Below are 118,152 nucleotides of genomic sequence, written 5' to 3'. Positions count from 1 at the left end.
CTGCTTATCAAAAAATGTCATGAAAAGTAAATGTCATTTAAATTATTTCTGTTCATGGAGATAAACATGTTAAAATATTCTAGAGGAAATGACGTCAAGTTAAATCGTGAAGAACAGAATACGCGATGGACGTGGTTTTTACGTTGTTTCCTGTAATTTGTGACGAGAACATGCACATTGTGATTTATTTAACGAGTCTGTTTCCAGCGCACTTTCTCACATTTCCTTAAAATGATCAATCTTTTTAACCTCAGCCACAATAATTATTGCATTCTTTTTTTATTCCATGATTAGATTTTTTTCAAAACTCAAATTAAAAACAAGAATGTGATACAAGTGCCACCGTTTTTTGTGAAAATGTAATTATGCTTCATGCTTGAGATAAGGGCATTTTCGCTCAAACTGCAGTGATGGTGAAATCACGCTTAGCACCGGCCTACTCTCGTTTAACCCCGCTCTGGTCAGAGTCGAGCACCACTCATTTCATCTCGGTGGAATTGCCCCATTAAAACACAGCTTGTGGCAAGTGTCAGCGAGAGGTGCACTGTGAAAGATGAGAGCAATAACAGAAGAGAAGCACATCACATTGCGTCAGTAGTCAACCCTCCAGGGAGTGGACTAAATTGATACGTTGCCCAAAGCTCTGGGGGGTAGGAAATGTTCAGTGTGACGTCATTTAAAAGACGTTCTCACCTGAGTTGTTTAAAAGTAGGCAGGGGCGCTTATGAATGGGACACCTGCCCTGCAGGATATTACATGTGTATATAAAAATCACCACTGGGTGCCTGTAGGCATACAGTGAGATTTGCGCTGAGGCCATGGAGGATTACAGTCACATTAGAGATATCCTCTGGGCTTCACTTGTAACCTGTGTGAACACTACAGGTTACAGCTACTGTGAGTGCTCGAGCTGGCTTATACTGCAGTATTGCAGTAAAGCCTAAGCCATAACTTTATTTTAAAAGATAAAGGATGGTCCAAAAACATGACATTTACAAATCTTGTCAGCGCATGTTCACTATTTTTTTTTAACTGCAGTTTGCCAGAAAGTGAAACGAATGATTATAAATGATTAATTTGTGAGTTATGACTCTGTGCCCTGCTTCTTCCCGCTGACACTAAATCACAGAGGAAGAAAAGCAAAGCTAGGTGCTGATTAATTCAAACATTAATTCTCCTTTACAACAAGCCTTCCAGTCAGCTTTAAATAGGCCCATTGTTCAACTGAAATCACTAGACACAATTGTCTTTCCATAGCAGCGTGCTTGTCAATGAGTCACCAATTAATTGGGTGCATTCTGGAGGGCTGGCCAGTGGCAGCTAGTTTTACATCACTCACTTGTATTGCAGATCTGTTTAAGCACAAATATCTGGACTACATGCAGGTTACTGGACTTTTCCTGGTATACTAACAATAGATCTGATAAGTCATTAATTTTCCTGAGATATATCTCTTTAAACTGCAACAAACATCGGGGGCACGTATTTGTCCAGGAAGGATCCACACTGGTCGGCGCTGGTTGTCAGCCAGCAGTCAAAATGATGAGGCAGAAGTCAGCCTCTTCAGGATGAAGAGGTCACAGCCATGCTTAGAGGTTCAGGAGAGCTAATTAGACTGAATGAATGACAGGGGACCTGAGGGGGTAAATGCAATTATCAATAGATTGGACGACAGAGATTTCTGCTTATAAATGCTAACATGTTATAAACCCTCACCCACCTGAAGTTAAACTCAAATATATGTACTTCTTTGTCCGCAGAGTTGAGAAAGCAGGAAGCTTGCAGCACAAACAGCTCTTGGCTCATTACCACACTGCACACGCTCCAATGATAGTTAGTCCAATATGCTTCCTTTCTGTCAGGGAATTTATGGACAATATGACAGCTGCAGTAACTATTTGAAAATTGCCCGCTTGCTAAATGAAATGATAAGCCAAAAAGCTGCAGTGCATCGGGGTAACAAGGATCACCTGCTCCTAAATATATACAACTCTGCCTCAGCAGGTGCTGCAAGATGAGTCGGACTGTCACTTCAAGCATGTCTGCAGAAACAGTCTGAATAATCATTATAGTGTGTTCAGCTTTTTCCCAGAAAGGGAGCAATAACCAGAAGAGATACCGCTCCCGCATGTTTCATGTCTGATTGTTTGATCCGGGATAAAAGACGCACAGGAAACCCAGACGGCTGTCTCCGCTTGGCTTGCTTCCAAAAAAACGCAGTTGTTTGGAATCTACTGGGAGTCCCTTAATGTCTGAGCAGTGTATAGGAAGGATGTCTGGAGGAATTTAAATCTGAAGAAGAGCAGAGCTGACACTAGTGTCTGCAGGCACAATGGTGATAGAAGCAACAGGGGATGAACAAAACCCTAAAAAATTACAAAATAAAAATTAAAAACACATAACGCACGAATCGGTTTGAGAGCTAAAACACTTGTATAAACACAAGTAGGATTAAAGAGGTTGTGATTTAAATTAGTCTGAGATTTATTGCGGAATGAAATAAACTGAATAAATCTGTATAGATAGAGACAGAGATATTCTGCCGGAGGATTCTTCCTTTTAGAAGGGATTTTTTCTTCCCACTGTAGCCAAGTGCTTGCTCATATGAGGTCATGTGACCATTGGCGTTTTGGCTTTATTACTGTAGGGTTTACTTTACCTGGCAGTTTAAACTGAATTGAATTGAATTGGTTTGAGGAAAAATCTGTATTTCCTAACCAGTTGGTAGTTGTTCGGCTGCTCAGAGTCTCTTTCTTTCCTCCCCTCTGTATTGGTTTGTGTATGTGTGTGTCTTGGTGGGTGGGTGTGTTTTTATTTTTGAGAGGCGGAGCATGTTTGAGGTCTCCACCCTGCTTTTCACGCACCTGTGTGACACAGCAAGCTTGGCACAGGGTGCTGCACTAAAACCATTTTTGCGATTCCTTTCTTGCTAGTAGATTGCTGTGATTGCATGCAAACCACAGGTGCCTCTGGCTATCTGCTATCATGACCAAAACAACTGCAAGGTTTTTGGTGTTGCACACTTTTTGTGACCCATTTTTACCAAGGCTACTATTTTTCCCCCAGTTCTTGGTAGTTATTAACCACTCTCCTAGCCTTTTGTGACCAGAATCTGATGTAGGTTCTATCCTCATTCACCCCAACTTGACAGCAGAAATGCCTCAATAGCTGATTTGCTATTGCTAAGCTTCACCTTTGCTAATCCAGGCCACAGAAGAGAAGCTCTCAACTGCGTTTGTGGTGGTAAAGTATGTTTAATGCAATGATCTAACAAATAATGCGGCTTGTCATGCACTCAGATGTTCAAACAATCTGCCTTGTGTGCTACTTTACCAAGTGTCAGTGTGACCCAAGCAGTCGGGGAAGGGACTTTACTAATCATGGGGGCTGGCTTCATACTCCACCCTCATCCAAATATGGGTGGCTCCTGGCTCTAAAAAAGAAGTTGATGAATGCCTTAGATTACAGATTTAATAACAAATAACTGATGATGAAGTGGTGAAGGGCATTTTTGTTGCCACAGCACATTTATGATCACACACTGGTGGCACATCAAGGGCACTTCTTATCTTGCACAGGGAGACTTCGTCTGGAGCACCTGGGGATCGAACCAAAAACTTTGTCTGTTCTACCTGAAAGCTAAACTTTAAAGAAAATGGCAAACAAACATATAAAAAGGAAGCAACTCTTTTTGTGTTGGGATTGGACACAAATTGAAAGTGAAGTAGGGGATGTATAATTATCCAAAAGATACGCAATTCTGTGTCTACCTAGTGCATTATACACAACAGTCGAATGCTGCTATTGTTGTCAGTTCTGTTTATGCTCTACTGCTGAGGTATTCTTTCTGAGAAAAGCAACTCCAAGTGCCACTGCCACTTAGAGGGAATTGGGAACAAGTTCAAAGCCATTGGGGAAACTTTGGTCTTGACCCCAGAAAATCTGCATGGGACAAACACCCTTGAAAACCAGCGGGGTGCAAGGAGAAGCAGTATATTCAGGAAGGGTGCAGCTAAAATAGATTTTCAAGTATAGACGTGTTGAACTGGGAAACAGTGCTTTGTTACTGAGCTCTGGGTGTCACAGGAAGCTATATTAAAAGCAACATGAAAGAGAGAAAGTTGGTTAAAGTACTGAAGAACACAAAATATTTCCCATTAAATTTTTGGTACTATAAATTTGCAATCATTCATGGCCAGTTTTAATAAGATTAGAAAGGAATATTTCAGATGGATAGCTCAGGTTTATCCGTTTGGAGACAGAGTGCTCAATGGCTGCCAATTGAAGGAAAAGAGGAAGACCACAGAGGAGGTTCATGGATGTAATCAAGGAGGACATGCAGAAGAACAGGATGAGATGGAGGCAGATGATCCACTGTGGCAAACCCTAAAGGAACTAGCCACAAGAAGAAGGTTCATTTCCAGTTTCCTATTGGCTGCTGCTGGGTTGGAGATTAACGGTCAGAGAAGAGAGCTTCAAAATCTGCTTAAAGAGGCACATACAGTGGGGCAAAAAAGTATTTAGTCAGCCACCGATTGTGCAAGTTCCCCCACCTAAAATGATGACAGAGGTCAGTAATTTGCACCAGAGGTACACTTCAACTGTGAGAGACAGAATGTGAAAAAAAAAAAATCCATGAATCCACATGGTAGGATTTGTAAAGAATTTATTCGTAAACCAGGGTGGAAAATAAGTATTTGGTCAATAACAAAAATACAACTCAATACTTTGTAACATAACCTTTGTTGGCAATAACAGAGGTCAAACGTTTACTATAGGTCTTTACCAGGTTTGCACACACAGTAGCTGGTATTTTGGCCCATTCCTCCATGCAGATCTTCTCGAGAGCAGTGATGTTTTGGGGCTGTCGCCGAGCAACACGGACTTTCAACTCCCGCCACAGATTTTCTATGGGGTTGAGGTCTGGAGACTGGCTAGGCCACTCCAGGACTTTCAAATGCTTCTTACGGAGCCACTCCTTTGTTGCCCGGGCGGTGTGTTTTGGATCATTGTCATGTTGGAAGACCCAGCCTCGTTTCATCTTCACAGTTCTCACTGATGGAAGGAGGTTTTGGCTCAAAATCTCACGATACATGGCCCCATTCATTCTGTCCTTAACACGGATCAGTCGTCCTGTCCCCTTGGCAGAAAAACAGCCCCATAGCATGATGTTTCCACCCCCATGCTTCACAGTAGGTATGGTGTTCTTGGGATGCAACTCAGTATTCTTCTTCCTCCAAACACGACGAGTTGAGTTTATACCAAAAAGTTCTACTTTGGTTTCATCTGACCACATGACATTCTCCCAATCCTCTGCTGTATCATCCATGTGCTCTCTGGCAAACTTCAGACGGGCCTGGACGTGCACTGGCTTCAGCAGCGGAACACGTCTGGCACTGCGGGATTTGATTCCCTGCCGTTGTAGTGTGTTACTGATGGTGACCTTTGTTACTTTGGTCCCAGCTCTCTGCAGGTCATTCACCAGTTGATTTTTTCACACCAAGCTGCTTGCCTATTGTAGATTCACTCTTCCCAGTCTGGTGCAGGTCTACAATACTTTTCCTGGTGTCCTTCGAAAGCTCTTTGGTCTTGGCCATGGAGTCTGACTGTTTGAGGCTGTGGACAGGTGTCTTTTATACAGATGATGAGTTCAAACAGGTGCCATTCATACAGGTAACGAGTGGGGGACAGAAAAGCTTCTTACAGAAGACGTTACAGGTCTGTGAGAGCCAGAGATTTTCCTTGTTTGAGGTGACCAAATACTTATTTTCCACCCTGATTTACGAATAAATTCTTTACAAATCCTACCATGTGGATTCATGGATTTTTTTTTTCACATTCTGTCTCTCACAGTTGAAGTGTACCTCTGGTGCAAATTACTGACCTCTGTCATCATTTTAAGTGGGGGAACTTGCACAATCAGTGGCTGACTAAACACTTTTTTGCCCCACTGTACATGCCCTTCACATCATGCATCATCCCACCACCCAGTGAGACAGAATAAGCATGTAAGCAGCAGTCGGTCAACTCCTACGCAAATGCATGTTTGTAACTGAGCCTGTCCAATCACAAATTGTGTGATCACAGCAAAATGGTAGAGCAAGGGGCAGGTGTTTAAAGGGCTCACAGCTCGCGGCATGACAAATAAAGCTTAATGAGCACATGCGAGGCATGAAATCCCAGCACAAACATGGAGAAGAGGGAGGTGCCTTTATGCCAGACAAAAGTGCAGCAAAGATAAGATTCATAAAAATCTTTCCCCCCGCAGTAAATATCTGTGAATACATTTTGAAGCAAATCAATCAAACCTGAAGTGATGCATTTAAAATCAAAGAGGTACACAAGCTGTTCAAGGCTTTTAATTTTAACCCCCTGAACTTGCCCGTGTAATTCATCTCAGAAGTTGCCATTTAGAGAAACACTTATTGATTTGGTTCTTCTAAATACTTTTCTGGTGCTGGCCTTTGTATTGATCTCATTCAATGTTTTGGAAGTTCTGGCAGAATATCACGAGTGAAATCAAGCTTATCATAGCAAGATGATGTCAGAAATGAATGCCTGTGAAACCTCTCCATAACTTTTTATATAAATTGCACTTCCAACAACTTTCAACGTTTACACTTCAGCAAACCTTTGGTGAAATTCACTTTTATTCACCTGAAGTGGAACAAATTTTCTTTAAAGGCTTTCACATTAACAGAAGCCTTGAGCTCAGATTTATTATCCAGACTTTGTCGACATTTTATCGTCTTTCATCATTTGAATTTTAGGTAAATATGCTAGTGCTTTTCATTTTTGTTTGAATTTAGCATAACATGATCACTTCAGCGTTTTTTCCGTTTTTCCAGTAATACCAATACTTGATTCATACTAACATTTACTTTATTATTAGTAGAAGCAGTGTTCTTGTTTTTTACACTTAATTTTTAACTGACAGTTCAGCTGCTTTCAATATTTGTCTGTTTAAAGATTTCAGCTGTCTCTCTATTCTCTATTTTCATACTATAATACATGAGCTTTCTGTGTTCATTGTCTGGACCATCTTAATTTGTCATTTGGTGACTTCCTGTTTTACTCTGAAAGTTAGTTTTCCAATGAGCCTTATTGAGATTTTACTTCCTGCTTTTGTTTCTTGCCTTCCCTTGTAGTGGGTGCAATACTGTAAATGTTGGTAGTGAGCCAATACCAAGTAAATACAGAGACAGTACTGCTGATGCTTTTAACCTATAAAAGTTAAAAGTAGGGGAGAGCTACTACAGATAAGGGGACGGTCTGCTTGCCTTCACCCCGGAGAGAAGGGTTACATCGGTTTGCCCCTCTGGGGACGAGGGTACTTGGACCTGGGATATAGAGTATGTTTGGGGAGCTAGTTTATTGTGATGGTGTTGTATTTATTGTCTCTCTTTTTTGTTTGTTTTCTCTTCTGTTTTGTTTTCTTATCTCCATACAGGTGATCCGGGGTTTTGTTTTGGGGTTTTTTTTCCTCTTCCCCCCTTTCTCACCATCTCTTCTCCCCTCTATTTTTCTTTCTCTCCCTCTCTTTCTTTCATTCTTTCTTTCTCCCTGTCCTATTCCCCAGTCATGTCTGTCCCGTCTGTAACAACAGAAAAGAAAAGAAAAGAAATACATAATTATAATAAAGGTCGATAAATGGGCCAATATGGCAACTCCATGATGATCCACTTGGTAAAGTAAATCCACTAGGCATCTTTCTTAGCCTTCAGACAACAGTTCTGATGGCTAAAGATCCAAACTGGACAGGCAGAAAAAGTAGGAAAAAAAGTAGGGGAGAGCTGTGTGTCATGATGGGGGAGGCAAGAGATTAATTTAGGGTGGCATGTGCAACCCCATACCACCAGTAGATCTGCCTCTGTTTACGACTGCATTAAAAAAAAAAAAAAAAAGTTATGTTTGTTATTTAATCCAAATAGTAAATTTTTTAAAATGTATGTGCATTGCACATTAGTCAAATAACTCAAGCTTTTTTGTTTAATTTTGATTCTAATAACTTATAATTGATGAAAGTACAAATTAAGAGTCTCAAATTATTACCTAAGCTCGACCAAAAAAGGGATTACACAGAAATCTGTAACCTCTGAAAAGTATGTTTATTTATACAGTCGGTGCTTGGTTGAGGTTCCCTCATCATGAGTTACTGCATCAGCCATGGAGGCATCTTGCAGCAGTGCTGGGGGGTTATTGATTTGATAGTGGCCTTCATCTCATCTGTATTTTGGGGTTGGGAGGTTCTGATCTTCCTCTTGAGAATACCTAATTCCCTGCGGGGTCCAGATCAAGCGGGTTGGCTGGCCAATCAAGCCTAGTAACATTATTAGTTGTTCAAACTATTTGGTAGTAGTGTTGGCAAGCGTTCAGCAGATGGGAGCATAAAGTGCTCTAAAATCTCCTGGTAGACGCTGTGATGTACGTGATAAAACACTGATGCACCAGTAACACCAGCAGATGACACGGCATCCCGAATTACTGCAGACTGCAGAAACTTCACCCTGGACTTCAAACACCTTGGACTCTGTGCCTCTCCACACTCCAGGACCTTGAGTTCCTAATAAAATGCAAAATTTACTTTTAATCTGGAGAAGAACTTTGGACTTGCGATGTTCTCTCTGGCTCAGCAGTGCCTCAATATTAGGAATGTAACAGCTGTAGCATCTTTTGTGTTGACGTCTTTGCATGGTGGCTCTTGATGCACTGACTCTAGCCTTAGTCCACTCCCGTGAAGCTTCCCAGACTCTTGAAATGATTTTCCTTGATAATATTCCACATTTATTGCTACACCCTTTCCTCTCCAGCTACAACACATCATCGTCATTTTGTTTCTCATAAACGGCTGCGAATCTTCCCAAAGAGACACCAATGGAGCTTTTTCATATCTTCACACTATGTTAATTTCTCATAAATCAAACATCTTGTTATACCAAGAAAGAACAGAAAAGGTTTTACTTGCAAACATTGTCTAAACAAGCTCATTTTCTTTAGCTGTTAAAAATTTGATGTTCACGTGACATTTAGCAGCCTATTATTAATGCGGTTATTACTGGCAGTATTTAAAGCCCCTGTGTTTTGTTCATCATAGCATCTGATGATCAGTTTGAGACACTGTACAGTAGCTTGCAGTGCGAGTCTGCCTAGCTGTCTATTCCAGAATGCTTCTTTTTTTTCAGACTCATTATAACGATTGGCCTGTGGCAGCGAGCCACAGTGCAGCTGGGCAAGAGAAAATGAGTCTCTTTGAAGTTCCCTCTTTTGAATCGCAACACAGATTGTTGTTGTTGTCTTGTTTCAAACCTGGAGCCTGCATTGAAACCATACAAAGAGATTGCGCTTATTATAGCCCAGCAGCCTGTCCATACTTTGCTCTTTTTTAAAAAATTGAAAAGTAATATGAATTGACAGGGTCACCCTTTAATAAATATAACAGATCCTCATGGTCAAACCCGTGTGATTCATCCCTGTTATTTTTCTTCTTCTGCCCATAGTTGCAATGTCTGTTTGTGTCAGTGTTTCATGTTATCTGATCAGATATATGTCACTGTGCACAACACTGCATTCACTAAATATGTACATATTTTTTTTCTGTCTTTTTTTTAACCCAGTACATCTCAGGGAAAGATAGAAGAGCTGGGTTTCAGAATTAGGAAAGCTGGGATTCATGGAGGCCCCAGAGGCTGCTCTGAGGGCAGTTTTGGCCCATTTCTCATGGCCATATAGGTTAGCGAGGAAAGGGCTGATGTTAAACCGATCCTGATGGATGCTGGCGGTCGGCATCAGGCTGCCAGCCCGGACAGCAACAGGAGCCCATCTGTCTGTCTAATGTCAAATGAAAAGAGATGCTGTGCTGTCACTACTCTCAATCACGTCTCCCTGAGAAAAAACAGTGACACTAATGAAGTGAACCACAGATACACAGACACAACCACAGACCCCCCTAACCTCAGAGCTTTAGAACTGATCATTCCTCAGTTATGGTAAGTCCTCAAATAAGGAGGTATTTATTGTGCCTAACAGTGACTTACTGAGACGCCATTAAGAGACTAGATTACCTCCATCAAGGCTAGAAAATGAACACTTTTACCTTAAGGCTCACTTGACAGTAAGTAGATGTCATTTGTTTACATTTAAAATGAGAGTGAAAATATAATGCTCTATTTAGTGTTTTCACAAGACCTTTTTAAAGGAGGCTGCAGTTAAAAAGACATCTCAGTGGTGTTCTGTTTGAGATCTGGTGATTGTGGACACCATCTGAACTTTCTGTCATGCTCAAGAAACTGGTCTGGTTTTTAATGGTTTTTTAAATATGATTCATTATCCTGCTGAAAGCGACCGTGAGAACATGGGCACACTGTGTTCATAAAGGGATGGGCGGGGATAGCCTCAACTATTGACACAAAGCAGGATGGATCAGAGCTTTTATTTTGTTTGCACAATTTCTGACCATATCATCTGAATGATGCACCAGAAATCATGACTCATAACAGCTGGCAACATTTTTACAATCTTTTGCTGTCAAATTTTAGTAAGCGTGTGTGAACTGTAGCATCGGTTTCCTGTTCTTAGCTGACAGCAGTGGCTCCCGCTGTGGTCTTCTGCTGCAGTAGCTCATCTGCTTCAAGGCTTGATGTGCTGTGTGTTCCAAGATGCTCTTTGGGAAACCTTGGTTGTAAGGTGGTTATTTGAGTGACTGTTGCACTTCTATCAGTTCAAAAAACACTGGCCATTCTCCTCAGACCTCTGCCATCAACAAGGCTTTACCCTCGAGACAACGGCTGCTCAATGGATATTTCATTCTCAGTAAACCCCAGAGGTTGCTTTGTGGGCAAATCCCAGTAGATCAACAGTTTCTCAGATACTCAGACCAGCCATAGCCTATTTTGCACCAATAAACATGCCACATTTAAAGTCACTTAAATCACCTTTTTTCACCATTTCGAACTTCAACAGGATACTTTGACCATATCTACATGCATTAAATTGCTGCCACATAAATTGACTGATGTGATATTTGAACACATGTACCTTAAAAAAGTGTCTGTTTTATATTGATGCAAATGCAAAATAAAATGTAACTCCTTTAAAACGTACTAGGAGGCATTTCAAGAGGGCTACTAAGATGAGACTTGGTTCTAGAGTACTCTGGCAACTGAAGAGGTCTCTATCACACATATACTGTCTGTCTACTGTCCCTCATTTTAAATTCATACATAGTCATATCTACAGTTGTACACAGTTACTGGGTCACCTCACAAAAGGGATCCAACCACTGCAAAAACTTGGGGGAAAAAATCTAAAACGCTAGTCTTGCTGTCAGAATGAAGTGATTTTCATCCATTACACTCTTTATGATATCAAATGACCGACTGTTGTGCATGACATCCATTTTTGGTCCCAATCCAAAGCCAGTGCCCTATGTCTTTGAGATCAGGACAATGTGCAGTCTGAACCTGGCGGGAAGCATCAGTGCAAATCACATTATCACATTTATCAGATTTCTTTCCTGATGGGAGTGATCTCGTCCAGGATGACAATGCCCCCATTCACAGCGTGCGAGGTGCCAGTGAGTAGTTCTATAGTACAAAAACAGTGTGATTCACATCCTACAGCCTTTACAGTGATCACATTTTAACTGAGTTGAATTGTAGATTTTGGGCCAGCATTTTAGAGAGACTTTGCTTTCCACCACCATCGCTGAAACACAAACGGAGGGAATATGATTTGAAAAATGGTGTGTAGCTCTCAACTGGTTTTCAGTGACCTTACTTGTTTGTTTTGCCTTCATTTTTTTCACCTGCCTTTATGTTCATAATGATTAATGTAGTGGCGCTTTATCTTTAAATAAATGCCCGGTCAAATGTGGGATGCTCACACTATCATCAGCACAAGGGTCAGAGCATTTTGAACGGTTGGATAAACAACTTTGCTGCTAATAATGTGTGAAACTGTGAAATAGAGTGGTCCATGTTGTGAGTTTATTACGACACATTTAGATAATTGACTGGTGATTTTTTTTTTTCACACTCGTTAAACTGAGGTGTGATGGAGGGGAAAGGCATCACAGACGCATTTGCCTCTTACTCATTAGGGCACATACGGATCAAATGACAGCTGAAGACGACAGCGCTACTGCCTAAAAAGTCTGCTCGCCAAGTTGAGTGATGAGCTAAGATGAAAGAGGAGGCGTGTAAAACTTCAAATAAAGCCTTTCTACTGCCAAAAGACAACACAGTCTACACTGACAAAGCGCTAGTTCTTGCAAGAGCAGAAAAACTGAGGAAGATGGTAAAATGCTGTTTTCATAGACATATAAGATTGGTTAAGCCCTTGCATGAGACCTAACAAAGTGGCTGTTCAGTAGGTATACAACTGGAAACAATAGAATGCTGTGGATACAGTATTAACTGCAGGATAATATTTATATGTCTACTGGATATGTGGAAAAGAATGAATGTAAGGCAGCACGGTATACAGCCTGCGATTTCCCAACCATTACCATGTGATTCTTCTGAATTTATACTCAAAATATTGATACAAAGTATCCTAACCTTATTTAATTGTATAGTAATAATACACTATTAGAAGTGCAGGCTATATGCTTTTTATTTTATGGATATATAAAAAAAATTTGCCAAACATCAGCTTTAGTCTCATTTTTGTTAGCATTAGCCTTCACATAAATAACTGAATGTTTTAATTTCTCTGGAAAACATCAGTCATCTGATCAGATAATAATTAAATGTGTAATTTTTACATCTCTTTCTCTTTTTACAAAGTTAACACCAAAAGTAACATGTTTTTTTAAACTATTGGGCAGGTTCGGCATATTTCAGCGATCCAATGCTATGCTAATGTCTGTTACAAGTGTAATAGATTGGTATTAAATCTTCTCAGCTAATTCTGTTCAGGAAACCAATTAATTTTCTAACTCTATTGAAGGTTTTCCTTTAAAACTCAGCTGACATATAACCAGATCAATGCTTAGACAGAAGGACAAATTTTAACATTAATGGTAATCTAGTTTCTTTACAAAATATCGTAGGCAGAGAGTTATTGTCTTACATCTGCACACTTAGTGTAATGAGGATCAAATGTGAAATCAATGCTGAATCTGAAGCAGCTGGGATGTAACACCTCCTAGAGGAGCAATGTGGGCGACAAACACGATTTTCCAAACCTTGATCCTGGTGTAAGAAAACCTGCAAGTAGCAAAGTAATATTTTTGGGTAGTTGGAGTGCCTGTTTGCATCACTGCAAGGGCTACAATCAGAAAACACATAAAAAGCTCAATCTAATATGTACCATCATCACAGAAGGTGGCTGGCAAGTGGTAATAAGAAAGGCTTTTGTGGGAGACATAAAAAGCCAAACATTTCCCCAAGAACCTTCACATAGTTTGAAGATTAAAAGAATTATAACATGAAGGTAGAAGATCCTGAGGCTCTTCTATGTAAAGCACGGTGCTGAAGTACAGTGCATTAGCATCCTTTTAATTAGGCATAATTAGGGTCAAAAATGAAGGCGGCTCTTAACCTCGCAGGTTCATCATCACAACAGAAGATGTTCTGATAACACTAGTTTCATTTATGGACAAAAAAAGATTTTGTATCAATATTAAAATGAAAACTACACATGTACAGCTAATAATCATTGAGAATTTTGTCTGTGAAAAATGAAAAGAGGGGACTGTTGCTCAGACTTAGACAGGAGCTGTTGCTGCAATGCTTTTCACAGACTGAAATCTCATCAGTATAGCAGCCAGGGGGGACACAATTTGGAAAGGCTGTTGATGGTCAGTGACCTTGAAAACTTCAGCTGGAGCCAACTTTTTTCTTTTTTTTTTTAAGCTGACTGCTTGGCTGACTGTCCACACATTGTCCAAGTCCGCTGTTGCTGAGCTCCATAGAAAAAGGGACTCTCAGCGATAGGCTTACTGCACACAGAGAGAAATGCTGTGACGGGCCACAACAGAAAGAAACTGACTTCACTGAAATAATATTCAATATTATTAGGGCCAGTTTGCATATATGCTATGCAAATTTATTCCAGCTAGAGGGTAATACAGTCACGACGGTGGGTCTTAACTCTGGCAAAATCAGATAAATTGTAACAGAAACATGGTTGCAAACAATTCTGTTGACTTTCATCAGCAATAAAATAAAGTGTGTTTTTAGTTTTACCTAATGTTTATTAAAATTCTATGTAGTGGAAAATAATAGGACACCAAAATGGCCAAAAACTGTAGCTGCTTTCTCCAAATGCTGCTGTAATAGCCTTGTTTTGTGACCACAAGGTATTCGTTTTATTCAGAAAGAACAAGGAAAATGACAGCTTGAAGACAATTGATCTGTGTAGTTCCACTGACTTCTAAGACATTTAAAAAATGAACAGTGTTAATTGAGCTTAACACTGTTCAGATGTTTAGAGAGGGGTGTTTGGACTGCAGCAAGGATTTTCATGTTTGATGTTACAACCTAAACTCTTCTTCTTTTCACTGTAACCTCACAATTATTGGACTGTAATGACTAAACTATTCCCTGTCAAGCTATTCCCTTCAGGACAGGGAACAGCTTGACTTTGAAAGGTGCAAGCCAGTGCAGAAAAGCTCGATAGACAAACTAGAGCAATTAGAGAGGCCAATGGTTATGAGGTAAAACACTTGAGATCCACTCCTCTATCGATCTGTTGTGACTTAAAATTTATCAGACTGTTTACTTTCGGGTTTTCACTGTGCATTGGGACACTACAGTATAATGTAAGGGAGGTTTATTATAGGATTAGGCTTGGATGAAGACAGCTGCTTACTATTTGTAGTTTGCCTATTACTAGTGTACCCTCTGAGATTTGCACTTCTGAATTGCAACAGAAAACAAGAGGCCACACAAGCAACTGAAAATAGTCTGACTGAGGTGGACACAGAGTATGAAAACTATTACTAGCCCAAGTAAGATAGAGGAATGCATATGGTTAGATGGTGATACGGCCATAGCATTTTAATCCTTAGTTGGAATTGTAATTAGTGCTGACTGTTTTCAGGAGCAATTCAGTATCCTAGAGCCATTTAGAGCCAGCATCAGTTGTCCCATTAGAGTCGTGCAAAGACCATTTGGAATAATATTGTAAATTTGTGTGCTTACAGACAAGGATTAAGTGTGAAGGTATCTTGGTTGTACAGCATTCAAACAGATTCCTGTGATAGGGAGGGGTTAACTGGAAAACTGGTCTCTGGTTGTTTGAAGAAGAGAACCTCAGATTTTTAGCCTGCTCTGAAAGCAAACAAAGAATGAGGATGTTTAAAATAAATAATACAGCAATGTTAACATCGCCAGTTCAGCTTGTGGGGTTCTGCAGCTAGAAGATATTGTGCAGTTCACACATGTATAATGAATGGGGAAAAAGAAGGAGTCAGTAACCATTATTTATAGTCAGCATTAGCCTTGGAGGATGAAATTAAAAGGCAAACACAATGTGTGGGGCCCGCAGCTACATCCATTTGTATGACCAGGCTCCATGTAAATGAATTAAAATAACTCATTTTCTGAAGGTAGCAGCCTGGAATAAAAATGACATCATTGACTCGCTGTAAACTGCCATGTACCGGTCGCTAGAGGTCGTCGTTTACCCCTACCAATGACGTAAGCCTGACGTAGTAGGAAGTGTGCTAACGATCATAACAAAATTGCAGCCAAGCTGCAACTGGCTAATCGTAGTTAATGTAAGCTATGGCACCAACAGGCAAAAATGCAATGACTTTTCATTAACACTGAACGTCTATCTTCTGGAACCGCTGTGGTGTGGCGTTTTCAACATCCAAAACACCGAAAAAGTAAGTTGTATTGATGTCGTTGGCTCACGCTAGTTAGCGGGTTAGCTTTAGTTAGCCTATAATCGAATAAACACTACCTGCATTTCGTTTCTTACGCTCTTATTCTTAAAGTTACACATATTAACTTCCAGTCAAAATTTACGTGGAGATTACAATCTGTGCGTCTGAAGTATAAGGTTGTTTACGTTCTTTTTAAATTGCTGTAACTATTAGACGCCAAACTCTGTTTTAAAAGCTTTTAATTTAAATGTAAATTTGATTGCTGTTGAAATGTACAACTATCTGGCAAAGTAATAACCTCAAGCCTCGAATAAGCTGACATTTCTTGTAAATTCGGCGTGCCTGTAATCAATATAATTCTTTATTTGGTGGGATAAGTTGGCTATATTTCACCTGACCTGTAATCAGTGGGGGATGGAAATGATGAGAACGAATGTTTTCTCTGAAATTAAATCCAAGTGCAAGCTGTACAATCCGAACTTCACAGAAGACCAGGAAGTCTCAGAGGCTTTTTTTGAGTGAGCTTGTAACGTGTGTGTAGTCTGCCAGAAATCTGAATATGAAATGACCCCTTCTTTTTACTGTTTTCATGAATGCCTGTAGAAAACATCTTTTTACTTTCGACATTGGTCAGAGAAGCAGAAGTTGCTTTGGGGCTGGTCTGTGAAGTGCAAACAAATCAGTTTCATTTCCACTCACACTTTTTTTTTTTGTCCTGTACTTGTAACATAAACAAAGGGGTTTCTATGTTTCAGGTTAATTATAAGTGATCCTTGAAGACCTGTCCCAATGTCTTCCGGCTGTCCACCTCAATCACCTGCTGTGGCAAAGTCTGAAGTAGCGGTAGAGGGAGAATGCCCGCTCCTGGCTGCCACCTTTGCCTACTGGGACAATATTCTGGGACCACGGGTGCGCCACATCTGGGTACCAAAGGGTGACCAGTTGATGTTCCTCAGCGATGGAGAAGTAACATTTTTGGCTAATCACACACTCAATGGGGAGATTCTGCGTAGCGCAGAGTGCGGTGCCGTGGACGTGAAGTTCTTTGTGCTGGCAGAAAAGGGCGTCATCATCGTGTCTCTCATCTTTGATGGCGAGCTCAAGGGGGACAAGAACACATGTGCCTTGTCCATTATTCTGCCTCAAACAGAGCTGTCCTTCTACCTCCCCCTGCACACAATCTGTGTGGAGAGGCTGAAGCACGTTATCCGCAAGGGACGCATTTGGATGCAGAAGGTAGCCTTGACTTACAGGCATTTGGCCTTAGTGTGCACTGAAGAATAGGCAAATTATTATTCTTTATACTCATAAAACCTGCCTTTCAGCTTTAATTATTACATTTAAAGGAGTATTAACTTATCTGTCACATTTGTTGTACCCATTTGGGATTTCAGTAACATTGCCAGAATAATAAAATTGTATCCTCCAAACACAGAGGGGTTGCTTAGTTAATTAGGTCTGAGGGATCCTACAGGGGAAGCTAGTGAACAAGTAATAATAGCGTTGGATAGAATGATTTAACACACCAGTAACTGGGAGAGAAAAAAAAACGGCTTTAAAATGCATCACTGGAGTAAACATTCAGTTGGTTGGACCTTTCTTTTGGCTGATGCACTTGCTGTTTTTAGAGCTTTGAGGTTTCCTGGAATACTGAATGCACTGATAAAGTGCTAAAAGCAGTCAAAATCTGGTCAGATTTTTAACCTTGTGTGTCTTTCTATGTAGGTTGGAAACTTCTTGTTCTTTTCTCTCCTTTTTTTCTGTTAATTTTAGGGTTACAATATCATCTCAGTGCTGAGCTTAGAAATTGTCCCAATCATGGAGCTGCTGACCTCTATGAAGACACATAGTGTACAAGAAGATATAGATGTAAGTAACAATTTTTCAGTCTATTAATACCAACTGCACAGTAACTAAGAGACAGTGAAAGATGTCATTCATTTTGCATTAGAAAAACTGGTTGGCATTGTTGGCATCATTAAATTACATTTAAATAACAAAATCAAGACAGAGCCAGTAGTATTTTATCCTATATCATGTTGCCAGTAACTGAAAGGAGCTTGAATTCCAGCAAGTGAAATTTATTGACAAAACATGAGGAAATTGTTTGTCTTTTTGTGGTTTTTCTTGTTCAAATGACTTCTTTTTCCAAGAGGTTTAACTAAACAAGGTTCTCTCCCTGCCTAGATTACCACCCAGTGTGATTCAACACATTTGCTCCCTTTTAATATGCAAATGTAAAAGTACAAAGAAGCTCCCCAGAATCTTTCACTGTCTTTTTTTTTTTTTAACCCTCCACTTTCATTACAATGGCTTGCAGATATGCCCGTCAGCACTTTTGTCTTTGTTGTAGGCCAATTTTTAAAATGACTCATTTGTTTCGCTCCTGCTGAGCAGATAAAAGACACGGTGCTAAATGATGATGACATCGGGGACAGCTGCCACGAGGATTTCCTACACAAGTAAGCAATCCGGTACAGGCAAATGGAGACAGATGATGAACAATGCCCATTTAACACCCATCAACCTTCAAATGATGAGTAATGGCTCTTCACTTAGCTGAAGTTATCTCCTGAGAAAGGACGAAAAGCTTAATCGCTCTTTAGTGTCGAGAGTCTACAAAGTCCATTCTAGCGATGAAGCGCCAAATTGCTCAGAGTTGAACAGGATTAGCTCAGTATCCTGTGACGACGACACGAGCATCTGGAAAGTGGAACTTATTTGCTGGGATCTGATATTTATAGCTCAGGCTTTAAGAAAGAACACACTCACTGTGTATTACTTGAAATAATCTCAGGTTTAGAAGTAATCCTTTTTTATGAGCAATCAAACAAGTCAATTCAAAAAGGCTGGAATGTGAGCCGAAGTCGATGAGTCAAAAGGTTTAAGGCCTCATATTTTTAGCGGGGAGGGATGCCGTTCCTTAGTCTCAGTTGTTATTCCTAAAAACTTTTCGTTTCTAATCAGAAGAATTCTAATGAAGCTAATTGGTGCTAATCTGCATGATGTTGTCTCTGTGTTTCAGGGCCATCAGCTCTCATCTGCAGACGTGTGGCTGTTCAATCGTGGTTGGAAGCAACCCGGAGAAAATAAACAAGGTAAATGTGCTGGATTAGTGGCTCCACACAGACGCAGCATCTACATAATTTTAAATGTTTTGAAGCTTGTTGTTATGTTTGTTTGTTAATGAGCCCCTCTTGCACTTCTTTTAGTTTCGCATCAGTATTTTGATTTTCAGTCGGGTTACTGCTTCAAGTCTGCTCTTTTCAGACTCTTTCAAGTTTTCCTCATCTTCCTGTGTTTCATACTCATCTGAAAATGAGCCTGCGTTTTATTTTTTCCCCTCGTCAGTCTCTGCAAAACACTTCAAAAACTGTTATTGCGGTGTGACGCCTAAAATCTATCAGTCGTCCTTGAGATGCTTTTACAGCTCAATTGGAGTCAAGTAGGGAGGCTCGCAGTTATCTAGAGAGGTCAAGATGATGTGTGAGAAAGCATTGTATCAACTTAGAGATTTCAGGGGGTACAAGGCTGTTTCTGCAACATTAAAAGGAACCGAGTGCGCTTTCGCTTCTATCATTCTTTTGTTATCATTGGTAGAGGTTTGTGACCATGACAGTCTTCTCAAATCTGGCCACTGAGCCAAACTCGACTATAAAGAACAGAAGGTAACCGAGAAACTAATTATCTCTGTAACTGAGATCTGGCTGTGCTTTGTTGAGAAGAGAGAGCTTTACTAAATGAAAACCATTATGAAGGTAGCGCTCAGCTACTACTTGATTCTGAGACCATAAGAAACAAAATCATCTAGTTTAATGAAATGAAGACTAAACTGTGCAGATGCTGAGCGTCACCTCATTATTATTGTCAAATGTGGTAGGAGCGTCTTATTGTGTGGATGGTTTCTCTATAAATATGGACGTTGAGAATAGTTGGGATAGAGGAAAGACACAGGCAGACAAATTCAGAGAAACCTGATCCAGAGTTCCCCTCAGGCTGTAGCAGAGGTTTACATTTCAAAACTGACCTGCAGCATAAAAGCATCTCTTGGGAGTGCTGAAAATGGCTGTGCACTCATCATCCAACCTAGGTGAGCTTGAACAATTCTGGCAAGAAGAAGAGTCTTTTTTTTTTTTTTTAAGTGAATTGATTCAAAAGTGAAACAAAGTGTGAAAAACTTAAAGTATGAAAACTTTCTCCATACAGTGTGTTTGAAAAACCACTTTAAATCTCCAGGTATCTGATTTAAAGAAAGATTAGTGGTGCACAAATATAGCAGCTCCAGTTTTTCCCAGTGAATATCAAAAGCACGCAATGCATTAATTTGTAGGTTTCTTGTCTCGAGGCCCAAACTGAACACCAATTAATTAAAGATAAAGCTTTTGTTGCATAAATTCTTCAGTAAATAATCAGACCCGGTTATCTTCAGGCCTCATTAGTTAGAAAGTCAGACTGTGGGTTGATAAATCTGACCGTCTTTTACAGATTGTGCGGACTCTCTGCCTCTTTCTCACTCCGGCTGAGAGGAAGTGCTCTCGCCTCTGCAGGGCCGACGACTCCTTCAAGTATGACACTGGCCTGTTTGTTCAGGGTCTGCTCAAGGTAGCCACCAGCTCTTTCTCATTATACAGTACACTGTGGTTAGAATTAGGATCTGGCTATTGTTTTGTTTTGTCTGCTGATTTGATGTCGCCCTTGTTTGTTGCTCTGACCTCATTTCTTTTTCATATCAGGGACGTAATTCAATAAGACTTTCCCTTTACACTGCATGAGATTCATCTGCTTTGAAACATACAACCAGTGTGACCATGCAAAGGAAAACATGGAGAAGCTACATATTTGGTCATAATTGTGACAGACACAATTTTAGGTTATGAAAGAACATATTCAAAAAGAAGCCTTTACTTAAATATTTCATTTATAATTGAAATGGTTCAGCTTCTCTGTAAGCTATAAAATTAAAGTTTTAGACTCTAAACATTCTTTTTTTTTTTTACTTTTTCTCTGCTCTTGGATCTATACGTCAGTGACAATTCCAAATATGGTAATCTCAGGTATATCAGGTGTACCACCTACCTGCTGTTTCAATTTGTTGTTTTGTGTCAATCAGAAAAAGCTGGCTTTAAAAGAAGGAAGACGATTAAAGAAGCGCTACGATGGTTTGTTTCTGACAGAGGATGAACTGAGGGACTGCAGAAAGTCTTAGCATAAGATTAATGAGGATTATTTTGAAATGTGAATTGTGCAGAGCTATTCAAGTCCAAAAATAAAAATAAGGACTTGGAAATGAGTATAATAGATCTGCTTTTATGATAGTCCATGGAAAAGATTAAAGTTAAAGGCGCCAGACACATTTTAAAGCCGTTTTGTGCTCATTTTTTAATGTACAGAAAGTTTAAAAAAATACAAAAACCATCATATTCATAAAGTCATGGAGGGTTGCTAATGTATATTGTAGAGCAAATGCAAAATCTGCATCTTATACATTACTGAAACTGACCGAGAGAAAAACGACTAAAGCTTCTGTGTTTCTAAAAGTTAAATTATGTATTAAAGCTGATCTGCATGTTGTATCTATGGATATGATTGTTCTTTACCAATGTTTTGCATTTTACTTTTATGTGCATCAGAATTTCTAATATAAAATTTTTTGCAAGCACCGAGTTTAGCTTTTGTGCTCACAGGTGCAAACAGGAGCAACTCTTTCACCTTTTTTCCGCTCTTAGGACTCGACCGGCAGCTTTGTTCTGCCCTTCCGCCAGGTACTCTACTCGCCCTACCCGACCACACACATCGACGTGGACATCAACACAGTGAAACAGATGCCGCCGTGCCATGAACACACATACAACCAGCGGCGCTACATGCGTTCTGAGCTAAGCGCGCTCTGGAAGACGGATAGCGAGGATGACATTCCTCCAGATACAGTCATTCATACTGACGAAACCTTTACACCTGACCTGTAAGTGATACTCATATATGTTGTGTTTTTACAGACGTACTCAGTTAGGCATCATATAAGCCTGAACCTGCCAGCTCTGTAATATAAAGACAGTTTAATTCCCACTACCATTGCGTCACAGATTTGCATTCTTACATGCTCCTTTTGGTGACAACTATAAATGTTCAGGGCTTGTGTGAAAACAAGCATGTAACATTTAAGTTGAAGCTTCCTTACACTATACTTAAAAACCTCTAAAATGAAAAGCACTAATGCGATAACCTCTGTGCTCTTTTTCTTAGGAATATATTTCAAGACGTCATGCATAAAGACGCTTTGGTCAAGTCATTTATAATTGAGGTAAGAATCTAACAAAAAAAAATCATCTCTCATTATATATAAACTGCTTTAAGATGAAGATATTAAAGATGTCTGTCTTCGTGACATATTGATATAGTAGCCCCATTAGTAATGTCATAATTAAATGCAGAAAAGCAGTCCTCTCTTTGCTGTCATTTAAAATAAAATAGAAATAATGATCAAATAAGAAAAGGCTCCTGTGGTATGAAATGATTTTCGGTGACCGTATACATTGCTCCGTGCTTTATCTTTCCTAAGATGAACTCATTTGTGACTGATTGTTATATGAGCCAGTCTGCAAAATCTTTCCTGTAATTGCTTAAATAAATCACATGTTTTTGCAGGTATGTGTCATCTGATTTTGACTCACAGTCAGCTCTGACTCACAGAGATGAAAATTCAGCTTTCACTCTCCAGCTGTTATGTAGGAGATTTGTACATGGCATCTACTTAAAATATCGGTGAATTTAACATTACACACAGTTTTTTGTTTTTTTTTGTTTTTAAATAAACAATTAACACAGAAAAAATTTGGTTCCGTTTTAATTAGATTTGAGTCATAGAAATGTTCAAGCATTTCAGTTCATGAGCATGAAAACAGAACAGAGCAGTCATTGACTCAAACTTATAATTAGCAAAAGCGATGCTGAAGCAGATTTACGGTGTATGCTATTAATTAATACTTGTTTTCTAATCACTGAGTTGCTGGTTTTTAGAGGGTTGTTGTGTAATCACCAATTAGAAGATATTTTTGCAATTATGCCACAGCTTCACTCACAGATGGCTGCATGCAACCACCAGAGCATAGTTGTAATTTTACTGCTGTGTGTATTATTGTGAAGTTAAAAGTGGTCGAGTCACTGTCATAGCTGGTGAGAAAATCCAGATCAGATGTGTGCCCGGCTTTACGGCAAATATTTGAAAGCCGAGTGGTCACACCCCATCATTTGTTCACCTGAGAGTCATCTTAGAGCTGCTGTTAGGAATCTCCCCCCAAGACGGTAGCAACAGCATGATTGTTTCTCAAGGTTAGCACAAAGGAAGGGAGGAGTGTATTATTCTGCTCTTCCAGCAGAGCCGCGGATCCGACTACTAATTGACATCCTGTCTCGTACCCAGGTGTTCATGCTGAAGCCAGGCCTGTCCCTGCGGAGCACCTATCTGGCCCAGTTTCTGCTGCTGCTCCACAGGAAGGCCCTCACTCTGCTCAAGTACATCGAGGACGAAACGTAAGAGCTGTCACTAATAAGTCTTTAATCCAAATAAGAAAAGAGATTACCGTGTGGCACTCAGAGACACTGCACCACAGGAAGATTCAAGAAAATCCCCAAAAGGAGAGCTGATGATTTCCTTGTTTTTAGCCATTGTTTTTGATTCGACTTTGCATTCTAGCTGCTCACCTTGCTTTGACCCACCATCACCGCTGGGCATCCATAAAGCACACAGCAAGAGGTACCCTAAAGCCCTGTTATCAAAATAGTAGTTTCAGTTATTGTTGTCTCCAGGGTTTGGCTGTGCAGTAGTGAGGGTGCAGCAAGCTTGGAGGGACAAATTACCAGAAAGTGGATAATTAGGATCTACGACACATTTGATGAGTTTTAGTGAGGACCCAAATGAAACCAGTCTCAGGGCATGATCGGGTAGATGGACAGTTGGAGAGGAGAGACGGTACCACGATGAGCCCACACCCTCAGAGTACTAAACCAAAACTATACAGAAGGAGAAGTGTCCCTTTATCGGTGATGTTAGATTGAAAAACACAGGAATATAGGCAGCTCAGATTCAGCTGACTGCAGGTGTAAGCCTACACTTAAATCAAGATGAAGAGGAGTGTGTCAAGAAACGCGCAGAGTGGAACATAAGGTCAGGGGAACATGGGGGTTGGCTCTTTGCAGGAGAAGTAGTGCAAAGAATACAGACACTGTTCTGCTGAGCAGGAGGCAAAAAAACTCCTGTGATCAGATGAGTCATCCTTCACACTGGTCTCAACAAGCAGGCTATGATGCATTTCCCAAGGAATCTATAGGTCTGAGTGCTTGTTTTCCCCAAAGTGCTGCTTTTGGAGGGATTTTTTTTTCTACTATGCATTACGTTCACCCTTTTGCCCATGAGCAGAAAGCGCAAACATTGCTGCTGTTGGCTTAAGCGATTACATCTAGAACTCATCTGCATATTGTTATTCTACAACAGGCAGCAATATATATCCCCAGCTTTCAGGGGATACCAGATGCTAGTCAAAATAATGTATTTTGCAACCTTCTACCTAAGAGTGCTTATCTTCCTAATGTGTATTCGCAACATCTAACACATAAAACTGTACTAGTGACATCAGAAAACCTTCCTTAACAGCTGCTATCCTTTCCCCAGGACTGATAGAACATGGAGATTATGTTTTAATAACATAGTCACTAGTAATCTGTTTTCATAATCTGCCATTCTGTTTTGTTCATAGAGTCTGTATAAAGGATGGCTGTAGCAGCAGTGACATATCATCCAATAGTTTGTGAATTGCATGTAATGAAGATGAAGCTTGTCTGCGGACTGGAAACTTATGAGTTGTGTCATATCGTCAACCAAGGCACAAGCTTTACTTTGCAGGCAAATGTTTTCCGTTTCCAGTTTGCGTGGCACTTTCTCCAAGTTTAACTGCGGCTAAGTGATGCAAGTATATGATTAGTGTTTGCAGACAAGTCAGCGTCTTGCCTGTAAACTACTGGCGACTATGGCGACCTGCTAGCAACCGAAGCCAGGGGATCACTGACTGGTCTCTATGCCTAGCAATTCGTTTTGTTGCAACCACTTGCCAACCACTCAAGGAGTAATGATTGTTGCCTCTCGACCAGTAGTTGCTAGATGGTTGCTGACCGGTCTGTTGGCCCATGCGTCTTGGGCGTGAGCATCCATAAACCGTATGTTTTTTTTTTTTTTCTTTCTTAAATGACATCAGAAACAGCAGTATGCGACATTACGTGATGGCAGAGCTTCAGTTCATCCTTTGTCATTTTTTTTTTTTTTTTTTTTTTTTTAATAAATAGGACAGGGGGAATGAATGAGAGAGAGAGGGGGAGAGAAAGAAAGAAAACCAAAGGGGAGAAGAGACGGTGAGAAGGGGGGGGAAGAGAGACAAAAAAAAAACAAAAAACTCCTGGGTCACCTGTATGGAGAAAAACAAACAAACAAACAAACAAACAAAAACAAACAGAGGAGACAGCAAACAACAAAGAGCAACATAATAATAGAGAAAACAAAGCACCATCACAATAAACTAGCTAGTCATAGATATCAGTATTTACTAAGTAATAAACGATATTGTGCAGCACGCAAGATAGACAGCGCACAGTGTGCTTTGAGGCAGCAGCCAAGAAAGCTTTAGTCCGCGTCTGTGAATACCCATGTGTGCATACCTGTGTGGATCAGCATGCTTGCATTCCAAAGGTTTCTCCATGTAATGATCTGCTAGGGAGTGTGGGGGGGCCACAGCCCCGTCCTCCAGGGTGTGAAGCGGGTATGGAGGAGATCAAAACTCCAGACATCCAGAGGCCCCCAGAACACAAGAGACCATGGAAGACCAACAGAGGGGCAGCCGCGCCACTGTCCCAGTAAGAGCTGAGGAGAGTCCCAGATGAGGGTTCACTCAGCAGCCGCGGAGCAGAAGTCAGGGGGAGTTGCAGTGACGCGCCCGTGAGCTCCGCCGGCCCCCAGCTGCGCCTGAGTGACCGAGCCCTAGGCCGAGAGGCCGGGGGCACCCCACCTCCAAAGGGGCCCGAGCGAGCCCCAGGCCCCAGGCCCCGACAAGCGGCCGCCAAGGAGTGAGCCGGTGTGTACCCGGACGCCCATCCCCAGACACAAAGAACCACCAACACACCGACACCTGAGGGAGTCCGCCACCGGCAGGGGAAGTGGTGGTGGGTGGAGATAGGCCTCCAAACCTTGGAGGGCCTGAGGTGTCCCCAGAGAGGTGGCGTCTGATACCCAACCTGACATATAGACACAGACATACAGGCACACACAGATACAAACATCCATTCCCACCCTCATGCTCTCATATGCACTCACTCCACACTCAACCAACGTAGAGACAGACATAAAGAGACGCTGTACACACAATCACACTCCCCAAGCGTACTCTACAAACCGGGTCTAGGTACCCTTGCCCCTGGAGGGGGGAATTGCACCCAGACCCAGGTGGTGTTACCCTTTTCCCTGCGGTGGGGAGAGGCAGACCACCCCGACTCCGCAGCAGCAGGGAGGCCCCACACCCCAGACCGCAGTCGGACGGCCAACTCCTCCTACTAGCCCTCCCGCTCCAGCAGGCCGCAGAGAATGGGGGTGGGAGAAGACTGTATGTGTGCACAGCAATGGCACGGACACCTGTTAATTGAAATTTTGCTCAACAAACACAGAGCACAGATGTTTTGGACTAGAAAATAGGCAACATTATCTGTCTGATAGTTGGTTAAAAATGCTCCAAAAGATGCCACGAATACAACTGTGGGCAGCCTCCCTGCTCCGCAAAGCTTTCAGGCCTCCTAGTACTGTAATCTTTAAGCCTTTTAATTTCAAGCTAACCCCTGTATAGTTTACTGTTGTCATATAAAGGCCGTTATTGTTACTTTTATTTATGTATTTTTGTACCATGCTATAAACCCACCTATTTCTGCCTCATAAAGTTTGGCATTTAAATATTGAAAGATGGCCGTATCCACTGCGATGTGACGCTTCAAGCTGAGCATTTTCACTGTCGCCATCTTGTTTGTGAGACGAGTTTTTAAAACTAAGGATGCATCTGCATGTGAAAATGCGCTCTTATTGGCTAGTGACTTGTGACAAGTTGCTACTCTGGATAACCCTACATTGCTAATAAGAAGAAATGTGATAAGAACTTTACTCATCCTGAGGACAATTTTTGTGCCTTTTTAAATAAAAGCTGTAAAATATAAATAGAAAGGACGATTAAAAACAAGAGGCAGATTAAAGAAAAAGTGGAAATGTAAAAATGTGCTGTATCATAAATGCTTGGCTAGTGGTGTAAATGGGCAGAAAGTGACAGACTTTTCATAATATTGATGCTGTTAGCAGCAGATGGAGGTAAGAGATGGCAAAAAGCAGAAAAATGAGATAATTGTGTAATCCACCTATCCAGTAAAGAACAGATGAAACTGTCTAAACAGTGTAAAGTACTGTTGAGCACATGATGAGTTTCAAACTGTTTATAAATGTCCCCCCTACAGGATGGGGAGGAGTTAAGTAGTCTTAATAGCCACAGGCTGAAGAGATCTCCTGTAGCACTCGGGGCAATGAGCCTTTTACTGCTTCTGCTTCTGACACTTCTAATGACTGTAATTTACTAAATGAACTTCATGTTTTATTCAGTCTGACCTGAAATAACTGAGTGCATAAAGTCATCAGGAAAATATTTAAAGAGGAAAAGAGCTCAAGAATGTTTTCTGATTTTTATACAATTTGAAGTTTTATTTTCGGGGCTGTTTTTGGAAACCAGAGGAGTCACCCTCTATTGGCCTGAAAAAATGCAGGTTTAAGGCAGTTTTCAAACCCAGAACTTGGTACTACATCGTTTGTACTGTCTATGGTAGAAGTGTGTGAGGACTGGGCGCCAGTTTAGCTCACAGCATGAGCCGGCGACCATAGGCCACAAAGACCAAATGCAGTGGCCTGACCTTGATTTCAACCCTCGACCCTTTGCTACATGTCTTCCCCCGCTCTCTTTCCCCACCTTTCCAGTCAGCTCTCCACTGTGTTATCTGTTGGAGGCACTTTTGGGCCCAGCTTTAAAACAACAGCCACTTATTGCTTTACATAAAACATTATTATCAGTGTTGAATTAGACATTTCTCATCTTTTCCAGTTATTTTCCAGAAAAGTTGGAAAGTTGTTCTGTATAACTGGTACCTTCACATTTACTTCACTCCATTTATATTTAAACAGTGGCCCAACTTTTTGAAAATTAGGTTATTTGGAAGCTGCTGAACACTGATGAGTTTGAATAACTTCCCATCTTCCATTTTTACCCCATATCTTCAAATAGTGTGCCTGTATGCGGTGGAGAGCACAACATGTTTGTCCTGTAGTTAAGCAGCAGTAAAATGTGTTTACATTGTGATAGCTCAGCTGAAGGAAAAAAAAAAGATTGATTCACTTTTGAGGCAATTTGTGCCCTTCCTTGAATATAGTGCATCAGAGCTTTAATGCAGATCCAACAAACTGTGACAAAGAGGGCTGAAACATGAATAGAATACATCTTATGCATTTAGAAACCAAAGATTCCTGCGGTGTACTACTCTTTACACCCTTGAAGACACAAATTTTAAGTGCTGCCACACAAGAGTGCGAAAAATGGTGAATGAAAAAATTTTATGACATCTGCACATATGTATCTGCTGGGGGCGGTTAGTAGAGATATGATCTTTTTTCTTCTGCTGAAGAAGTAATTTATCAGAAAGAATACTGAATGCTTGCTTGTGCCAGCCTTTCCAATATTAGCATTGGCTTTTCTCTGCAGAATGTGTTTTAAAAGAACATGATTTATTAATAAAGAGAGGAAAATAATTTCAGCTATAATATGTGTAAGGTGTAAGGAGGAAACTGGGGAGAGGCCGACTTTGTAGCCACACAGCGTGATAAATCTTCAGCATCCTCCCAGAAGGACAGCTTCCCCATCTATGTAGTGCATGAATAATGTTTTTGAGAGGAAATGGTGCACAGACATTGCGTTACCTTCACAGGTTACCACAGCTAAACCTCTGAAAGGGCTCTGGAAATTGCATTTTCCTCCCATCATCATAATCAAAACACTAAATGATGTTTTTATGATCGCCATTTGATCCCTGAAAATAATTTCTCGTATCTCTTTTACCTCCCGGCCACAGAAATGTGACACTAGTCCAGGTTGCAAGGTGACCTGGTGGCTTATGGTGGCCTCGTTCCATACTAAAGCTTTAATTAAGGCAGCGCGTGTTTGAAACCAGTACTGAAGCGTTATGCTCACTATATGCTTTAATTACCTCCCCCTTTTGCTTGGTCAAGAAAATAAATAAATAAAAGGGGACATAATTGTATGTCCAGTCACACTCTGATCCCATCAGGCTTATTTCACCCATCTCTGGTTCGTGTCCAGAAGCGCCTTCTTAAGCCCTTCAAATCATCTGAGACTCTAAAGTCCACCATATTCCTCAGGCTCGCTGAATTGTTTCATGCCTCCCACCCGGTGGTGACCTGGTCATCGCTCCATCTGGGCTTGACTCATCTCCTTCTGTGCTCCACAACAGTTGACTGACCTTCCCCAACTCCCGTTGCTTCTACAAATAGTTACTTTGATTTTTGCTCCCCTCCTGTCCAAAATGCTTAAACTGAGTCCAAATGAATTATTTTGAAGCCTACTCCTTCCAATGCATAAAAACCGCCCAAACATATCTCACTCCAGAGACGACACTAACTACACAAGCAAAACCATAATTTGTGGGCTCGTGTGAAAGCATAAAACCGGTCTTGTTTATGGTGCCGTCGACAGCCTGAGGTCTAAGGGCATACTATTTTACAGGTGCCTTGACAAGGCTGTTTATGCTCAGGTAGCGTGCTTTAGCAGCATACATAATTCATCATGGCATGGCATTCCTGTGCACAGCTGCAGCCCGACTAAAGGCTAATGCAAGTCCCCCGACCCTGTGTTTTATAGGTTAACAGTTGCATTATACTTCAACGTGTCCACGTCTCTCTCCGCAGGCAAAAAGGGAAGAAGCCATTTCGGTCTTTGCGCAACTTAAAGACAGACCTGGATCTGATGGTGGAGGGAGACCTGAACATCGTGATGGCCTTCGCTGAGAAGCTGAGGGCCGGACTTCACTCGTTTGTGTTCGGGAAACCGTTCTACACGAGCATGCAGGAGCGAGATGTACTCACGAGCTTTTAACTTTCACTCGCACTTTGTATCGTTTTAGGTTGGTGACTTTGTTACATGAAAGCATGCGCGTTGATGCAAGGCTACCATCATGTGCTGTGTCTGTTTCTGCTTTACTGAAAGAAGTAGTCTTCGCCTTCCTTTTACGCCTTTATCAGACTGATTGTTGCTGCTGTTATGAGCCATCACTATTAAACTTGTGTTATATTATCTTGATCAAGAATACTGTCAGTATGTTTTCAGTAGGCTGTTTCTCTGTAGGATGGAGTATTAGTGTTTTCTCATCCTTCTGTTAATAGAAGATCTGCATTAAGTTATTGTTAGAATTGGCTTAGGTGTCCACCGGGATGTTTACAATTTAATTTAAAATGATATTTATTCAAACATGAGTTATTCGTTTCTTCCCTGCCTGCATCGTGCAACAGCCTCCGCTGACCTTTGAACCTCTGACACTTGCCTTTTTCTTTTTTTAATTATCTTTGTTCAATTAATGTGAGCGGTGTCGATTGCCTGACTTTACAGAAAGGTTATGTAATCAAGGCGCCCATATTTCAGTATGGACAAAGACAAAATGAAATCTCCTCGTAATCCCTCCTGACAGACTCAATGTGTGTGTTTAGTTGCCATTACTGAATGCATTTCCCAGTTGTATGTAAAATAGATTTTTTTTTTTTTATTTCCTTCCACAGTAACTGCCTAGTTATTGGATTGTTGGAAATGCCCAGCTTTACTGCAACCCTAAATTTGCTTTTGTCTTAAAATCTTGTTTGCGTGGCTCTGTAATAAGCTTACTCGATGTTGCGCCATATTACATTTTTATTATATTTTTAATCTTAAACTTTCTTTGTACTTGCATATTGGAATTCTTTTTTTATTTGTCTAATTGTACATTAACTTGTGTACATTAGTTCATGAATAATAAAAACAGTAATAACAAATAAAGAAGTATCTGGTTGTAAATCTTTGCCCTTCCAAGTTCCTCAAAAATTAAGGTCTGAAAGCTGAAGGTCCCTGATAGGTTTAAAAGCTGAGATGTTTCGTTTTTCATGCTCCTTAACAAAAACAGCGTTAATAAGTTTCAGCAGTTTTTATGTCAATACTTTTGGTTAATTTTGCAAATGTGTATTTATGTCCAAATGTATTTTACAATGATTAGCTTATCGATATATTTTCATTTTCTATTTCATATTAACCTTTAAAGAGACAAAGAAATTAAACTCTTCTGCAACTGACTGGGTAAAAATCTGAAGCTGAAGCTTTTTAAGGTGTCTGTTCTTGCAGAGGACTTTATCAGCTTCTCATCATAAACTCGATGCTTCTCTTAGCTATGCTGTGCCGTGCCGGGCAACTACTAATATCTGCCAGACATATATATCCCATAAGCTTTAGTGTGGAATTTCACAAAATAGTGTGCAAACACCTGGTGTTCCCAGGAGATGAAGCTGGTGCATGTGCAGAGCCGGTTCTGTTTTGGCAGGATAGTGTGCAGCAGCAGACGTGATAATAAAAAAATAACAATCTGCAGGGTCCAATTATTACCTTTCTTAACCATGTATCAATTTCAGGGACATAGGGTGTGGGGGCCTTCAGTCTATCACAGCTTTGGGCACGAGGCAGGGTACACGCTGAAGAATTTGCTGAAGTCCATCACAGGGCCAATACAGAACGACCAAAAGCATTAATGATCATGTTCACACCTACAGCCAATTTAGATTCACCAGTTAACGAGACATGTATTTGGACTGTGGGAGGAAGCTCGAATACGCAGAAAGAAGCCACACAGACATAAAACGAACATGCAAACTCAACATAGAAAGCCCCCAGCTGACCTGCAGATTCAAACTCAGGACAGTGCACTGCAGGAGGTATCATTCCTGCAGGAGCCTCTTACACTTTGGGCCCTTTTTGTCATACTTTTCATTTATTGACTTTGCCTCAGTTTCTGCTGGAAAGTAGAACATTTGCAGTTCTTGGCATTATTGGACGGATAGTAATGAAATGTCTTGCAAAGTATTACGGCCCCCGATATGCTGGCACCATTAAAATATTGGATTATGACCAATGAGCTTGCAGCTGTACTTGTTTTTAGATCGTTTCCAAATGTGTGCATCATTGTTTTGTTTAAAGCAAAGCTGAATATAGCTGAGAGTGCAATCCCATCTATTGGGAATGTATATGCACCATTGATAGCTGGGGCCTCTCTCATCAGCAAGTTTTACAACTGTGCTTTTGGAAGTGCTCCCAAACATCACTATGATTTTTACTGGCAAGCTCAGTTTGACTGACTGATGAACACGAGAGTCCTCGATGTAACTGAGTGTGCCAAGTGTACTTTAGCCAGTCAGTAATTGATTTCCTGAGATGAAGTGGTTAATAAATCCAAGTTATAATATCAGGCAAAGTGTTCACAATGAAATCTGATACTCTGATGAGACCGAGTGGAGGTCTTCAGTATGCAAAGAGAGCCGCACCGGACCTAAGACCCTGAGAATACACATGGCTGATCAATCAAGCGGATACAGTAAACACCAGTGGGTCTGTGTGTTTCAAGATGTTCTTGCTGAATAACATTAATGACATTTGAATAATGCAAAACTGCTCAATGGTGTCAGAGAATGAGGCCTGAAGTGGAGGCCTTCGTAAGCTAAGTGCAGCTTCTTTTAGATTGGACCATCTTTAAAACTAAAAAAATCTGCTTTTTGTAAACCATTAGAGGGAAAAAAAAGACAATTTTGAAGTTCATAGCCTTTCTGTAATTGCCTCATGCAAGAAAAGTCTAATTACGTGTCCTCTAGAGAGCCTTGAACTGCTGCATGTTTAAAAACAAGAGGGTAATGAAGCAAAAGTGAAGGAGCTGTTAATTACTAATATAGTATTTGTAGCTGCGATACCATGGACATCCTTCAGGAATTCAGGTGAAATAACACTCACAAGACAGGAAAAAGGATTTGTGTGAGATGCGGGTTTCCGTTAAAGCTACGGCAAAAAATAGGCTGGTCTTGTGGGAAGGGCTTGATTGGCAGGGAAGAGCTTTGAACCTGATGTTTGCAAGCTTTGCGGTAAAGCGACTCCCACGTGTTCTTTGGGGAGGCTTTGTTGTTGTGACTGGAGGAAGGCTTGACAACATCCTCTTACATTAAACAATACCCAAGAGTTCAGGCAATTCCTGGAGATAACAAAGAGTTGTGGCCTGTACTGTTTTCTGGTGTTTTTGAATTTTTATTTTATTTTTTAATATAACAGGAATCAAATTGCTTCTTGTTTTTCTCTTTTAGTATTATTATTTTTATTATTGTTGTTGTTATGGCTCCCAGGCTAGAAGCATTTTCATCAACTTAAGGTTCAAATATTATTAACAATTTCATAATATTGGTTAAAATGGAGGAAGCAATTCTCCAAGAAGAAGTGAAGACCAGCATGGTTTAGTTATGGGAACGGAAACTGTCAATATTTCAAAACACTTTGCTACAAAATGATTTAATTTTGCCATGAAATTTTGAATAATATTCATGATCCCTACAGAAGCAAATGTATTTGAATAAAGTGATTACATTTTTGAATTGTTCTAATTTATTATATTTATTGTAACTACTTTATAAACAATCTGCTAAACACATAGATTGACTGACACATAATGAACATCGGTATAAAAGTCTAACATGGGAACATGGCAGATTTCTTCGGACCTTCTAATTCACATTCAGAGTCCAGAAAAATGTTATAAAACCATTTTGGGACCATTTACAAATCTAACGAAGAGAATTGTTGAAAGGTCTGGAAGAATAAATATGAAGTTGTTATAATTCTTTTGACTAAAGTATTTCACCATCCCCAAGACACAGAATTAGCATAGAGGAGCTGTGCTGCTCAACACACTGTAATATAATTTAGAAAGAATTTCTTCAACCAAAAAATCTAATTAAGATTGTGGGACAGGCTGAATGTATAGTGTTGAAGTCTTGGCGTGATCAGCCTACACATTACACTTTCTGTTTTGATGAGATGCCAGGAAATAAAGTATTAGTATACTTCTCCGGAATAGCCTGCACTCAGCTGGCAGTGCACTATACCTGTTTATAACCATCTAACAATGTTCAAATGTTGACTAAAAACACAAGCAATGCTGTTAAAGGTAAATTCAAGTTGATTGTAGTCATATCAGCAACACAGCTGATAGGAAATTGTCTGCCAATTGTTGCCAACAACACACAACAAAGGGTGTAACACATCACTCCCTAGAAGCAGTGCAGTGTATCAGTGTACCTAACTTTAAAGTGCTTTTAGTGCAAGAAGGTAGAGCCCAGATTACAGAAGGAAACAACATAGTGCAAGAAGTGTAGTTAATATTGCAAATACATGATACCTGAGTATATGTTTCATGGCATTCTGAAGCAATCTGTGCAGCTAAACTGAATTAGCAGGAGGTTCAGTGCATATTTAAATGCACTGAACAGCTTGAAGGTAGGTACCATCCGTGAAGAGTGATGTTCAAGTTATAGTTCACAAAAACAGAGGACTAGGCAACTGGAAAAATAAAAATACATTAAATTCAATATTGTATTATTATTATTATTATTATTATTATTATTATTATTATTATTATTATTATTATTGTTGTTGTTGTTGTTGTTGTAGTGATTAAAAAATGAAGAACAAATTCAAGATAATGAAAACTAATCCGAAACCGACAAAAATAAAGTCATCATTTATGAAAAATATAAGCATCTCTGATCAGTATGTGCTCTTTGTTTAATACTCTAGCAACTCACAGAGTAATGTGTGTATTATTTTAATGCATGAAGTAATTTTTATGTTACGGTATATCGATTTTATGTAACCAATACGACGTCAAACACCATTGTCACAAATACAATCACGCTGGGAGGCAGGAAGAATGTCTGTCAGCTGTGTGTCACGCTCTCATCTAATTGGTCAGAAGCTGCCTTGGCTCTTTTTTCCTATTGGTAGTTTTTGTGGCCGGTCTCGTCACAACAGGAAGAGATGCTAACTGGTCGTCTGCCTGGCAGGTAAATAGTACACACCGGGGATGCTAGTTGTGGTCATTTCCGACACTACTAAAGGACAGAAACTCCGGGCTAACTGGAGCAAAGATGAAAGCCCATTCTTTACTGAGGATATTAAGGTATGTAAGGAACACCAGCTGTTTTGTTTTGACAGTTCAGAAAAGGAGAAGTTGGAGGGCGCGGCCTGCTGTCATTAGCATGCTAGCTAACCTCAGTGCTAACGTTATGATATTGAGCGGCTCTTAAATTAATGGCTTAATACGTCATTAGCAAAGAAGGAGGCTGACTGCAGAGGACAAATCAGTAACTCAGACTTTTGCTACGAATGTTTAAAAAGAAGATAGGAAGATAAGCTAAATTCAACAACAGTTTTTGTTTGTTGTAGGTAATGCTCAGGAAATTGCTCAAGACTTGGGATTAGCTAGGTGTGTGGTTAGTTTCAGGTGTCTCTGGATTCCAGATTACACTGAGCTGGAGTGAGTAATCGTTTCACACCTGGCCTTCTATAAAATGATGCAGCGATGTCCTTTTATGTATGTCATTACCTCTGTCAACAAAGGCAAACTGACAGACAACTTCCCCATTATTTTTTATTTTTTTTGCCACGTTCGGTTCATCTTGCAGTCCGACATTTATTTGGGTTAAACGTCTTAATTGCTCTTTGGTTACCTGTGTGCGCTAATATAATGCTGATAATCAAATTAATGCACATATTTTGGGGCTTTTAATCTGCCAGTCATCTTAGCTATGGATTCTCTGTATAGCCTTTTTCAACTACGGCAATGGGACAGTGCGCCTCGATTGTTTGTGTACCTTTGTTTTTTTTGTTGTCAGAATCCCAACCACAAGCTAGCATTTATAATCCCTCCTAAATAAAAATAATGATGTTAGGAACAGGTGCATCTGTGGCTGATAATTCATGCCCGCATGCTTATGAGTTACTTTTATATCAGTAAGTGAGTATTTTTTTTCAGTCTATTTAGAAGGTTTGAATTGGACATAAAAAAGTACTGTGTAGTTATAACAGGGTTTTGTACTTTTATTTATCCACTAGGATATGAAATTGTAATGAACGCTCAGTGACAGTAGACTCACTAAGTATAGAAAGAGACTTAAATTGCACTTTTTTCTTAAGACATCCCAGTGTGTTGTACATTTGCTCATTGTGTAAAAATGTGTATATGTTTATAATGCACCTCTTTAATGAAGAATAGAAGGGTGTCGTCCCCCCCCCCCCCCCCCCCCCCCCCCCCATGTACTGAATTATGCAGTAGTTCTGCTCAGTGTGCCCATTGAATGGTCGTTGGCATGAAAAAGTTAGTTAACATAATTGTTGTTTACAAACTAAAGACTGATGGGTGTTGTTTACTTCAGATGATGACTTCTTGCTGTAATCTAGTCACCATTATGAACCTAAAGTGAAAACACTGAGCTTGCAGAAAACAATTATGAGTCAGTGATTGCCAACGCTGATCTTTCCTGAAAGCCAGCATCTCATATCATGTGCTAGATTGTAAAACCTGAACTTGCCTTACAGGAATGGATACGTAGTCTGGGTATTTCCAGATTACAGTTTTGTTTTTGTTTTTTTGTTTTTTTTAGAAACATATGATTTAAACATCATGATGGCTGATGATCATTCAGACTTCTGTGTTAAATTAATGCTTCAGACAACCATGCAAAATGTGATTTACTCTTAACAGTGTAGAGTCTATGTTTTAGCTTTGCAAGTGGTTATATGTTCTGTGGTTTATCAAGTCAAGTTGATCCCTTTTTTTTTTCATTTGATTTTAAAAATAGCAGCGAAAGTCGTAGTTGTACTAGCTGGAAATGCATGTCAGAATATGGTGTGAGTTAAAGTATTTTAGAGAGGTTTGGCGTTTTAATGTATTAACACTTTGCTTTAACATGAGAGTGTAAATCTCACACCAGGAGTGATATGAAAAGATGAGAGGGGAGAAGAAGTGCTCAGTGCATCATCATAATGTAATGCTATGATGACTTTAATGTGATGGGAACACGATCATTGAGGAAATTGTATGTTAGAAGGAAATTTTTTTTTAATATCACTTCTCGATTTAAAAGGGAGCCACTGAAGAGAAGCTAATATGAGAGAAATATAATCTCTCTTTCTGTTCGCTGTTAGTACTCTTTCTGTGTGTTTTGGATATACAGAAGAGTGAGGTAAGCTTTATGATAAGGAATCATGGTAGGCTAGCCAGGAAGTAAGATTCTGGAATGTGGGCAGGTTTGAACACAATGACCTAAAGGATCTTTTGCCCATTTCCTTATAATTTGCTTCAGAAGAGAAACCGACAGCCACAGCAGGATTAGCATCTAGCAGGTCCATGTGAGATCAGAAACGTCCGTTAATTTAAAGTCTGTCAAATGTGACAAGCAAACACATGTAGTTACATGTAGTATCTGTCAGAAAGAAACTTTTAGAAACTGTGTTTTCTGTTGGAAATTGTGCTGGGATTGTTTTCATCTCACTGGTTTTACAGCCAACAATGTTTGGGGTGGATTAGATGAGGATTTGTGTTTGTGTGTACAGTATTGAAGCCTTTAAGCATGGGGTGACTGAGATCACAGCATACACGGGCACACATGAGCCTTTCACCAGCCTCCTGTCACTAATAATCATTGAAGCAAATACAAATAACTGAACGAGCCACAACATGCAAAGTAGTTACGCATTTTCCTAATTATGATTGTGCGTCATGTTATGCATACTGTACTGTACTGTAATGTACTGGAAATATGCATTATGTGACTGGTTTGAAATCTTAAAAAAAAAACTTCACAGTAAGTTAACTATATACTAATAACTAATGCTAATTTTATTATTTTCATGCTTTGGGCTTGCCTGTCTGTACATGAGTCCCAATGGACTCAGACAGTTATGTTCTAATGTGTGAAAATGTCTGCTGCATCTTTGCTTCATGTCTACAGGGATGTGAACTATAACTTGGAGGGATATGACCACAGGATATAAGATGAAACAAGCAATGATCCTTTTGCCCGCCAATCTTGTTTATTATTTCTCTTTTACAGAATCATATTTGCAAATTAATCTGCCAGATTTTGTGATGCAAATTTTATGCCAAATATGATGCAGCCCTGCCAGTGTAGACATAGTGTAGTTCTATCATGTAACTTGCTCTGTCGATGCAGCAGTTTTGATAACGCACATTTATCATTATGTACGACACAGTTTGCAAAATAGTTAAGACACTATAAAATGGAAATAAAAGCAGAAAAGCAAAAAATTTTGACTTATTTAAACTCTATATTAAAGAATTTTAAAGGAAAACATATTAGAGCCAGAAACTTAATTATTATTGTTATTATTATCATCGGGTTTTTTTTTTGTTTTTTTTTTAATCATTTTGAGTGTGGTGCAGTTGTGACAGACATATTTAGTGTTTTGCATTATTGCTGATTTTAGCAAGACTGTAAACAGGATCTTAGTTGCTCTTCAGGACTTCCTTTGTTGTTTTTTCACAATGAGTCTAAACTTTTCAGCTCTTAATAAGTCTAGGCATGCAGTTCAGACTCATAACATCCAGAATATAGTTTGAACAAGTTTCAAGCCATTGCCTACAAAAGACATCTGGATGCCAGTATTTCTTTAAAACTTCCAAAGCTTGTTCAGAATTTATTCTTCACGGATGTGCAAAATGTTCATGTAGTGACCACTAATACCATCCCGTGCTTCCACAGATGCTGGCTTTCAAATTGTGCACTGAGAAAGTGGAAGGCCCCTGTGGAAATCTGGAACTCTATGTACCAAAACAGTTCCTGTGATTTCCAAGAATAATTTTAAGTTGTTGACTCACCCCCCGAGGAGGCAGCTGTGCGGATGCAGAGACGTTTCTAAAGGGGAAAAAAAAAGTTTAATCTTGTATTTATCTGCATGATGGTTATAACAAGTCACTATTGATAGCATTTGTCTTTCTCTGCAGTGATGTAGTTCATTGCATACTTAAACATGTTCATGTGCCAGTGAAACTAATTTGACATTTGATCATTTCAGTTTTAGACACCTGACTGCGAGCCTGTAGCCATGGATGGACATGCTGCCAAAACCAATGAAAGCACCTTCCCCAGCTTTGTGGATCTGGATAATTTCCTTACCAAGCATGATTCCAACTTCATCTGGCTTCTTGTTGGTCAGTAGTTAAAATTTTTATGGAGACACTTAATTTGTATGTGTTCCAAATATTGGCTTTGCAGCAGTAAAATTATTTCAGTCAATGCATCTTTATGAGAGTGCAATTTAATTCACTTCACTGCACACGAAGGGCATTTTTTTGGCCTTTATACTCGGTGTTGAATGCATAGCAATGATTCAGCTCAGTTTACAGTACGTTTATGTGTTCTCTTGACATGTTGGACATTTTGCTGTACTGAGCTCTAGGACTGAGTATAGTCCTAGATAAATGTTTTAAAAGCAGGTGTCCTTTGAATTTAAGCTTAATCCATATCTGGATTCAGTCATTAAGGAATATATACCCCATCTTTTTATAGAGAAGAGCAGGTTCACCTGAATTTGCACTAAAGCAGGTGAAATGGAGTGTATATGAATTCCATCTGCATTACCAATTATAGTGCCTAAGGAAACAGAGTACTTTCAGGTGGGGTTCCTAATGTGTTACTAGTACTCATGCTGTGCTGTTGCAGAATTTGACCTAACAGAGATTAATCAAGCATTGTGATTATATTTGAAAGTGTTGGCCTACTAAATTGTTATGTTTACAAGCAGACAGAAGCTTCTGTAACTCTTAAAATTAATTTTACTGACTGAAATCATGTTCTTTCTTTCCCCTTTCAGCCACCATTCTGTCCTGTGGATGGATTATCTATTTAACTTATTACAACTCACGCAACATTGGCCTCATTCTCACCCTCATCATCAACAGACTCTACAAGGATGGCTACATTCACATCGGTGTGTTCATCAGGAGCTCTGTCGCACAGTGATGAATAGGGAGGAGGAAGCGTTCAGTTGAAGGCGTTAACTCAATCTGCTGAATATTTCATGATGAGCCAGGTTCTCTCAGTGATTATATCCACAGCATCTGAGCAAACAATACCAGACTTTCTAAACATGGGTGACACAATCCACAATCCAATGAAACCTTACTTAGTTTTTAGGATGTGAGCTTCTCTTTCAAAAACGCATATCAATTAAACACAAACTTGAACCTGACTGACAGCATGAATGAGAAATGCAAAATGACAACAAAGGCAGCATGAAAGTTTAATGAGAAGAGCAAGGCGTAGTTGACATCTCTTTGCCAACATATGCTGGTACAAACTGAGCAGTCACCCTTTTGTTTGCGATTGACTTTTCTATCCAGATAAAGAGAATGTATACTTTTTACTGACATATTTGTGTCAGGTGTTAAGCAGGTTCAAACATGCCTCAGGTGTGTTTCGCTATCATTTAGCTTCAACTCAATCCTGCATGAATTTACAGGAAGGCATTAGCCTTTGTGGTTCTGTGTGGATTTTTGGAGCGAGTTAGACATTGTCTCGTCAGTCAGTGGAGAGGAATTTCACCAGTGTGAGGAAGCTTTACATTGGATGATAATGCATGAAGCACTCAGGTGCTGTCGCTCTGTTTGCATGAAGTAATTGAAACTGAGAAAGACATGTTATGAGCCAAAAGAGATTATTAACAGGAAATCAAATTCATCCTTCTCACTCAGTGACAGACTCAGACCCACTTGCTGATTTAGATCGTAATTAAGATTGTTTTTGGGGTGTTTTTTCTCTCTCTCTTTGATAAGAGTGAAAGTGCGATTAAATATCCCAGCAACACCCATGCTGCTGTTATTGTACCAGAGCTTTTATAATTCTGTAATTGCAGTTTTGTAAGGCAAGGCAAGGCAAATTTATTTGTATAGCACAATTCAACAACAAGGTGATTCAAAGTGCTTTACAGAGACATTAGAAACAAAAACAAATAAAAAGCATGATTTAAAATTGATTAAAACAAACTAACTAACTAAACACACACATTTCACACCTGTTCGCGGGATCTGAACCCTTATCGTAAGGGGAGCTACCAGTCCTTCTGTGGACGAGCTACTTTCTATTTTAAATTCCCTGAATTTAAAATACTCTCTAGACCCAGTCTAGACCCAGTTGGGGAGCTACCCAGAGCTCTAATCCCACACCTGTAATGATTCATTTAACTGGTTAAGCTTGAATTGAAGACATTGCAATCAAATCCAAAGAAATTTGCAGGATGTTACTAGTACGGTTTAATAGTAAAACCAACACTCTATGTTGCCATTTTAAAACATGCTTACACTGTTCAACTTTGCCTTTGTGCACAGGCTCCTTCTCCTTCTCTGTTCTGTCAGGGAAGGTCATGTTCAGAGATGTCTACTACATCAACCAAGACATGTCTATCAGGTAATCTGACCGATGTTTCTGTTGTTGCTTCTCCTCCATCCATCCCACTCTTATCTTATAATTTGCATGCTGATTGTTGTTTGTGTGTGTTACAGGATACAGGATGGCTTTCTCATATTTCGTTGGTGGAAAATGTATAATCCAAAACAGAAACAACATGGTGAGTAGAGAAGTATTTGATGACTGCTTAGATTAAACTTTTAAATGCATATGTTAGTCCACCACAGAAAAAATATATGTATATATTGGAAATCTTGGGTTATCTATGTTTGACTATCAAGATGCAACTTTTCTAACTGAGTTAGTTTCATGTGGCAACATCACCTTGAGTTCTGAGTTGTCTCTGTTTTTGCATCAGATCCCAAGGCAGAGACGAGGCTTTACGTGACTGTCAACGGCTTTGAGTTCCATGTCTATAACCGGACTGACCTCTACGCACGACTGCAGGAGACCTTTGGACTGGAACCCACGCTTCAAAGGCCCAAAAAAGATGAAGAGAGGGGGCGAGAGGACAGAAACAAGACACTGGAAAGGTATAACTACGGCATCATCGGGCAACTTTGCTTTTTATCCAGTGTTAAAATTCTTTGTAAGACATGAGTCTTATTTGAAGTTTCTAAGTTGTTAATTGCTCTAGTTGTGTTACCTTAAAATGAAATAAAAATGTCTTTGGATGATTTGTCAGTTTTTAGCTATATCTGAAACAAAAAGAACACATGCAACAGTCTAAATGCTTGTTTACCTTTTAAAAAAAAAGTGTATATTTTGTTTTTTAATTGTGATAACATTTTTGGGAGTACAGCTTTTTATATTTTCTCAGCATGTCTGTATGGTTTCAGTTCAGCAGAACAGAAATGAGTGAAAGAGCACATTCAGTGGTTGTGAATGATAAACAGCTGCTGAAAAAGTTGCATAATGTCACACCCTTTTCTATCTGTTGTTACCAAGTGGATTAGAAGTGCAGACAGAACAGAGCTACTGTCGTTTCCTGCTGACAGTCAAATTAGTTGAACTGACTAGAATCACACCTCTACTTAAAGATTGTGAAACTGTCTTCTGTTTCTTGTGTAGTGTCAACATTAAAGCTGAAAGTCAGGATCCCTCATCATCTTGGCGGTCCCTCATTCCCGTCATCAAAGTTAACATCAGCACTGTAAGTACCTAAGAACATCTCAAAACCTTTTAGAGGCATGTAATACAATTTAATAAAAAAATAATGTGTGTTTGCTGTCTTGTAGGGCCGCTTAGCATTTGGGAACCACTACCTTCCACAGACTCTGTGCATGAACTTTGAGGATGCCTGCCTGACGTATGCCACCAAACCTCCCTCCAGCCACTTGGACCAGTACATGCACATTGTCAAAGGCTCACTGGAGAATGTGCGGGTCATGCTGGTTCCCAGTCCTCGCTACCTGGGCATGCAGAATGATGAGTGAGTTCAAGTCATCTAACAAAGATAAGCACATAAACAGTATTTCTCTGTTTACAGTGTTGTTGATAATAAAACTTTTTACCTCAAAGCATTTTTAGAGGAGTTGTAGCCCAAAAAATAACTCGGCTTGAAGAATATCCTATTTCTTTATTTCCACGTATTTCTTTAAGCATATTATAATGACTAGTGCTAGTTCTCCGTAGTGCTTCTCATCTATCCTGCCGCATGCATATCTATGGTGTGAATCTTAAGAACAGACAGGATGAGACTGGGTTTGTATTTTTCATCTAGTTTGTACAAAACACAAGTAGAAGATTTTTGTTACCTTGGAATAATTTTATTTTAATGACTGCTGTTTTTTACTCAATTACGCTGCCAAGTGAATGTCGCTCTTTCAAGTACACTGAGACTGAATTGCATTGCATTAAAGATCATGGGTTTACAGTATAGAAGAATAGGCCACAGAGTTCCAAGTCTCTGTTTAACATATTTGCCCCCGAATTGTCATTTTGTGAATTTCTCATCTAGACCCCCCAGACTGATGGGAGAGGGCTTTGTTGTGATGCAGTCCAATGATGTTGACATCTACTATTACCAAGATGAACCAGGTAAGCTCATGCATGCACACATCCGCTGAGATTTCTGTGCTAAGACATGAATAACTGATAGCTGCTGACACTAAATGTAAAATTTGCCAGCCAGTATGCTGTCTCTATTAAAGTATATTCTTGATTGTTTTTAGTGCAGTTGTGTATTTTTGTTCAGCCTTCTGCTGATACCCAGGTTTTGACGTTTTCACTGTGTATGTGTCCAGGTCTGGTTCCTGTCGAGCAGGAGAGTGGCGAGGAAGCAGAGACGAGCAGTGAGGATGATAAGCTGCAGGACCTGCCTCCTTGCTGGGGTCTGGACATCGTCTGTGGGAAAGGAACTGACTTCAACTATGGGCCCTGGGCAGACCGGCAGAGGTGAGCACAGATGGACAAAACAAAATCAGCATGAAACCTGAACTAATAGGTTTTTAGAGTACAAGCTGACAGTTGGAGGTATTAGTTTTAAAGACATCTCTGTTTTTAATTGTAGTTCATACAGGTCCTGCTCAGGATTTTGTCACTGTAATACCACAAACTTATTATTGCACACACAGAATTTCCTTGGGTGAGCTGCCCAGACATATTAATCCTGGCTCAGTTATACTTTCAAGCATATTTACAGTGATGTGGTATGAACTGGAGAACTGGAGCGTAACTCCTTTTCATGTGTTGTTGAGCTCACCAAGGCTACCGAGTAAAAGCGTCATCAGCTGCACACCAAGAAGTTGGAGATTGTCTGTGGAGGCCATCACAAAGTACTAGGCATTAAAAATGTCTGCAAGCAGTAGGCTGCGCACTGATGTTGTGTCCATCTCTTTATTGCCTTAAATCTCTGAACATTATGTGAAATCCTTACTGTTCCTGTGTACACATAAAAAGATCTTTGTTGCTTGGTTGCTGAAGTTGTTTTCAGGGTCGTTATGCACTTCCATATTTTAGATTTCATTCCAACTAAAACATGAATGAATGTGTTTGAGATGATGACCTATTGCTCACGAACCAGGAAAGAAATTAAATCCAGCTTCAGTATTTGTAGAGGGCTGGCTTCTGGAAGGCAGCCAATCAAAACTGATTGGGTTTGGTTTTGATTGATGACAGAAAGAAAACTCCTGATTTACTGGACAGTTTAGTTTAGAGATGTGCCAGTAGAAACTGGCTGAAGGGGGGGGTGTCATCAAGTCTTTTATTCTAACACCCCGATGGTATGATTAGTTCACACTTGTAAGTATTTAGACTTGGCTCTATAATATGATTTTACCTTCTTCAGGGACTGTCTGTGGAAGTTCTTCCTGCCTGCAGACTACCAGGCCATGAAGGCAACTGAGGTGGCACAGCCGGGAAAACCCAGGCAGATCCAGGCCTTCGAGCTTCGCATGAACATCATTGCTGACGCCACCATCGATCTGCTTTTCACCAAAAACAGGGTGACTCTTGCTCTCTCTCCTGTCTGCTTTTTTTCCCCCTGCCAAACTCTTTGATCTGTCTTCGTCTCCCTGCTGTTCTCCTCGTCTTTGTCTTTATATCTCACCATGTTTGAGCTATTGATATTGGTTCATGTTTTATGCTTTTTCATATTTTCTTCCTGGAGCAGTGCAGGGATCTTCACAAAGCATGTGAAGTGCATACTAAATAACACCATTAATACACGTTGAATAAAAGCCTAAAATTGCTTGAGTCAGGAAAGATTGTCATTTTATTACATCTTTTGAACACATTTCTCTTCAGATTAGGTGATGTTTTTCTTTCTTGTATTTTTATTCTCTGAAGCGCCCACTCATAATTTGACAGCATGTATGATATTGCTGCTTGCTTTCTCTCTCTTCTGATACATCTTCATCCCTGTTACTAGGAAACCAATGCCATTCATGTGAATGTAGGTGCAGGCTCTTACCTGGAAGTCAACATCCCCATGACTGTGGGAGAGAATGGTAAGTGTGTGTTTCACTGAAATAACAGCAGTAGACCAAAGTATGAGTGTTCACATCAGCAAATATCCCCCTGGCTCAAGGTCAGCCCTGGTTAATGTAGACGCACGCAGCAGTTTTCTCATCATGTAGTAATCATCTTTTACACTTAATAATGGCTGAACTGCTACTGTGATAAGCAGCTTTATCAGATCTCACTAGAAGTTCATTTAAGTGTACAGCGATGGATTCGTCAAGCTGCTTATAGTATGGCTAATGATGAAGATGAGGGTATCTCTGTTTTTATTATTATTTCAGATATTTATTACCATTGATATTCATCAAATTCATTTCTCAATAGGGCTGCCAGAAACGATTATTTTGATAGTCGACTAGTCACTGATTATTTTTGCGATTAGTCGACTAATCAGATCATGCATCTATTGGACATAAAACGTACAGCTTATTGCACCAGCATGCATCTGCTCTTATATAACTATCATTAGCTTACAGCTTTAAGTGTTTAAGGAATGTGCTAACTAAAAATAAAGACAAAATGATAGTTTATTAAATGTTAATTACATTTGCAGATTGTTTCGGTGGAGTTTAATAAACTGAGCCGTCTGCTCCTTGCGATCTAAAATATAACAGCACAGTATATTCTCGAGCATCTCACACTTCTGATAATCAGTTGTCTGCTTGACGTTTATTCAGCTGTGTAAAAACTACAACTTTAATCTCAGCCAAACCGATTTACTCAGGAACAAATAAAATACTGAAAAAAGCCAAACAATAACATTTGTAAGTTATCTAAGTGACATATATGTTTCACCTGAGTAGCGAAAGACGGCAGTGGGTTTGAAAACGATTTGCCGGGAGTCCGGTGTTTTCACTGGCTCTAGTGAGCCTTGAACCCCGGCTAGCTATCGAGCTGGTGGGTAACAGACATCTCCGAAAACGTCGGAGCGCTTTTGCAAATACGTGGTGTCTTGATAAACTGAGCAGATATTTGAGGTTTACACAGCTACATTCTCGCCTGAAAATATGTTAAACTTTACTTTGTGACCCAAAAAGAATAATAAGAGTAATATTAAAACTAACTAGCTGTCGCCATTGTTGACAACTGTTCTGGGCCGCGCTATGAATTATGGGACACAGCTTCTTCTTCGGGGTTTAACGGCAGCTGGCATCCTTGTACACGCAGTGCTGCCATCTTCTGTTTCAGTCAGTTATTACACTCTTAAATCCTACTACTCATTCCTGCATCTTTTGTGATCTTACAAAGCTTCAAACAACGCGTCGACTATTAAATTAGTCGTAGACGATTTTAATAGTCGACGTAATCGTGACTAGTCGACTAATCGTGGCAGCCCTATTTCTCAATAATGTTTAAGTGTGCTAAATTTAATTTTGCAGTTTCTGCTGGCAGTTATTTAATAAATCATAATTTACTTTTTTCCTAAACATGATTTTTTTCTTAAAGTGAACCAATGTAGTAAATTGTGCAACATCCTCCATATAATTTAAATTCAATTTAGGGGCTGTAATGATTTAAACTATTAAAATCTTTGGTACGTTAGTGTGTAGAGTGTAGGTTTACTATTATGGAAATCATTCTTATAAATTGCACTGTAAAAATTCTAAAATTACATTACGTGCACTTTTGTTTTGTGATATTACTCAGCTTACTAAGACCTAGAGATTGTTTTCTTTTCCTTTTTTCTGTAACTAAACTTTTAAATACAAAGTTTAGTTACATAATGCATCTTATTACAACACTAATCTTATGAATGATTTCACAAATATAAAAATAGTTTGAAAAACAAAATGAAGACATTTAAACGAGAGTAAATAACAGTTGTTTTAACTCAACTCCTGCTTCCTTATTTAGTAAATGACTAATCGCTTATTAAAGATTGCTGAATGATTGCCTAAAGTGATCACTTATTGGTGTATGTGAGGTTAACCATGCAATGCTAAGCTGCAACTACTCAGCTCCTCTCTTCTGTGCGTTGCACACAGACTGAGGCTTGCCAACATTTGTTAAGTCATGGCCTGTGAGGAACATTGTTAACAACTATTTGCTTTAGGACTTGTGTAACTGTAAAGTTAAGGTTTTATCATTCAGAATCATTGTTTTGTACTGAGTAAAAAGGACAATCAGACCTGGCCACGTTGAAATCATAGAGTTGACCATGAACTCCTCTGTATACCAAAGTATTCTAGAGTCAAATGTGAGGCCATCAAACAGCTGGGTCATGCAACAGGACAGTCATTCCCACCACAGTTGTAAAACTACAAGTTAAAAAAGAAAAGAATCAAGGTTGCAACGGCCCAGTCAAAGTTCAGACCTCAGCACGACTGAAAAACTGCATAAACGAATGACAATGAACTAAAGCAACATTATAAAACTCCTCCACAGCCAAACCTTTGTCTCACCTTGAAAGCACCCATAGTTTTTGAGATGTAACGATTTGTCACACAGAGCAGATGAAATTATGTCAGTGCTCACCTCTGTTCCCAGAAGTTAACATAAGCAGCTTTGGTAAATAACAGTGTTTCCAAGAACTTAACCGTAGGTCTAGCTTTTGAAAGATGATTGCTTTTGCCTTCAGGATACTCTCCCACCATCAAAGGTCAGCTGCTTCATGTGGACACCACCAGCAGCATGCAGTACAGGACCCTTCTGGAGGCTGAGATGTTGGCTGTAAGTAGCAGGCAATCAGCAACGAAGCTTTTCATTTGACGTTTTGGAGAGATTCTCGAAAGTTATTACATTTCCTTCAGCATTCAAGGAGAGCGGAGCCAAAGCAGACACCAGTGTTGCATACACACAAGGCGCCTCAAAGGTTAAAATTTGTTTTGTCTTTCCCATTTTTTTATTTTTTAGTTCCACGTGATAGCCAGCTACCCCCGGGTATGGAACATGCCCCAGTCGTGGCAGTGTGAGATTGAGGTGTACAAGGCCACGTACCATTTCATCTACGCCCAGAAAAGCTTCTTCACTGGTGAGCAAGATTTCAGATTCTTTTATTTGGCCATGTGCGTATTGACACATCAGGAAATCCCAAACAATCTTGAAAGAAATGTGTCTACGAGAATCACTTTTTCTTTTCCCTTTCTTTTTTAGATTTGATCCAGGATTGGGCGAGTGACAGCGCCCCCGATATCTACTCTTTTGTGCCGTATTCCTGGAAGTTCAAGATCCTTTTCCACCAGTTTGAGATGATCTGGGCAGCAAACCAACACAACTGGATTGACTGTTCCACCAAACAACAGGAGAATGGTAAGACAGATCCACCGAACAGCTGATGTTCATTTTAAATGAAATGTTTTCAAGAAATCACTTTTAATTTGTTTAAAAAACATCTTGAGCAGTTGTGCTTTCTGGAGGTGCTGCAGCCATTGAGTAACTGTCACTTTACGGGTCGAGCATTCATTCTCGGCAAGTTAAAGTAGTTAAAATGAAATGAAGGGTACTGTACGGTTATAAAAAGATGAGATTGATAGGGCGTTTTAGATGCTTAATTAGATAAGCCTAGAAGTTTAAAAACCTCATACTGAATATTTAGTGCAAATGTGTTTAACGATGTCCTGTACCTTTCTGCGTGTGTCATTTTAAAGGAAGTTATGTGTATTTGAAATAACACAGAGCCTTTGTAATAACAGTGATACAGTTCTACAGTGTGTCAAATAAACCTGCTGTTTATGCTTGTCGTGTCTACGCTGTGAGATAAGTATAAGAAAAACATCCAGGTAGAGCACGAAGGCAATCGACGCTTTAGTACCTCTTTAACGTTGGCAGCTAATGTCCAAGGCATTTTAACTCTATTAAGTCATGATACATCTTACAGTATATGTATACTCTACTTAATCCTAGGAGGACAGCAAACTAATCAATTGCATTATTGATCTTCTATAGTGTACCTAGCAGCCTGCGGCGAGACGCTCAATATAGACTTCACTTTGCCTTTCAATGAGTTTGTTCCAACCACCTGCCATACCCGCTTCAGCTTAAAGGTGAGTGAATCGGTTTATAGTTTATTCCAAAAATAAATATCCAATAGAGAACTATTTTTTTTATGTAGTTGTAAAGGATTTTCTTGTTTAAAAAACATTTCAAAGCAGTATTTTATAGATACAGATTTATTTGCTCTTTACTCACAAATGTGACTCCAGAAGATGTGTAGGTGCATTAATGTTTGCGTACTTTGTCCTCCTCAGGCGGAAGATACAGACATGCGACTTTCCCTGCCAGAGTGCCATCCGAGCCGCTGCCCCCTGCTCACCCTGGCCAAAGACTACCAGAACATGAAGCTGCCCCCAGACATGTTCATGCCGGGGGAGAATCAAGGAGCTCCTCCTCCCAAAGCCGCCAAGTCGAGGTGGAGGAACATCACCCGCGCAGAGTGAGTTAAGGCCAGGAATCATTTCTCTCTAGTTGTGGGGGAACAAAGTGAGTGCGTTAGCAAAGAGTATGATGACTCACCACCGTAACATCTCTTACTTCTGAGGTAAAAAGATAGTAGGTGGTAATTTCAAGTAAGAGTAGCACTAACCTGCACTTTTCATGCTGTGGTCTGATCAGTTGTTGCTGCCATGTTGGTTTGAAGTGACATGAAGTAGACTTTGTTTTAATGGAGCTCGTTTCTACTCAGAAAAGGGACCTTTTGAGAAGCATGAATACATCTTATGCAAGATGAAGCTGCAGTTGTGTGCCATTTAAGTCAAAAGTAGTAAATACAGACATTAAAAATTAAAAATAAGCCTTGCACTGTTGCAGTCATATCTTGTTATTTCATGAACAGTAATTGTAAAAGCGTGGATAGCTTACAGATATCACATCTCGCAAACCCTCCGTTTTTTTTTTTGTTTTGTTTTTTTTTTTGTTTTAACCCCCGAGGGTGTTTCTATTCTCGATTTAGGAAATATCACCACTCTTACTTGCATATCTCGTGTTCTGAGATATTTTAGGGTGTCTTGCATGCACATGTTTAAGGGCTGCACATCAAATTTTTAGTGATGTTCAAAGCAGAGTAATGCGCGGGCTGTTCCAAAAGCTTCAGTTTGTATTTCTTGAAGTAGGTGATGGGGGATTCTGAGGTCTCCTTTTTTTTCTTTTTATTTATTTATTTTAGTTTATTCACTGCATGAATTAAGATTTGAATCCAGAAATGGCGTGATACATGTTTTCCTTTTTGTTTTGTTTGCTGTGGAACAACCTCAAAGATTTTATACCCACATTTTTAAAAAGGCAGCAAACTGTTCTTGTCATCAACTGTTATCCTTTTCTCTCCCCACGGAGCTTTGTTTTAATACAGTGCCTCAATTCTTACCTGCATCTGGTCACAGCACTTGTTTCCAAAATGATTCTACCTTCTGTGCAGATGTTGTTTTCTTCTGATGACATAAAGAAGTGGGGTGCTGCTGCTGTACTATCTAAATGTTCTTATATGTGTAAGCCTTACCCAAGCATTGTACTGGTCTGAGGTGGAGAGGAGAGAGCGGAGCGGGAAAAGAGAAACTGCGATTAATGGTCAATCTATTGTTCCGTGTACGGCCACAAGCTGTGGTTAGTGACCGAAAGAAAGAAATTGCTGAAATGAGCTTTCACCAAAGGGTATCTGTGGCTCTCGGTTAGCAGTAAGGTGAAGAACTCGGTCATTCGAGAGGAGCTCAGAGTAGAGCAGCTGCTCTTCCACATCAAAAGGAGGCAGCTGAGGTGCTTCAGGTGTCTGAGTACTATGCCCACCAGATGAGGTATTTCAGTCGTGGCAAACCTGCCCAGGATACACTGGAGATATTGTCTCTTGGCTGTCATGGGAAAGTCTCTGTCCAGTTAGAGGGGTTGGTGCAGGTGACTGAGGAGACAAAGGTCTGGTTAGACTCCTAGCCCCACAAAGATGTATGTATGGATGTGTAGCAAGGTTTAAAAGCTAACTTACCTATTTATCAAGCTTCAAATTTATCTTGTATTGTGATATTTTGTACAGTAAATGCTTTACTTGTCAAAACTCATCAGGTTATGTGTTTTGCTCACATTAGAGCTGTGTGAGATTAGTGTTGACAAACTAGGAATTGAGCCTGGGCTTGTTATGCAAATGTGTAAACCACTCGGTCAGTGGGAGTTTAAAGAGATTGTAAAGATCCTTTGCTATTTAGGCAGCACATGCACATGCCTTGTGCACTGGGTACATGATAACCAACATCCAGATCATTTATTATACATGACCCACAGGCGCAGCACTGTCAGACACCCAATAACCCCCTGGGAGGTTACGATCGAATACTTTCTGAGCCGGCACGCTGTGTGCTACCGAGAAATCAGGCGTGACCTATTTGCTGCGTCTGCTGTGTCCTCGGATGAACGGGTCATGAAGCAAACGATAAAGTGTAAAATCCATCTGAAATGGTGATAAAGCATTATGACTGTGCTCTGAGTGTCCGTGTTTCTCGTCCTTACATCAGATCTGGTTGGGTAGATTGCTGGAGTGTGCCCAACTTTTTGCTTATCATTGACTACACCTGGCACCCCATTTATCCCCAGAAGGCTGATGAGCAACTCAAACAGTCATGTAAGCTAACTGCTCAGTATGAGTTCTTTAAAATCTGTCATCATTGTTTACATTCGTGTGTAGATACTGTTGTTTTACCTCGCTCTGATTATTTTCCCAGTTTCTGAGATGGAGGAATCCATGCTATCGGCTTTGCGGCCCCCAGAACACACCTCAGTGGCTCACACATCTGCTTCAGCGCCCCACAGTCGGGCAACCACTGACCCCTCAGAGCTGCCCCCTGACAGACTTCATGTGGAAATGGAAATGTCACCAGATTCTCAAATAATTCTCTATGGGCCTTTGCTCCGAGCTCTGATTTCCATCAAGGTACCGAAATTCTTACTATGACTTACTATGTAGTCACTGAACCAATTTATTAATAGACACTTCATAACATAAGCACCAAGTAAGCATAAGAGGAATGAAATCATGAAAAAGTTGCCCTTTTTTTTAAACAATTTTCTAATCCCCCTCATATTTTGTTCTCACAGGAAAATTATTTTGGCGAGGATGACATGTACACAGACTTCGAGGAAGCCGTGTCGAGCCCTGTGTTGTCCACTTCTACTTCCTCGGGCCTTGGCTGGTCTCCACTGGGAATGGAAGACAGCGAACATAAAGAAACCTCAGACATCCATCCCCTTGACCTGCGGCCCTGGGACATCACCGTGCTCATTAACCTCTACAAAGTTCACGGCCGGCTGCCAGTGGTAAGACTGATGACACAAGTAGTTGAGAACGAGGGGTGGGGAGCAGAGTTAGTGCACAGAATATGGTTATGAAGCATTTGCTCACTGCAGTGGGAAACAGTCAAGTGTAAGACGAACAAAATAAGCCATTTTTAAAGTATAGTAATCAGTTACTAAATATTGTGTTTTAATTGGTAAAAGAAAAATGGAAGAATGTAAATTTGCATCAGGTAGACAGATTGTATACCTTCGATAATATACATTAATTATCTTTGATCAGTAGGTTTCCATCAGTGTGTGTCTGTGCTGATGACTCAGTATGTTTGCTTACTGTATCTGGGCTCTACAGCACTGCAGCAGCGAGGGTCCCGAAGCTCCATCCGGCTTCTTGGAGCGGCTGTGTTTTGAGATGAAAAAGGGCTACAAGGAGACAAAGCTTCAGCTGCTCCTGTCCCCTGTTCACATCTTTGTCAGTGACAACTACCAGGTATTAGACTCACCTTCCTGCTGACGCTGGGCTCCTGTGATTTATGGAGTTTCCTAAATATATAAGTATTAGACTAGATTTGATTGGTCTTAGACACTTCTAGTCCCATCTTTGTGTATTTCCAGCAAACAATTCTTCTATTTCACTCCCTCTACGCCTTTCAGTGACGCAAGGCACCTGCATCTTAGTGCTACACTATTTTTGGACTCCCAGACCACATTCCTATTTAGAGGGCTGTCCTGCAGGAGAGCACAGAGTTACACTTTATCATGTTAATGCAGCTATAGTGAGTAAACATAAATGAATAACTGAAGTTAAAACAGCATTAGAGCACATCTGCTCAACTTCTCAGTATTTCAGCTGAACCTTCAGATTGTTTTTATACAAGCTAAGATTAAGTATCGTCACAACAGGCTAATTCGATACATTAAGTAGATCTTAATCACTGGTTGGTGAATACTATGCAACTCATGTCTACCTTTGTGGTTTTTAAAATATTTTAAAATATTTACAGAAAATTTATATCGTTATCGGGATGATAGATGTCTTATATTGGGATATGAGATTTTGGTCATATCGCACAGCCCTAGTGTCCACACACTTATTTGTTTTTTTGTTCTTGTTCTTGTTCTTGTTCTTGTTCTTGTTCTTCTTCTTCTTCTTCTTCTTGTTCTTGTTCTTGTTCTTGTTCTTCTTCTTCTTCTTGTTCTTGTTCTTGTTCTTGTTCTTGTTCTTCTTCTTCTTCTTCTTCTTGTTCTTGTTCTTGTTCTTCTTCTTCTTGTTCTTGTTCTTCTTCTTCTTGTTCTTCTTCTTCTTGTTCTTCTTCTTCTTCTACTTCTTCTACTTCTACTACTACTTCTACTACTACTTCTACTACTACTTCTACTACTACTACAACAACATAGATATACAGCTTTAGTTTAAGAATCTCTGTCCTCATGAAAATCCAAACACCTTTGTCAAGTTCTGTCAAGGAAACAACAGGTGATGATATAACCCCTAAGAAATGTTGGCCTATTGGCAGCCTGATGGAGCAGTAACACAGTGCAAAGTCTGATGTCAGATAAGGAGAGGTGTAAGTCTTTGTTTGTCATGTCCACATGTAAATGCAGAAACTGAGTTTGTGAAAATCTCCACACTGGAAGGTGTTTTTCAAAAGCTGTTTACCCAAATGTGGACAATAAACTGAGACGTCCAGGGTGCTGGTGTAATTTACTTTTCTCATACTAATCACATTTGGCCAAAGTTCTTTAACTTAAGCAAATTCTGCCATTTCTTCACTCTTTCCTTTAAACTGACAGCAGTTGTGTTTTGTAGTATTTTCAGTGCAATTTTGCTATTAACTTGAATTTATTCAGATATTACTTGAAACCACTTAAGTCAAGCAACTATATGCTTTGCATTTTAATTGAGTCAGCAATAAAAAAACAAACTGACTTTTTTTTAAAATTTAGGCTGAAAGGGCAATTCAGTCCTTCAAAAACCATAAAAGCTGCTGTAGATGTTGCATAATGTGAATCGCGCTTGCTATAGCCGCATATTTACATAAGCAGCTGCATATTGTGCAACTGCACAGAATTTGTAATCTTTAGCTGTGTTAGATCCTATTTGCTGCTGAGTTAATAACTTTCACTAATCCTCAACAGAGAATGTGTTTTCATCTCCCTCCCTTGGCTAGATAATATGCACTCTTTAAATCTGGAATACGGAAAATCTGGAGGCTTATTAAAGAACGTTGTCACAGGTTACACGTTAGGGGGAAAAAAAGCATCGTGTCATATCAATTTATGATGGTTTTGTAAGTGCAAATCTTTTCTTTTGTGACAGCGTCCCACAGCTGATGGGGTGTTGAGAGACGGCCACCTGAGTCTGTCTGGCCTACAGATGAGGGCCCATGCCATGTTCTCCGCTCAGGGCCTTCCTCTGGGCAGTGACACACTGGAGTATGCATGGCTTATTGATATGCAGGCTGGGGGGCTCACTGGGAGGGTCACTGTTCCACAGGTGTGTGAGTCTGTTTTATTAACTGGAATTAAACACCAGTACAGTAGAAATCAAACCCGCGTTTGCAAATTTTAAAGAAGTGTGCAAATTTTTACTTAAAAGCTTGTCAGAGTGTGCTGTGCTGTAATGTTTTTCATGCTTCAAACCCCCGTAATCACTGTATCTATTTTATTTTCTTGTTACTGTTTTTCGTGGTGATTATTTAGGTGGCCAGCATGATTGAGTGGGCTAAGACTTTCCTTTTCCACGTGTTCTCCCGGGAGTTCCAGCTAGAACAACCCAAGCCCTCTGTCATCTGCCAGCACGGTGTTGATCGTCGCATCTGCGATGCCAAGGTGCAGCCAGACAGCATACAATGAAATACTGCGTGATATTTGAGACTCATTTCTAAACACATTTTCACTTTCTCTGCTGTCAGGCTCCGGTTTGAACTAGTTAGCAGTCGTGTGTCTGAATTGCTTACTGGAAGCTGCTAAATTAGATCATTATGGCTGATGGCTGCTTTTTGTGAGATTTGAATGCTGGTCCGAGCTGTCCTTTGTGAAATGAAATGTTCAAATGAGACCAGAAAATAAACTGAGACCACTTTGAGCCTTTCTTTAATGATGCATGACTCAGAAAGTGCACTTTTTCTCACAGAAAAACAAAGTCTGAGAAAAAAGTCTAACCCGTATCTATTTATCTGCTTGGAACAGCTGTACATACACAGCACCATGATGTATAAAATGATGGAACATGTCTCACAAAGTGTCTTGTCTGTATACGAATACTAACAAGGATATTTTTGAAAATGCTGCCTAAAAGCCCTCATTAGTGTCTAAGCCACTGTGTCTACAGGCTGTGCAGCAGTATTTAAAGCATAGTCTAACACTAAACAGCAGCTTGGCTTTTAGTAAAGGTTCAAAAGTTTCTGCTACTAAATGATGGTTGTCTTTCAGTTGAGCTGCCTCCCCGGTCACTGTCGCACATCCGAGGAGCTGAAGTACACCATGACCCGCCTGGCCATGGATGGAGTTGACCTCTTCATTGTCGAGCATGGCTGTGCTGCCAGTATCAAGGTAATGAGCGTAAAAAAACCAAAACTCTGAAGCTATAACTGTTTAACTTCAGAATGTTTCTTTTTCTATACTTTTTGAGGATCTTCTCTGTTTTCTCTCTTCTTCCCCACCTCCAGACGGGCATTATTCGTGTAGCCAACTGTAACCTGCACAACCAGGCAGTGGGCGAGGGCATCAGCGCTGTGGTGCAGGATGTAAACATCCGGCAGTACATTGAACAACAACACGCTGAAGTGACCAGGCTGCAGCCGGCTGGACAGGGTCAAGGTCCGGGTCAGCCATTGGGTCTCGGTCAGCCGCCTTTGCTGCGACGTTCTGTCTGGCTGGAGGCGGGTGCAGTCAACCTGAACCTCATCACGGCAGATATTGCCCTGGCTGCTGACCACCCAGCCAAATGTGAAGTGCAGAGGCAATTTCTGGAACTGCACGATGCTCAAACCAAAAGGTAGAAGAAAACAAATCTAAGCATTTTGTTTTCCAAGCCACTATTTAAAAAAAGAAAAAAGTTAAATTTGTTTTTTTTATCTCAGCTTTCCAGCAGTGCGGTCACTAGCACCCATGAGATAAATGGGAGACCAGTAATAATTGCAGGTTTTGGAGAATGTAAAAGCTGACATTTCTTTTCAGAGGGGGACTGACTCACACTTTGAATCACACTCCTCTAGAATGTGTCACTGAGACAGTTGTGAAGCTATTCAACTCATTTACATGTTGTTCATTGTATTTCGTCATTTACAGTATCCTGACTCATTAAACATGATATCAGACTAGAGTTTTGGTCACTTGCTGTGATTCTGAATGGAATAATTAAGAATCTGTTAAGGAACCAGTGCTAGTGAAGTGCTTTGTTTTCAGTCTTATATTCCAGCATGTGTATTATTACTGTAGGTAAATGTTACAGGTACATTTTATTGTCAAGGTCCCAGTATGAATGACTGGATAAAATCAGGCGTACAGCAGGGAAAGAAACCCCCCCTTTTTTTTTTTTCTTCAGCTAAGAAAGAGAGCCCCAAAACTATTTTTCTTATTTACTCAATTTCTCTTATTTTATTCACTCCTCTTTTCCTCAGACTCTGGTTCCTGTGGCCAGAGGATGCCAGCATTCGGAACAAGCGAAACAGGAACCGCTGTGGCTGCCTCGGTGGCTGCAGGTTCTTTGGAGGTACCAACATGGGGCTGGACTTCTTCAAGCTAGAAGATCTGATGCCCTCCTCCTCATCTGCATTCTCTTCATCCAGCACCGAGTCAGACATGTGTTACGGCCAATCTTTGCTACAGCCTGGGGAGTGTATCATTACAAAGGAAACGCCCAAAGTGGATGGTAAGATTTATTCTTTATTTTCTACTATCAACAAGAGTGACTCTCCTTTTAAGGAAAAAAACAAAGAATAATTGCAATCTTTTTAATTCATAAGCAAACGAAATGGAACCTCTCTGACTAAACAAGACCCTGCAGGAAGAATGCGTTTCCTTTTCTGTCCAAGGTTCGATGACTGAGGGTGTTTTAGATAAGCAATATGTTGATGTACATACATTTTTTAATCCCTCTCATTTAGGAGGGAAGGTGGTTGGACTGAAAACAGACACACACTCTCCTTGTCTGCCTCCTGAGCTGCCTGAGAGACATGGTCAGCAACACCTGAGTCTCCAGGTGCCCCAACGATCCCACAGCTCGGCCTCTTCCTCTGAAGAAAACAGCTCCTCCAGTGCTGCCTTACCCTTACTGGCAGGAGAGAGAGATTCCCCCTCGCCAAGCACAGAGGAACGCGTGTTCCCCATGAATGGCAAAAGCCCTGCTGAGTGAGTAGCACATTCATGCAATTTACTGTGGTCCAAAAATTCTGAACCCCAAATATTGAACTCTTCTAGTTATGTTCATGTATTAGATATAAAGTGTTGAAGTTTTCCCTCTATATATTTCCTGTCATGCCTCCTGAATGCTGCATTTTCCCCGGTTTCTTTGCAGCACCCTAGGGGAAGTCCCAGAAGTATCACCGGTCTCACCCAACAGCTCCCAGGACCGCTCCTCAGTGCGCTCACCCCTCTGCTCTCCTCTCAAGCGTCAGTCCTCTGTGCACTCTGGTCGGCTGGGCAGCACCAAGAGCCTGTCGGCGGCCGTTTTCACAGATAAGCCGCCACCGGTGTTGTCTGGAGGCGTGCAGTTCAGCAGCGAGGTTTCCCGCAGCGATGAGAACGTCTTGGATTCCCCCCATCAGCGTAGAAGCTACGGCTCCTTTCCCTTCACGCCATCAGCGGACTCGAACACCTTCCATCAGTACCGCTCTGCCGACTCCAGCATGTCAGTGGCCGACAGCGAGGCCTACTTCTCCGCTGCTGAGGACTTTGAGCCAATCAGCAGCGCTGACGAGGGACCGGGGACTTACCCAGGACGCAAAAAGAAGAGGAGGCAGCAGATGCAGCAGCCTCAGCAGCCACCGTATCACATGGAGAACTACAGGTCAGATGAGATGATGACATACTTTAGAAAATGGAGCGTGCAATATTCTCCAAATGTCGCTAAGCCCCAGGGAAGCTTGCAAAAGTTCTCAAAGTTAAAGAGTTTGAAAATTTGAGAGCAAGAGCATGGTCAGATCATGTACAAGGTTAAGCATGGGGATTAAGGAGATGGTAGACTGAAGACAGCTCACAGTAACATCAAAGAGTCTCTCATTTCTCCTCTCTAAGAGCAGATGAATTAATGACCTGTTTAGAAAAGTTCTGACCTTGCTGCATTTCTTTCAAAGTGCTGCCCCTTTTAAATAATAATAATGAGCAGTTGTAAAGAATTTGTTTTAATATATATTGTACATGTTAAGATTCAAACTCTGTTGAAATACACCAAGAGAATGAGTGGTTTCACTTGAAGTTTGAAGGTAGCTGGAGTTGGAAGCAAATTCAGAGACCTTTTAAAAACAAGTAACTAGAAGACCTTCAATCTTTACAATGATTGTAAAATGGCTCGATTCAACTATGAGTTAGAATACTTGAACCGTGTTATGCAATTTTTATCTTTAATACCAAACTAGTTGCAAATATCAATGTGTAAAGCAACTTGGCCTGAAGCTGAATACGGTGCAGCTTTATTTTATTACTGCGATTCAATCATGCATGCACGGCTGAACGTCATGGAGGGGATTTGAACAAATGAGATGTTTGATCCACGGCAGCCACTCACTGCAGGTATGTTTCGCAAATTGGATTTCGCTCTCGTTCTGAAACTACCTCCTCATTTCTCTGCTGCCTTAAATTGCCCTCGCATTGATTTCAGCACGCTTTTTTTGATTGATACAGCGTCCACGAAAACATAAATAATCAATTCGCTCTCGTGAAAAGTTTCACTCGTGGAAACTATGAAAGCATAAAGCTGAATTCAAGAGCATAAAACTGCACACGGACGTTCTCAACATTTTGGTTCACAACTAAGCTTTCAAAGGATTTTTGCTTTTAGATGAAATGAAAGACCGTTTTGCACCAAAACACTGACATCTTTTTAATCACTTGACAAATTAATTTAAGTTCTTTTTATTCATATTTTGTCCTGCCACAGCCGAAGCTCCATCTACCACAGTGTTGAGGGTCCCCTCACGTACGTTCTCAATGGGGAGCTGATCACTGAACCACGTCCTCTGCCGATGCCTCCTACACTCCCTCCACTGCCGCCTCAGCCCCTGCCCAGCCACACATCTCAGGCCTCCTTTGTCTCAGCCCTGGCAATGGAGGAGGAAAGCTCAGTGGAGGCAGAAAAGATGGCGGAACCGGGCCCGGTAACTCGACAGCCTCACGTCATGGCGTGTTACCAGAACTACCTAGCCCACTACCAGGTAAATTCTTTAGCATTACACCCCTGATGGAAAATTCGTTCATCTATAGCCTGACATTATGATTTGATTATTATCCCTATATTTAACTTTACCTCTGCTAGGTCTCAAATTGGTCTGTCAAACAACCCACCAATAAAAGAACCTCAAAGTCTTCGCTGCATCGCCCCCTTGATCTGGACACGCCTACCAGCGAGGAGAGCTCTGGCTCTTTTGACCAGCTCTCCATCCCAAGCTTTAAGGTCTTTATCTTAATAGTATTAGTCTTCATGTAGTGAGATTACTGACTCAGTCCACATGTATTATTTCCTCTGTAATGCTGTTAATGCTGGCATTGTGCCTCTATGTCCATTATTCACTCAGACCATCAGTTTAAGAATGGGCCTGTTTCTTATACATTACAGGTAATAAAGCACGGCCTCTCAGCCAGCTTGCTGTTAGACAGAGGTGTTCAGCTGATGGGTGAGAACAACAGGTATTTGACCTTCATCATTATCAGTTGAAAAATTCTCATAGGAACGTGTGGGCTGTTTTTTTTTTTTTTGTTTTTTTTTGCTTTAAAATCATAGATTTTTCCAATAACTTTTAATTATGAAGTTACTGTATTGCCGCTCAGCTTCATGGCATTGTTTTCTTTTTATCAGCCAGTAATGTGTCAGCCACCATTACTAATTATACTCTACAACACACAAGTTGCAGTCCTTTGAGGTTGCAGCTTCTTCTATGTTTGCTTTAAGCTTTCTTCATATCTCTACAGTACCCCGTATACACCCCTGGATAAGAGGGCCATGGAGAACACAGATGAGGACACAACCACAGATGACTGGTCTCTGGAGCAGCCCCTAGCTCAGACCAGAACCACTGCCATTGTGGAGGTGAAAGGAGCCATCAACGTGGTGCTCACACCTCTTGTGGCTGAATCCCTGGACAGGTAGTTACGACGCTTATCAGACAGAGTTAGCTGGCCTGGAACATTTCTGTTGTCAGGCTGCCTCATTAGCCACATCTCCTTTAGAAATGGGTTTTTAATACTGGTCTGAAAAACCAGATTATAAAGATAATCTCATGACTGCCAAAAAACTCTTTCTCACACTGCACTTTCTTAGTTTCCGGTTATTTTTAGCCTGAGGCTAAGATTTGACCTTAAGCCAGTTTAATCCCTCTGCACAATGAAACTTGGATCTAAAATTCTGCTGACAGAGCTTCAGAGTCTGGTTCTTTTCTTGATTGTTTAGCAGTGGGAATCTTTAGTTTGCCAGAGGCCAGCAGCACTGGGTTGGAAATGTTCTAAAAGACATTAATCACTTGTTCAGTTTGGAGCCTTTACAGTTTTTTGCAGATAGATAAAACTTGTATCAACTCTTTCTATAAAACTAGAAGTTTTCTAATAGCTCTGTGTACTTGGTTTGTTTCAGGTACATCGAGTCCATGGCCCACTTTGCAAGCATCCGACACCCAGCAGCTATTCTGGATGACCTGCACGGGAAAGTCCTCAATGAAGCCTATCAGATCAGCAAATCTACCGTCACTGAGTCTGTAAGTACAGCAAGTCACAGCGCAGAGCAACAACAGCTTAACATTTAAAATGTTGAGAGATTTAATAAAATCTCTGCCTTAGCTTAAAAGTGAGTAGAAGCGGAGTTTATTGCCTGTTGACTCTTGTCCCTCTATTTTGGGTCTGGATCCGCACAGAGCCAAACAGGCAAGCAGGAGCATAAGCTGTCCAAGACGGAGGGCACGACCCCTGGTTCCCTAAACATCTCCCATGGCCAGACAGACCTGTCCGTCAAACCAGATAATGTGAAAATCAAGGGCCTCCAAGCCAACGTGTCCATCCCCAAGGTGAGACCTGTGACCCAGAATAATGAGAGGCCAGTGGCTGTCCTAAAAAATATGCTCTAGCCACAAGGGGTCGGGAGCAAGCACAGAATCATGAGCACTACTGCAGATCCCTTCATACTGAAACAATGAATATGCAGTAGTTTCTGATTTTAATGTGGAGTATTTTAATAACAGCTTAGTGTTATTTAGCTGCTTGTTTATTATTTTCATTTTACTGTGGAGCTATAGATTTGGAAACATGGCCCTTTCCGAAGTTTCAGACGCCATTAGATTATACAAGCATTTTACAATTCCTCTGAATGGAATGTGTATGACTACTTAAATGACTACTATCATACTTTGTCTTGTTATTCTGGACACAAGTATTTCTGAATGTTTGATTTTGAAGAGCAATGTTTTTCCCACACAGCATTTAACTTCAAGTTGGATTTGTGTTTCTTTCTCTTGTTGTCTTTTATGTGCAGGTGAACCTTTGCCTCCTGCAGGCCTCTGTAGAGGAAGGGTCACCATCTTGCTCCAGTAAGAGTGTCACACATGTGTCTCTAGTGGCACTATGCTTTGACAGGATTGCCACCCAGTTCAGGATGAACAGGTAATGCCTCCAGCTCTTGTCATGACATTGTATGTGTTTGTGTGCTTACAGTCTTACAGTGACTAAGCTTTTTGGAGTGTGTATGCCCGGGGCAAATATCCTCGTTTGACACGCTCGGTTTGACACACTCCATCACGTTTGGTTGTTGGATTGCTTTTAAAAAATAAATAAATAAATAAATTTAAAAAAAAAAAAAGAAAAAAAAAAAAAAAAAAAAAAAAAAAAAAAAATATATATATATATATATATATATATATATATATATATATATATATATATATAAAATTTTTTTATTTTTTTTATTTTTTATTTTTTAGGAGTGCTAGGTCAGTAAGATTTAAGAATTCAACCTAATTCAGATTTTTTTTGTTTGATTAAAAACAGGAGATGTGCAGAGTATGAAATCAACTAAATTTACATTATAAAGATTTTTAACATGCACATTTTCCGCTGGTGCTTTCAGGGGAATTGTAGAAGAGACTCCCAACACCACAGAGCATGGCCGACCCTCTGTCATGTTTGAGAAGTACGCTTCAGCCACTAAGATGCAGCCTCAGTCTTCGGGCTCTTTGCGCTCCAACGCTGGCATCGAGAAAGGCAAAGAGATTGCTGCAAGACTTAATATCCACCGAATCCACAGCCAGCTCCGAGGCCTGGACTCCACAGGTTGGCTTTGCAGAACAGAAGTCTTATTTGAACATCACTCCAACCTCTTTGTTACAACGCTGTGTAACGATGTGGAAAGATTTGCTCTTATTTGACCTTCGCTATCAAGATTCGCTGGATTTTAGCACATGTTGTTTTTATAAGGTTTGTAGCATTTTCTAATAGTTGTGTTACTTCTTCTTCAGCTGTAGATATTGGCACATGTGCTATCACAGCAATTCCTTTTGAGAAGTCCAAAGTTCTCTTTGGCCTGGAGGAAATGGAGGAGTTTTCACTGGTGGATGAAACTGATGCCCAGGCAACAGCAGGCGATCTGGGCCGTTCTGCCGCATCTCTGGAGAAATGGGGCTGGATCATGTTTGAATGTGGCATTGAGAATCTCACAGTCAAAGGTAAGTCAATGCAGGCTCCTTAAACATATATCCTGACTAAGTTTGCTCCTGGAAATCTGAATATTCTGATTTAGATGACGGCTTTTCTGTAGCCATTTATAAATGTGTTACACTTGTTTTGCAGGGGGCCGTCAGTCAGGAGCTATTCTTTACAATGCGTTCGGTGTGATGGGGCGCTCAGACGCAGGAGGGAAGACAGGAATGTCAAAGTCCAACGGTTCAACCGGCTCTCAGACAGGAAGCGGTTATAGTACTGATATGTCTGATGACAACCTCCCACATGATGCTGTCAGTCCAGCCTCTGATGTTAATGAGCACTCAGACTCAGACGACCAGGTGAGAAACCAGAAAGTCTTCTAACCTGTGAAGTGGCTAAAAAAATGAGCATAACTCTGATGGCTTTTTGGTTAGGGTGAAACGACTAATTGCCATGACAGTAAGATATAGGCCACTGCACAATAAAGAGTGATACCAAAGTGGTTCTGGTAATAAACAGCATAACAGGAAGTTTAACCAAAATCATAAACTGTAACAATAATGCATTTGTAAGGGGGTTGAAGGGCAGCTGCATTGAAAAGATGAGGTTACTGAAGAAGTGAGATATTCATCTAAAAGGCAGAAGTGTGAGAAACAGCAAGACACAACATGTTCATCTTGCTTGAGCAGGCAGGCAGAATTTTCACAGCCGACAGGTGTTTCCAGATGTGATGCTTAAATTTTTCTGCAGAAGCATGAAACAGCCCGAGGACCGAAAAGCGAGTGAAGCTGGCAAAAAACGCATCAGTCTGACTTTGCTTCAGAATCAAACACTGTTTTGCAGTGCCATCAGCTCCGATCTGGCAAAAAAATAAACCAAAAAAAGCAAACAGTAGGATCCTGTTGCACCGTTTCTTATGGAAGACTCGCAGGAACAAACAAATGCTGTGAAAAACATGTATCTACAGTTTGTCCCCCACGCTCTTGATGAAGAGGGAGTGGAGCACTGTGCAGGTTCCTCACAGGGGCTTTATTTCTGAAAATAGATTTCAGTCAGAATCATTTTAATGCTCCGAATCAAAGTCAGATAAGTGTTCATTTCCATATTCCTCGCAGGATATGTATCATCACTATAGAATTTATCCTGAACAACTAGGCAACAAGCTAACAGTGTCATAAAAAAGTGCAAAAGCTCTGCTGTCTTTAATGGACAACAGTCTGATTCAGATTTGTTTTGCTCACATGAAAGTTAAAACAATAAAATTAATGTTCAGATATGTGCAAAAAAAAAAAAAGTCAAACTTATTTCTCACCCACGAGAAAAAAAGATACAACAACCTTGCATACATTTTATTGAATCTGAAAAATGATCTGTGATAGGAAATGGAGCTCTACATGGAGGAGAGCCATAAATCCATTACCTCCTGTTAAATCCTCTTCACTTCTGCTCTGCAGGACGAAGGGGTCGAATCAGACGACCTGAAGAAAGACCTTCCTCTCATGCCCCCACCGCCTGACTCCAGCAGCATGAAACTGACCATTAGAGAGATCTGGTTCAGTTTTGCTGCTCCCACCAATGTGCGGTCCGCCTCACAGGCCATCTCCAGGTAGGGCTCTGTGATGCCTGTATGACTATACACTGTACAGAAAAGCTGTATTAAAATCACACCAGCTCTTTTCTTTACGTCAGCCACTTTTCATCATCGTCTGTCTGAAGCACGATAAACTGATTAGTCATTCTCTTTTAGTTTTAAGTTGAGTTGTGAATTTCCTCATTATTTAGCCTACTGTGCTTGGCATCTGCACTAGAAAATAAAGAAACAAAGCAATTCTTAACCACTTGCAGTTGCAGGCATATTAATTTAAATGCAGTGCCTTTTAACCTATAAACTTTGCAGAAGTCTGATTATATTTTTGGTTGTAATGAGCAGTGGTTATTAAGGTGACTGTTGTGTCTGTGTGTGTTTATAGGCAGTTGAATCTTCTCAGCACAGCCACACCTGCCATTGGCGCCTGGTTGGTTCCCATTGACCAACTCAAATCGTCACTTCGGAAACTGGACATGGAGGGCACGCTACGTGTTTGTGCAGTCATGGGCTGCATCATGACCGAGGCTCTGGAGGTTAGGAGCACATATGTGTATACATCAGGAGTGTAGGGTCTCCTGGTTGAATTGCTATTTCAAAACATTTTCTTAAGTGACCTTAATATAATGGAAAAAACATTTAAAACAGTTATAATTCCCAGCAACAGATGCTTTTATTTATTTATTTCTCAATCCCCAACAGAAAAAGAGCATCCACATCCCGATCAGGAGCAAGTACAACCGCGTGACCAAACGAGCCCGCTACCTCCACGAGAACCCCTCCTGCATGCTTTGTAACATCCTGCACCGCTACCTGCAACAAGCTGACTACTCCGTCATAGAGGAAGCTACTATGGTTAGTACGAGCCCTTCTCTTCTGTTGCACTGCTGCAGGATCATAACATGATCATGTGTAGTGTAGCCTCAAACGTCTCTTTTCTCTTGTCTTCTCTGCATTATTTAAATGAATCTGTTGTGAGTGTGAAACAGTGGCGCTGATCTCTCCTCTCCTTTTACCCCAGAATGATGGGGTTCCAGCCCTGGTCACTCTAAAGAAAGGTTTGGTAGCATTGGCCAGGCAGTGGATGAAATTCATCGTGGTAACTCAGGGTTTCAAGGCTATTGGTCTGATGAGGCCCAACCAGCTTACCAAACCCAAGGAGCCTCAGCAGAACCAGGGTGACACAATTTTGGGACTGGACAATGGAGCTGCTCTGCAGAGTGACACCAGCGCGGATGGAGCTGAATTTGAATTCGATGCAGGTGGGAAACTACAGCTTTCACAGTGCTAATAATATTGTGAGGCACCCATCTGTTGCCACAGATGGGCTGTGAAACTCTTGACCTTTACTTTGTCAGTGTTTGCAAAGATGTGTTATAGACTGATACCACTAGTTTGCTGAAAGGAGCTCTGGGGTTGAGTGACAGACTGTTCAACCTCTTTAAAGGATTTTTTTTTTCAGAGTTTTATTTTGTGTTGTTATTTTTAAGCCACAGTGAGTGAACACACGATGTTGCTGGAGGTAGCATGCAGCCGCCCCCCACCGAAGGAAGCCAACTCTGGTCCTGTGAGCGGAGTGGAGATCATGAGGAAACTTTCCAAGTCGCATACACACAACGAGTCTGTGCTCAGAATAAAGGTATGAGTTTCGGTTTTATGTCATGCATTCGTATACAAAGCAGGCTGTAAAGATGGACGATGCACAACTGATGGACGTACTTTCTTGTAATGAAAAAAATCTTCAGAGATTGTGGATTTCACACGTTTGGATTGTCGGTTGGATGAAATGAGGAATTTTAGGTTGTTGTGAGAGATTCAATGTTGTTTTTTGGTTTTATTTTTTCTGACATTTCAAAACCCAAGGTTGCATAATGATAGTCTGGTTTACATAAACACTTTGCAAAGGTAGTAGCTCTCCACTGCAGACTGATTGTGCTGTCTTGACTGTGGTATGAAGGTGATTCTGCTTTTGGAAAGCCAGGAGGGATTAGAGCTTAACACTGAGTGACGAGGTGACATTTTCCTCTCTCCTAAATTAAAGTGTGATGTGTTTATACAGTATTTTTTTTCTTTTTTAGACAACTCGGCTCTTTTGTCTAAAAAGTATTACCTCAGCTTTAGGTTCAGCCATGTTCATAATGTTGCCAGACGAAGTTTATCCCACCTGTCGCTGAACTAGAACGGGCTCTGGCAGCTTGAGGAAAAAATTATATAGTGTGAACACAAACTCCTCTCAGCAATCTGTACATTTGTCATACCCAGGGTTCGCATCCCTACCAGTCGCTGAGCTACACCAGCGGTGACACAGCAGCTGACTCACCCGCCCATGTGAGCCGCGCAGGCCTGCCAGCCAAGGACAGCCCCAGGAAGGAGAGCCTTCTGAGCAACCTGACGGGCAGCTTTCGGAGTCTGCACAATCTGCTGGAGGGCACGCCCCAGAGGAACGAGCCGTCTGCCGCCACCGCAACCAAGAGCAGCTCGCTCACTCGCACAGGTGCTCGCACTCGACTGCTATTTTGTTGTACCGCTGCTAACTGCAGTATGGGGAAGGTTCTGGTAAAAGTCGATCATTAGCTTGAACTTGATTTTCATCACAGCTTCAAACAATCTAGTTGCATTTCTGTTCCAACAGTGACCTCTGCTGTTCAGCAATGTCAGTAATGAATAAACTGCGGCGTGCTCTTAAATCCGCCACCAGCTCACTGTGAACAAATATGTAGAGAGAGAGAGATTTTCACTTAAACCCAAGAAGGACAAAGATGAGAAATAAAAGCTGTAAAAAATAGATTAGAATATGTTTTTAAGGTGTGAAAGTGGGAACATTGTGGAAACACCTCCTTATACGCATTATCCATGTGCTGACTGTAAAAGATGAATTATGCATGAACAGCAGTCAATCCAAGTGTAATGTCGAGGTTTTTGTAGTCTGTTCCGTGATGCAATATACTCTCAATCTCTCCTTGTTTAGGGACAGACATGCTGACTGAGCACCCGCTGCTGTCGGAGCCCTCCTCTGTCAGCTTTTACAACTGGATGTCCAACGCTGTGAGCAACAAGACGGGGGCTGGAGTCCAGGAGTCTCCGGTCAACCGCTCCCAGCACAACAGTCTACAGACAGGTGAGACACAATGAGCTTAATAGAGGATGATTTTGTTTTGCTATATAATGCTCTATTTTATGCATTTTTGTTATGATGATATTGGAATAGATAAAACAATTATTAACATATTCACTCTTGCGGTAACAGTTCAAAGTTTTCTGTAATGTTGTTTCAGTAGCCTCACTGGGTTCTTCTGTCAACCCCTGCTACCAGTACCAACCGCTGCCAGATAACAGTCCAGAAGGAGGTCAGGGCTAAGTAGTCACTGAGTGCTGTGCTGATGGTGTTGTTGAACTAATTAGCTGACTAGCAGCTAGTTTGTGATTTCCCCCCATTAGTTTGTTAGCCATCCAGACCACCTTCATATATACTAGAGAGATATTTTTGATTTATTGCAATGAAAGAAAATTGGAAATTGCATCCCCTTTTTGGTTTGCACGATTTGCAAAATTAGCACAAAAGTCTGCAAAATTCGTAAAAAAAAAAAGACAGAAACCAGTTTGTTTTACAAAAGTATGGCATGCTATTGGAGACTAAAATGAAATGAGAAAAGGCTCTACACAGTTTCTGAAGCCTCAGCTCTGAATTTCTGGCTGTTTGTTTTTTTGTTTGTTTTGTTTTGTCTTTTAGTTTTTTTAAGCCAGATGTGACCTATATTTGGATGAGGGTGGAAGACATGGCCTCCATGATCTTATATGTACGAGTCGTTGTTCTCTTAAAAACTCCATCAGGCTTTACTGTCTCTTGCCTCTCCAAAGTTGTGAATTCCCACCAATTAGAGTGATTAATTTAAATTCATCATGCTAGTCTCTTCTTGTGTTTAGTCTTGTTCTTATAAGCCTCTCAAACGGTTCTCACACCTGAATTCTGGATCGTATCAGAAAAACAAGGCGGGGCCCAGGCCCCTGTTGCCATTTCTTACATGTAGTACACAACAGATATCCAAGTCAAGTGTTCTCACTACTGGAAATGCTCTGTGTGGTTTAGATTAAAATGCTGCCTGGGCATGCAACATCCACTTGGTCAGTGTGAATTCATCATTGTCTCAAAGTGCAGAACACATGTAGGACTGAAATGTCAGTGATGCGACTAAAAAGCGTCCTCTGATGGATGTAGTAGGAGCCGGAGTAAAGATTTTTACTGAGGAAGGATGTAACGATGCCTCTGTTCGGGTAGATAAGGGGCTGTAATCCAGGTGTGCCAAGATGAACCCGTATAACAGTTATATATAAGATACAGACAGACGCTCTGCCCCCAGTGTGTCTTGTCTTTTTACCTGTACCACTGGTGCTATTTCAGGTATTTTCAAAACCTTCACATTGCAAAGACCAAATTTCTCCTTGTGGGACAATTAAAGGATTATTATTACTATTCTATTTTTATGTGGTACTAGGACTCCTTTTTGTTTTGTGAGTCTTGAAGTCTATACACCTCAAGTCATGTGGTAGCCTGTTAGCCTCTCTCAGCGTGAAGCTGTGTAAGAAAAGCTCATGTTGTTTCCTCACTGGTACTTTCCTGCAAAACACACTCTCAGTTTAGTGACCTGAAATTTCTCTTATTCCTCACAACACTGCTCTATCCCTCGCTCTGTTACCCTGTACTCCCACTCATCTTCTAAGCTACAAACTGCAGCACTCTGCATTTTGTTTCACTCTCTCTTAATAGCAGTTTATTACTTGGAATCAGCCATGCAAATGACTGAAAAACATTTGTTACCTTCGCAATTGTGGATACATTTGTAAGTGTGTAATGATCGGATTTGTGCCAAAGATGATTAAGTTCGTCGTTATGTAGTCACCCAAGTGTGAGCCAATGACAGCACAGCAAATTAGCTGCAGCAGTTTCTCACAAACAAATTAAGTAAGTGTGATGTGGCTGTTTACAGTTGCAAATTGTGCATTAAATGGCTGTAAAGTTCCACTTAACGTTCTCTCTTGCTGTCTGTGTAATTCTTTCCAACATGTTTTTTATGAGGACCTGGAGTGGTAAAGTGCTCTGCTCTCTCACTGCTGCTTGTACGTGTGCCGGCTTTTCTTAATCCACGTGGATCCTAAACCTGCGCTAAACACCCTCAGGTGGGACGTGTAACCTGCCCACCATCCCTTCGGCCTCAGATTTCAACACAGTGCTGTCCAGTGACCAGAACACCCTCGATGGGACCCACTCCCAGCATTCCCAGCACAGCACGAGCCAGGACGACATGGCCGACATTGAAGAGGGGAACCAGTGTCCAGCTGCTGTTCAGCTGGCTGATGCTCAGGTTTGTCTCTAAATCTGTTTTTACACTTTATAATTAGACATGAATTAGTCAGGTAGTTTGTGTGATATCTGCTGCTCACTGATAAGTTTTAGAACTGGTTCAGAAATTGGTTTTTAAATTAGGCTTTTTTATGTTGATGCCGTTAAAGCAGATAAAAGCTAATTCACACTGATTTGCAATTAGTCCGATTTGTTTATCGTGTTAGAAAAAGCTGAATATCGAGCAGGTCTGTTGATAAGGAATCATTCTGTGTTAATATAAATGTCACCTGTCTCATACCGTTCGGCATTCATTGGGCTTTCCATTTCCTTATTTCACCGTTTTATTTTAATTTCATACGCAGATGTCAGACGGATAGAAAGCTTTTAGTTAAGTGTCTACAAAAATATCTTCTTTTCTGTGCGTTGATCGTCTGTTTTCATCCCCTCAGGTTGTTTTTAAGCCTTTACTGAGCTACACAGGCATCCAGGCCCAAGATACCACTCCGCTTAGCTATAAGATGTATTTTGGAGAGCACCTGTCTTTTTCTGGCAACCTCGAGTGCCTCAGAGCAGACATTGCCGACTCTGATACCACCAAGGAGCGCAAAAACAAGCGATCCAGGAGGTAAAACTGTCCTAAAACACGACAGGCACATGTTGCATTACCCATCCCTGCTTTTTGGCTTTTTGAAGCCTTTTTCCTTGGTTTCTTCTCTTAATGAAATTATCTGCTAACCCTTTGTGCTTCTTCTATATTAAGGCAAGGCATGGTGAACCTGCCTCCCCTTGAGTTCAAGCCAGCGTTGCTGATTGAGACTTTCAGTGTGAATGCCGTGGTGATGGAGAAGTCAACCAGCGCTCCTCAGGGCCCCACCGCAGCCCCGCTCTCCTTCCACGACCTCAACCGCCGCCACTACAATACATTCCACTGTGACTTCACTACAGCCTGCCAGGCCATCAGCCAGCGCGTCGACATGGCCCTGGTGCGCCTCATCCACCAGTTCAGCACCATGATCGATGATATCAAGGCCACGCAGACCGACATCAAGCTGAGCCGCTACACCGCCGGCTCGGCCTCCCCGACACCCACCTTCAAGGCCCGGCCGTATCGCCACTTCAGGTCGTCGGACTTCAGCCGCAGCTCCCGTGGAAGCCTGAATGGGGCGGGCCGCAGCGGAACCCAGACTCTGAAGAGCAAGAGAGGAGTGGGTGGAGGATCAGGAGGGGGAGCCGCAAATGCTGGTGGTTTACCTCCAAACGGACCTCCATCGGGCATGGACACGCTGGGAAGAAGGGAACCGAGAGGACGCAGCTCCCTCGGACGCTCAGAAAGACGCACCTCCAAGGTAACGATGATCATGACAGGACAAGATGGGATGGGATGGGACACAATGGATAGAAAGTAATGTGTATATTTTGAGGAGCCAAACATAATGAAGACTTTGCGCAGTAACTGTAAATGGTTGTGATGAAATTAAATGAAAACCTCTTGTGCCTTTTCAACGGCTCTGTGAGGCGCACCTGTCCAGACCAGTAGAATCACTAAATTCACTCAGCAGCTGACATTTCCTCCACACAAACCCTAGAGGGAGCCAGAAGATTATAGGATTTTCTCAGAACAGACAGTAGTATCTTAAACACATCTGTGATGTTTCAGTAAGAAATATTTTTTTGTTTTCAAAAAAACAAAAAAGTTTTTAACTTTAGAAATCTTCTTGCAAACATGTTTGACTTGGTGAAAGTTCTTTTGTTTCAGAAGTTGGAATATGAGCTTTGAAGTTTGAGATACTAAGCACTTTTTAAATGAGATTTTTATTAAAGTAAATGATGTATGAGATACATTTGAAGTATTTTCCCCTCTTAGGGAACTCTCCTGAAATAACTGAGTCACCTCCCTGACACTTATTTCACAAGTGTCTGTTTTTAGCTTTCATTAAGTGGCTCTGTCGTGACAGCTTACTGCATCATAACTATACTGTCAGAGTAAACAACGGGGTAATAAAATAAGGAATGAGTCAGCAGGCCTGTTTATTTACCCTTCAGCCCCACGATGCATATTGTGGCACGTCTACTTTCTGTTTCATAATCTGGAATATTGCGTAATGCCCTCAGGTGTCACGGAAAGGGTCCCGTGACGTGGCCGACCACATGGCGATCCAGATGGATGACTCGGACTCCATCACAGTGTCAGAGCAGAGCGAGCCATCAGCAGAATGTTGGCAGAACATGTACAAGCTGCTCAACTTCTACTCCCTCATCTCCGATCCCACTGGCATCCTGGAGAAAAGCTCCCCGGAGAACTGCCTTTCAGGTGGAAAAAAGCTTCCAGCACACATCCAATTCCACATTTCAGTTGTTTAGCTTAACTGTGTCTTTTTCATTATGCTTTACTCTTCGCTTTATTTTTAGAGGTTGTTACTGTCTTATAATCTGCACACTATGCTCTGCAAATCTGACTGACTTCCTTCATGATCACTGTTTTATAAACACCTTTTCATTCATTTCTCCTGTTTGTGACACGCCTATTTCAGTTTATCCTACTAGAATATTTTACTGCTGTAACAGAGGAGGCTATGAAGTAGTGACCATTCCTTCGGAGTGGGAGGATAAACTTTCCCAATTTAATAAAAAAAAAAAAAAAAGTGGTGCATCTGTCATCACCGATTTTATAAGTGAAAGTACAGAAGCAGTTTTTAATGTAACGTGTAAATCTAAATTCACAGAGACGGGACGTCACACCTCAGAGCCGTTCTGTAAAGTGATATTTGAGAATGAGCAGCAGGACCCCAACACGCCCAGCAAGCCTCCCGGTGCGGGTGGAAGGCGACGCAGCCTTGTGAGCTCCGAGCCTCAGCACGTCACGCTCATCGTGTTCGGCATCGGCATGGTGAACCGCACACACCTGGAGGCGGACATCGGCGGGCTGACCATGGAAGCAGAACTGAAGAAGATACATGGAAGTTTCACCCTGAAGGAGAAGATGAAAGGTTAGGCAGGGATTTTGACAGAGATAATGATTTTTCCATCTTTTTTTATGGTAGGAAAGATCCGATATGAAACTTTAGAAAGTCCCAAAGTAGATCGATGCAGGTGTGCAAAAAAAGGGAAGTTCCTGGTCAGTAGAAGTTTGGTTTGTTTGATCTGATCTCTTTTTTGGTGTTGTTGTGCCTGCAGATATTCTGCACCAGAAAATGACAGAGACGTGCGCATCGGCTCACATAGGAGGGGTAAACATCGTTCTGCTGGAGGGGATAACTCCTGACATTCAGTACGTGCAAACTCTCCTTCTGTTCAGCCTGTCGATTAAATATTTTAGCAGCTATTTAAAAAGAAACCAAGCGTTTTAATCGAAGTGCTTTGTTCCTGTCTGATCTTAACTGTATTGATCCTCACTCTCTCTCATTGTAATGTTTTTTTTTCTTTTTTAATAATTCAGCAGGTGGTAGTGTTTTTCTTTTCTATTAGTTTGAATGTTTTCTTTAAAAATGTGTCGTTTTTTTAATTCTTAATCACAATTTTGTAAAGTGAACAACTTTTGCAAAATGTACTCTTATCAAAACAGTTGATTGAGTGTTTAAGTATAAACTCCATAAACACCTTTAAAAGCCCTCTAAAACATGGTTGTGTTAGTGCTCAGTGAGAACTATTTACAGGCTCCTGTCCAGCCAGTTAATTTTATTATGTTTTCTTTTTACTGCAAGCAATTTCCTCAAAAGGTAGCCAACCTAATCAGGTTGCAAGCCTTGTATTTATGCTTTTAGACAGGCCAGTGTGTCTCCACACTGTTTTGATTCAGTTTATTACATAAATAGATGGCTTACTTAAGAAATCCTCCCACTGTGAAAATAAAACTGAGACCTAATACTGTTTCCATAATGTACCTGCACACTCTGCCTGTTTTTAAATTTATGTGGCCAAGACAGTAGCATTCTCGAGTTGTTACTGTGATTGCTTATTTTGGCTCTTGTCCTTTTGACTCAAGCAAAAACAGTGTGCGAAGACAGCAGGTCCCAGTGCAGAAGTAAAACAAAACAATGGTGTCTGACATATCAGTGGCTTGTCAGAAGTTGTTGTTTTAGTGTTGCCTCCTAGATGCAGTTTAATTACGAGTATGTTCAGCTGTGGTTCTCTGAGCTGCCTGAGCTCATCTTTGTGTTTTAACTGCTTTGTTAATCCAGAGCCTTATCATAAATAACGTCTGAACTTCTAAAACATTTTAACAGTACATTTAATGTGAAAAATTGCTCTGACCTTCAAGTTTCTCAAATTATTTTACACTTTCTTCTTCTTCTTCTTCTTCTTTTTAATTTGCTTTCTCTTCCAACTACTTGCCTAGACTGGAGGATTTCCCAACATCTCCCACCAGCACTGCTAAACAAGAGTTTCTGTATGTTTATGCTGCATTTTAGGGGACTCATTAAACCAAAAGCATAACTTCCTTAAATGTACATCCATCATTTGTTTCAGTCATCTGTTTACCACATCTGTTTTCAGTGAGCATTTACAATGATCTGTCCCCATTAAGTTTGTGTAAATGAAGCAACTGCCACCTGTGGATTATTGTTGCTGACTTTTTTTCTTCTTCCCCAAAACATAAAATCATCTGATTTCTTTCTCATCTCACTTTTTTTCTTATAAAATGTCAGAAAAATAAAAGCGAGTCAGTGCAGTATCTCTTTGTACCAGTGAGAAGCAGAAAAACTAAATATTTGAGACGCTGAAGCCAAAAAATGGTGTCTCATTATCTATTCAACTTTCTTGTATTTGTTTACAGCATCCATGTTCTCTTCTAATGTCATCAATCTGATAAAAATCTGCAGTCTATTAATATTTAGTCGACACGATATCATTTTCCTTTAGCTGAGCCAGCCAGGCTTGCAGACCGTACATTCTTTGTTATTCATTCATAGCGTCACTACCATAACCGCTCATTACGTCCCTAAAAAAAACAAAAACCAAAAATGCACACACAAATAATTGCAGTCCTGAATTTGCATGGTGTTTCACTGTTTGGTGTCTAACCCCACCTTCATTCATAAGTCTACGTCTTCTCTATGATTGAGTTTTTTTTGCTCCGCTGCTTATTCCGGCTTCCTCTGTGTTTACAGAACGGTGGTCAAATGCAACATCGCCAAGTCTCAGGCCTTGTACAGCGCCCAGCGGGGTCTGAAGACCAACAACGCTGCTGTCTTCAAAGTGGGGGCCATCATGATCAACATTCCCCAACACCCGGCTACGCTGCACAGTATGATGGTCCGCAGCTCCCATCAGCTCTCCAAGCAAATCTCCGACCTCATCCGCCAGCCTTCTAATGCGTACGTCTGCTTCACCTATTCAGCTTTTCTCACAGCTTTTTTTTTTCTCCCCACTTCAAAGTAATCAATTTCAAAATGTGCTCAACTTGAAACCATAAATGAATCCACCATCCAACACGTGCTGTCTCTGAAGTGTAATGTTTACTCATTCAGTTCGTAATGTCTACTAAACAGACACGTTACTACAGCAGGTCCACACTGTCGCCCGCCTTTAAAACCTGTGTGTGGTCTGTTTCCATGGTAATATGCTGAATTATGTTAATATATTTATAGAGTTGTAGGTGTGCTTTGGGTATTAAAGAACTTGTCTATAATTTGATTTTCGCTGGAATGGAAGTCAGTATCTGCAGAGTTGTGAAAAATAACACACACATAACTGAATCAAAGCATTAGCAGTGACTTTTCCATGTGCAGCTTCCTTCAACGCAGTTTACCTCATAAGGCTGGGTGGATAAATCGGAGGCGCTGCTTCCCAAATCCAGTCCAGACATTAACATATTACATCATCGCTTGAACATGTAACTATGTAGCACTTTTCTAGTCTCACTGACCAATCAGTGATTTCCACACACATTTATAAAACACTTTACTTTCTACTTAAGCACTGTATCTACCCACACACTGGCGGCCAATTTAGAATCATCAGTTTAATTAACATGGACATTTCTGACTGTGGGAGGAAACCCACACAGCCAGCCACCCTCCTGACAACACAGCACACATAATAATAAACATAAACTCTATCAGTATTCCACTTTTGAACAAAGTCTCATCCTATGGAAGTAATTAAATCATCTGAAAGAAAAACAGAAATATTAACAAGAGGAGATTATAAAAAGAATCAAACACGGTATTGGGGAACAAGGCGGCATTTATAAACACATAGCAAACATTCATTAACGGCTCGCAGTAAAAGAACGTTTAAGAAGGGATTTAAAAGGCGGTAAAGAAGTTGATGGATGTAAGTGGGATTAAGGCTATGTAATACTTTAAAAGCCAAAGTTGCGGCTAAAGTAGAAAGTCATGCAATCCTGACCTCATGAGTAATTGTTTTTATGTTTTTTAACAGCCAACCTCCTAATAGGGAGGACACCCCCACCCCGCAACCCTCTGACAAAGCATCCAGCATCAACCAGACCCCTGTCGAGGCCAACGAGTTCCCTCAGCTTCCCGAAGGCCTGGAGAAGAAGCCCATTGTCCTCAAGTTCAGCGCCATGATGGATGGCATCACCATTGGCGCAGCCCTGCTCCCATCACTGAAAGCAGAGTACAAGATGGGCCGCATGAAGAGCCACGGCATGACGGGTGTGTGAAAATATATCTGCAATATTTATTTAAAATAATCGTTTTCCTCCCAGCCTTTTGTACCAATTTGCTGAGGTTAATGAGTCATGATATTCCTTCTCTCACCAACTTGTCTTTAGGAGCACAAACCAGTTTCACGTTTGAGTTGCCGAACCACAAACTTTGCTTCCAATCAAAAGTGTCCCCGGTGGACATGTCCCAGCACACTATGTCGCCATCAGCCAGCCTCACGCTGCCGCCGGTTACAATGTCGGGAGAGTACATCATGGAGGATCACGATAGTCACTCAGACCAGGGCTGGGCACCAGACGACTTCCCAGCAAAACAAGGAAACTACCTGCAGGGCAACTACCTGCGATGTGTAGCTGAGGTAAAAAAGTTATAGCAGCAGGTGCTTTAAGTAAAGGCCTGTTGATTTACAATCTGCATTTTAAATCTTTAAAGTTTTGTTATTTGTAACATCTAACTGATCTTTGTGTTCACTGTCCTCTCTCGTGCACAGATTGGCTCTTTTGAGCACAACCTGACCACAGACCTGCTCAACCACCTGGTCTTTCTGCAGAAGGTTTTCATGAAGGAAGTGAACGAGGTCATTCAGAAAGTGTCAGGTAATGTAACGTAAACCTTCTGGTTTTTCATTATTATTCTAATTATTATCTTTTACATTTTTAGAGACTTACCAGAATCACAAACACGTTACAGTACTGTATCCTCTATGTGCTGCTGCAGCAGCCGAGCTTTCCTCTTGGATCAATAAAGTTAATCTAATCTCAGACATCTGGCTTTTCCCCACAGCATTCTGTATCCTACAGCTGCTGCTTAAGTTGCTAAAAAATCGTTTTTCCTCAAATATCAATGCCCGATGCACTGCTACAAATCCACCCTTGTTTATTTCCACATTATTGATAGTATTTTGTTAAGCTCACCAAGCTTGATAGTAGTAGTGGTAGTTTTTTTTTTTTTTTTGCCATTTTAGAGAAAAGAATAACGATGGAGGCGCACATTAAAGAGGAAAAGCTGCAATTGAAGACTACAGCAGATTAATACTTGCACATCTGCCTCCGGTCCACATTGCCACAATTCAGCTATGTTTTATCCAGCTTGTGTGTGACCTGTAAGGTGTGTGTGTGTTCTGTTCTGCCAGGAGGAGAACAACCCATCCCACTGTGGAATGAGCACGACACCTCAACAGATGCAGACAAACCCAAAATCCTGCTTTATTCTCTCAGCCTCAGGTTCAAGGTATCTGATGTTCAGTTTGTTTCAGAAATGCAAAATTATTCTCTTTGGGAGAAGCTTTGTGTTGTTTTGAAGGGATGAAACCAGTTCAAGTTTTCTCTGTGGAGATTTTATTGTTGTCTTCGTGTTCACAGGGAATCCAGATGACAGCAACCACTCCCTCCATGCGAGCCGTGCGCTTTGAGACGGGCCTGATTGAGCTCGAGCTGTCCAACAGAATCCAGTGCAAGGCTCAGGCTGGAGGCAGCAGCAGTTACCTGAAACTCTTTGGAAAATGTCAAGTTGACCTCAACCTAGCCCTTGGACAGATTGTCAAGCACCAGGTACAAATGAAATCCTGCACGTATTCTCAAGCAGTTCGTCTTACTCAGCATACAGACACAGAATCCTCACTTCTTAACAGGTCCCGTTCATCCCGTGCTTTATCGTATCAGATGAAGTCAATTCAATTCAATTCAATTTTATTTATATAGCACTAAATCACAACAACAGTCGCCTCAAGACGCTTTATATTGTACAGTAGATCCTACGATAATAGATGACTATTTGATTCCTTTTCTCACTTTCACTTTAAAGGTGTATGAAGAAGCTGGCTCGGATTTCCACCAAGTGGCATACTTCCAAACTCGGATTGGTCTGCGGAATGCTCTGCAGGAGGAAATCAGTGGATCCACTGACAAAGAGGCTGTTCTCATCACCCTCAACAGGCCAGTGGTTTTCGCTCAGCCCGTGGCATTCGACAGAGGTTAGGATTCCTTTTTTTTTCTATCTTTGGTGTATAGGTCTTTTAAAACATGGGCTGCATGATATTTAATCTGTGTTTAAAGGTGATGATTTTTCTGACGTTCAAAGTTTCTCACAGCTTTCTTGACTGAAGCAGGATCAGAAGCCTCATTATGTACAATGAAGTCAGACTTTTCTTAACGTGGCAGCTTTATTGTTAAAGTTACTTTGGTAATTAGAGTGGGCATGTCCTTTATGAAAGTGTGTGTGTGTGTGTGTGTGTGTGTGTGTGTGTGTGTGTGTGTGTGTGTGTGTGTGTGTGTGTGTGTACACGTGTAATAAAGTTTGGTAAATGGATGTGACAGCTTAAAAGCTGTGACTATGTGAGGAAAGAACACAATGTAATGTGTTGTTGGATCCTTATCAAACCTGTCTGGGATAATTTGTTCCAAGTGATTACGTTTTTGCTTCTTTTCCATGTGTTTAAAAGTTGCTGCTACTAACTGATGTTGCAGTTAATGTAATAAACTCAAAACATCTACAGCTGGAAGCACCTGCTGAACTTCAGCTTCTGTTAACATTTTGTCAAACTCCCATTATACATTATTCATTGTTAGTGTGTCTGAATAATCTGACCCATCAAACACTTTGTAGAAATTTTAGAAACATGTCTGTCTGTTAAGATGACTCCGTCAGTCTTACTTAGTCTGGTTTAATAAGACTCAGACATGTAGCTGACATATTTAGGTGACATTACTGGAGAAAGACTTTCTGTTCCTTTTAATGTTGTTGGGTAACACTGAACAATCAACAGTATAAAGTATAGGTTTTAATGTTTTTATACTGTGTAACATTATTTCACACTTTGATGCCAATTCCAACACTGGTGGGTAAAGTGGGATGGGTGTGTGATTTTATTTAAGCTCTGGGAAAAACAGATTTTCCTTATTTAGATCCATATTTGGAGTTTTTGGTTCTTTAGCATCTCAAAATTTGATATAAATTACTTAAATGACATGTTAGATCTTATTTAATGTTTATTCATCCCACCACTGTGCTCTTCTGCAGCTGTGCTCTTCTGGCTAAACTACAAAGCTGCATATGACAACTGGAATGAGCAGCGTATGGCCCTCAACAAGGACATTCACGTGGCCACAAAAGAAGTGGTGGATAAGCTGCCAGGCATTCAACAGACCTCCGCCCAGGCATTCAGCACCCTCTTTCTGCAACTGACAGTCAATGACCTGGGTATTTGCCTGCCAATTACCAACACATCTCAGGTAATATGCTATGACTGAGTCTCCCAAGTGTCATTGGTCAGTCCCTTTGAGCGTTAGATTGTTTTCTTATAAATAATCTTATATATTTTTAAGTTCGGTTTAGGATATAAAGTGCACAACTTATTTTGTTTTGTAAAAGTTTTAATATATGCTGACTTGAAATACACACTTTGAAAAGTTATAAAAAACAAAAATCCCCAACAAGGTGCTCTGCTTGTGGCTCTATGGCTTGCTTCCATCACTGCTGCTTTTTTCAGATCATCCAAATTTGAATGTACTGATGAATCTACTAGTATACTGATCGCTAGTAGATGCCACAATCTGCAGTAGTTTTCAACTACTACAAGTTTTGGAAGACATTGATTTCCTATGTCTGCAAATACTCACTCACCTAGTGTAGCAGTAGGTAAACTGGAAATGCAGACTGCTTGCCTTCAAAGTAAAACTAGTTTATGTTGAAACATGTTGGTTACAGTCATAAGACACTGTCTTTACTTTGAAGGCTGCTGATTCCACCAAGCAGCAGCCAGCAACTTGCAGCAAAAACACTTGCTAACTGGTTAGACAATCCACATTTTTCCCTGGCTTCGGGAGATCCAGCTCAACACCAATCAGTCTGCAGGCATGTGAGACTGATGCCAAACTAACAGCCTTAAGAACTGTTCAGTGATGTTGAGCTACTCTTATCAGATCTTATGTCAGTGCCTCCTCAACAATTGCTGTAAATCTGTATACAGTCCCAACAGACAGGCTTCCTCACAGTTACTTTAAGTCAACATGTGCATGTGCATATTGGGTGTCCTATTTTTTTTTTTTTTTTTCTTTCTCTTTTTTTTGGAAGTGTGTCCTATATTTTACTGTACTCATTCATCATAGTTTGAATTATCCTTATTCTACTTTGCATGCTAGGATTGGAAAGATTTCAGATGCAGACAGTTATGTTACACTTATTTCCATAGAGAGGACAAGAACCAGTTACGGAGGGCACAAACTCTGAAGCTGGGGCCAGCTCTTCAGCAGGCCAGCAAAGAAATGCACGAAAAGTAACCAAAAGTTTATTACATCTCTTGGGATGGCTTGGTGTGAGGTGTTGACTGATACTGAGTGACGCTCTTCTATAAAACCTGTCACACTGCAGTATACTGCATCATAGGTGCTTTGTGGTTTTAAAAAAAAAAAAGCTTCTCTAACGGCGGCATAACAAGTAGTGAAGCTCGGGCTGGTGTTTGAGGTGTGTTTTCATAATAAAAGTTATGCCTGTTGGTATCCAGAGTATTGATTATGTGAGTGCTTTTAAGTTATGTACGTTTCTATATGCGAGACTAGATTAAGAATATAGTTAGGTGCAGTGTTGCACATGGTGGGCTCTCTCTACGCTTGTATGCATGTGGTATTTTGCATTGGCTTATATCTGGGATCTTGTAATAGCTGCCCCAAAATTGTGGTCTGATTATTTTCATCCAGCTGATTGAAATGGGCTAGTAAATAGTTCAGATACAGATATATGTATTTTCCTAATGATAATGATCAGACTGCTATTCTGGGACTAATGTCAGGTTAATCAAATTCATGTAATTTGGATGTGTGGGTTTCTGTTTGTTTGTTTTTTCTTCTTTAATCACTGATTTTCTGCATTTGAACTTGAAATGTACTGAAGAGCTTGGTAACACTTCACTCAGAGATAGATTTATGTCAGTAGCACTTAAACTTGTTCCCTCGAAGGTTTTAAAGTGGACCTGTCTTGTTAAGCTTTTGACTTATTTTCAGGTGGACTTGAATATTAAACATGCTAAAATAACAAACAAAAAAGTTTCAGACCTTTTGGATCTTTATGATGCCCAGTCTTTACGATACACAGTTCTGGCTCCACTCTTTCACCTGCCATTCAAACCTTCCGTTGGTGAGTTTTAGGCCATAAGAATAAAGATGCATTAAAGAGACGGTGCAAAGGGTGTTAAACCAGCTTGTGTGTGGAGACAGACTATACAGAGGCCAGAAAGATGTAAAAAGGATTATTTGTTTTGTACCGTGAATCATGTATAATCTAGAGTCCAAGCTAAAATGTTTAGAGCTGGAAATAAGCATAGCAAATCCCCTTTAATGTGCAATAATTTGCCATTGTGCTATTGTTCTTAATATTTGGTTAAGTTGATGACAGCTGTACAGAATGAAGTGTTGCCAACGCTTCCTTTTCCAAACAAATGGAGGTGGTTTGCCTTTCCTTGTACTCTCCCCCCTTCTCCTCTCTCCCTTGAGGCCAGAGTAACCTTTCTCCCTGCCATTCCACCAGGCCAATCACAGCATAGATTTTGACACGGGCTCTGCGCTGGTCCTGACCATCGAGAGCACACTGATCACCGCCTGCTCCTCAGAGTCCCTGGTGAGTAAAGGACACTTCAAAAATTTCTGCATCCGCTTTGCCGAGGGCTTCGAGACCTCCTGGGACGACTGGAAGCCTGAAGTCCGGGGAGACATCGTCATGAATGCTTGTGAGTGACACAGTTTATGCAAATGTTTTTATCTAAGTGTTGCAGAAAGCCATTTCAAATACAAATTCTGTACTGTGTGAGCCCGTTCACATTTGATTTGTGAGCTAGTGGGCAGAAGAAGACTGTCAGTGTGTCTCTATAGAGATCATGAAAGATATTTGTTTGTATGTACTTGTGTGCAGGTGTAGTCCCTGACGGTACATATGAAGTGTGTTCCAGGACTACAGGGCAGCCCTCTGCAGGCAAGTTCTTTTAACTGTGCTCTGGTCTATTAAATATAGATCACACCCTAGAGCTGCACAATGATATTGAGACTGTGTGGAAAATTTTATTATTTATTGCATTAATTTTCCCAACATCATCCACTGTTTTCCCTCTCACTCCTGGCTTCCTTTTCACCAAAACAGAAAGCAGCAGCGCTGGTACCTGGACTCTCAATGTGCTTTGGAAGATGTGTGGAATCGCCGTTCACATGGACCCCAATATCGGCAAGCGCCTCAACGCTCTGGGCAACACGCTGACGTCCCTGACGGGCGAGGAGGACATAGACGACATCGCCGATCTGAACTCTGTGAACATGGCAGACCTTTCAGATGAGGACGAAACCGACTCCATGTCACCCACCACGCACATGGTCAGACACCGCTCAGTTCGTTTTTTATTACAGTTTAGTTTGAATTCGGAAGATTGCTAAAGAGTAATTGTGTATTTCCGCCACAGCTGGATTCAGTCGTTCTTTCACAGCCTGACTTTAACGAGACCCGAGCAGCTGTTGCATCAGTCAGATCAGATGGTCTCCTTTAGAAGTTAGAAAGTTCTCAAGAAATATCTAAAAATATATATTTCCAGTGTTGAAAGTTGTGAAAAGAAAAACTCTAAACTGAAGTGGGAATATTCAGCTGTTGAGTTTACTGCCAGTCAGTATCGCAGGTTCAGAAGAAGAAGTTCAACATTTAGGGAAATGCATCTATTCTCTTATTTTGCAGCTGGTAATATGAGAAGATAAGTACCACTGTGGTGTATGTAAATTAGATAACAGACTGCAGCAGCAGCTGTTACCTTAGTTTGATGCAAAGACTGAAAACAGGGAATGTGTTGATAACTAAAGCTGCCTCTAAAACAAATTGGTTTGGGTTGTCTGGGGGGCTGTTATGAGTTTCTGCTGGTTTCCAGCAGCCTCACAAGATTGAGGTCACAGCTCCCAGCTAAGAAACACTCAGGCACGTAACCCCTCAATAAAACAGCAAATTGCTGTTTTTTCTCCTCTTTGGTTTTTGCACAGATTAAACAAACTGATAAAATGTGTTAGTTTGGGTTCTTTAGGACTGCCTATATTCTCCTTCACTAAGCTAACCAGCTGCTGTTCATTGTGGTGTCGCAGGTAAGCTCTACGATATCTTCTCATCGTGCTGTCGACAGGATAGTGTTTGTGGATTTCTAAAATGTTGAACTATTCCTTTAATAATGCATCAGTCCGTTTGAACAAATCCTACCTGGCTTGCATTTAAAAAAAAAAAAGCTTCAGAAGGCAAAGTCTGACCCAGGCTGTTCCACCTTTCCATTCACCTGTCCCTGCTGTTATTTACAGACTCCAGAGTTCAGCCCTCGGCTGACCTTAAGGAAGCGTCTGGTAAACCACATCCTGGGCCTCAGCCCCAGGCCTCAGAGCATATCTGTCCCCATCGACTACTTAAACTGTGCATCTCCTTGCCTACCAGGCAGTGGCAGAACCCAAAGACCCCTCTCCTGGGCTTGTGTATGTAGCCGCCCGCAGTGTTAAACTTTTCTCCAGGCTGGTTGAATCACTTACAAGGTCACATTTCAGGCACTTGCACTTAAGTGATGAAGGCTGTGGATTCCAAAATTCTGAGCTGTGTTATTTGCTTCCACTGCCCTCCTCATTAAGCTTCAATGATGGGTGAAAAGAAGTAGATTAGTGGCCCATAATTCCCTTTGGCAATAAAGCTTTGTTTCCTTCTTTCACTAGGAGTTGTGGTGGTGGTGGTGGTGTCTCTTATTTGTGACATGGCTCCTGGTGTGTGGATAATTCTACAGATAAACTTCTAATGATTGAATCACAAAAATGCACCTTTTAATCAGAAACTGGGACATCGGGACGATGGATTCTTATTGCACAATCTGTTGATCAGAAAGTTTGTCACAGTTGTCAGTCAGTTTAACCACATCTGTGTGTTTCCATGTGTGTTTGGTTTCCTGCTTTGGTGCAACAGGAGGCGGTTGACCCCAGAAGGCCCATGGTGTCAGGAAACCAGATAATTGATGCTCGTGGGAGGAAGTTCACAAAAAGGGTCATTGACATCCGAGAACTGAATGAGCAAGCCAAAGTCATCGATGACCTCAAGTAAGACTCCAGCTTTTTGTAACTGTTCTGTTTAAAGAGTTGCAACAACTAAGTGACTAGCCGTGTCCTCTTCTTACGAACGCAGGAAACTGGGGGCCAGCGAAGGAACCATCAATCAGGAGATTCAGCGCTATCAACAGCTGGAGTCTGTGGCCGTCAAAGACATCAGGAGAGATGTCAGAAAGAAGCTGCGTCGCTCCAGCATGAGGGTGAATCCCCCGTCTCTTTACCTTCCCCGAGTAGAAGTGCATTCGCCACAGCACCTTAACTTAAAATAGCATGAAATCATGCTAGGGTGTTAGTCATGTTTATCCTTTTATGGACCCGTTTGTAGCTGTGTTTGTTCTTTCCCAGGCGGCCTCTCTAAAGGATAAGTGGGGTCTTGGCTACAAACCAAGCTACAACCGCTCCAAAAGCATCTCAGCGGCAGCAGGCCGGCCACCTCTAAAAAGGATGGACAGACAAAGGTAACAAAGAAGGGCAGCAGGAGGCACCTTCCCTGGTATCAGATTATCATAGAAATGACACCATTAAGGGAGCTTCACTGTAAACAAACAGGACCATGTGACCTCTGTCTCACTTCTCTGCTGCTGCTGCTGCTGCTGCTGCCATTATGTTTTTCAAACATTTTCCCATTATCTTGCTGACAAAGAGGGACAGAGTGACTCACAAATTAGAATGTAGTGAAGAGGAAGTGCTCATTGCATTTTGTTTATAGTAATTATGCAGATTATCTCAGGATTAATGTAGTATTGATATTCAGGCAGTTCAGACCTTTCACAGGAGAAAAATATTTACTCTGGAGGGGTCAACAAATGCTCAACAATGACTTGAAATGAATCGTACTAATAACAGGCCGGGCTTTGACAAGTGTTGGCTGATTAAATGCCATATGTTCTGAAACAAAATCAAATAAAAATGAGATCCTCACAATGTTGGCTTCAGTTCCAGAATCGGAGATGTGGATGCAGATTTCCCAGATATCCGTGTGGACGTGTCCTCTCCGGCACCACGGGTCACCTTCAACATCCAGGACACGGTAAGCCTGCCTTCTTCATGTGTCAGATATCCATTGCTGTAGCACATTAATAGATTTATTTATAAATTAAAGCATTTCCAAACAAATCAATATTCTGTTTTTTGTTTTTTTAGTTTTGTGCAATTTTATATGCGATCATCTGCATCTCATCCATCATTTACATGTTTGTTTGTTACCATAACTGATCTCTGTTACAGCTGATTTGTACAGTATGTTGCAGTAGAAACAGAGGGATGAACTCTTGTTTTAAAAATAACTCTTCTGTCCAATTAAAGATTAATAATCAGGCTTTGGAGTCTGCACCTGTCAGTCCAGGAGATATATTCAAGGTATATGGTCCAAGAATAAAATTTAAAAAATGAAAATACATAACCAACGCTGATCAAAAACTTCTGTTTCCTCCTCTCCTCTGTGATTACCTTGACAGTGCTGACAGGATTTTGAATATGCAAAATCAAAACAGGATGATAAGACGGGAACTTTCGGCTATATGCAGTAGACATTCATTTGCATAATAAGTTAGATTTTGATTTATTACTGGTGCATGAGGATCACCCGGATTTATAATAAAACCTACTATTCCCTTAGCTGCTGAGTGTGAGAGTCAGCAATTCATCCCTGCTTTTATTTAGAATGACCTCAACCCAAGAAAGTTCTCAGAAAATCAATTGTTTGCAGAATAAAAACACTTTACAGTTGAATTGCTGCTTAATGAATTATAGTTTCACACCCCACACACACTCATCCTGTCTTGAAACTGCATAAAATAATCCAGCAGCTTTTTTCTTTTTTTTAACCTTAGTATATTGAGTGATTTCTAACAACTATGCATGGGTGGCCACTGAGTCACAGTCTGTCGGCTTTTGTTTGTCACAACAGCAGGTCCTTAATCGCCCCCAACAATACCAAAAACTTCACGAGGATAAAATAAATAATACGTTTAATATAAAGTCACCAGTTTACCTTTTAAAATGCCACAATCACAAATAATAACTCAGACATTCTGGGGAAAAGAATCCATTCTCTTTAACCCCACATCCCTGAAGCGGCATTTGTGGCTCATACTGTGAAGACGGCAGTCATGTGTGTTGAGGAGAATAATAACTATATAAGAAAACTTGCTTATTATTTGCGGGCGTGACTGCAAACATAAACTGCAAACAACTTTCATAACTGTGGCTCCCAAACCTTTTTCAGACAATCCTCTCTCTTCAGAAGCCACAAGAAAGTTCCCTCCCCCTACCCGACTGTTTTAATTACTTATTAACAATTTTTTTTAAAAAGTCCAAGTGAAATTTTAGGGTTAAACAGGTGGTCACAGGCATGTGTGAACGTCACATAATCCATCATAAAAGATGATTTTATTTTTAAAAAATCATTTATTTTTACTTAATTTTAACAAAACCAAGAGATTGAAGTCTTATAATGAAATGGTGACCTTATTATGTAGTTGCCAAGCAACCTGTAGCCACTTAAAATATTCGTCAATAGCGTAATCAAAATTCCTTTGATGACATGAGTTATTTAATCTCCCAAAGGAGCTTTCGTTGGGTTTATTTGCTCAGCACTGTAACTGAATGGTGATGAATCTGTTGTGCAGTTGTGTTATTTTCTTGGTGAGTGTAAATCTTTCTCTTTTTTTTTTTTCAATAAAATCATTAACGGTGAAATTGATAACAATAATCCTGATATTAATTAAAAAATTATAGTAATCTCTAACTCTTTGATGAAAGAACAAGACTTGCTCAATAAATCAATACCACATTCATATAAAACTCTATATTGTCCTATAAGGAGTATTTGTGTCGCAGATGGATTATTTCTAATTTAACTGATGCTCACCTCTGTCAGTGTGTTTGGGATCTGTTGACCCTACACAAATGGGCTTTGTCCCTGGCTGTCATAAGGATACTTCTACACTTTCTTGGGCATTTTTCTGTTGTCACCATCTTGAGACGGGGTATGTCATCTACTCATCCTCATCTTCTTCCTTTGTTTCAAGCTGTCATTCCTCTTCACAGAAAGTGCATGACCTCTGAGCTCCTCGGTGAACCGTTGCAGGCAGTAGTGTTCTGCCTCTGGACCTGCAGAAGTAAAAGATTAAATTTGATTTGAGGAGTAAACACAAATTTCAGAACTGATCAGTTAAACTAATTAATAAGGTCCAGTCTACAGAACACTACTTCCTTTTTTGGGTGGATTTCTGCTGAAGACATCAGCTCCAGCTCTCAGATTCCCTGGATCGATGTCTCCACGTAGGAACAAATTTAGACAGACATTAAACCATTTCCTGTGTGAGTTTGACCTTTTGTCCTTTTCTAAAGTTCCCTGAGGAGTCAGAGGGGGACCTGTCGACAGTCTCCATTGACGATTCATCCCATCCTCATCACCTCCATCTCCATCCCCTATCTGTTGTCGATGGTCATCACTCAGTTTTCAGTGCCCCCGCCACCCCTGCTGTCTTCTCACCCACACTTCCCTTCCAGCATGACGACATAAGGCGCGATGACCTGTCCTCTTCCTCCTCGGAAGACTCGGACAAGGACGACTTCGAGCATGACAGACAGCAGAGCTATCGAAGGCCTGTGTGAGTTTATTGCGTTTGTCAGTGCAGGCGTACTTGTTATGACAGTTAGGAAAAGAAAGCGCCATTAATTTCTTTTTTGTCTAAAAAAGAAAAGCTTTTCAATTTTCAGCATTCACTAAACGGTGCTGTCCTCCCTGATTCTCAGCCAAACGTCTCAGAGAAAGTCCTCGGGCTTTTCTGCTGTGAGTCAGTTGTTCAGTGAGCGCTGGCCAGGCACTCCTGCCAACCGCAGCTTCAGTGGCCCAACGACGGAAAGAAACATCGACTTTGAGCTGGATGTCCGTGTGGAAATCGACAGCGGGAAGTGCGTCCTTCACCCTACTACTCAACAGCCCGAGCACGAGGATGTTTCTTTGAGGAGGTGCAGTAAAAAGTTCATTTCTCAATCTGGGAAATGCAAACTCCTATTTAAAGTTGGTCTCACATTTCCTCCCAAATGTAGTATTAAGCGTAGATTAAATCAGACTCTATATTAGCAGAAGTACCTGAACAGCTGTGATGATTTATCCTCACTGGACAGAAGAAATGAGACATTCTATATTCAGATCAGTAATTTGGGTTTTATAGGAGCTGTGAGCGCAGCCTCCGAAACCTGGACCAAGAATCTCCTCCCAAGAAGAAGAAGCTCCAGCCCAACTACCCCTCTTCCAGCCATCTCCTAGCTGGAAAGAAGTGTCCCTCCACTCTGCCGACCAAATCCAATGACTTGGAGACTACAGTTTTCTACATTCCAGGAGTGGACGTGAAGGTCAGATTCTCCTACATCATCCAAACTGCCAAGGGTTTCTTTTGTGCTTTAAATAATTATTTTTTCCTTTATTTTTCCCTGCAGTTGCACTACAACTCAAAGACCCTGAAGACGGAGTCACCCAACGCCTCGCGTGGATCCTCTCTCCCTCGCACTCTCTCCAAAGAGTCAAAGCTGTATGGTATGAAAGATAGCGGCCCTCCAAATCCTCCCAATGCTGTCCAAAGCAAGACTAACTCGCTCCTACCTCCCCCGCCCCCACCTATTCCATCAGGTACTGAGCATTCCCTCATTTAATTGCATGCCCTTCTACCATCCATAATCGCCGCCGACACTAGAGTGCCACGCCTCTTCGATCCGATGATTTAAATCTACACGTGGACCGTCCAAATCAAATGCATGCGATTCCATCCCTTTTTATTTTTTTATTTTTTTAAAGGCATGGATCTAGAGGGCACCCTTTGATCAAACGGGTTCATGCATATTGATGCGCCCCACAGAGGGAGAGACTCAAAAAGACAGTTTAAAAGAACCTCTGTTAATATGATTCCAGTTTATTTGAAGTTCAAGAAACAAACTTCTGAAAGTGCTGTTAGAGTGTGGAGATGACTTTAACTTTCATGTGTCTTTGCAGCTAAAGGTAAGAGCAGTGGAGGGGTAAAGACGGCCAAGCTGTATGCCTGGGTGGCCCTCCAGACCCTGCCAGAGGAGATGGTGATCAGCCCTTGTCTGCTGGACTTTCTGGAAAAAGCACTTGAGACAATTCCTATCACTCCAGTGGACAGGAACTACACAGGTGTGTTTTTAAAACCAGTCCTTTGGGACAGTGTTCTTGGAGGAATTGTGTGTCTTGATATTCATAGTAAACTTCTTCTGATGCCTTTCCATCAGCTGTGGCATCCCAGGAGGAAGACATGGGTCAGTTTGATACAGTGGAACAGCTCGAGGAATCGACCACCTCCCTGGTTTCCTCTTCAACGTCGGCATACTCCTCCTTCCCCGTGGATGTGGTTGTCTACGTCAGAGTCCAGGTACTGATGAGCTGTCATTCGTGCAATTTCTTCAGAGCTGCTTTGGAATTTAAGTCGACTGTTTATATAAATAATAATTAATGTGTTACATGTAAGAAAAAACTAAAAGCACAAGGAAAGTATTATGACAAATAACAATTACAAGTCATAAATTTACACTAAAATGAGAATTTTAGTGTATGAAAACATCTACTGTCTTCTGTTTCCAGCCCTCTCAGATCCGCTTCAGCTGCCTGCCAATGTCCAGGGTGGAGTGTATGCTCAAACTGCCCTCGTTAGACCTGGTCTTCTCCTCTAACCGTGGAGAACTGGAGACCCCGACAGGAGCCCATGTGACAGACGGGTCACACCAGCCCTCCTCAACTCCACCCGGGCAGCATATCCCCAAACCACCTCCCAGCAAAGGTATCTAGAGCATGACTTCCCCGTTTATTTTGGCAGAATAATGGCGCTCTAATGTGTGCAGAGATACGTGAACGAAACAGTCTTTTAAAGTCTTTCGCACACCGTGAGAATATCTATTAGCTGCCACTCCATGGCATGTCTGAGCCCTGTGTGAGTTAATGTTGCTCGCAGCATGTTCTCCTGCATTCATTACTCTTCTCTCCAGTCTGTCTTTATGCCAGATGATGCATGTTAAGATGCATCTCAGGTCTTGGAAATCTGTGAGTCACTAAATGCACAGGTTTGATAGCTGGTAGCTCACTCCTTTCCATCCTGAAATTGTGTTAGTGCTAATGCATTAGAGGATGTTAGACTTATATATATCACAAGTGTATAGTGCTGTTAATGAGTGTGTGACTGGATGATTTCTTTTGTCTCTCCTGCCCCCTTCCAGCATCTCCGTTGTTGGGGAGCCCTCTGGGCAGAAGCCGTCACAGCAGCAGCCAGTCCGACCTCACCGGGCCCCCGAGTAACTCCTCGGGCCTCAGCTTTACAGCCTGCATGTCTGACTTCTCCCTCTACGTCTTCCACCCCTACGGCGCCGGAAAGCAGAAATCTGCAGTCACGGGGTTGCCTCCGGGCCAAGGGCCGTTAGGTATGCTAAACATTTGTGTTATTCTTATCTGTTAAAGATACAGGACTGCATTTTATCCACTAATAAATGCACCTCTTGTAGATAGGATTGATGTAAAACAATTACATGCCAGCTGATCCCATCACCCATATCTCCTCCCCCTCCCGAAGGTACCGTGGATGAGGAGTCGACTTCAGTGACAGGAAGGAAAGACTCTCTGAGCATCAACCTGGAGTTTGTGAAGGTCAGCTTATCGAGGATGAGGCGAACAGGAGGCCCCACTTTCATTGAGAGCTTTATTCCTCCTAAAGGGGGTAAAATGGACACCACCCTCATCAACATCTCAGGTACACGGTCGTCTCCAGAGAAAAACACCTGTCCATTAGACAGATAATAACAATATTGGGAAGTTGACACAATTCCTGCAAAAGTTGAGGTATATTTATCAAATATATGCTTTCTGTTATGCAGCACAAAGTTATACAAAGTAAAAAGTTGTCAGTTTATTTTTGGGTTTATAGAAGAGTTTGCAACAGCAAAGGAAGGTGTTTGTCAAAGTGCAATGTTCAGGGGGGGAACTTGTTAAAAATGGATTTTAGGGCAGAATTATCAAAAGCTGATTTGACTTGTGATTATTTTCAGCATTTTTATGTTCTCATGACTGCCCACATAAATACACTGAGCCATTTTAAGATGGCTGCTGAGTCGTGAGGCCTGCTTCTTGAAGGACTTTGCTCCAGCATGGTGCTGTGTTGATTCTGCTTTGATACTGAACCACGCAGAGCTTTGAAGATCCATATCTTCATGTTGTATCTGTCGTCTGCTAACGTGGGGGGACTGTCAAATATACTGTATGTTGAACTACTGGAACTGAACACTGCTAAAGCTGAGGTTTGTGCTGTTGTCAGTCCTTTAGCTTAGTTATGGTGTATATATAGAACTGGTTTTGCTGTGTGTTTAAAAATGATTCACTCTTTGCACTCTGCTTTTCATCAGTGCTTCTTTTTTTTTTTTTTTGTTACTTTTTAAGCCCCGATTTTCAGCCCATCACCTTTTCTTCTACGTCACAGTGTTGGCTTGTTAGAGGATGACGCACAAGCGAGTCAGTGTTGCTAATCCGCTGGTTAAAATTCCCACAATCCTTCTCTGTGCACAGGGAGAGTGGTAGGGAAATGAACACTGACGCGGACCATAAATCAGCTTTTAAGTGCATCACTTAAATTGCTTTTAAGGTAAAACATCAATCATGCAGTTGGGGGTGACATTTGGTAAGCAGCTGCAGTTTTTTAGAAGGGTTAACTAAACCTAAATTAAATTCTGAAAATAGGCGTAAGGCAAAGAATTTTAGTTAACTGGAATAAATCCGGTTGCATGTGTCAGCACGCACAGCCTGAGGAGTCCTGGGCAGATGTGCTTAACAAGACTGGGACTCAGTGTTTTTGTTGGCCATCCTTTCTGTGAACTGTCTCAAAGTTGTCCCAGCTCAGCAGGAACTTTCACAACGTTGTGTTTTTTTGGAACTCCTGCATAGTGCTAAATATTTCATGTTCACTAAAAGTGGGAATCGAGAAGCTTGCCCCTTTCTTTCTCTCTGTAAAGCAGTCAGAAATACAGCCAGAGTATATGAAGTGGAAGTGACGTACAACAGATGCGAACCCTTTCAGAGAATCATCTTTAAGGGATATGAAACTCTGTGTTGAGTACTCAATCATATCAGCAGCACCGTGGGAATGTACTCCAGCACAGAAGCAGGCTGTTGTGACCCCAGCTCATCGGAGGGTAACTGCAGTAACACAAACAACCAGATGAAAACAGCTGAAGGCAAAAATGTTATCTTTTTATGAAAGTGATGAATACAAACAGTGAAGCCAAGCAAAGCACAAAGTAACAAAAGAAGTGGTGAAAGAGCCATGGGCAAATGGTGCTCGTCAGAACAAAGAAATAAAGGGCTCCGAACTTGAATTCCATTTAAAATTTACCAACTGATTAAAAAGAAAATTGGAAAAATAGCGAAAGAGCTTTACGCCATTAAACAGCCAGATTAAACCCAAACAGTTAGAACAAGCAACCTTAAAACCCGAGTGTCACTTTACAATAAAGTTATTCAACAAACCCTGTCCGGTCTCCAGTGCACAACCTTTGCAACATGCAGCTGCAGGTATGCACGATAAGGTGTCTGCAAACTAGTAAAGAGAAAATGAGCATCTGGAAGCACAAACTGCTGACAAGCAAGTTAATAAAAAGAGAGACAATGACGAGCTGCTCATACCAAATCAGCCTCCCTGACTGACAGATCACAGCCACTTTTCAGAGCAGGTGTTGGAAGGGCTGGTGCACAGGCCTGGGCACCAGTCCAGTCATTCAGAGGCGGGCCAGAAGCAGCAGAAAGGCAGGATGTATGGTGAGTGTAGGCACCGATCCTGGAGAGCCTGCGTGTTCAAAAAGAAACACTCCAAAACGGTTAGCCACACTGTAAAAAGAGAGTGGGAACATCAAGAGCTCTAACGCAGGGTTTGAAATAGGCATCTCACAGTGAGTGCTTGAGCTGCTGAATGGGACATTTTACAAGCACATAAATGAGACTGAAGAATACGTCTTTCCAATCTGTGAGAGTAAGTGCATACTTTTCCCCCTGTAGCTTTTAGAACTGTGGCCTTATCCTGTGCAGTCTTATAAAGAAGTCTTTCACATGCTCACTAATGTGATATTCTTCCGTCAGCTGTGTGTGACATCGGCTCGGCTTCCTTCAAGTACGACATGAGAAGACTGAGCGAGATCCTGGCCTTCCCGAGAGCCTGGTATCGTCGAAGTATCGCCAGACGCCTCTTCCTGGGGGACCAAACCATCAACCTCCCACGTGAGTGCTCAGCGGTTGCACTCGGGTGTTGTGATGGCCGTGTGTTGTTTACGTTGCCGGCTTTTAAGTTGTTGTAGAATTTCAGCTTTTATGTGGCATCTGACACAGGGAACAGTGAGCTTTTCCAGGCTTCTGTCAGTGCTGATCTTTATTTGAAATGATCAACAAACTGATGTGCTTTTACTAAAGCGAGATATTGTTGGCTTCTATATAAATCTCTGCACTGCCTCTCAGATGGGTTTCTAAAAACAAAATCTTTAACTCGGTGCAGAAATGAGTGAACATTTCTCCCCAAAAATTCTGATATGAGCACCAACATCCACCTGCTAACCTCTGTGCATTTAGCCTTTTTTCATTTTTAATATCCTGTCTCACTGGCAGTCCTTTAGCAAACATTTCCTGCAGTCACTTTACGTTGACATTTACAAAGGTGTCCTTTACTTACCTCTTCGAACCTTTACTTCGCTCCAGCTTCCGGCCCCGCCACTCCTGACTCAGCTGAAAACGTCACCCATCACCTGTCCCCCGAGTCCAGCCGGAAAGCTTACTGGAGAACGTGGGACGGCAGCACCGGGACGCAGCACGTGCCCCAGTCCCCCAACGTCTTTTCGGAGCACTCCACCGGAAGCAACATGTCCCCAGGCAGCCTGGGGCACCTCAAGTCCCCTGCACCTGGTCGCACCAGGAGCGTCTCTGACTCCTCCGCTCCAAGGAGAGGTAACGGGGAACATTAAATGCCTTTTGTTACCGGAGTACGAATCTTCACACCCAAAAATCCAGATAAGGAAGAAAAAATAACTGCAATTAATTTTTTCCTATTTTTTTTTATTGTTTTTTTAGATTCAGTCACAAAAACATCGACTCCTTCATTTGGTAAAAATGGGAAGGCAGCAGGTCAGCAGGGGTCGCCGTGGGAGACGCTGGTGGTGTTTGCCATCAACCTAAAGCTGCTCACCGTCCAAATGAACATGAGCAACGTGATGGGAAACAATACGTAAGTGCATCCAACGCTGTGCAAACACGTGCTAATAATTAGGATTTAATGGTTACTCTGGTAACTCAAACACAGAAGCGATTTAAAATTATTGACTATATTTTCATTTATAGAATATCTTGGCCACACTTGTCCAGTTTCACAAATCATGAAAAAAAAAAACATTAAAATCAAAAGAACATAAAAGAAACTTTAGGAAAACAAACACAAAATATCATTAAAAATGAATTAGCAGGGGGATTATGCACTAAAGGAAGAAAAACACTAATTAAATGGATGAGAGATAAAAATCTTTCATCTGAAAGTATCTCATGATTTTCAATCAAAGTATATTTTTTGGCTGCCCCACTTTAACGCTTGTCGATGGCTACAACAGACTCTCATCTCATCTCAACAAGAATCAATTGCCAACAACATATAAGTGCCTCAGAAAAGCCAGGCATTTTCACAGCCACACATCAGACAAAATCAGGCCTATTTACAACTACAAGGGTCTGTATTTTCTTTAGTATCCTAACGGGTGATGCAATCATTGAAACCAGCCTTACACTTAAAGTTGCTTTCAATATAATCCTTAGTTATCTTATACCCGGCCCTGTTGCAGTCCCTCAGTTCATATGTGGTTTGAAACCAGCTGATTTAGTTCCCTCCTGAGAGCCTGAGATGTCCACATTATATTATCCTTTCCTATTATGGTATCATTAAGATCCAAGAGGAGAAAAGCTATTGGAAGCTCTCTTATAGATTGGTCTGAATCCTTAAGTTTTTTGCTCGCATGCTGATCTAATTGTAGCAATTTTTGCTAGTGTAAGATAATGACTTAAGTGAAAGATTCCACGCTTGAACAGTAAATTACTGACTGGAAAACACTCTTCATCATGCATTGTAGCTCTAAAAGCAAAACTAAAGTTATAAATTTAACTTAAGAATGTTACTGTCTAAATAAAACATAGCCAACATTGTTTATTTACCTTTTTACTGCAGTAAACAGCTGTTAAACTGGTGTACAGATGCCTCTGGGGTGCTTCTCCTGCACTTCTTATCACCCTTTATTGTCCACTCTTATGGGTTCAGTTTAACTCTACTGCACTGCTGGATTTTACCGTTCACCACAATATGGTGTCAGTACACCCCTGATCTCTACGGTTGAGGCTGAAGTGCAGAAAATGATGCTGAAGCAGTGGCAAACACAGCACCCTCATAACTAAGGCTGTACTGTTTTATGAGCTCTGGGTCTCCATAAAGTTAAAAAAATAACCCTCTTCCACAGTGGAAGTGTGTGGGCTCCACAAACAACACACACCTTCTGCTTCTTTCTCACCAAGGCAAGACAGTACACTTCTCCAGCTCTAATTAAATCATTTATGAGCTCAGGATATTCTTCCTTCATAAAAACTTTTATGCAAGGGTGCAGCCTGGATTTAAAGCGAGAATTGTATTGTCAAAATAGCTGCACTTGGATATAAGCAAAAAGGCAATAACACATCAAACTGATGAAGGTGAAACGCACAACGACACGTTAGAAAACACAGTTGACATGTTGACTTGTGAAAATGGGTTTAGCGCTCAGAACTGGCTGTTCGTTTCTTCCTCTGTTACCTGTGTTTATTCCTTGGAAACTTCTTGTGATGAGTCATTTATGTTTCATACAGAAGCCTTCTACATTATTCAGCAGCATTTCAGGAGCGCTCACAGTTGTTTGTCCCTGCAGCTGGACGACCAGCGGGCTGAAAAGTCAGGGCCGACTTTCTGTCGGAAGCAACCGAGACCGAGAGATCAGCATGTCTGTCGGCCTCGGCCGATCCAAGCTCGACTCCAAGGGCGGGGTGGTGGGTGGCAATATAGACGTGAACACCCTGGAGATGGTCTGTAAGTAAACAAGGCATCAGCTTTTCAAACATCTGGTGTTTTTCTCCAACTCGTTAGCAGCTTTTATTCTAACAGAGTGTAAATTGTGGATGTGGAGCTGAGCCAAAGTTCAGTGCTAGAGTTCTTAAAACACTGGGAGCAGTAATGGAATATTATGCACATACAAAAATGTTTACTCTGCTAAATAGGCATAAAATGCATTTTATTTTATATATTACATTTAATGTTTAAATAGGCTAATATATAGATACAGCAGCCACTTGGAAGCTGGAAGCAACTCAGTGCATTTAGGCATGCAGACATAGTTAAGGCAACCTGCTGAAGTTGAACCTGAGCATCACAATGAGGATAAAAAGGGGATTTAAGTGACTTTGATGGTGGCTGGAGCATGGCTGTTGGTGTCAGACAGCCTGGTGTGAGTATTTCAGAAAAGGCTGATCTGCTGGGAGTTTCCTAAACAACTGTGTTTTAGAAGTTTAGAAAGGCTGGTCTGAAAAAAGGAGAAAATATTGAATGATGAACATTTCTTTCAACAGGTCAAAGGAGAATAGTCAGACTGTTTCAAACTGACAGGAAGGCAACAGTATCTCAAATAAGCTTTGTTAAAAAATCAAAATGTGCAGATGAGCATATATTCTTAAAGCGCATGGAGTACAGCAGCAGAAGACCACACTGGGTGCGACTTCTTTCCGTTAAGAACGATAAACTGAGACTAAAATTCACTTTTGCACAATAGACGATTGGGGAAATGTTGCCTGGTGTGACCAGTCTCGATTTTGGGATAAAATCATAAAACGACCACTTTAAAAACAACAGTTGCGGCTGCTGGTGTAATGATGTGCAGGATATTTTGTTGGCACGCCATGGACCCCTTAATACAGCCTAAGCATCATTTCAGTGACACAGCCTGCCTGAGTGGCCACACTGTGCCCATATTCTGATGGCTATATCCAGCAGAATATTACAAAATGTTATAAAATGCAGCTCTAGCTTGTTCTTAAACTTGACAATAAATTTGTTGAACTCTAAACTGGAACACCTTTGGGATGTAGAGACTGAAATCATGGATGTAAAGATGACAAATCTGAAGCAGCTGTATGAGCCCATCATGTCAGTATGGACCAAAATCTCTGAGGGTCGAACATAGTCCTAGCAAAGTGTAACTAATGAAGTGATCAGTGATTGCATATTAGATCTTTGTTCATTGAGTTTAATATCTAAGCACTGATCACTGATGCTTCTGCTTGAGATGCAGTCAGCTAAAGAAATTACTTGTTGCCTGAAATCGTCCCTACTCGGTGTCCTCTCTAGATGAACTAAATCTGCCACAGTGTGTGTGAAGCACACGTCACCTTCTCGCCTGTTCACCTTCAATAGTTTATAAATAGACACAAAAGCGAATATTTACAGCAAAATGAATCATTTTAACTTTGGTATAGACTAAAAACATAAGAACAAGGTGCTGAGCCATTTTTATCTGAGAGGAGGCTTCACAGTCAATCTCAGCATGTATTTAAAGACACTGAAGCCATGAAGCTGTGGCTGGATGTGTGTGACTTTATAAAACTATTATTAGACCAAACATATTGACATGTACCAGTTGTGGTTTGTACCTACCAGAAGCCTAAAGCGTTTTCATGAATGCCAGTTGAATATCTTAACACAGGTTAGCACCATTTTTAGATGATATGCCTTGTTGGTTGTGGAGCTGTGAATTTAAGCTTTCAGGGCTGTGGAGGAGGGCAATCATGCTCAGACACCATACAAAGCAGCCATGTGTAGTGTGAGTTCTGCTATGTATGGTTGCACCCTTGGTGTTGTGGTCCAGCAGCAATAAACAGGTAAACCAGAAGAAGAAGAAGTCAGTCCTTACTTACTAGAATCCACTGATTTTGATGTTGAGAGGTATGGGATTGCTTGTGCGCTCTCATTGGTAACTACTATCGTGTGGTTTGCAGCCCACATCTCAGAGCATCCAAACCAGCAGCCCAGCCACAAGATCCAGATTACCATGGGCTCCACAGAGGCGCGAGTGGACTACATGGGCTCCAGCATCCTAATGGGAGTGTTTAGTAATGCTGACCTGCAGCTGCAGGATGAATGGAAGGTCAACCTGTGTACAGTGGACACCAGCCTATCAGAGAAAAGGTGTGGTATGATGTCAGCGTGACTGCACTGTTCGGCACAACACGATCAATACAGCACTTTTAGATGAGTCATGTTTAGTGCCATTTATTCATTTCATTCTTGTGGCCATCAGAGATTAGCCTGCTTCACGTCTCCATGTCTCTGTACTTTGAAATGCAGATGTTTTCTCTACAAAGAGGTTTGTATTCAGTTTCTGAAGTGTTGAAACACAAAGCACACTAACTAGAGAGCACAATTTCAAAGCATCGCGGGTTATGAAGAAAAACAGACAATTTGCTGACATTTATTGCCCACGTTTCCGAATGCTCGGCAAGCCGAACAAAATTATGTCTGGACTCGAGGGTTTGTGTTTGTATCTAGTTTGAACACAAGAATACACAAATTACACGACATTATGTCGAGAATATATGCCATTTTCTTTCACCTGTGAGCCATTTATGCCTGCTCTCCTTTCCTTTGTTTCTTGCAACAACCTTTTTCACTCATCTGCTCCGTTTCCCTCCCCATCTTTTCTCCTTCCAGTGAGATCTTCATCCACGGAGACCTGCAGTGGGACATTTTCCAGGTGATCATTTCACGGTCCACCACACCAGACCTCATCAAGATCGGCATGAAGCTGCAGGAGTTTTTCACTCAGCAATTCGACACCAGCAAGCGGGCCCTCTCCACCTGGGGCCCTGGCCCCTACCTGCCCCCCAAAACCCCCGTCGTCAACACTGACAAAGGAGCTGCAGAGCTTTGTAAGCATGCCTCGTTCCATACTGCTGGGTGAATGTTGAGCACAGTCTGTAGCATAATAAGGCGCGCACAGCAAGCTGTGCTGCTTGCAGGAAGTGAAATGATTTGTAATTCTAATAAGCTTAATTTGTAAACAACTTTTTCAAATAGTTGAAAAGGTTGTTTAGCAACTGAATGTAATCAGCCTCGCTCATGAGATAATCAGTAACGAAACAGGCAGCATACATTTTAAAGATTGAGGGCTTTATAAGGACAAAAACAACATGACACACTAAATCTGATCCTGTTAGCGCCAGCAACAAGCCTCGTGTTCCAGTCAGAATTCATTTGTCCGCCTGCTTCTCATTTTCCCTCCTAACTGTCTTTGTCACGCAGACATGGATGCGGCCCATCACCGCCACTGGCCCGGGGTGCTGAAGGTAATCGCCGGCTGCCACATCTCCCTCTTCCAGACGCCCTTGCCTGAGGATGCCGTGCAGCTTGGCGGGTCGATGAGCCTCCATGGCAATCACATGACTCTGGCCTGCTTCCACGGGCCAAACTTCCGCTCCAAGTCGTGGGCCTTGTTCCACCTGGAAGAGCCCAACATCGCCTTCTGGACAGAGGCACAGAAAATCTGGGAGGATGGTGAGACTAAATGTTCTTTTTAGGGACTCGTGAATATTAATATTATTCAGTCGAGATGATGCTCAGTCCTGATGAACAGGTCAAAACTAAATATATAAAGGTGCATCTCTTTATGAATTGTTTCTGTTACACACAGGCTCAAAAGACGACTCTACCTACATCGTGCAGACACTGGATTTCCATCTCGGCCACAACACGATGGTCACGAAGCCGTGTGGTGCTCTCGAAAGCCCAATGGCCACCATAACCAAAATCACACGACGGCGACATGAAAACCCTCCACATGGTGTTGCTACTGTCAAAGAATGGTTTAGCTACGTCACTGCAATGAGAAACGAAGGTAAACATTTCAGCAAAATTGTGTCATTCATGTGTGCCCATTTGTTTAGTGGAAAGCCTCGTCAGTGGGCCGTTGATGCTCGCTTATTTGGGATCGAAAGGCTTGAACGCGTATTTAAAAAGAAAATATTTGGGATTGGAAAATACAGGGAAACAGTTGAATCTGATTACTGTGGTTTGGTTTTGGAGCTGTCCAATCAGAGTCAGCGTGGGCTGATGGGGGACCTTAAATAGCCTGAGGCTGAACTTAAAGTATCGGATAGAGCTGGGCGATAGAACGATAACGATATGTGTTGCGAAATAACTTTTCCTCGATAGAAAAGTTAAACTATTGCGATAGACCTAGTCTCTCTTGTCCTCTTTTAAAAAAAACAAAACAACAACAAACAAACAAAAAAAACCCAACAACAGCCGATCCAAATTAAGTAGCGCAGAGCCGAACCAATCACAGCCGCAGTGTCACGTCACGTGACTTGTTACGTACAGCACAAGTGCCAAGCCGCACATGTGTATTTGTTTGGGACTCAGCCAGCCGCCGTGCCGCCCGGTAATGGAGGAAATGAGTGCGCCGACTACAGAAAAATCAACCGAGAGCGTGAGCGAAGGTTACCGAAGAGAAAACAGATGATGGTTCCAATGCCGGAGAGATTGTCGAACGGAAGAGCCAAAGAAGTTCTGTAGTGTGAAGGTATTTCGGCTATTACAAGTCTGACAAAAAAAAGAGTAGCGTGCACTGTAAATGTGCCGAAAGCAAGTCTGGAAATACAATAAAGCGGTGCATGCTCAGTCTCTGACTGGAAGCGCTAATTCGTCATTCGCTTTTGTCAGACTAAAGTAACTGTTAAAAGTGTTTGAAAAGCTGAGCTATACAACAAGGAGAGATTGAGAATTTCCTTTTAGTTCTCAGTTTATTTGATATTGACAAAAGTTAGTCAGTTTTGTCTGTTCTTCTGTAAAACAAACTAAGATTTATTTTTAGAATTAATATTTTGTTTCTAAGTGGAATTGACAATTTAGTCTGTTTCGTTTGTTCTATTTTGAAACTTAAACGCTTTAGCGGCTGCCTTTTGTGTAGTTTGCAATATTTGCCTTTATCTGAAAAAGTCTCATGTTTCTTTAGTACATCTACCCTGTTGAACTTATTATGGGAAATAAATATTTTAATCAAAACAAGCTGCTGATTATTTCACATTTTACTTGTGAGCAACGGCACATTTAAATCTTACAAATATAGTTATTTGGCTTATATCGTGATAGATATCGTTATCGTCTGAAATGAAAAAAACATCAAGCATAACATCTTATATCGCCCAGCTCTAGTATCGGATCAATTTGGATCTGTAAATCATGCAGATTAATGCCAGTAAACCCCCAGATTTAAAATAACGACCTGGAAATGTGCAGGATATGTCCGCTTCAACTCTGTCATCAACTTGGCTCACGCTGTCCTTGGAATCTGATTATTCCATGAATATGGGAGCAGTTTTCAGTTGGATATAATTGTGCCTTCTGTCTGTAGTAGCCAAGAAGAGATCCCTCCAAACTCAGTCACGACAATAGAAGAAAAGAGGAACAGAATCCAGAGTCATTGTTCTGTGCAAAAATGCATTCAGGTGTCTCTAAAACGAAGCTTTCACACTCTGAGTGAACCAAATCAAACGGGAATTTTCCAGGATCGCACCCTTTTTCTCACAGAATTGATGTGTTTGTGTTTATCTGTTTTAGTTCTGCAGGGAAACACAGTCTAGGTAAACAAAGCGAGAATCTCACTTCATACTTGGACTATAAGTTTAGAATATACTCACTCGATTAGTCTCACATCAAGTTCGGCTGCACAGAATTCATTTTTAGCCATTGGTCACATTAGGATTCTTGAGACCGAGTGAGAACAAAAAGATCAATTAATGGGACCAAATGCTGCTTTAATGTCATACGAGCATGCTGGGAGGGGGGGAAGAGCAACCACTTCAAATGTTGATGAAAGCCAGTTTGGGACTGTTGCAAATCAAACATCCTGTATTCTTTAATCAGTGACGTAAACCTAGTAGAAGATAAACCGAAAGGAAGGAAAAAATGAATTTCGTAGCCTTAAGTAGCTTCAGAACTGATTTACTAGGCTAGAAGTGTTAACTGGGGGTATCTGGGGAAGAAAAGATTGCTTCAGACTTTAACCTTTTCTTCACTCGAGACAGCTCAGACTAAAAGGAGAAATTTTCTCTTCTCTCCACCGCGCAGCAGCCGCGTCTTATCTTAAATGTAAAATAGGTGGAGATAGCATTTAACAAAGCGGAAAAGCAGAGCGTGAGCGTGACCTTAAACTCAGGAAAAGAGTTCCCACGTGTTTTATCTCCTGTCGCAGAGCTGAACTTGCTCAGGAACGTCGAGGCCAACAACCAAGAGAGCGGATCGGCTGCCAAGAGCTCCAGTCTGCTGAGCAGCTTCCGCAGCACATCCAGCTACAACCACGAAACAGAGACCATCTTTGCACTACCCAGAATGCAGCTGGACTTTAAGTCAATTCACGTACAAGATCCGGATGAACCTTCTCTAACGGGTAGGTGACAGTAACACCATAAAAACAATCTGCTAATGAATGAGCTTTTTGTGATGTTTTAGTTCACACAAGTCTGTAAATGAACTGTTGGGATCACACTCGGAGTATGGGAGTGTTTATAAAATTACCTGCGCTTCCTTAAATAAATTAATAAATCAACAAATAATCAGCTCCTCTTGTTTGGAGCATCTGCATCCCAGCTCCGCCTTGCACTGCAGGAAGTGACGGCAGCCCTTCGCTTTGCTCCGCGAGCCTCAGATTCCTGTGACCGTGAACCAGTTCTCGCCCTGCTGCAGGTTCTTGTTAGTGCCCGTCTAGCTTGCAAAGCAATTTCAGAGCAAAACCAGCGCAGTCTTGTGGCAGTGTTTTCTTTGTTTTTGTTTTTTTTAATAGTCGCAGCCCGAATCTGTTTATTCGTATTTCTGAACAAGAACTTAATTATTTCATCGTGTCTCTGGACATAATTTGTACTATTATTTGTATTTCATTTTTGTCCTTATCCACATTTGGAGGTTGGAGGGATTCATACCCGACTCAGTTATTAATTCTAAATGAATTACTTGGTTCAATTTAGACATTAAAACTTGGTTGAGATTAAGGATTAAAACCTCCCAGGTTAGTTTTAGGGGAAAACAACCAAGGTTTAGGTTCCTGCTGCGTCTTACACATCTGGTTTTTGTAGTTGCTATGGTGACATATCTCCCACTTTGCCTGGACAACACAAATTATACTCCCTACTGAAAAACATTACTTACAAATTCATGCTGACACAAAAAAAAAATCATAATTTTCTTTGTCAAAGAACAAAGAGTCAATCTGAGTAACACCGAGGACTCACACAGTCAGCAGCAATGGAAACTTCAAAATAAGAGCGAGGAGATTATCCCATTGAGTTGCATAATATTCTCAAGTATGTAGGAAACCAAAGGTCGTACTAACTCTACATCGATGTGTTTGCTGAAATTGATTTTCTTGGGTTTTTTTGTTTGTTTTTTTTTAAATATGACCTTACAAATCCAATCTCTGTGTTTTCATTTGTTCCAGACTCCAGCAGCAAACCCAAAGTGGAGTGCAGCGTGGTGACAGAGTTCACCGACCACATCTGCGTCACCATGGATGCCGAGCTCATCATGTTCCTGCACGACATGGTGTCGGCCTATCTAAAGGAGAAAGAGAAAGGTTTTGTTTTTTCCATGTTACTCATCGATGTTAGTCTTTCAGTGAATAGAAAAAAAAACCCCAACAACAATGTTTATTCATTTCAACTGCCCACAAATTTATGACTCAACTAGTCACGAAAAAAACACCCTCCAGAGTTCCAAGCATTGTACAGTCTGTCAAGAATATGAGTCATCAAGCCATCGGAGGAGAAGACCACAAGATTAAGCACATCTGTCTGTCTCTGTACTTGTGAAGCTGTCCGCGTGCTGTGGGACAAATTTTTGGGAGCAGCGTGACACGCTGTTACTTTCACACACAGCAGCCAGGTCAGGGAGCCCGACGCGCGCAGCATCCTAATGGGTTTCAAGTCGTCACAAAGGAACAAATTAGCACTCTTTATGCCGGCGACCTCGCTTTCATCACCACAATTAAAACAGCCGTGACTTTGTTCTGTTGATTCTGCAGCAAAGTAGAAAGAGAAGCACTGCGAGCGCTTCAGATTTTCACACATTTGATTAATTCTGAATAATTGAAGTAGGACGCATCTATGTTGTGCTCTGATGTTGTTGTTCACGAATGTGCTAAAAGAGAAAACTGGAGCGTTTCAAAGCAGAGACCTGATTGCCTCTCTCCCTCGGTGTTCTCAGCTCTTTTTGCCCCGCGGATGTTCGCACCTCGGCCCGGCCAGAAGAGCCCCACCGCCCTGCACGATGAAAGCTCCGCGGATAAAGACAAGGACGACAGCATCAACTACACCACGGTGGACTGGAGGGAGTTCATGTGCAACACCTGGCACCTGGAGCCGACTCTCAGGTCAGCTCAGCATCTGTTTGTTATTATAAGATGCACACTTTCACATGATGAGCAGGAGTCCTAAAGCTCACTCAAAAATGTTAGAGGAGAAAATAAAAAGCATCTTTTTCTACGAGTTTGTTCTCAAAGCAAACATGATTGCACAAACCAACAAAAACAAACAATGCAGCAAAGGTTTAAAAAATTGCTTTCATTTTCTGTTTAGTTAGTGTTTGTGCTGGAAACCATCAAGAAATGATTGTGCCGTTTCACCAAGATGTGGAACAGCTGAGCCCCAATTATGGCCTACTTTTGTTCTGTTTGTTGGATTTTTGTGGGTTTTATCATCTTGTAAAGACTCTTTGAATATTTTCGATTCCACAGAGATGCCGATGAGCTATTTAATGAGCCGGGTTGTAAAAAGTAAAAGTGCAATTAGCCCATTAAAAATGCAAGTTTTGAAATGAACAGAAAGATGCGCTGTCAGTGCTTGGTTATCTAAATGTTATATATCGATTTTTACTAATATTAGTAACTCTTCTATATGTGAGAAGAAATGTGTGATGCTAGTTTAGGTGGAGCCAGTTAAAAATTAGATTCACATCAATGAATTTATAGCTGTATGATTAATAGCCCCAGTAATACAGTAGGAAAAAGACAGTATCATAGAGAGAACCCGACTCACGAACAGACGACCTCTGAGAAGGCACTTGCAGGTGATTGCAGGAAGGAAGAACTCCTTTATCACAGGAAGAAATGTCCTGCAGAGGCAGGCTCAGGCAAGAAGAGGAAAAAATAAGGACCAAACTCAAACTTCAGGAGAGAGAAGACCAAAGTTAATGACATGCAGAAGTAGAGAAGAAATGCTCAGTGGGAAGTCTCCCAGCAGCCTGAGCCTGTAGCAGCGTAACTAAGGGATGGTTAAGGGTCACCCGATCAGCCCTAACGATAAGCTTTATCAAAAAATAATGAACAGAGGTATAATTTCACAAATGGCCTGTACAGGATGAGCAATAACTTTGCAGTGCAGTATCTCTTATTAACCCCCTTAGCCTTTTTCAGATGCTAGTTCATAATTACTAATCGTTAGTCTTTTGTGAATTTGTACAAATGCAGCACAAACACTAAATAAATGAAGCATCTTAGTCCCTTCACAAAGACTTTGCTTCATTAATCCAGGAAAGAACAAAGATTTTAATTTAAAAAAAAGAATATTTTTGAATCTTTATATGAAATATCTTTGTACAAAGCAACAGCTTCCCCTCTGAGATTCAAAAGGAAGAAGCAAATCCTTTAATGGAAAGAGACGTGCAGCAACAGGGAGTCTTTTCATGCACCTTTAGCAATGCTTAAACTTCACCTCTACCTTCAGGCTCATCTCCTGGACGGGTCGGAAGATCGACCCAGTTGGCGTGGACTACATCTTACAGAAACTGGGCTTCCACCATGCCAGGACTACAATTCCCAAATGGCTGCAGAGGGGTGTGATGGACCCACTGGACAAGGTGCTGTCAGTACTCATCAAGAAGCTGGGCACCGCTCTGCAAGACGAAAAGGAAAAGAGAGGCCGAGACAAAGAAGAACACTGAGGAACTCAGTCATGCCACTGGAATCAGAGCTGTGCAAAATGTTTCAACACTAGTTTTCTGTATTTAAAAGGCCACTACTTTACGATGTCCAGCATCCTGCATAGTTGTTTACTGTGGTGCTTGCCTCTAGGGGTTGCGACTGAAGCGTTTTGCACTGCTGTTTTTCGTTTTCTGTACATTTTGAACAAATTAGCAAATGCTAGCATTATTTGATTGCTTTATGGGTAAAACCCTGCCTCTCTTACCTGTTGTAAATGACCTTACTGAAACCGCTTCAAAGTTTATTTTAAGGCTTACCAGTCGTTCATGAGAAATGATTTCTTAAACCATTGCCTTTTTCTCTGTTTCCCATGGAACACATGGTGGGTATGCTTGATGTAATTTATAGCGCAGCTTCGCGATATTTAAGAGGAATTCAGTGACGTGTTCTTCATTCTTGACACGAACAAATAAATCCTGGGAGATTTTTCTTAAAATCATCCCCTCACTCATGAGGATGATATAAGCTTGTAATTATAATTTGATCATTATTTATGACTATGTGAAATTCAGCGTCTGTATGATGTATTAGCTTGATGTGTCAAGCTTCTTTGTCTTTTTTTTAATCCACACATTAGAACCAATGTATATAGTTAAATTTCTTAAATGTGTTGATTTCGTAACTTAATAAAACTATTGCCATGAAGTTTTAAAAAATAAAGCTCGAGTCTGTTCATTTTACACAGCTTAAAGGTAGGCTACCTGTTCCATGAGCTTTAGGAGTTTTGTTGTAAATCACAACCACCAGTCCTGAGAGAAAAAGTGAGTTTTCCCCAACTGGTTATGAGTGGTAGCTGGGAAACTGATTGCTAATGTCCCAGTAATCCAGGCCTACAGATCGCTCAGTGATTCCCTGTTAAACAGCTTTCATTGTATCCTCCATCCAATGTCCACATAATGTCACATGAGGCAGCTTAATAGAAGTCCATGGGAAAATATCCCTCAGCTCTAAAATCTTTAAACAGTTTCCAGATGACTTTATGGGTTCAGTCGCCGATATTTCATATCTTGTTTCAAGACCCCAAGATGCCAGCAGGACTTGATGGAGGGATGTCATTTCTGCTGTCTTTGGTGTCTAGACCTGCCTCTAGACGGACTGGTTCACAATTGGATCCAGTTTAAGAAACAAAGCCCTTTTTTTTACCCTTTAAATCATAGATTACATTTGGCCCGCGAAGCCATACCAAATTACTATCAGAGCTGGCCTACTGGTATTATACAGCTAATATATATATTGTTTAGTATTAAGCTTTGCTTGTTCCATATTCAGTTTTTCAGCAAAACGTGTTTGAGTCCATAAGAAAAGATTCATTCTTATATCTGGAGGAATAAATATATTTCAATAAATATTGTCAGCCCACGACTTTGTTCCAGTTTTGAATTTTGGCCCACTGTGTATTTGAGTTTGACACCCCTGCTTTAAATGAAAGGGCAGCACTGCTTTTTTTTTTTTTTTTCGTGTCTAAAAGCCACTGACTCACGAGCACTTCATTCTCAGATCTATGAAATGCATCTTTTGTGTTGATACTTTTCCAGGAAATGTCAGTCAGGTGTTACAGGAACAGTGTCTGATGCTTTTAAGTGCTTCACATGGTTTAAATCAGAGCTGTAATGGTATCTGCATTAATACATTTCCTTTCTTGAGGCAGTAATTTGCTTCACCTCTGGATTTTTGGAGGAGGTAATGAGTGCTCCTGTAAGACTCTTTGTAATTGAACTCCTACTAGTTTCCACTGATGTCTGTGAGGGGGGAAAAAAAACCTCCCCACATGTCACCGGCTTTGCTCACCGCGGGGTTTTGTTAATACATTACTCTGACTGTAAGACCCCCTTCCCCACCTCTCCAGTGCTAATCTCTTCCTCCGTGCCTTTCCCCCCTCACCACGAGCCATGTTCCACTTTTGGTTCCATGCCATGCTTGTTGAATTTTTGATGGTGCGTTGGCGGGTGGAGCAGGGCACGCGGCAGCACAGCAAAGGGGGAAGAGAACTGCTGCGTTTCCTCTGTGATGTCTGCTGTGAGAATGCAGAAGTGTCACCTGAGGAAAGGCAGACCGCTCAGTATGAGAGCACACTCAAGTCTTTGGTCTCGCTCGCCAGGACCGGACATTATTTTTGATTTTTTATTCTGCCTACTCCACGCGCTCTCCTTTGAAGTGACTTCCGATTTGCATATCGTTACTGCATATTTCTTTTATTTCCTTCACTTCCTGGAGATACAGTATATACATATAAACATGAGAGCCAAGCAAATGACCAGTAGATGGAGTCAAAAGCCAGTCGTCCTACAAACTGAACACCTTAATGACACCTCCCTTTAGTGTACTGCTGTGTTCCTGAATTATAAAATAGAAACGGAATAGAAGACATTAAAAAGTCATGAAGTGGCCAGAGATGTCAAGCAGCTTATATTGGATCCGTCTGGCTCAGACGCTCTTTGCTGGAGTTACCAGGTCCAGGAAGACTAACAAAGACCATTAGGTTGTGATGACAACAATCTCCATTTGACAGATTAGTGTGCAAAACACCGTTCTGAAAAACTAATTGTAGAATTAATTTCAAAATCACTGCCAACTCTAAGTGCAAACTTGGTGGTGGTGCAGACCAGTCGCTCTGGTTTTCACCAAACTGAGCTGGACAAAAGCACCAGGGTTCCTTTTAACCTCACAAACTGGGTGAGAAACTACATGAAAGTCGTTAATTAGCATGTTTTTTTATATCTTCTGTGTTTGATCACAGCAAGAAAAAAAATGCAATTGCAAAAATTGCAAGTCATTGCCACATAGTAATGCCGGGCATCTCCGCATGAGAGCCACGCTCGAGTCTTTGTTGAGGTGCCAGAGTATGTCTTGAGTTTTGGGACAACAGGAGAGAATTCACCTAGACTAAAAGATGAAATGAGTTTTTAGCCTTGCTGTTGTTGTGCATCTCTTTAAGGTTATTAAGTCTCTTTGTTTCATTTTGTGTTACTTTGCACTGTTTTTCCATCTGTGCTCATTTTGTCTCTTTGAACCCATTTGTATTCATTTTGCAGCCTCATAATCGTTTGTAGTTACTTACCAAAAGATCTGGTGACTGTGGAGCACATTTGAGTACACTGCCGTGAACATTGCCATGTTCATGAGACAGTTTCAGTTTTATGACATTGTTCGTTGTCCTGCTGGAAGCAGCTGTCAGAAGATGTTCACCGTGGTCAGCAACAGTACTCAGGTAGGCTGTGATGCCCAGAGTGTGCCAGGATAATATCCCCCACCCCATTACAACACTAGCAGCAGCAGCAGCCTGACCCATTAATAAAAAGCAGTCCAGATCCATGCATTCCTGTCATTTATTCTTTAAAAAGAAACCTAATTTAAAGTTCAGGTTGGATACAAGCTTTTCAACGTGCGTTTCAAATTACATTTCGAATAGTAATACTTAAAATATTGTGACAATTTCAATTTCAGCCTCGAGTAGTTTTGACCTTGGGAAGATGAGATGGTAAAAAAAAATAAGCTGAAGCAAAAGCAGCATACAGAATACAAGTGAGAGCATAGCACTATAAAACAAGTATATCACCTTGAGCTAGTTCAAACAGCAGCAGCTTGACTTCTTGTTTATCAGATGTCATCACATCACCTCCGACATGACTGCTCTTTATTGGATCCTGCAAGGAAGACTTTACTGGTCATTTTTGGTCTCTTGCCCCGAGCTACACAGCAGAAAGCCTGGGTGTATGTGCTTACATAAAGGGGGGGTCTAAAATTTTGACGTCAGGGCCCTTGGACTTTAGGAGGGACCATAGATACATTCATGGACAGCAGCTGGATAGCGTAGTGGTAAGACTACACATCTTTGTAGTGGGAGTCACAAGTTCGATTCCTGCCTGGGGTGTCTGTATCCAGTAGGGTCCTAGACCTAGAAAGTGCTACATATGCTACGGCAAGGAGGAGTCAGGACGCCAGAACAGTGGGGGTAATATCACAACCCCCCACTCAGAAGAACAAAGCGAGTCAGAAGATCTTTATCTTGGAGGAAGTCTAAGAAGCTGAAGATGGAACTGGAACCTACAAACCATCCCCCCTGTGGCTGTGCTCTAGCACCACTTCTCAGGCTCAGGTCACCCTATGGATTCAGGCAGTAACAATCAACTTTGGTGGAAGATGCAGAAGGTAGGTGTACTTGTTCATGTCTTGGCAGGAAACACCTGCTTTGACATGTCGTCACCTCCTTGGCTTAGGTAGTTTATCTTCTTGTGGTTAGTGTCCTGGTGATGTTTATGAGCACTATTGGGTGATCTGAATAGCTAATATAAGTAACTTGCTTTAATCAAGCTTGGGGGGGGGGGGGGTTTAAATAAACAAGTAAATAAATAAATGAAATCAAGATTTATTTATTTATTTATTTATTTATTTATTTATTTATTTATTTATTTTTAAAATAACCAAGTATGTTACTCAATAAGTTTGTGGCCAACAGAACAACGAGCAAAAACCATGTTGAAAGCTTTATTTGACCTTCTTTGAGCAGGTACCAAAATCTGTCAGCATTCATGCACAAAATACTTCAACAAGCAACAGAGACTGCGATACCAACATTTTGAAGAAAGAAGCAAGTGAATACAGTGAAGAATGAAACACTGCAGCATTGCAGTCTCTTTTCTTAGACGTGTTGACACGAAACGCTCCCCAGGTCCAAGGAGTCGGCTGCAGGTTTTTAAAAGAGATGTAAGTGTTACCAGCGTATGGATTTGGGAGCACAAAAAGGTAAAGGAGGGTTAGGCTGGGCACACATTAAGTTCTCTGCACACCTACCCTACAGATAAAACAGTGACTACAGCAGATTCAAGTCTAAGCAGACAGGGAAGGCTTTATCATTTGAAACCCACAATGCAGTAAGAGTAAAAGAAAAATAGAATAAGAAGCAAAGGATAAAAGCATACTTTATAAACATTGATGAGATTATTCAAAATAGCAATATAAACATTAGTGACAATAATTATCAGGATCAGTTGTAAATGTTACCAGTTCAGTGTCACAACTTTTCCACAACTACACAAATAGTCCCTGAGAGCAGTGTGGGGTTGATCTTTGAAAAATACTCACAAGTTTCCCAGTAAAACTGGAAACGTACTTTTGCTTTAAATTGTGCTCGCTTCTTCTGTTGGTATGTTGTATTTGTTGTAACCTTTGCTTCCATGACGGCCAGGTCTCTCTTGGAAAATTAAATCTCGATGAGACTTTTACCTGGATCCATCAGCCCAAGCTGCGAAACACTGCAATTATAAGAAGACACCCATAAGTGATTACATCCAGGAAGTGGTTTTTTGTTGCACTTTTCTGTTTTTTTTTTTTTAAATTACTGTAATTTTCATGTGCTAAGAATTTAATTTAACTGATTTAAGATCTCACTGCTTCTTACTTAAGGTTTTTTGTCTTTTTTGTGTACAAATAAATTCACATAGAAGGTTCAAACACACAGATCTGTTCATACACACTACTGACTATCACAGCATGACCAATAACGAGCCTTTAAAATACACTAATTACAGAGTGTACACAGTCTCAGTGGGTACAGTGAGTCACAGGCTCCCAGGTGGTGTGTTTTGGTTGAAAAGCTGCTGCTGTGGCACACTTCTGGATCATCGCAACACTTAAACATTTTTTTTAATCAGTGTGTGATCAAATATGGAACTTTTCCATCTTTTAACTAGCCAGTACTGAGACATTTTTTTTGTAGTGTCTGTCCCAAATTACAGATCCTGATTCTCGTTGATGGTGAGAGAGACCAGTGAAATGTTCAGGCTTTTAATAGTTTCTCAAATATTCGTGTTCGAGCATTGCCTCAGATTTCAATGTGTGAAAAACAGGAAGTGTGTCAATAAACAACTTTTCAAAATAATCTATCTTGAAAACTATTTGATATATGAAGCCAAAATTTCACAGCAATCATAAATGTTCAAAATTATTTATGCAAATCGATGGTCAAGCAGAAGGCTTGGTTGATTTGAAATGGAACAACCCCCTCTGTCCAATAGAGGCCATGCCCCCGCCCGGAAGCAAAACTTTGTCACTGTGTCCTCTGACGGTGGTTATCAAACCCGTGCATGGAAGAAGACTCGTTTAAAGACGAAAAATACAGAAACAATGCATCAAAGTGCATTCTTCCAAGATTTATGCATTCACATGAGATGAATCCCTGTAAAACTCCACATCAAAGACGGCTCCTAGATTGCTGACCGTGTAGCTGGTCAAATTAGGAAAAGCATGAAGTAAGCAGCTCTGCAGTGCAGAGCAGTTAACTAAACTGTGTGGCCCAAACACAACATGCTTAGTGCTGCTGGTGTGGGAAACAACAGCTGGGATTATTCTCCCTGTTCTGTTCTTATGCCACAACATCTGCTTTCTGTGGGGTTTTTTTGTTTGTTCACACAACATTTTATGAATAAAATAGCTCACCTGTCTCTCCTCCACTCCTCAGTAGTTCCTCCCCATGCACAGTGGAGTTTTTCACTCTCAAACAGCCACTGAAATTACAAGTTGAGGGGAAGATAAACAAGCGTCTCCATAAACGCAGTTGCATGAAGCTATCATTTATTCAGACCAACAGAAACACTATTCTTCTGATTTCTTTCATTTTGAGAAGAGAGAAAAACATGAAGAGTAAAATATTGAAATAACATTTGAACCAAATAAGTCACTTCCTGCCACTGGAAATGCCTCCAGTCACAACTGTTAGAAATCCCACAATGCACCTGTAAATTTACAGGTCAAATAAACTACCACAAGCGCCCAGAACTGCTGTTTGCAGATGTTACTGCATTTGTGAAATATAGCCTGATTACTGTAAAATAATATATTATTTTATATATATATTGACATCACATCCTTGATGCCACTTTAGAGCCACAAGACCTTGTCAAAGCAACACTAACAAAACTATATAGAGGAATACCCATATTCCCAGGCGCACACACACTCTCACACACCTTTTGACTAGGTTGTTTCTGTGCACATTAGCCCTTTTTTTGTTTTTAGAAAAACAAAATATGCAAGAAGGATGGAATGACGGCTGAATGAGCAGAATGCCAGGAAAATCTATTCAAATTCTGTTGAATTTGCCAGGGATGTACTTAAAAATGTAAAATCTGCCAATAGACTACAATTACAATGTCACAACTATTTTACAACATACTGACTTAAATGACACATCACCAACAAAAGGAGTTGGTATCTACAGCAGGAAAATATTGATCTTTAAAGATGGGTAAGAGGCAACAGGAAAGAAGTATGTTACCCTATTTTAAGGGGAGAGGGGGTCGGCTTACCTTATTTAAAGTGAAGATCACAACATCGAGTTTTCTGGGATGCAAACATGTTAATCACCCTGTCGTTGAAGTCAAACGACACCAAGTGCTTTAGAGTCTAAAGCAATGCGGTGTCCTTCATCCAGGTGGCAGGCGATGTTAACTTTACCCTATTTCCAATGTGACTTGTGCTTCATTCATGTTTCCTAATATTGTCAGATAAATACTTCAAATCCACAATTCCTTGTTGAATTCAAGCTGTGTCTCCTCCAAAAAGCAGGCATGGGACACAGTAAAGTGAATTCCTGCTTTCCGTTAGCTAGTCCTTTCGTTGAAACCACATAACACAAACTTTACGATTCTGTCGTTTGTGTTATTTGAACATCGTTTCGATGATGTGGTCCCAGTCTCTTAACCTTTTCGTCCAAAGATATAGAAGAAAATATACAACTAAGTAAATAATCCACTTCGGTTATGCTAACGCTCGTCGCTGCCGCCATATTGATTTCGCTTCCTGTCACTCGTTCGCCAAAATTCCCGCCTCTGGGCTGAACAGCAAATTAAGGGGCCGTGACCTGACGCCTGTCACTCACTACTCCATGAAGATGAATGGTAGCTGATGCTGCGGTGCATATGCTTTGAGAATTGACTATGTGCACGAGACAATGCTAACTTCCTGAATTTTGTGTTTTTGTTGTTTCCTTTATCTTTTCTGAGTTCTCTCCTTGTTACGAGAAAATATTGTTCGGTTTCTTTAAGTACCCCATGCACAGGGCAAACGAATTTTATTTGATTAATTTATTGATATTATTGGCTAAATTTCATATACATAAGTCGAAATTTTCTAACGCAAAACCATCCTTTCGGTACTTTTTAAATGAAACCAAACAATATGTTAAAACCATACAACATTCTCAAAATCAAAAAGCTGTCAAAACCATAAACCTATGTTCCCTGTTCAATATCATGTGATTCTATAATTGACTGTCTATTTTGCTTTTTTATACGAACCCCCTGACATTGTGTTTGCTATTTTGTATTTGTATATCTGTATTTTGTGCTTTGTCAATAAAACGTATTAAAAAAAAACAAAAAAAAACAATGCTAACTTCCTGGTTTGAGACCGGATATGGGGTTGTGCATTTCCGGTAGCTTTACTTTGCGGTCAATCGCTACTGCGAAGATATACTCCAAAATCATGTCCAAAACTCGAAAACGGAAAGATTGCGTTAAGTTACAAAGAGCAGAAGGTGGGAACACTCACCACTGCTGTGTCATAAAAAATCTAATTGTTTACATCACTCAACACAAGCAGAACTGCATCACTGCAGCAGAAGACACATCGTCCACATTCAGAAGCACATCTCTGTATAGTGACTGGTCTCATGATCTAAACAGGCAAATGTTCAGCATTCAAACTACAGGTGAAGAATAGTCAAACCAGATGTTTCCCTGTTATGTCGAGATCAGCTAGTCAAGTACACACCTACACAGCATGTTAACAAACCGTGAAAAAAGCTACACAAAAAATGAATGATTGCTGGTAAGGGTTTCTATACATTAGTATTTACGAAGGGTATGTTGTGACTTACCTTCAAAATTACAGCGGTCCCTCGCTATAACGCGGTTCACCTTTCACCTCGCTGTTTCACAGATTTTTTTAGTGCAAGTTTGCATGCTTTTTTTTACATCACATTGTGTCCTGCGTCCTGATCGCTGCAGACGATCTCCTCCGTGACCTCTCTCCTGTACAGTACAGAATCGCTGCAGTGTGACTCTGAAGTGCAGTACTGTATGTCCACGATGTCCAGGAAACGTTTTGCACCGTCAAAAAATAAAATTGGCTACTTGATTTCACCTATCGCTGGTTATTTTTAGAACATAACACCCACGATAAACGACGGACAGCTGAGAAATATAACATTTGAATCCCTTTTCTCTTTTTCTCTGAGGCGCGGGGGAAAAATATCGACAAGTCGATGAACATCATTTACAGATATATTGGGTAAATGCCCGAGACATCTATAGACATGTAAATCGCCGCTTGATTCATTCATTTGCTTAACTTGTTTTAGACAGTAAACAGGGCGCGAATAGGACACCGGAAACAAAGCTCCCCACAGGAGTTTCCGCACCGGAAGTAGCATATGCTAACGTGCACATAGTCAATAAGCCAATGTAGCTAAATCCTGTGGGGGTTTTTTTTCTTTTGACTATTTGGTGTTGTTGCTGCACTTCGTTACACCAGCGTTTAAGTAATCTGTTCTAAGATTATTTTAAATTTATATAAATATATTTATTTTTTATTGAAAAAGATAGGAGGGCTTAGTCCTGTCAGCCCATTCATACCAGCGGTCCCTGCCTGCATGTGTGGATAGCAGGGTGAACGGTGGCCTTGTCCCTTGCACACAGAGATTTCTTCCAATTTTCTGAATATTTTGATGTTATTGTAACATAAATGATTAAATAAAATTCTTCTCATAGTGATAAAACATTATTCTAAATTCATTCCAATATTTTTAGAGGCTATTTCTTTGATGCTCTTTTTATACTCAGTCTTGTTTCTAAACCTAATTAGACTTGAGCTCTTCGTTTTCACAAAATATTGAATTTCTATGTTCTCTTGTGAATAAAAAATGGCCTTATTATAGTCACAGTTGCATTCTGTATTTATTTACAAGTTACGCAGCTTCACAACTGTTTTGGACCTGAGGTTGTGCCCTGCCAACAACACACGAGACCGCTTTGAACACCTTAAACTGACACAGATTTTTTTCTGTTAATAATTAGAGTTTTATTTATTTATTTCCCTCAGCCATTACTGAAAATTGCTTTCCAGGGGAAGAATATTTTTTCTTTACATCTTCAAATCATCATCTTGTTATGAGAGGCCTCATTAGCCTAATGATGGAAACAAAGAGCAAAGGCATGATACTTTCAAGGATATTGAAAACCTCTTCAAAGCTGTCTTCTAAACCTTGCCCTACAGAACAAATGTGCCCACGTGGGACAATAAAGTCAGGTCCATTAAATTGAATACCAGAGAGCGCTGTTATGACGTACAGCTGCTAACCTGTTTTAATGCAAATGTGCAGATTGAGATTTGAGCGTCTTTTTGATTGAGTTTGTAATTGCTTGTTCCACCTCATTGGCTTTACCTGATTTAATAATTCATTATAACAATATGCCTCATAAACATTAGAAGGGGAAGTTGGTAGTTGATAGTCAGATGTGGCTTTTCTCAAGTGTTCACTTACTCATTCTCTGTTTGAGATGCGCACATGGTACCTCAGGGGCTTTCCTCACTCGGTGATGACCCCACTGACGACCGTGTTGTCTGAACTGAACCGCTATGAACATCTGCGCCAGCTGCCACATCTCTTTCATGTAAGGTAGCTTGAATGTAATGCTTCTGTACTAACGCCAAGGAAATCTGCTTTCAGGCCAACTAGCTAGTAGTAGTAGTGGCTATCTTCTGTCCCACTTATGCCCCACTGGATTCACGGACACTTGGTTTGTGGCTTTGCTGTTAGTCCACTAATAATATGGTGCCAACAGCTTTTCTTAAAGCTGCACTAATAATGACTGTT

General features: G+C 41.0%; 2 protein-coding genes and 1 long non-coding RNA gene across 16 annotated transcripts; 2 read left to right on the top strand and 1 right to left on the bottom strand.

Annotated features, from left to right (window-relative positions):
- The first annotated feature begins 15,602 nt into the window (after nucleotides 1-15,602).
- On the top strand, nucleotides 15,603-30,267 carry c9orf72 (C9orf72-SMCR8 complex subunit). Its single transcript, XM_026152379.1, has 10 exons — nucleotides 15,603-15,835; nucleotides 16,591-17,071; nucleotides 17,609-17,704; nucleotides 18,233-18,297; nucleotides 18,861-18,933; nucleotides 20,321-20,437; nucleotides 21,562-21,797; nucleotides 22,079-22,136; nucleotides 23,256-23,365; nucleotides 29,877-30,267. Exons 2-10 carry the CDS (start codon nucleotides 16,625-16,627, stop codon nucleotides 30,061-30,063), a joined length of 1,389 nt encoding a protein of 462 aa, XP_026008164.1. The 5' UTR covers nucleotides 15,603-15,835; nucleotides 16,591-16,624; the 3' UTR covers nucleotides 30,064-30,267.
- Nucleotides 30,268-35,013: 4,746 nt separating this feature from the next.
- Nucleotides 35,014-107,894, top strand: kiaa1109 (KIAA1109 ortholog). Of its 12 annotated transcripts, none has more exons than XM_026152434.1 (92): nucleotides 35,014-35,194; nucleotides 39,112-39,247; nucleotides 39,910-40,026; nucleotides 41,423-41,501; nucleotides 41,597-41,661; nucleotides 41,860-42,034; nucleotides 42,573-42,654; nucleotides 42,740-42,933; nucleotides 43,462-43,541; nucleotides 43,748-43,898; nucleotides 44,791-44,947; nucleotides 45,373-45,451; nucleotides 48,043-48,134; nucleotides 48,318-48,435; nucleotides 48,558-48,713; nucleotides 49,350-49,447; nucleotides 49,652-49,836; nucleotides 51,896-52,002; nucleotides 52,103-52,311; nucleotides 52,476-52,694; nucleotides 53,023-53,160; nucleotides 54,988-55,164; nucleotides 55,371-55,499; nucleotides 56,103-56,222; nucleotides 56,339-56,667; nucleotides 57,293-57,543; nucleotides 57,779-58,022; nucleotides 58,189-58,680; nucleotides 59,770-60,043; nucleotides 60,145-60,282; nucleotides 60,445-60,515; nucleotides 60,798-60,971; nucleotides 61,456-61,576; nucleotides 61,733-61,882; nucleotides 62,347-62,474; nucleotides 62,938-63,140; nucleotides 63,326-63,532; nucleotides 63,657-63,868; nucleotides 64,964-65,115; nucleotides 65,480-65,630; nucleotides 65,797-65,949; nucleotides 66,116-66,356; nucleotides 66,591-66,733; nucleotides 67,357-67,588; nucleotides 68,063-68,212; nucleotides 68,370-68,441; nucleotides 70,270-70,454; nucleotides 70,885-71,060; nucleotides 71,196-71,781; nucleotides 72,548-72,746; nucleotides 73,159-73,422; nucleotides 73,610-73,703; nucleotides 74,772-74,822; nucleotides 75,544-75,750; nucleotides 76,820-77,055; nucleotides 77,175-77,425; nucleotides 77,558-77,663; nucleotides 78,200-78,297; nucleotides 78,429-78,617; nucleotides 78,871-79,039; nucleotides 80,086-80,297; nucleotides 81,257-81,340; nucleotides 82,588-82,786; nucleotides 82,969-83,028; nucleotides 83,194-83,420; nucleotides 84,375-84,542; nucleotides 85,018-85,148; nucleotides 85,234-85,357; nucleotides 85,503-85,615; nucleotides 86,094-86,187; nucleotides 86,463-86,516; nucleotides 88,512-88,774; nucleotides 88,920-89,135; nucleotides 89,342-89,522; nucleotides 89,607-89,796; nucleotides 90,157-90,318; nucleotides 90,414-90,553; nucleotides 90,763-90,958; nucleotides 91,392-91,592; nucleotides 91,742-91,918; nucleotides 94,291-94,428; nucleotides 94,900-95,145; nucleotides 95,269-95,422; nucleotides 97,134-97,291; nucleotides 99,250-99,439; nucleotides 99,962-100,179; nucleotides 100,553-100,804; nucleotides 100,941-101,144; nucleotides 103,503-103,697; nucleotides 104,742-104,876; nucleotides 105,506-105,671; nucleotides 107,023-107,894. In XM_026152434.1, the coding sequence occupies exons 2-92, from the start codon at nucleotides 39,142-39,144 to the stop codon at nucleotides 107,237-107,239; spliced, it is 15,597 nt and encodes a 5,198-aa protein (XP_026008219.1). In that variant the 5' UTR covers nucleotides 35,014-35,194; nucleotides 39,112-39,141; the 3' UTR covers nucleotides 107,240-107,894. The 12 variants fall into 12 exon arrangements, with proteins under 12 accessions (XP_026008219.1, XP_026008224.1, XP_026008218.1 ...); XM_026152439.1 differs by having other exon boundaries at nucleotides 66,585-66,733; nucleotides 89,607-89,703; XM_026152433.1 differs by having other exon boundaries at nucleotides 66,585-66,733.
- A 2,799-nt stretch (nucleotides 107,895-110,693) lies between these two features.
- On the bottom strand, nucleotides 110,694-115,414 carry LOC113012341 (uncharacterized). Of its 3 annotated transcripts, none has more exons than XR_003270685.1 (4): nucleotides 114,584-115,413; nucleotides 113,715-113,782; nucleotides 112,390-112,531; nucleotides 110,694-110,923 (listed from the first exon to the last, which is right to left on the bottom strand). It is a non-coding gene; the product is annotated as an uncharacterized LOC113012341 (long non-coding RNA). The 3 variants fall into 3 exon arrangements; XR_003270684.1 differs by lacking the exon at nucleotides 110,694-110,923 and adding an exon at nucleotides 111,751-111,962 and having other exon boundaries at nucleotides 112,362-112,531; nucleotides 114,584-115,414; XR_003270683.1 differs by lacking the exon at nucleotides 110,694-110,923 and adding an exon at nucleotides 111,751-111,962 and having other exon boundaries at nucleotides 114,584-115,190.
- Between the last annotated feature and the right edge of the window lie 2,738 nt (nucleotides 115,415-118,152).

Source organism: Astatotilapia calliptera, chromosome 19 (assembly GCF_900246225.1).
Source record: "Astatotilapia calliptera chromosome 19, fAstCal1.2, whole genome shotgun sequence".
In the NCBI taxonomy this organism is placed as follows: domain Eukaryota; kingdom Metazoa; phylum Chordata; class Actinopteri; order Cichliformes; family Cichlidae; genus Astatotilapia; species Astatotilapia calliptera.
This window is presented reverse-complemented; position numbering and strand designations above follow the sequence as displayed.

Bases quoted from the DNA above. Each gene is read 5' to 3' on its own strand.
- c9orf72 (XM_026152379.1), top strand. From the start codon at position 16,625: ATGTCTTCCGGCTGTCCACCTCAATCACCTGCTGTGGCAAAGTCTGAA. The intron at 18,298-18,860 runs GTAAGCAATCCG...TCTGTGTTTCAG, and splicing joins CACGAGGATTTCCTACACAA to GGCCATCAGCTCTCATCTGC. The intron at 21,798-22,078 runs GTAAGTGATACT...TCTTTTTCTTAG, and splicing joins GAAACCTTTACACCTGACCT to GAATATATTTCAAGACGTCA.
- kiaa1109 (XM_026152433.1), top strand. From the start codon at position 39,142: ATGGATGGACATGCTGCCAAAACCAATGAAAGCACCTTCCCCAGCTTT. The intron at 77,664-78,199 runs GTAATGTAACGT...CTGTTCTGCCAG, and splicing joins GGTCATTCAGAAAGTGTCAG to GAGGAGAACAACCCATCCCA. The intron at 103,698-104,741 runs GTAGGTGACAGT...CATTTGTTCCAG, and splicing joins GGATGAACCTTCTCTAACGG to ACTCCAGCAGCAAACCCAAA.